This window comes from Tamandua tetradactyla, chromosome 7 (assembly GCF_023851605.1).
Source record: "Tamandua tetradactyla isolate mTamTet1 chromosome 7, mTamTet1.pri, whole genome shotgun sequence".
NCBI classification, from domain to species: Eukaryota; Metazoa; Chordata; class Mammalia; order Pilosa; family Myrmecophagidae; genus Tamandua; species Tamandua tetradactyla.
The window spans coordinates 122,447,081-122,591,259 of record NC_135333.1 but is presented as its reverse complement, the minus strand read 5'-3'; the positions used below and the strand labels follow the sequence as shown (position 1 = coordinate 122,591,259).

The window sequence follows — 144,179 nt, the reverse complement described above, 5'->3', positions numbered from 1 at the left end:
CACTGACATGGCCCCAGCAGTTGTTCTGTACTGTTCTTGGCTATTTACTAGCTGCTCTGGAGGATGAACTAAATCCCACACCTCACTAAGCCACCATCTTTGATTGGACTCTCTCCATTATATCTTTTTTTAAATGTTTTTTTAATTGTGAAATATAACATATATACAAAAAAGCAATAAATTTCTAAGTACATTTTAACAAGCAGTTAAAATTTAGAACAGATTTTAAAGTTTGGTATGGGTTACAGTTTTTTCTTCTAGTGGCTCCAAGACACTGAAGACCAACAGAAATATCAATATAATGTTTCAGCAGTCATACTAATTTATTAAGCCTATCTTCTCCGCTATACTCCTTCTCTCTCATTTTTTCTTTTTTTGGGTGAAATAACATGTATATACAAAAGCAATAAATTTCAGAGTACATCGCAACAATTAGTTGTAGAACAGATTTCAGAGTTTGGTATGGGTTACAATTCCACAATTTTAGACTTTACTTCCTTCTGCTCTAAAGTACTGGAGACTAAAAGAAATATTAGTATAGTGATTCAGTACTTATCCTCATTTGTTAAACTCGAACTTCCCTCTATAACTCCACCATCATCTTTGATTTTTCCCCTACTCTTTTTTAATTAATTAAAATTTTTTAAATAACAAAAAACACCAAACAAACACAAACATTCATAACTTTTGATCATTGTGTTCTACATATATAATCAGTAATTCACAATATCATCACATATTTGCATATTCATCATCATGATCATTTCTTGGAACATTTGCATCTATTCAGAAAAAGAAATAAAAAGAAAACAGAAAAAATTCATACAGACAATAATCCCCACCACTCCCCCTCACTGATCACCAGCATTTCACTCTAAATTTATTTTAGCATTTGTTCCCCCTATTGTTCATCTCTCTTCCATATGTTTTACTTGTCTGTTGGTAAGGTAGATAAAAGGAGCATCAGACACAAGGTTTTCACAATCACACAGTCACATTGTGAAAACTATGTCATTATACAATCATCTTCAAGAAACATGGCTACTGGAACACAGCTCCACATTTTCAGGCAGTTCCCTCCAGCCTCTCCACTACATCTTGACTAACAAGGTGATATCTATTTAATGCGTAAGAATAACTTCCAAGATAACTGCTCAACTCTGTTTCGAACCTCTCAGCCATTGACACTTTATTTTGTCTCATATCACTCTTCCCCTTTTTGATCCAGAAGGTTTTATCAATCCCTTGGCACTGAGTCCCAGTTCATTCTAGGATTTCTGTCCCACATTGCCAGGAAGGTCCACACCCTTGGGAGTCATGTCCAATGAAGAGAGGTGGAGGGCAATGAGTTTGCTTGTCATGTTGGCTGAGAGACAGAGGCCACATTTGAGCAACAGAAGAGGTTCTCTTGGGGGTGACTCATAGGCCTAATTTTAACTAGGCTTAGCATATCCTTTGTGAGGTCAAGTTTCATATGAACAAACCACAAGATTGGGTGCTCAGCCTATTGCTTTGGTTGTCCCTACTGCTTGTGAGAATACCAAGAATTCTCCACTTGGGGAAGTTGAATTTTCCCCCTTTCTCACCATTCCCCCAAGGGACTCTGCAAATACTTTTTTTAAAAATATATTTATTTTTTATTTATGATACATAACCACATATAAACACATTCTTATCATATGATCATTCCTTCTTGTTATATCATCAATAACTCACAATATCATCACATAGTTGTATATTCATCATCATGATCATTTCTTAGAACATCTACATCAATTCAGAAAAAGCAATAAAAAGAAAACAGAAAAAAATTCATACATACCATACCTCTTACTCCTCCCCTTCACCGGTCACCAGTATTTCAATCTACTAAATTTATTTTAACATTTGTTCCCCCATTATTTATTTATTTTTAATCCATATGTTTTACTTGTCCATCGATAAGGTAAACAAAAGGAGCATCAGACACAAGGCTGTCACAACCACACAGCCACACTGTGACAGCCATATTAGTATACAATTATCTTCAAGAAACGTGGACACCAGAGCACAGCTCCACATTTTCAGGTAGTTCCCTCCAGCCTCTCCATTACACCTTAACTAAATAACTGATAGCTATTCAATGCATAAGAATAACCTCCAGGATAACCGCTCAACTCTGTTTGGAATCTCTGAGCCATTGACACTTTATTTTGTCTCATTTCACCCTTCCCCCTTTTGGTTGAGAAGAGTTTCTCAATTCTTTGATGCTGAGTTCCAGCTCATTCTAGGATTGCTGTCCCACGTTGCCAGGAAGGTCCACACTCCTGGGAGTCATATCTCATGTAGAGAGGGGGAGGGCAATGAGTTTGCTTGCTGTGTTGTCCAAGAGAGAGAGAGAGGCCACATCTGAGCAACAGAAGAGGTTCTCTTGGGGGTGACTCTTAGGCCTAATTTTAAGTAGGCTTAGCCTATCCTTTGCAGGATTAAGTTTCATATGAACACACCCCAAGATTGGGGGCTTGGCCTATTGCTTTGGCTGCCCCCACTGCCTGCAAGAATATCAAGAATTTTCCACTTGGGGAAGTTGGATTTTCCCCCTTTCTCACCATCCCCCCCCAGGGGACTCTGCAAATGCTTCCCTATTCACTGTTCAAATCACTCTGGGATTCATCTGGGCATCACTCTGGACAAACTTACAAAATCTCATGCCCTATGCAAGGTTCCAAGTTCTATGGTGTTCGATTAAGGTGACCACATAAGTTATATTAGGAAATGCATTACTCAAAATATAAATTTTGTGCTTAATAGACACTTTTTTGCTTGTCTCACACATGCATTAAAGTTTTAAAATATTAATTACCATCTATTTTCAACACTCTGCATTATTGACATTCCTTTGTTCTTCCTCATGAAGAAACATTTTAAAATTTGCACATTTATTCACTATCATTATACACTCTAAGCATTCCTAGATTATACCATCTCAGTCTTTATTGCTTATCTTTCCTTCTGACTTCATTTGTGCCCCCAGGCTTCCTCTCTCTATCATTCTCACATTCAGCTTCATTCAGTGTTCTAACATTATTATATTACAATTGGGTAGTATTGTGCTATCTGTTTCTGAATTTTTACAATCAGTCCTGTTGCACAATCTGTATCCCTTCAGTTCCAATTACCCAATATTTACCTTATTTCTATCTCCTGATGGCCTCTGTTCTTAGCTGAAATTTTCCAAATTCACAGAACTCCAATTCTGAGCCTTAAGTGTCACACAGGTTCCAGGGAAATTACACATATAGCACAGCATCTCAGAATAAAGCTCAGGAATAAATGTGCTATAAGAGCTTACAATCTATGTCCCCATTTTCTTATGAGTATTTTCTAAAAGAGACCATACAATATTTGTCCTTTTGTTTCTGGCTTATTTTGCACAACATAGTGTTCTCAAGGTTATTCACCTCATTGCATGCTTCGTGACTTCCTTCCTTTCTGTTGCTGCACAATATTCCACCATATGTGTATACCAGATTTTGCCTTTCTGCTTCTCAGTGAATGTACCCTTTGGGACATCCATTCCATTGGGTATGTGGTAGTTAGATTCAGTTGTCAACTTGGCCAAGTGAAGGCACTATTTCTGTTGCTGTGGACATGAGCCAATGGTATGTGAACCTCATCTGCTTCTGATTATATCTGCAGTTGGTCGGCTAGGAGGCATGTCTGCTGCAATGAATGATGTTTGACTTAACTGGGTGGTGCTTAAATGAGAGAGCACAATGTAGCACAGCCCAAGCAACTTAGCATACCTCATTTCAGCACTCGCAGCTCAGCCCAGGCCTTTGGAGATGCAGAAAGGAATCACCCCAGGGAAAGTTGTTGGAACCCAAAGGCCTGGAGAGAAGGCCAGCAGAGATTACTCTGAGCCTTCCCATGTAAGAAAGAACCTCAGATGAAAGTTAGCTGCCTTTCTTCTGAAGAACTAACAAAATAAATCCCTTCTTATTAAAAGCCAATCCATCTCTGGTGTGTTGAATTCCAGCAGCTAGCAAACTAGAATAGGTATCATGGGTGATGTCCAAGTAAACAAGCCATATCTTATAGTACCCTCACTTAGTTGTACAATGATCGTCACTCTCAATTTTAGATAATGTTCATGGCCCCAAATAGAAAAATAACAGATAAACACACCCTCACCAAATAGAAAATCCCAAACTTCCCTTAACTCTTGTCCCTGACCCTCAATTGTTTATCCCTAGTATTGCGGTGATACTGTTGATGTCTTCCTGTTAAATATAGGCCATAGCATGTAATAGTTTTCCCCTTATACCCCTCTATTACAGATTCTGTACGAGATTCATACCTTTGAAGTAGTTCATGCAAGAATTTATTTATATTTGTAGTTTTAATTGGTGGGATTCATGGTGCTACACAATCTCTTTCAATCATATTCACCTTTAATAAGGCAATATTGCTTGGAAACCCACTAACGAACTACCATCACTTCTATCTACTCCCATACAATTACGTTAAACGTCATTAGCTAACCATTCACCCATTTCTAGCTTCTATGTATCTCTAGTTCCCTTATAGTCTACATTATAAGCCTCTGAGTTTATCTTTACCAGGGCCATACTTACAAACTCAAAAACAGTGTCTATTCTTTTGTGTTTGGCTTATTTCACTTAGCATAAAGTCCTCAAGATTCATACATGTCATATGCTTCGGGTCCTCATTTCATCTTACTATTGCATAATATCCCATTGCATATACATTCCACATTTTGTTTATCCTCTTGTCAGTTGATAGGTTCTTGAATTATTTCCATCTTTTGACATTTTTGGATAATGCCACTATGAACATCGTGTGTAAATGTCTACATCATTGCTTTCAATAGTGGTATTGCCAGGTCATAGGATAACTTGATAGTTAGTTTTCTGAGGAAGCTTCTAAAGCAGCTGTATCATTTTACATTCCCACTAGCAGTGAATAAGTGTTCCAATTTCTTCACATCCTCTCCAACATTTGTAGTTTCCTGTTTGTTTAATAGGAGCCATTATTATAGGTGTGAGATGATATCATATTGTAGTTTTGATTTGCATTTCCCTTATAGCTAATGAAGATGAACATCTCTTCACGTGCTTTTTTTTTTATGAATTACCATCTATTTTCAACACCCTGCATTATTGACATTCCTTTGTTCTTCCTCATGCAAAAACATTTTTTAATTTGTACATTTAGTTACTATCATTATACCCTCTAGGCATTCCTAGATTATGCCATCTCAGTCTTTGTAATCTATTTTTCCTTTTGATTTCATTTGTACCCCCCAGGACTCCTCCCTCTATCATTCTCACATTCAGCTTCATTCAGTGTTCTAACATTATTGTATTACAGCTAGGTAGTATTCTGCTATTCATTTCTGAAGTTTTACAATCATTCCTGTTGCACAATCTGTATCCTTTCAGCTCCAACTACCCAATATTACCCTATTTCTATCTCTTGATGTTCTTTGTTTCCAACTGAAATTCTCCAAGTTCATTCACTAATGTCAGTTCATATTAGTGAGACAATATAGTATTTTTCCTTTTGTTTCTGGCTAATCTCACTCAGCATAATGTCCTCAAGGTCCATCCATGTTGTTACATACTTCATAGCTTTATTCTGTCTTACTGCTGCATAATATTCCACAGTACGTATATACCACAGCTTGTTTAGCCACTCGTCTGTTAATGGACACTTGGGCTGTTTCCATCTCTTGGCAATCATAAATAATGTTGCTATAAACATTGGTGTGCAAATGTCCATTTGTGTCCTTGCCCACATGACTTCTGAGTGGATACCTAGCAATGGTATTGCCAGGTCATATGGCAATTCCATACTTAGCTTCCTGAGGAACCACCAAACTAACTTTCACATGTGGTTGTACCATTTGACATTCCCACCAATATTCCCTTATAGTTAATGAAGATGAACATCTCTTCATGTGCTTTTTAGCCTTTTTTTTTTTTTTGTATAGGATACAAGGTAAGTGTGCTGGTTTGAAAGTATTATGTACCCTATAAAAGCCATGTTTTAATCCTGATCCAATCTTGTGTGCACAGCCATTTCTTTTAATCCTGATTCAACATTGTAGGTTGGAAGCATGACTGGACTATCTCCACGGAGATGTGTGGCGCCCAATGGTGGGTATGATCTTTTGATTACATGGAGATGTGACTCCACCCATTAGTTTACTGGAATCCTTTAAAAGAGGAAACATTTTGGAGAAACTTCAGAGCTAAGAAACAACTGAAGCCTCAGAGCCAACAGAGAGAGCAGATGTAGATGCTTGGAGAACAGTTGCTTCAGAGAGAACGGTTGCTTCAGAGAGCAAAGACACGGATGTTTGGAGATTTTTGGAGCCCAGAAGACATCACCAGGAGATGGTAAGCAAACCAGAACCAGGAGAGAGCTAAGGGAAGCCAAGAGATGAAAGCCAGCCCCAGAGAAGCAAAGTGAGGAACCCCCACATGGACATATACTGAAAATAACAAAGCTCAGAAACAAGGGACCAGCAGACCCCAGCCACGTGACTACCCAGATGACAGAGGTGTTCCCGACACATCAGCCTTTCTTGAGTAAAGGTAACTCTTGTTGGTGCCTTAATTTGGACACTTTCACTTCCTTAGAACTGTATACTTATAACTTATTAAATTCTCCTTTATAAAAGCTGTTTCATTTCTGGTATATCACATTTTGGCAGCTTGAAAACTAACACAGTTGGGGTCCTCTTTCATTCTTTTGACTATTTTGTTTGTTTGTTTTGGTGCATGGTCCTGGAACCGACCCTCTTTTGGCTATTGATGCCCAATTTTCCCAGGCCCCTTTATCGAAAAGACTATTCTGTCCAGTTCAGTGGATTTGGGGGCCTTGTTAAAGATCAATTGACCGTATATTTGGGTGTCTATTTCCACACTCTCAGTTGTATTTCATCAATCAATATGTATGTCTTTGTGCCAGTACCATGCTGTTTTGACCAGTGGTTCATAAGTAATTTTTTTTTGTATGCTGTGTGAAGGGTGTCACATTTCATTCTTTTCCATGTGAGTATCCCATTATTGCAGCACCATTTGTTGGAAAAATTTTTTGGAGTGTGTTCTAGTTTGCTAGCTGCCAGAATGCAATATACCAAAAACAGAATGGCTTTTAAAAAGAGGAATTTAATAAGTTGCAAGCTTACAGTTCTAAGGCTGAGAAAATGACCTAATTAAGGCAAAGCTAAAGAAATGTCCAATCTAAGGCATCCAGGCAAAGAAATCTCGGTTCGAGAAGACTGATGGGGTTCAGTTTCTCTCTCAATTGGAGAGGCATGTGGTGAACATGGCAATGTCTTCTAGCTTCCTCTCCAGGCTTCTTGCTCCCTCAGGGGCATTCTCCTTCCTCTCCACAGGCCATTGGCTGGTGGACTCTTTGGTTCTCTCATTATTATGAAGTGGTTCTGTGGCTGTCTTCATTCTCAAAAGGAACTCTTTCCAAAATGTCTCCTCTTTTATAGGATTCCAGTAAAATAATCAAGACCCACTTAGAATAATGGAGACACATCTCTATCTAATCAAGTTTAATACCCACAACTGATTGAGTCTCATCTCCATGGACATAACCTAATCAATTTTCCAACCTATAGTGCTGAACAGGGAGTGAAGAAATTTTACTCCCACAAGATTGATTAAGATTAAAACATGGTTTTTCTAGTGTACATAAATCTTTTCAAACCAGCACAGAGAGCGTGGGTTAGGAATTGAACCTGGGTCTCCTGCATGGCAGGTGAGAATTCTACCCATGCATCCCCCTTATAAGTAACTTTTTAAAAAAAAACTTTTAAAATTGTATAATATAATATTTATACAAAGCAAAGAAAGAAAAAACCAATAATTTTCAAAGCATTCTTCAACAAGTAGTTACAGGACAAATCCCAGAGTTTGTCATGAGCTACCATATAATCCTCTCATATTTTTCCTTCTAGTTGCTCCAGAATATAGGAGACTAGAGGTCTTACATATTTTTTTTTATCATCATAGTTGACTTTTTTCCCTTCTTTTTTTTTGTGAAAAATAATATATATATATATAAAAGCTATACATTTCAAAGCACAGTGCCACAATAAGTTGTAGAACATATTTCAGAGTTTGACATGGGTTAAAATTTCACAATTTTAGGTTTTTACTTCTAACTGCTCTGAAATACTGGAGACTGAAAGAGATATCAATTTAATGATTCAGCAATCATATTCGCTTGTTAAATCCTATCTTCTCTGTATAACTCCACCATCACCTTTGATCTTTCTATCCCTCTCTTTAGGGTGTTTGGGCTATGGCCATTCTAAATTTTTCATATTGGAAGGGTCTGTCACTAATATGGGGTAGGGAGATGAAATTATCTGGTGTTCTGGAGAGGCTGGACTTGTCTGAAACAGGGACCCATCTGGAGATTGTAGGTTTCTGGCAAGTTATTCGAGTGCCTTGAACCCTTGTAGAGTCTTATATATTGCCCTAGGTGTTCTTTATGATTGGCTGGAATGGTCCTGGCTGGGGGTTGGCAGGTTATGATAGGTAGCAAGTCCTAACCAAAGTTTGTGTAAGGGCAACCTCCATAGATATTTTATAAGAATCAATCTATATAGATCCCATTATAAAGACCCCATTTCATTTGTGATGATTTTTTTGGGGGTGTATGGTCTGGGAATTGAACCAGGGTCTCCAGCATTGGAAGGTGAGCATTCTACCACTGAACCACCCATGCATCCTTCAAGGGGATGATAATAGTCTTCAGCTGTAAACTCATATTCACATTGCATTCTTTTTCATGCCCAAATTCTAATTCAGGTAGTGGTAACTTCAGTTTTTATATAAAAGCAAATATAAGAAACTTGGAAAATTCCAGCCATTTTGGCATTAACCCCAAACCATAAATTCTACCATGGATTAAAATATACCCTAGTTACTTTAAAAAATCAAAACTCACTAAAATAAGATCTGCTCTCAATAGAGAGGGAATGCTGTCAATATCAAGGGGAATTCATAAAAGTGTTTATCTCACTTAGGAAAATTAAAGCAATTTCTAACTAAAAAACATCAACTTTTTAATGCTATAATTCCATATTTATTAAAATATCTTACTTTTTAAGGACGTTTTAATATTGAATGGCGCACATGTTAAAATATTTCCAACTTCTAAAAATTTCCTTTTGTCAATGACAAAATGAAATTTCTTGCCTCTTTTCAGCTTAGAAACTATAGAAGTAAAAGTTTGAAGCCACATTGGTTTCAAAGGCTTGAAACTTTCTTCTAAATTAAAACTAAAAACAAGTACAATGGCTACTGGTTGCTGGTCTGTGGCCATTGAAATACCTTGACTCTTATGTGTGATTGCTCCAACCTGACTGGGCTATCGTAGGCTGCCCCTGCTACAAAGAATATTTTCTCTTTCTGTTTAGGAAGGAAAACAAACCTGGAACCAAGATGGTAAGTGATTTAAACACAACCTATCTTATGTTTACATGTTTAAAAAACATTTTTTATTTTTATAAACAGACAAAATAGAGAAGATAGCAGTGAAGTCCAATATACCTATTACTCAGATTCTGCAATCCCAAAAGTGCAATAGCTCTTTAATTGAATAATATTATTTCACTTAGAAACCATGGATGATCTTAGAAATACTAAAGCCCATAGATTGCTTTGCTTATCACATTTGTCCCAAGCCTCCAGTCCATACATTAATATTTTTTCTTAAGCTTTTTATTTTAAAATAATTCCAAATTAACAAGCAGTTAAAAATAATATAAAACACATCATTTTCTATTAAATGTCAGAGTACTCTGACATTTCCTTCTGCCACAGATATCCAGATTGACCAATTTAAAAATTTTGCCACATTTGCTCTATTGTTGCTTTCATCTTTTAAATAGAAGTTTCAAAAAAAATTTTTTTTGCACCTTTACAAATAAAGTGTGTTCCAAGCCTCTCTATGAGAGCTTGGGTTGGGGCAGCTGACATGTCAGGCATGACACGTTAGACATAAATTTTATTAGGACTTACCAACAGGAGAAGATCTTCGACGGAGGTGGCCAACAGTGGAGAATGAAGGCTAGTGGTCCGCAAAGTGGGTGGGGGAGTGCAAAGGCTTATAAGCGTTTACGACAAGGTGTGAGAACAGAGTTTCATCAGGGACTTGTGACACAGGGGTTTGGAGGTTTGTTATAAACAGCCATCAAGGTAGGGGAGTTTCAATGCCTTGGTTATACCATTTGTACATTCTTTCCCACCTGAGGAGGTGTGATGACCTTTAATATCTGTTCCTGTCATGTAGACAGCTATGTACAAAGATCTGCTCTAATATAGAGGGGATGCTCTCAATTTCAAGGGGAATCCCGGGCCCTGGATCCCCACAAAGTGTTTTAAAATTTTATACATAGAAGGAAATGTCCAAATAGAAACTAATTTTGGAGATCCTCATCCTTTGAACGCTGTAAACACACCTATTTGTAAATAGCACAGTTTCATGATTACAGAGCTTTTTTCCCTCTTTCTGCCTGCCTTCCTTTCCTCCTCCCTCCTATGCTTCCTCTTTCCATTTTTTTCTCCTTTCTCCCTCCCTTTCTTCCTTCCTACCCTCTTTCCTTTCCTTCTTGTCCTTCCTGCTTTCCTCTTTTCCCATGCTTTATTCTCCCCTTTTCTTTCTCCCTTCCCTTCCTCTTTCTCCCTTCCTTCTTTCCATCCCCCTCCCAAGAAAATGCTGTCTTGTCTAGGATAAAAGCAAAGACATTCCTATACATATTAAAACAAAGCTACAAGTTAGAGCAATTCCGAGCTCCACTATCACCCTCATACTCATAGAAAAACTTGGCACCTGCTCTTACAAAGGGAGGCAAAGAAAATTCCAGGTTTTCCCTACTTCAGGTATGATATGTAAAGAGCAGATGTATATATAATCCATTGTGGTTGTTTTCTTTAAGGATTTTACTTTGACATTTAATTTTTATTGAAAGCCCTTTTGGCACCTACCTGAGAATTGTATCTAAACAGATTTCCTTAAGCCATGAAGCTTTAATACTTTCCTTCAGTGTTTGACAGTGTCTTAAACAAAGTCACCACTAGAGGGAGGCGCTTACTAATGTTATTCTTGGGATCGTGATTCCTCTGCTTGAGAAATTTAAATCATTTCATGAGTTTCTTTCTGAACGCTTGGTGTATTCTGATACTGGGTGTATGACCGTGTATAAATAAAATATCCCACTAGAGGGAGCCACATACCTAATTGTCTCTGGAACATTGCTTTCATGCCTGAGAATTTGCTTTCTTCTGGGTATACACATGTTATAAGTGGTGACCTGTGTCCTCAAGTCCCATCCTCTGTTCTACAGTTCTGCACAAGAATTATTTTCATGACCACATAATAACTTTGGAATGGAAGTTTGGATGCATTTTCTGTGTTGGTACTTGAGATCACGGCACTGCGCACTGCTGGCACATACAGCATTTCTCTTCTTTAAATCTGACTCATATATGGTGCAGGTTTGGGAGTAAAGAAAAATATATATTCAGCCAATCCACATTCAAATTGGGAAGTGAATGGATCAGTGCATTCTCCTTCTGTCTGCCCATTTCCCACAGCTTCTGGGAAGTACAAATTGAGACTGGGAAGATCTGGGCACCTCTTTTTTAGACCACCACCTTCATTTGAGAATTTTATTGCTAGGGACAGAATCCCTGGAGAAGAGTCACCCAGGAATTCTCCTTATGAGAGTGTGGAAGCTACTCTGAGCTTCCTGGGAGTCTTGATAACCTGGTTTCACACAGATAATACATTAAAGTCGAGTTTCTTGATATAAGACTTTCAAATCCACTAGCACCAGCTTCTAACCTGAGTTTTCCCTCTGGCTTGATTGCTTGTGAAGAGGGCATCGAATGTCCCAGAAGAAAATTAAATAATTCTGCCTCAGTATCTCTCCTGTTTAGAGCCTATTTCCTTGGTAACTTCTTGTAGTCTGTGACTATAGATGAGAAGAGACCAGGTTCTCTTTCCTGACCTGATCAAACTAACCTCACCTTAGATGGGAAGATACTCTGTGACTTTCATTTCTTAATCTTGGATCTTTAACCAAGATAAAATCTGTGTTTACCCTATATAATTACTTTTTGTTGGTGTACCAGCTAATTTTTATTGAGCAATAAATGACTTCAATACTTAATGGATTAAAACAGCAACCATTCATTTTGCTCATGATTCTGAGGGTTGGCACTTTGGCCTGGGCCATTTAGGTGGTTCTTCTGCTGTCTTTGATGGGCTCACTTATGCATTTTCTTTGGGCTTCTGGTCATCTGGGGAGCTCTGCTTCTGAGGATGAGATTACTGTTAGCAAGGGTGATAAAGGTAAGTGGGCCATTTAGTAGACTAGCCCTGGCTTGTGCACATGACAGTCCAAGCATTGCAAGGGCAGTAAGTTTTTTGAGTTTCTGATTGCATCATGTTTTCCAATGTCCATGGTTCAAAGCAAGTCATATGGCCAAACCCATGCCCATGTGGGAGGGCATACCAAAGGGGTGGCTATAAGAAGGTGATAAATGTGTGACTGCTGCTTCTAATCTCCTACATTGGTCATAGTTGACACATGAACTTTGTGAGAGTTGTAAACATAGAGGATTGAGTGGATCTAAGAGGAATTTTGAAGAAAGAGACACTAGGAATAGATGACAGTCAAGGGAAGAGTTGGTAATGACTTCAAGGTTTCTATCCTGAAAGACTGGAAAACTGCTGGTGGTAGTGATGTAATTGGGAATGATTTGGAGCTATCTTGGGAACACCAATGTGGACATCGATCACACTCAAGTGACAAGCTTAACAGTTATCACTTGGAAACTAAAAAGGCTTGAGAGACATGTCTGGGAATTATGCACATAATGGTGAGGATGACTCCTTGGGAAGCCTTCTCATCTTCCAGTTTCAGTTAAGGTAGGAAGAGAAAAACAGAAGGCTGAAGGCATCCCTTTGGGAGACACTCATTTGTCAGGAGAAGACACAGGAACTAGCAAAGAAGACAAGAGAAGATATATTCACTGAGTTAAGAGAAGAACCAGAACACTATAGGAGAGGGCTTTAATTAAGTCAACAGTGTTGAATATTGCAGAGTGATGCATAAAGATGAGGCCTGGGAAAGGTCTGGATTTGTACAGAAAACATTTTTCCATAGAAGTGGGGAAAGTGGAAATTGGGGAGTCAGAAAGTTACTTCATGTGGTATCTCATTTAAATATTATAGCAAATCTGCAAGAAAGATACCTTAGTCTTTTCGTTTCAAACTAGCTTATGCCAAAAAAGGGGGAGTTTGCTGCAAGGATCAGAGAATATAATGGGCCGAAGGACAAGAAGTTTACGCCTTCAACCCATGCAAGGTCTTGGAACCAGAACCTGAGTTAGCAGGAAGCAACACAGCAATCCTTTGTCTTACTGTCTCTCTTTATTTCTCTCTGGTACCACATGGTCCTGTGATTAAGATATAAAATTGGTATTTTGTACCTAGATTGACTAAAGCCAATTTGGCTTTCTGGGGAAGATTTACTTCATATACTTGGAGAAATAAATCTCTTATTTTGCTCCTCTCTTGTCTTAATTTTGCTCCTATGACAAATACTACACAATGGTTTGTCTGAAATAGGAGGAATTTATTGTCTCAGGGTTTTGGAGACTGGAAAGCCTGTCGCTTCCCAGTTGGAAATGTTCTGTTGGGCTGGAAATCCATGGGTTTCCTCTGCTTTCTTATCACATAGTGAGGTCCTCTCCTTCCTCGTCCAGGTTCCAGCTGACTTCCAGATTTTGGGTCGTTCCTTTGGCTTTCTCTTTATAAGGCCTCAGGTTTAAGATCCAACCTGATTCAAGGAACTGCCCGAAAGGCAGTCTAAAGATGAAGTCAAGGGTGTGATCATACTACCTTAAGACCTCAGGGGTGTTTGAAAGCACTATTCAGAGCACACAAAGGGCTTTTTAAAGAGGTTAAGGGTATGCATCACATATCCTCTTAATCAAATAATAGGGATGCTAGGAAGCTTAAGGACGTGTCTTTCAGGCCTCTCAGCAGGAGTCTAAGAGAGAGAACTGCTTAGCTCCAAGAGATTGGAGGCTATGATTTTTGTCTAATGAAACAAACATCAAGAAGATACAAAAGAGACCCACAAAGTTCTCAAATGTATTATATCAACATAGACACTGTCAACTTGGACTGAAAGGTTAAGAGACAGCATACAAGGCAAAAAGGCAGATTACCAAAATTCTACCAGCAGGAAGAAGGCTAGTCGGCTGCAAACCTGTCCTACTTCACATGAAAAAGGAAAAATGACTGCGAGGGCAGAACCAAGAACCCCGAGGGTGGAGTAAGGAATTATGGAGGATTATTCCCAAGTCTTAAGAACTAATCAAGGAATTTCCAACATTTTCCTGGCTGGATTTCAGAATTTCTATGACCAGTGATTACATTGTACTTCCCATTTTTTAATGGATATGTCTATAGCAGATACCATATGCCTGTTCTTCCATAGCATGTTGGGGTATATTTTAGTTTTGCAGGTATAGAGATTGAGAGGAAATACACTAAAGGAGTTATGTTTTTGAGTTTTGCAATGGGTTTATAAAATAATATTCTTAGAAAGCCAACAAATTTTGATTTTTCATTTTGAAAAGTTATACTTCATGCTGTACAATAGAAGTAATGTCAGAGCTGCAGAGTAACAATTTTCTCTCAACTGAAGTTCTGCTTAGTGTAGCACAGTGCAGTCACTTCTGCATTGATAGAATAAAATTTTAAAGCCTCTTCTATGTTTGCTTCAAAAAGTGATGCCTAATAACAGAAGATGGCATTTTAAAAAACCATCTTTTTCCTATTTGTCACAGGCTACAATTTTCACTTTTTTCCACTTTAATAAGCTCTATCTACCTCTCTGAATTCAACATCATTCAATAGCGAAGTCCACACATAATCTCAGAATCTGTATGCATTTAGAGGTTCTTTGAAATAAACTCTATTCCTATTTAAGCTAATGCCAAATTTATAGCCTTATGAAATTGAAGCAGAACTTGAAATGCGAGTTGAGAGTGATCTGTTGAGGCTGTATGAGCTCATTTAGCTCTCCCAAAGAATGCTTCACAAAGCATATTTCTGAATAACTGATAAGCCACAGCTCAAGAAGAGGAAATTATTGGTGCCCTGTGAGGAAAATGCTTTCTGTGGGACAGAAGCAACACAGCCATGAACTCAGCAGGAACTGCTCACTTTCTTGAGGGGCTATTTTGATTTATTTATTTATTAAGCATAATAACATACAAACACAAACATTCTTATCATATGATCATTCCCTTCTTGATATATAAACAATAACTCACAATATCATCACATAGTTGTATATTCATCATCATGATCATTTCTGAGAACATTTGTATCAGTTCAGAAAAAGAAATAAAAAGAAAACAGAAAAAATTCATAATACCATACCCCTTACCCCTCCCTTTCATTGATCACTAGAAGTTCAATCTACTAAATTTATTTTAATTTATTTGTTCCCCCTGTTATTTATTTATTTTTTATCTGTGTATTTTACTCATCTGTTGATAAAGTAGATAAAAGGAGCATCAGACACAAGGTTTTCACAGTCACACAGTCACATTGCAAAAGCTATATCATTATACAGTCATTTTCAAGAAACATGGCTACTGGAACACAGCTCTACATTTTCAGGCACTTCCCTCCAGCCTCTCCATTACATCTTAACTAAAAAGGTGATATCTATTTAATGCATAGGAATAATCTCCAGGATAACCTCTCGACTCTGTTTGGAATCTCTCAGCCATTGACACTGTATTTTGTCTCATTTCACTCTTCCCCCTTTTGGTCAAGAAGGTTTTCTCAATCCCTTGATGCTGAGTCTCAGCTCATTCTAGGATTTCTGTTCCACGTTGCCAGGAAGGTCCATACCTCAAGGGGCTGTTTTTAAAGAATCCAAGGAGATTCATCAATAACTGGACCTGATTTAGATGATGAGATTGTGGATTTTGAGCCAAAGTGTAATGGGGTGAGACTTTTGCTTGAGAAAGGTGAATATATTTTACACGTGGGAATAAAATATATTTTACAAGAGTCATTGGGGGCCAGAGGGTGGACTGTAGTAGATTGCCTGTAAAATGACCCCAACGAGCTCTACCTCCTCGTATTCATATCCTAGTGTACTTTTTTCTTCTTATGTGCTAGACTTGGTGACTTGCTTCTAACAAATAGATTATGGCAAAAATGGTGTGATGTCACTTCTAAGATTAGGTTACACAGAAAATGTCACTTCCATCTTGGGCACTGTCTTTTGTTATTTCATTTGTTTGTTCTGAGGAACCAGCTGCCAGGTAGTGAGATACCCTATGGAGACACTTACATGTAAACAGCCACTTAGGAACTGGGACCACCAATGGCCACTTGAGTGAGCTTGGACGTGAACCCTCTCTTGATTGAATCTTCCAATGGGACCACAACCATGGATGACAGTGTTACGGCAACCTTATGAGAGCCTTTGAGCCACAGGCATCCAGTTAAGCCTTAGCCAGATTCCTGTTTGCTGCTTTAAGCCACTATGTTTTTAGGTAATTTGTACGGAACAATAATGATTAATAAAGCAATGTGTTCCACATCTGTAGGAGACTTGGTATCACATTTAGATCCAGAAATCCTGGGTTTGAACCCTGGTCTCTTGTATTATGTTTGGCAATTCACTTAAACTGAGTACTGATTTCTTCATGCAAAATGTGAATGATAAGAATTTCATCTACTTAACAGGATTATTATGATGATTAGATGAGGTTACTGTATGAGGAAGTGCTGTAAAGCACTCTACAATCACTACAGGCAATGGAAATCATGATAAGCACAATGGCCATGATGATGAACTTCAGCTGTTACTAGGGTCTAGGTGACGGCATCGAGGAACACAGGATAACACTTACTCTGTCTGACAGCACTGAAAGCAGGTGCAAGCTTAAGACTGAGGTTGGATAACAGGCAACTCATAGGGCCTAATTCTCATGGCCTATGAGGAAACCTGCACCTTGCTGGGAGTGGAATTGGGGCCTAAACCTTTGAGCCTTGCTTCTTGGCTCTGCATCATGAGAATTTACAGTGGGGTGGGGATCCATTTTACCCTCGAGGGTGCTTTGTAAGGCTCTTATTTATTTTGGAACCAAGCTATTTTTCTGACCAGATCTTTCACCACTTGCTTAACTTGTTGGTTCCTAAGAGTATAAATGAAGGGGTTCAAGAGGGGCGCAATGATTGTATTGATTAGGGACACCCCTTTGTTGAGATCAACTCCCTTGCCTGGAGAGGGCTTGACATACATGAAGAAGCAGGTACCATAACACATGGTGACTACGATGACATGGGAGGAACAAGTGGAGAAAGCCTTCTTCCTCTCTTGGACAGACGGGATCCTGACAATCGTACGGATGATCTGGACATAGGACAGGGTGATCAACATCAAGGTGCTGAGCAATGCCACTAAGGCTAGGGTAAAATCTGCCATCTCCAGAACCTTTGGCCCACTGCAGACCACCTCCATCAGAGGTGTATAGTCACAGAAGAAGTGGTTGATGTGGGTGTCACAGAACGGAAGCTGACTGGTCAGTATGAGAGGTACAATGATGAAGGAGAACCCTGCCAGCCAGCAGATGAGGATGAGCTGTGTGCAGACTCTGTTGTTCATGAGGATGGGGTAGTGGAGGGGCTTGCAGATGGCAATGTACCGGTCATAGGCCATGACTGTAAGGAGAAAGAATTCTGTGGCCCCCAGGAAGATATGGAAAAAGTCCTGGGTGATACAGCCAGCAAAGCTGATGGTCTTGGTCCCCATGGCAATATTAAACAGCATCTTGGGCACAATGACAGTCTGGAACCAAATTTCTAAGCAGGACAGATTCCGGAGGAAGAAATACATGGGGGTCTGCAGGCGGGTGTCCAGCAAGGTCAGACTGATGATGATCAAGTTTCCAGAGACAGTAATGAGGTAGGCAAGAAGCAGGAGCAGGAAAACTGCTACCTGCAGCTCTTCGATGTCTGTCAGGCCTTGGAGGATGAACTCAGTCACCACGGTGCGATTGGCCATGGTGGACCTTAGGCCCCTTCCAGAAACATTGAAGCCTGGGCAAATAGGACCGTTAGGAATGAGGATGAGGAAGGATAAAATTTCTCCCAAAGTTCACCATTCCTTTATGTCTCCTCTGCCTTTCCATAGATTCAGGGGAGTAGAGCAGAAATTTTAGAGGCTATTCCTGGCCAGAGGAGTCACACCTCTCAGAATCTTAAAGCAATTATTGAATGTCAATGACTTTTCTTTTACTGTTTCTCCCTTCCTTCATGCCCCCCCTCCCTTTGCTTTTTTTTCCACTGAAAAGTCCTTTAAAAAGTCTCACTGTTCTTTCCAGCCTTCTTTAGACCTAGCAAATACCTATTTATCCCTCCAACTCCAGCTCAAATGTGACCTTGTGCATGACACGTTCCCTAACTGCCCAGGGCGGAATTAACTGCTTCTTCGTGGTTCCCATAGTACATCATTTTTGCATCTGTTCTATTTCAGCAGGGTTAGTTTTATAGGATAGAGTCTGTCTTCCCTGCTAGACCACAAACACCTTGAGCTCAGGGACTATTTTTTGTTCATCTGTGAAAAGCAGGACCTAGCCTCCTTTTCTCCGCAGAGGTACTGGTCTTCTCAGATCTATAACCCAAACAAAACTTCTTACTTCCTAAAACATTGCTTATTTAGTAAATAATTTTGGAACAGGAAGCCATTTTCACTCACATTGCCATTTGTTTACACTGGAACCTTATTAAAAACTCTCTGACATTTACATATAGAATGCAAGTTATTTGAAGATAGGGAATTTCTTATTCGCTTTTGCATGTACCTTCTCTCACCATGGATCCCTGGGACATAGCACAATGATATTCATCTATAAACATTGATTGATAGGATGGTACTGACAAGAAATGAAGCACCCATTTTTTGACAAGGGACGTTAAAGCCCAGAGAAATTAACTTTTGGCCCAAATAGTGAGCAATAGTTTCTTTGCCATGATCAGGTTATCTGAGCAGCAGGCTCAGAAAGAGGATTTTTCCAGGAGAAACTTGTAAAATTCTTATGAATCATTTTCTCTTGCTCCTTTTTATTTGAGATCAACAGCCCAGGAATTTCATGGTCCTTGTCACTGGCCTCCAATGTGGGGGCACCCACAATGTGGGGTGTGCCAGATGATACATTGTGGTATGGGAAGGAAATAGGAAAGCCTTCTGTTTACACCTTATTTCATAAGATCTAAGGTGTAATTAAATGTGATATACCATTATTTTATGTACCAATGAGAAAGAAAGTATGCTGCTCTGCTAAGATACCATTGATTGTAAGATACCTCCATTTTCAGAGTTGTTGAAAAATTAGTCTTAAAATTGATGAAATATGGAATTTATTTTTGGCTCATTAAAATAATTTCTGGGTATGTTTTAAAATATAAACTATACATTTATATAGTAGTACATATAAATGGTATACACATTAATAAACATGCACATATATTGGGGGGCATGTGTTCAATTTTATGTATTTTTACTGGTGGGATTTATAATTTAAAAACTTTGGGGAATTTTTGTTTAGGGACCTGCTGCCCAACTTCCTCCTGTAGACAGCCAGTATTTGCAAAAAAGCCTCTTTCAGACTTATTTTTCTTTTGGGGAGGAGAGATTGTCCTTAAGTTTTAGTTATTATTATTATTTTTTAAAAGGTTCCTGAGCCAGATATTACCTCAAAATTAGCACAGAGAAGCCCCTGGGGAAAGTGGAAAATTTGCCTAGAGATTCAGATGATACCTTGGCCGTGGATCATTTCTGTGGCCTGGCAAGTGAAGTTGTGGTCTGCATCTCCCTGTCTCTCTGTACATACAGAACAGAAAGTTGTCTGGGAAGTCGCCTCAGGGATTCACCAGCCCAAGCACAGCATACATTCCTTAGGCCTCGGATATCTCCAAAGAGGGAGCGGCGAGTGTTAAGTCCACAATCGTCCACGTGATTTCATGTAAAGAGCTCAGGTGTACCGCCAAACATGAAGGCAACTCTGTAGAACTGATCATAGGATTACATGTCCATAGAAATTTGTCCTTGACTTGCTCTTCATTTCTCTCTGTCCTTCTCCAACACACTTGACCCCTTCAGCAGCCATGATCCCAAAGCATGGCTATCCAAATACAAAATTCTGTCTCTAAGTCAACATCAACATCATTCATCAGAAGCATTGAAGAGCATCAGAGTTGGGCTGGCAGCTTCTCACATGTACTGTGGCCCATGATTTTCCCTAGAAATCTAAAGTTATAAAATTCGGGGCCAGATAAGAGGCACTGAGCAGATTCCATCCAATGTAAAGGGACACTTGCTTTATAGATTCATATTATTACCCAGGGGATCAATTCAGGAAAAAAATCAAATGACGCTCTGGGGAAATCTGTGCTGAGAATTTACTAATAAACGTAGGCAACAAATTATAAGTAGGATGATTTGTGAAAAGATCCCTAGAGAAAATGACAAAATATTTACCTAAGAACTTGCTTTTAAATGAATATCTGTGTCATTATCAGTTGTTAATAATGTAGTTGGGAATATCTGTTGGGTAAATATTTTTGAGAAGCAATAAGTATGTGGAAAGGCACCAAAGATAACTTTGTCACTTTTATAGTTTTGGCTGGTCCAACCACAAGTGTATATAAATGTCCATTCTGTTCAGAAATTTTGATTTGGTCTAAATTCCATTGCTAAAATATGTTCAAGTGTGCCATTAAATATGGTGTACTTCTTCATAGTGTTTATGCAGTGTACTACTGTATCAGAAGACTTAGATTCTAGTTCTAATTCTACTACTAACTAATTCTGGGACCTTGAGCAATTTTTTTTGTTTGTTCTGAGTCCTGGTTTTCAGCTTCTAACAGAATTTTATAGCTGTCAAGGACATGATATAAATTAAGATGTGTTTTTATTTGTCCTAATTTCAACTTTTCAAGCTTCAAGAGGCTTCTCCTATGCTTCTCATATTCTAGAATACTGCAAAAAAGTTTCTGCTTATCTTTTTCATATCCTTCATGGTCTTACAAAAAGTGCCATCTGGAGTTCCAATCTCTTTTTTACCGTTCAATCTGAAGACTTCTAATAATTTCAAATTGTCTGTTTTTTAAACCATCCTATAATCGTTCTTCTCTGAGTATTTTATAACTTAATTGTTCTTGAGATACAGCAACTAGGAGATGGCATAACAATATTTTTATTGCAGATATATACCAATTTTATGTTAGATATGGTTTTACAAAATACTCATAAGAAGTATTTAAAAATGACTGAACCTGATGCAGCCCAAACAATGCCATCCTCAAACCAGAAGTAGTAAAGAATTACTGAAAAAAGTATATAAGCTTTAAATCAAAAGAGAAACAAAACTAGTGGAAATGGCATATTTGACTAATTAATTTATTCATTAACTCATGAAACAAATATTTGTGCAGGGCTCAGTATATGCCTGTTAAACTTCATGGAACTTACATTCTTTTAGTAAACCAATGATACAATTTCAGGTAGTGATAATATAAGGAGGAAAAATAACACAGGTTAAAAGAGTGATGGTGGGGCATGTAAGAGGGTGGGAATGTTATTTTTAGGTAAAGTGGTCAGGGAAGATTTCTCTGAGGAGGTAATATTTGAGCAAAGAACTGAGTGAGGTTAGCAGGTGAGACGTGCAAAAGTCCATGAGAAGAGCATTCTATGCAGAGGAGATATCAAGTACAGATGGGAATGAACTTGGTAAGGTAAAGGAACAGCAAGAAGGCAAGGATGGCTGGAGCAGAGTGAGCTATGAAGAAGTAGTAAGAGATGAGTTTAGTGATGTAGACAGGGCCCAGATAATGTAGATTTTCCAGGCCAGGCTGAAGAGCTTGGATTTAATTTTAAATTTGATTAAAAACATTCGAGAAGTTTTAAATAGGAATGGCATGACCTGATTTATGTTCAGTAGTGGCTACTGCTGTGCAGTTGTTGAGAGCATTGCTGCTGATGCTCATATTGCATCCCTCTTGAGAATTGTCCTTGACCAAAGGGAGCAACTTCATCCAATGACTGGTAGATGTAGGTGACAAAGGGTCAATCTCTCTTGCTTCAGTTGTGGTATCTTTGAACAGTTATCTTTTCAGAGCTTCTGGTGGGATCACCTGAAGATGATGTTGCAAATGCATGGCAGTTCTTTTACCTCACTATCCTGTTTCTCTCATTCCCATCAAGGTATTGTTTCCAACAGTACTCAATGGTAAATCTGCACATAAGTCTCCATTTCAGAGTCTGCTTTCAGGAAACTGACCCCAAGACAAGTTTAAAAAAACCACTCTCAGTAGTATTGAGAATAAATTGCTGGGTTTAATAACCAAAATATAGATGATGTTTAAGAGGATGTGCCAGTCTGAAACTATTATGTACCCCAGAAAAGCTATGTTTTAATCCTGATCCAATCTTATAGGGCAAGACCTATTGTTTAGGGTGAAAACCTTTGATTAGATTGTTTCCATGGAGATTGACCCACTCAATTGTGGGTGTGGCCTTTTGGTTAGATTACTTCCATGGAAATGTGACATAAACAATTGTTGGTGTGGTCTTTTGATTAGATAGAGATGTGACTCTACCTATTCAAGGTGGGTCTTGATTAGTTTACTAGTTTACCTTTAAAAGGGGAAATAAGTAAATAATAAATTTGGAGAAACCTTGGAGAGCAATTGCTTCAGAGCTGACAGAGACACCGACATTTGGAGATGCTTGGAGTGCTGACGGAGAGAGCAGATGCCTAGACATGGATGTTTGGAGATGTAGACCCCAGCAGATATCACCAGGTGCCTTCTTAGGAGATACTAAGCAAGCCAGAACCCCAAGTTGTGTCCAAGAGGAGCTAAGTGAAGGCCTCTTAGATTGGGAAACCACCAATCTCTTAGATAAACCAATGGTAACTGCTTCAAGTTAAAAGAACTACAACATAAGTAGGTGATTCAAAGAGTTTTATTGCATCTTCAGAAAAGAGGATCTGACCCTTGTTCAGAAGTCAGAACCCCTTAGCTTTCCTATCCTTGGCTTGTATAGTTTTGTGAAGCTTGGGGCTAGGTATTTTACATAAATTTAGCATTATTTGTATCCACAATTATCTGTTTTTTTCCCGGTCTTATTGAGATATATTCATACACTACACAATCCATGTAAAATATACAGTCACTGGCTCAAAGTATCATCACACAGTTGTGCATAATTTGTGCATGATTGATTTTAGAATATTTTCATTACTCCAGAACAGAAATAAGAATAAAAAATAAAACCCAAATCCTCTCATACACATTATCTCCTCCATTGGTGACCCATAATATTGCTGCAGTAAAATTGTTACTGTTAATGAAAGAATATTAAAATATTACTGTTAACTATAGTCCATAGTTTCCAATAGCTGTTTTTTCCCATATGTGCCACCATTATTTTTTCTTTACATTTGTACTGGTTCATGTCGGAGCTTACTTACATACATGACTTTAAACACTTTCAATCAAATTCACCTACATTGCTATTATTTTTAATGCCAATAATGAGCTAACATTGCTTCTATCCATTCCCAAACATTTAAGTTTAACTTCATTAACAATTCTGTACATATTAGGTAACTGCTACCCTTTCTCTAGGTTCTGTCTAACTCTAGGTACCCCATATTCTACATTTTAAGACTCCGAATTTACATGTTCTGTTACTTCATAGTAGTGAAATTATATAATAACTGTCCTCTTTCTGTCCCTTATTTCATTCAGCATTATGGCCTCAGAGTTCATTCATGTTTTCACATGCTTCAGGACCTCATTCCTCTTACTACTGCATAACATTCCATTGTACATTGGTACCACATTTAGTTTATCCACTCATCTCTTTCTTTTTTTTTTTTTCCACTCATCTCTTCATGAATCCTTGGACGGTTTCCATCTTTTGGAAATTGTGAATAATGCTGCTATGAACATCAATGTGCATATGTCTGTTCATGTCCATGCTTTTAGAACTTCTGGGTGTATATCAAATAGAAGAATTGACAGGTAATAGGGCAACTCAATATTCTTTCTGAGGAATCACCAAACTGTCTTCCATAGCAGCTGTACCATTTTACATTCCCACCAGCAGTGAATATATGTTCTTATTTCTGTACATACTGTCAACATTTATAGTTTCCTATTTGTTTAATAGTGGCCATACCAATAGGTATGAGATATTTCATTGTGGTTTTGATTTGCATTTCCCTATTAGCTAATGAAAATGAGCTTTTTTTAATCTGCTTTTCAATCTTTTGATTTCCTCTTTAGAAAAATGTCTATTAATATTTTTTGCCTATTTTATAATTGGGGTGTTTGTCTTTTTGTTGTTGAATTGTAGGATTTCTTTGTATATACTGGATAAAAAATCCTTATCAGATATATGGACTCCAAATATTCACTCCCATTGAGTTGGCTGCCTCTTCACCTCTTTGACAAACTCTTTTTGAAGCACAGACATGTTCAATCTTGGGAAGTTCCCATTTATCTATTATTTCTTTCATTGCTTGTGCTATTGGTGTAAGGTCTAAGAAGCTACCTCCTATCACTGTCTTGAAGATGTTTCCTTATATTTGATATTATTATTATTTAATGGTAGCAGCACTTATATATAGGTCTGATTCATTTGAGTAAATTTTTGTATAGGGTTTGAGGTAGGGGTCCTCTCTGATTCACTTGGATATGGATATCCAGTTCTCCCAGCAGCATTTATTGAAGAGATTATTCTGTTCTTGCTCAGTGACTTTGGGGGCCTTGTAAAAAATCAATTGGTCATTGATCTGAGGGTCTATTTCCAAACTCTCAATTTTATTCCATTGCTAATATGGCTAGCTTCTTGCCAGTACCATGTTTAATTATCTATTGACTGCTAATTAATGAGCATGTCTCTAGTGTTATATACTCCTATATTGACTACATACTATTTCAAACATTGCATGTTAAATAATGGTGGAAAATCACCTCTGTGTGTGTCTTTTTTAAAAAATTTTTTTCTTAATAAAAAAACAATTACAGATAAGAAACACAAACATTCTTAGTATAGGCTCATTCTGTTCTACATATATAATCATTAATTCATAATATCATCACATAGTTGCATATTCATCATCATGATCATTTCCCAGAACATTAGCATCAATTCAGGAAAAGAAATAAAAAGACAACAGAAAAATAAAACGAAAACAGAAAAAAAATTTTACATACTGTACCCCTTACCCCTCCCTTTCATTGAGCACTAGCTTTTCAAATAAATTTATTTTAACATTTGTTCCCCCTATTATTTATTTTTATTCCATATGTTCTACTCATCTGTTAACAAGGTAGATAAAAGGAGCATCAGACACAAGGTTTTCAAAATCACACAGTCACATTGTGAAAGCTATATTATTATACAATCATCATCAAGAAACATGGCTACTGGAACACATCTCTACATTTTCAGGCAGTTCCCTCAAGCATTTCCATTACATCTTGGATAACAAGATGTACTTAATGTGTAAGAACAACCTCCAGGATAACCTCTCAACTTTGTTTGAAATCTCTCAGCCAATGACACTTTGTCTCATTTCACTCTTCCCCCTTTTGGTCTAGAAGGTTTTCTCAGTCCCTTGATGCTGGGTCTCAGCTCATTCTAGAGTTTTTCTCAATCCCTTGATGCTGACTTTCAGCTCATTCTGGGATTTCTGACACAAGTTGCCAGGAAGGTCCACACCCCTGGGAGTCATGCCCCAAATAGACAGGGGATGGTGGTGAGTTTGCTTGTTGTGTTGGCTGGAGAGAGAGGCCACATATGAGCAACAAAAGAGGTTCTCTTGTTGGGGGTGACTCTTAGGTCTAACTTTAAGTAGGCTTGACCTATCCTTTGTGGGGTTAAATTTCATATGAACAAACTCCAAGACTGGGGGCTCAGCCTATAGCTTTGGTTGTCCACACTGCTTGTGAGAGTATCAAGAATTTAATTAAGGGAGGTTGAATTTTCCCCCATTCTCACCATTCCCTGAAGGGGACTTTGCAAATACTTTTCTACTCACTGATTGAATCACTCTGGGATTCACTGGGGCATCACCTGGACAAACCAACAAAATCTCATGTCCTATACAAGGTTCCATGTACTTAAGGTGTTCAACCCACTATCTACATAAGTTATATTAGGAGATACACTAGTCAAAGTATAAATTTGTACCAAATAAACATTTTTTGCTTTAGTCTCACACATTAGTTGAAATTTTAACATATTAATTACCATCTATTTTCAGCACCCTGCAGTAATGACATTCCTTTGTTCTTCCTCATGCAAAAACATTTTTTAAATTTGTACATTAAGTCACTATCATTATATACTCTAGGCATTCCTAGATTATACCATCTCAATTTTTATCACCTATCTTTCTTTGTGATTACATTCATGCCCTCAGCCCTTCTCCCTCTATCATTCTCATATGCAGCTTCATTCAGTGTTTTAACATAATTGTATTACAGTTAGGTAGTATTGTGCTGTCTATTTCTGAGTTTTTATATTCAAAGCTGTTGCACAATCTGTATCCCTTCAGCTCCAATTACCCAATATCTTACCCTATTTCTATCTCCTGATGGTCTCTGTTACCAATGAAATATTCCAGGTTTATTCACTAATATCAGTGAGACCATACAGTATTTGCCTTTTTGTTTTTGGCTAATCACATTCAGCATAATGTCCTTAAGGTCCATCCGTGTTGTTACATACTTCATAACTTTATTCTGTCTTACAGCTGCATAATATTCCATCATATGTATATGCCACAGTTTGTTTAGCCAACCCTCTGTTGATGGACATTTTGGCTGCTTCCATCTCTTGGTAATTGTAAATAATGCTGCTATAAACATTGGTGTGTAAATGTCCATTTGTGTCCTTGCCCTCGTGTCCCTCGAGTAGAGACAGCATATAGATGGGTCCTGTTTTTTAATCCATTCTGCCAGTCTATGTCTTTTTATTGGGGAGTTTAATCCATTAACATTCAGTGTTATTACTGCATGGGTAGTACTTTCTTCTACCATTTTGCCTTCTGGATTTTATATATCACATCTAATTTTCCTTCTTTTTACCTTTACTCACAGTATTCCTTTACACTCTTCTTCACACCTCTCTCTTCTGTCTTTTTGTATCTGTCTCAAGTGCTCCCTTTGGTATTTCTTGCAGAGCTGGTCTCTTGGTCACATTCTCTCAGTGATTTTTTGTCTAAAAATGTTTTAATTTCTCCCTCATTTTTGAAGGGCAATTTTGCTGGATATGGAATTCTTGGTTGGCAGTTTTTCTCTTTTAATAATTTAAATATATCACCCCACTGTCTTCTCACCTCCATGGTTTCTGCTGAGAGATCTACACATAGTCTTATTGGGCTTCCCTTGTACATGATGGATTGCTTTTCTCTTGCAGCTTTCAAGATTCTCTCTTTCTCTTTGACCTCTGACATTCTGATTAGTAAATGTATTAGAGTACATTTATTTGGATCTATTCTCTTTGGGGTATGCTGCACTTCTTGGATCTGTAATTTTAAGTCTTTCATAAGAGTTGGGAAATTTTCAGTGATAATTTCCTCCATTAGTTTTTCTCCTCCTTTCCCCTTCTCTTCTCCTTCTGGGATACCCATAACATGTATATTCATACACTTCATACTGTCTTTCAATTCCCTGAATCCTTGCTCATATTTTCCCATTTTTTCTTTATATTTTCTTTTTCTTGCCAGATTTCAGATGTTCCTCCAGTTCACTAATCCTATGTTCTGTCTCTTGAAATCTACCATTGTAGGTTTCCACTGTGTTTTTCATCTCTTCTACCATGCCTTTCATTCCCATAAGTTCTGTGATTTGTTTTTTCAGACTTTCAATTTCTTATTTTTTTCATTCCTTGCCTTCTTTATATCCTCCTTCAGTTCATTGATTTGGTTTTTGATGAGGTTTTCCATGTCTGTTCATATATTCTGAATTAATTGTTTCAGCTCCTGTATGTCATTTGAATTGTTGATTTGTTCCTTTGACTGGGCTATATCTTCAATTTTCCTAATGTGACTTGTTATTTTTTGCTGGCATCTAGGCATTTAACTACCTTAATCAGTTTATTTTGGAGATTGCTTGCACTTCTTTTACCTAGGGTTTTCTTGCAAGATGAATTTGTTGTCTATCTGTTCTTTGACATTCAGTTCAGTTTTATCTAGACCTCTAGCTTAAGTTTTGTTTAACAGAGGAGAATTTTTCAGTTCTTATTTTCTTGTTTCTTGCCCTACTTTTATGGTGCCTCCCCCCACCCCCACTTAGGAGAGTCTACTTAGGTATTATAGACTCCAGCAGGATTTTCCCAGACCAAACTGGCCTCCTATCAGGAGGAAGGAGTCACCTGCATCGGTTTTCCCTAAGGGTGAGATCCAGCAGGTTGAAAGACTTTCCTATGAAGTCTCTGGACTCTGTTTTTCTTATCCTGCCCACTATCTGGTGCTTGTCTGCCTGCAGATCCCACCAGCATAAGATGATGTGGTACCTTTAACTTTGGCAGACTCTCCCTGCTGGGGGTGTGGTGGAGATAGAGGAGAGGTTGTAGGCTGGTTTTAATGGTTTCAAATTACCAAGCCCTGGTGTCTGAATTCCTTGAGGGAAGGATTCCACCTGAGTTGGGCTTCACCCCTCCCCTGGGGAAGGCACAGGCTCCAGACAAGCCCTGAAACGAGCTTATTTCTGCCTATGCCTGGGGCAGTTGCAGCCTGAGAAGTCCTGCCACTGTATCCAAAGGGAGTCAAGCCTTTGTAGAAACACAGCCACAAAAACCTCTGTTTCCTTTATTTTTCTCATTTTCCATCAGCCCTGCCCCCTTGGTGCTGGGGCAAAAATGAGAAACCTCCACTTTGACTAGGTTCACCTAAGCTGGGGGCCTATTTTTAGTAGTCAGAATTTGTTAATTAATTCCACAATTGGCGTTTGGTTGGGCTCAGCCCCTCCTGCTGGTAAAGTCCCTTTCCTTTCCCCTCTGGGAAGCAGCCTGTCAGGGAGGGGCACCGGCCACTGTGGCTTGGGGAACTCACGATTCTGGGGGAGTTCACAGCCAGTCCAGCTGGTCCAGACTGGGGTATGCTGTATGTCTGGTCACTGGTGTGGCCCCAGGAGTTGTTTTGTACTGTTTCTGGTTATTTAGTAGTTGCTCTGGAAGACAAACAAAAATGTGCACATTGTTAAGCTGCCATCTTGGTCTGCTGGGTGTGTCTTTTATTAATAAGGCAGGGGTCACCTTAAGGACAATTTTGGGGCATGTGAACCTGTGCTTGCAACCAGTTGAATCCAGCTTCTCTGCTTGACCAGAGAAGTAGGATGCTGTTAACCACAAGTACAGGATGTAGGCCTGAGTATAGGTTCCAAATTTGTTTAATTTATGCATGTCATTAGTTTTGAATGGTGGGCTCTTTGTTCCCTTTGTTCCATAGTTCTTGTTGGCTACCAACGTTCTCTATGTAGCTGTAACAGTTTCTTTGTATCTCTGGTAACTCCACTGCTGTCATTCACAACCATTCCAACAGGCCCACAGACATTTAGAGAGGAGACCAGGGGAATTGGAAGCTGGAAGCAACAGAACCAGGAACAAGGACCAGCAGACACCAGCTATGCGCCTTTCCATGTGACAGACATAGGCCTTCCTTGAGTCAAGGTATCTTTCTAGGGATGCCTTAGTTTGGACATTTTTAAGGCCTTAGAACTGAAACTTGTAACATAATAAATTCCCTTTTTACAAGCCGTTCCCTCTCTGGTATATTGGTATATCATGACTTTTTTTTTCCTTTTTCTGTGAAAAAGAACATGTATACAAAAAAGCATTAAATTTCAAAACACATTGCAACAATTAGTTGTAGAACAGATTTCAGAGTTTTGTAATGGTTACAATTCCACAATTTTAGTTTTTTACTACTAGCTGCCCCAAGACACTGGAGAGTAAAGAAATTTTGATATAATGATTCTGCAATCATACTCATTTGTTAAACCTTACCTTCTCCTTATAACTTCACTATAACCTTTGATCTTTCTCTCTCTTAAGGTGTGTTTGGGCTATGCCTACTCTAACTTTTTTATGTTGGAAAGGGCTGTTGATAATATCAGATGGGAAATGGAACTAGTCGTTGTTCTGGAGAGGCTGGACCCTCTGCATTTCAGGACTTATCTGGTCTAAGGATCCATCTGGAGGTTGTAGGTTTCTGAAAAGTTACCCTAGTGTATGGAACCTTTGTAGGGTCCTATATAATGCCCTAGGTATTCTTTAGGATTGGCAGGAATGGGTTTGGTTGGGATTTGGCAAGCTATGATATGCACCAGTTTGAAGATATTATGTACTGCAGAAAAGCCATGTTCTTAAATCCTCATTCAATATTGCTGGGTGGAATCTTTTTTTGGCATGGTCAGGCTCCGGGAATCAAACCCGGGTCTCCAGCTCAGCAGGTGAGAATCCTTGCCACTGAGCCACTGTTGTATCACCCCTGGGTGGAATTTTTTTGATTCTTTCCATGGAGATATGACCTACGAAATTGTGGGTGGTAACTTGATTAGATGTTTTCCATGGAGATGTGTCTCCACCCATTCAATGTAGGGTTGCTTACTGGAACCCCTTAAGAGGGAACCATTTTGGAAAAAACTTTAGAGCTACCAGAACCAATAGAGTCCATACAGACAAAGACCTTTGGAGATGAAGAAGGAAAATGCCTCCAGGGGAGCTTCATGAAAAAATAAGCCGGGAGAGAAAGCTAACAGATGTTGCCATGTGCTTTTCTATCTGACAGAGGTGTTCTGGACCTGCTGGACTTCTTGAGTCAAGGCATCTTTCCCTGGATGCCTTAGTTTGGATACTTTTATAATCTTGCCTTATTTGGACATTTTCACGGCCTTAGAAGTGTAAACTTGCAACTTAATAAATTCCCCTTTTTAAAAGCCATTGCGGTTCTGGTATATCACATTCCAGCAGCTTGCAAACTAGAACAAATCTTGAAAAACCATATCCTTTAATCCTCATTCAGTATTGCTGGGTGGAATCTTTTTGATTATTTACATGGAGATATGACACACCCAATTGTGGGTGGTAACTTTTGATTAGATAGTTTCTATGGAGATGTCTCCACCCATTCAAGGTGGGGTTGCTTACTGGATACCTTCAAGAAGGATCCATTTTGGAGAAAGCTTTAGAGCCACCAGAACCAACAGAGCCCACAGAGCCAGAGACCTTTGGAGCAGAAGAAAAATGCCCCTGGGGAAGCATTAGGAAATGAGGAAAGAAAGTTAGCAGATGTTACCATGTGCCCTCCCAGCTGAGAGAGAAACACAGAACCTCATTGGCCCTTTCTTTGCAGTTAAGGTATCTTTCCCTGGATGCCTTAATTCAGACATTTTCATGGCCTTAGAGCTGTAAACTTGCAACTTAATAAATTCCCTTTTTTAAGAAGCCACTATGTTTCTGGTATATCACATTCTGGCAGCTTACAAACTAAAACATTAGTACACCACACTACACTACACTGCTACACTACATAGGTAGCAGTGTCTAACTGAAGCGTACATAAGACTGATCTGCAGAGAAGCCTCTCAACTCTATTTGAACTCTCTCAGCCACTGATACCTTATTTGTTACACTTCTTTTCCTCTTTCCAGCCAGGATGGCATTGTTAATCCCATGGTGCCGGGGCCAGGCTCATCCCTGGGAATCATCTCTCACGCTGTCAGGGAGATTTTCATCCCTGGATATCATGTCCCACATGTCAGGGAGGGCAATGATTTCACTTGCAGAATTGGGCTTAGAGAGAGTGAGGCCACATCTGAACAACAGAGGAGTTCTTCTGGAAGCAATTTTTAAGCATACCTATAGGTAGGCTAAGCTTCTCCACTACATACATAAACTTCACAAGACCAAGCCTCAAGATCAAGGGCTTGGCCTATTGATTTGGGTGACCCTAATGTTTGACACAGTATCAGGTTTCCTGGTGGTAAAGTTTAATTGTTTCATATTTTTTTCTCCCATCCCTCAAGGGACTTTGCCAATACTTTTTGATTATGTGTTTAATGTAATCTGGGATGTATCCAGGCATAACATTAGGATATATAGGATTAAATGCTTTCATTCTTATTCTTGGCTCCCTGTGCTTGGATCATCTAAATGATCTATCCAGAAAAGTTGAGTTAGATTATATGCCACAGAAAATTTAGGTTTGGATAAAGTAATCTTCCTTCCTTTGGTCTCAGAGAATAGATGAAACTCCAAAATACACACAATGTCTTCCTTACCTCTGTATTCTGAATTACCTTAATTTGTTCTTCTCTCTAAATACCAGGTCATACATATATAAAACAGCTTCTCAAAATCTAGAAATAATAATTACTGCTATTTCAGACTAAATGTAACTTCTATAAGAGCTTACAATCTAGGTCCCTGTTTTCTTATATGTATTTTCTAAATGAGACTATACACTATTTGCTCTTTTGTTTCTGGCTTATTTTGCCTCACCAAATGTCCCACAGGTTCATTTACAAGTTTCATGCCTCACAACTTCTTTCCTTTTTGTAGTAGCACAATATTCGATCATATATTCACCAATCTACTTCTCAGTCAGTGCATCCTTCAGCCACCTCCATTCACTGGGAATCATGTATAATGTACTACATAATTTTAAAACATGTTACAGTGCTACAGTGGTCAAAACAGCATGATACTGGCATAAAAATATATATACTGACCAATAGAATTGAATTGAGAGTTCAGAAATAGACTCTTATTTACAGACAATTGATTTTTTAAAAACTTTTTTTATTTTATGATATAACATATATACAAAGCAAAGAAAGAGAAAAGCAATAATTTTCAAAGCACTCTTCAACAAGTAGTTACAGGCCAGATCCCAGAGTTTGTCATGGGCTATGATTCCAAATTATGATCTGTCTCACCTTTGTTACGTTCTTCTGTAGCAATGGAATAACTTTCCTGACCAGTCAGTTATCCACCTTACCATTCATAGCTGCCCCATGAAGTCTACATCACTTTTCAACTTGACTACTGTATTAGTTAGGGTTCTCTAGAGAAACAGAACCAACAGGAAATACTAGTAAATATAAAATTTATAAAACTGTCTCACATAATTATGGGAACATAGAGTCCAAAATGTAGGGCAGGCTGTGAAATTGATGATTCCCATGGAGGGTCTGGATGAACTCCACAGGAGAGGCTTGCTGGCTGAAGCAGGAAGAAGTCTGTCTGTTCTGAATCCTCCTAAAAAGGCTTCCGGTGATTAGATTAAGCATCACTCATTAAAGAAGACACTCCCCTTGGCTGATTACAAATGGAATCAGCTGTGGATGTAATCAATGTGATCATGATTTAATTCTGTGAAATGTTCTCATAGCAAAAGACAAGCCAACACTTGCCCAACCAGACAAACAGGTACCACTACCTGGCCAAGTTGACACATGAACCTGACCATGACAACTACCAACAGTTAGCAAACACAGACCCTGTAGCCCACCTATAAATACACAGGAAAAGGATTCCAAATGGGAGCCTTAACTTTGGTGACCTTCACATTTCCAATCTTCAGTGTCTAGAGAGCTACCCTTTCTAGGTTAAGCCCAAGACATTCTCTTCAGGGTTCTGTACTAGAAGAGAACGATCATATATGTCAGATGCACAAATTTACACCATCTTGATTTTCCTCATCTCATACTTGTCTTCTCTTCATCATCCCTTTCCAGTATATCTCCTGTCTTGGTTTATACATATTAGCCCTTCAGTCATCTCCATGGGCTTGTTTTGTCTTTGTGACCAGAAATTTGAAGGATGTAAGATTGTTGACCAATTATATATAATTAAACTTAGAATCTGCAACTACAACATTCATTGCTTAGTTCTCTCTGCCTATGGCTAAAGAATAAAAGAAACTGTTCACCACAGAGAACTAAAGACAAACTTCATGAACTCATATATTTACCTGGGATTGTTGGAGTGGTTGTGAAGGATGGCACTGGAGTTATTAGAGTTACAAAGAAACCATTATTTTTACATAGGGAAAGTTGGTAGCCAACAGGAATTGTGGAACAAAGGAAACAAAGAGCCCACCATTCAAAACTAATAACACATAAATTATACAAATTTAGAACCTATACTCAGGCCAACACTTGTGGTTAAATGCATTCTGCCTCTCTGGTCAACCTGCACTTGTGGGTAAATGCATTCTGCTTCTCTGGTCAAGCAAAGAACCTTGAAACCTGAGACACTTGTAGAGTTGGATTCATTTTGGAGACCAATGGGAAAGTGGGGGTGGGGGAGAGTTCCCTATGTTCAGATTTTTTTTGTGTGAACTAAGTTGGAGTAAAGATATTCAGAGGTAGTGTGGATTAATGGTCTGTATCAAGTCAGGCAATGGAAAAAATCAGCGTTGTTTTTTAATCCCACAGGCCCTCTCCAAAACTCAGGAGAATGTCCTTGTTCCTCTTTCATCACTGCCCTCCAAAGTATGCAGATGACAGGGAACATCACCAACTGTTGGCTGTGTTTACCACTCCAAAATATATATACAGCAGTCCCTGCTCCTACCAATGCTTGGAACACTGGTGTCAGCTTGCAACTCTGTGGAACCTTTGGCACTTAAGTTGGAGTAGTTCAGAAATCACTTAACAACTTAAAGAGCCAAGGACTGCATTTCCTTTGGCAAGTCTGTAACAACCATTACCTGCTGGATACCCAACTCCATAACTAAGTGGCTTTTGCCCTTCACTGTGCCTTCACTTTTGCCCTTCACTCATCATCGTGCTCTGTGCTGCTGTCCCACCCCATTAACGTGTCTTTAAAAATTTATTCACTCGCAGTGTAACTGTAGTATAGAAAACTAAAGAAGGGTCATTCTGGTCCCTTAGAGACTAGTAATGGTTCCTTTTTTTAAAAAAATTATTATTTATTAATTAAAAATTTTTTAACAACAAACGAACAAAAACATTAACATATGATCATTCTGTTCTACGTATATAATCAGTAATTCACAATATCATCACATAGTTGCATATTCATCATGTCTTAGAACATTTGCATCAATTCAGAAAAAGAAATAAAAAGACAACAGAAATAGAAATAAAACAAAAACAGAAAAAAAGATTATACATACCATACCCCTTACCCCTTGTTTTCATTGATCACTAGCATTTCAAACTAAATTTATTTTAACATTTGTTCCCCCTATTATTTATTTTTATTCCATATGTTCTACTCATCTGTTGACAAGGTAAATAGTAATGATTCTTCCCAGAAGACAATCTTCTGCGGTAATGGATCCTTTCAGGTATTGTATTAGTCAGGATTCTCCAGAGGAACAGAACTAACAGGATGTGTGTGTGTGTGTGTGTGTGTGTGTGTGTGTGAGTGTATGAGAGAGGGGGGGAGATAGATTTATTTTAAGGAGTTGGCTCACATGATTGTGGGGATCAGTCAATCTGATCTCTGCATGGCAGGCCAGCAGGCTGAAAATTCAAGTAAGAGTTGATATTGAATGAAGCCTTGAGTCTGATATCCATAGGGACTCTGGTAAACTAATTAAGACCCACCTTAAGTGGGTGGGGCCACACTTCCATGGAAATAATCTAATCAAAAGGCCCCACCCAAACAATGGGCTTGCTCCCACAAGATTGGATTAGAATGAAAAGACCGTGGCTTTCTGGGGTACATAACAGCTTCAAAACAGCACAACCATCAACTCCTATAACTAGGCAAATCTGAGTGGGGATAGACCCAGAGTCACAGTTTAGGACAGAGTGGCTCTAGTGTTAATTAAAAAATTAATAATCTCATCTGTCCTGTAGAGTGTCACCTGGGGCTACTCTAAATTGATCACATGTGAAGTCAGCAGAGCCATATGTGGCCTTGGACATTCTCAGCCTTCTTTACTTGCCATGAGCAGGGCTTGAGGGGCTGTCCTGTCCACCCCGTTCAGGAGGCAGTGTATTCCTTGTGCCTGAAGCCCATGCACCTGGGGCAAGTTTGTGGGTCCTGAAGTCGAGGTTGTCTTGGGGTTTTTGGCACCGTCTTTGCCAGTAGCCCTCTGACTAACAGTTGAAGCAGAACCTTGAGGCTTAGAACCATGATTTGGGTGACCTTGAGAGGACCCTGGCAGTGTTAACAGTGACTACAATCAGCTGAGCCTGTTCTCTGGTCTTTTGTTGACCTCTCTTTGCCTCCTCATCCTTCTCAGCCTTGTTTCAATTGTTAGACAGAAAAGGCAGTTCCTAATAAGTCATTGGTGGGAATCTGTGGGCCCATGGATAACTTTTACTACTATCTCCAAATGTCAGGGGCAAACTGGCTGTTGAAATAGGTGTTCAGCAAAATTTGACGCTCCCAGAAATTCATGCTTTCATTGGTAACTTTTTAAGTCTTTCACTAACCTCCCCTGGAACAAGGACAGGTTTTCCTCTTTTTTCTTGAGTGATTTTCTTTAGCTTATTTTAATTTACTAGCTTGGTGTATAATTAACTACATTTTTTCATGGCTTTTAACAAACAAGTATCTTCTCTAATGGAAATTGAGACATGGGTATAACACAAGCAATAGGTCTTTTTTTAGGTCCTTGTCTTGGTAGAGAGTTATAAATATCCAGGCATAGGGAATTTCTGACTATCTTCTCTCTCTTTTTTTATAGACTGGAGGGTGGAATGTTAATTGAGAGTCCTATTGGAGGGCTATGTTTCCCATATTTTTGTTTATATTGACTATTGGCATTTCCCATTTTCTCTGGAAAAGTTTCCTGTTTACTAAGGGGGAAAAAGAGAGGATAATTTGGAAGAGAAGTTTTATATTTGACTGCAATGGGTTTCAATAGAGACTAAATGAGGATTGGGGAGAGGAACTATTTAAGGAAGGATTATTTAAAATATTCGTTTCCTTCCATGAAGAAGAGTTCTGAGGAAGAAGTTTCTGACAGTTTCTCTGTGCATAACATAATTTGTCCTGATATAAAGGACAAATGGGTCCTTTATATGGGTTTGTCCTGATATAAAGCCATAAAAGCTGTACATAAGAAATTTCTTACCACTTTCCTTCCTTTTTATGAAAGATATGTAATTATAAGATAGGACCATGGCTGACTGTCCTGTTTGTGGGCCAGTGTTGGCCATCCTCCAGCTGATATTGTGGCCAAGCAGAATGCTGTAGAAAATATTGGGGGCATCACCCATTCTTAAGAAAGAGAGATAAAAAGTAAGATTTCCATACCGGTGCCCAGAATCCCAGGTTGCTGACTTGCCATTTCTAGTGCTTATCCTTGGCCCCATGGGATTTGAATTCCTATCCCTGTGCATCTTTGGGGTCCTAGAAGACTTGGGAGACAGATGCCCCAGTACCATTTCAAAGTTGTTGAACTGACCCACTCATCTTCCTGACTGTCTGTGCTCTTAACTTACTGCCTAGAGTACTGTGTTAGAGAATAGAAAGGATCTGCCACAAAGAAAATTTAGGGAGGACATTTCTTGGGTGCCAGCCCTAGGTATTGCCATGATCAAGCTAGATAGAAAGAATATGTGGCAAGGACATTGGGCTCCTTTAAGAATGTGGCTTAGTATGTTTTTCAGGCAATCAGAAGGGTTTAGGTATGGACATATTGTAGGACAGGGCCAGAAATGAGGTTTCCTCCATGTCTTACAGCACAGATCTTAGAAAGTGAAAGTGAATGCACACCCAACAGCCTATTCTCTCTGGTCAATGGTTTCTTTCTGCATTGGGCTACACCTTCAAGAACGCTAATAGCAGAACATGAGAACACTCGAGATATAGTAGTGGACAAAGAAATGGGCCCAGACAGAAGGATAGCCAGGGCTTTAGTTTACCCTCCAAACCTCACTTCTTGCTTCCAGAGGGAGATGCTCCCATTGGGAAGTACCCAGTTCCTATGGGCACAAACCATAGGTTGATTCCCTAGAATATTAAACACCTTGTTTGTACAAGAATCCTTAGCCCAGAATCCTGTGTTACAAAACATGGAATGTTTCAGAAGGCATAGAAAACCAGAAATAGGAGAAAGGAGATTTTCATGGAGACACTGGAGAGGACTTCTGTGGAGGAGGTGAAAAGAGGGACAGACTCAACAGGAAGGGTCTGGGTCCTCAGAGGGGAGGAAGAAAGAGAGGGTGGGGAATTCTCAGAAAAGAGGGAGAAAGAGAGAGTGAGCAAGAGTGAGAACAAGAAGAGAATGAGAAACAGGGGGACTTGATTTGGCTTTCATTCCCCTGGATCAGAGCCTTAGATTCCTAGAGACCAGACAGTTGGAGAGAAGTGTCTCCTGGCTGGCTTGCCAAAATATGCTGCCAGATTTTGGCGTTCAGGTTCCTGGCCATGCAATAAGAAAGAATTCAAGGGCACAGCACAGCATAGAGTAAGCAGGCAAAAAATTTATTGAGAACACACGTAAGAGGACATGCAGGCACTCTCACAAAGACAGAGGTGAGGGAGGTGAGAGGCCACAAGTAGCATATTTTTACTTAAATATATTAAAAAATTGGGAGAATCACATTTTGACTTTTTTTTTTGAATCTTATCATCTGGCTAGAAAAATTTATCTACTAGAGATATTTGCATTTTTTTCCAGGGTGATTTTCTTTCATTGGCTAGTTTGGATATAACGTTGACACATTCTCATAATAAAATCATCTGAGATTTTTTTTTAAGAAGAGGGTGAGAGAACTCTCTATGAGTTTTTCATGAGGAACTTCATCAATATCATTGTACTTCATCAATATACATCAGGATTTCCTTTGACTTTATTAAAGACTTACAACCCTTTTGGCCACCTCCTTGAAGGCTTGTTTTACTTGCTTATTCCTCAGAGTGTAAATGAAGGGATTTAACAAAGGGGCGACTGAAGTATTGAGTACAGCTACTCCCTTATTGAAGGCAACTCCTTGTTTGGCTGAAGGCTTTATGTACATGAAGATGCAGCTGCCATAAGAGAGGGAGATGACAATCATGTGTGAGGAACAAGTGGAAAAGGCCTTTTTCCTCTGCTGGGCAGAGGGGATCTTTAGAATGGTCCTGATGATGTTTATGTAGGAGAGAATTACCAGCACAAGGGTCACTGCTAAGGTTATAACTGCTGAGAAAAAGTTAACTACCTCCAGGAGTCTTGTATCTGAGCAAGATATTTCTATGAAAGGTCCAGTGTCACAAAAATAATGATTCAGCACATTGGAGGCACAGAAATCTAGCTTAGTGGTTAGGATGATTGGGGATAAGATGATCAGGAACCCACCCAGCCAAGAGCAGAAAACCAGCTGGATACAGACCCTGTTGCTCATGATGGTTGTGTAATGTAGGGGTTTGCAGATTGCTACGTAGCGATCATAGGACATGGCAGTCAGAAGGTAAAACTCTGTGGCTCCTAAGAAGATGGAAAAGAAATACTGAGTTAAGCAGTCATTGTAACTTATGGTCTTTTCAGTTGAGATGCTGAATAGCAGCCTGGGAGTAAAAGTGGATGTAAAGAAGATTTCCAAGAAGGAGAAATTCCGGAGGAAGAAATACATGGGGGTCTGGAGGTGAGAATCCAGTAGTGTGAGAATGATGATTATCAGGTTCCCTAAGATGCTTAATATGTAGGCTAGGAAGAGAAATATGAAGAGTACAACTTGAAGCTCTGGGATGTCTGTTAGTCCCAGTAGGATGAATTCAGTCAAAGTTTGGTTCTTCATTGCTAACTCTTGCTGTCTATGAAGTAGAGAAGCTGAGAAATTAGTAATGAGAAGGGAGCAGAGTTTGGGAATATTAAGGGGAAGATGGGGCTTTCCCTTGGAAGTGTCCATGGGCATTCCTGTCCATCTGATCCCCAAACATAATGTCTGTTGGGCTCAATCAGGCCATACACAAAAACTACTTACTAAAGTTCCCAAGTAGAAGGCTTTATCTCTGAGGCCCTTTTCTGGGAACAAAATAATAGACAATTGGCACTTCTTAACTTTTCTGAATTTGTACCTTTTTATTCTCACTCTGCTTTGTATTCTTCTCATATCTATGAAATCCCTCTCCTATAGTCCTAGTGATAGTGTTTCACATTGTCCCAGACTTAATGTCTTGGTCATTGCTTCAGTACTGCCCTCTTGAACATATTAGATACCTGTCTCATTCTTTTGCTATGCCTGATAAAAAACCCCAACATTCCAAGGTAGGTGTGAACAGTTCTTTTCATATGTTTGGCTTTTGAGCCTGGGAGAATGGCTTGAGAAAATTTTTAAATATTGCATTATTTTCTATATGAATTCTCTTTTCCTATCTTTGGCTATGGGAGATAGAGGAAATAACCAAAAATTCCAAGAAGGCTTTCTTTAACTGCTTTAAGCATTCAGGATGATCCATTTATATGCATCTGGATCCTTTCTTATGCTCTTTAAGCATCCAGGACACAGATGTCACTCTGGAATAATAAATTAGGGATGGGTCAATCTGATCCCTTACAGACTAGTAATGGTTCATATCAGCAAAAAACTTGTTGCAGTAAAGGATCCTTTCAGGCATTCTATTAGGATTCTCCAGAGAAACAGAACCAATAGGATATGTGTGTGTGTGTACATATGTGTGTATGAATGTATGAGAGAGAGAGGAAGAGAGAGAGAGTGAGCATTTTATTTTAAGCAATTGGCTCTTGTGATTATAGGGTCTAGTAAATCTGAAATCTGTAGGACAGGCCATCTGGCTGGAAATTCCAATAAGAGTTGATGCTGAATGACATCTTGAGTCTGAAATCTATAGGGGAGTCAGTAGATTGGAAATTCAGAGAGGAATCGATGGTGTAATCTTGAGGTAGAGTTTTTTCTTCTTTGAGAACCACAAGTTTTTGGTCTTAAAGCCTTCTATTGATTGGATGGGGCCCACATACATCACAAGGGCTATCACCTTAACTTAAAGTCAAGTGATTGTAGATGCTATTCACATCTGCAAAATACCTTCATTGCAATATTTACATCAGTGTTTGACCAGAAACTGGATATGCAAAGCTAGGCAAGTTTGCACATAAAATAAAACATCATAGACATCTATATTGTATTTTGATTTTCCAAAATCTCTGACATGAAGGAACCCCTTTATCTCTATGAGATGGCTGCTCATAGAGATAAATTCACACATGAGGCCCATCTGTGCCCTGGAGCATCTAATTACTGGGCTGCAAGTTCAAGGCAATGTTACCCAGTGACTTGAGAGGATATCTGAGGGACTTTCTATTTACTAACATTTGGTCTTTGGAGAATTTCTGTATGGTATTATTCAAAAATTCACATTCATAGTTGACAGAAATACCAGCACAAATGTGCTAGATAATTGTTCAAAGATGTCATTTCAGCATTGTTTGAAATGATGAAATATTGTAAGCAATAAAAATTCTACCAATAATTGAATGGCTAAATAATGACTGTTTTGGTTTGCTACAGCTGCCAGAATGCAAATGATATACCAGAAATATAATGGCTTTTAAAAATGGAATTTATTCTACATGGGATACTACATCCAGGGTGAAAGTCTCCCTGATGACATTAGAGATGACTCCCAGGCATGAGTTTGGCCCTGGCACCATGGAATCAACAATGCCATCCTGACCAAAAAGGGGGAAAAGAGGTGTAACAAATAAGGTGTCAATGTCTGAGAGAGTTCAAATGGAGTTGAGAGGTTTCTCTGGAGGTCACTCTTACACAAGCTTCAGTTAGACATTGCTCCTACCATAACTTCCCGAAACCCAACCAAATCCATTCCTGCCAATCCTAAAGAATACTAGGGCAATATACAAGATTTTACAAAGGCTCCATGCATTAAGGTAACTTTTCAGAAACCTGCAATCTCCAGATGGATCCCTGGACCAGATAAGTCCTGAAATGCAATGGGGCTAGCCTCTCCAGAACATCAGTTAGTTCCATTCCCCATTGCATATTATCAACAGTGCCTTCCAACATAAAAAATTTAGAATGGACATAGCCCAAATACCCCTAAAGAGTGGGAGAAAGATCAAAGGTGATGGTGGAGTTAAACAGAGCAGGAAGGGTTTAACAAATTAATATGATTGCTGAATCATTATATTAATATTTCTTTTAGTCTCTAGTATCTTAGAGCAGCTAGTAGTAAAAACCTAAAATTGTGGAATTGTAACCCATACCAAACTCTGAAATCTGTTCTACTACTAATTGCTGCAATGTGCCTTGGAATTTTTTGCTTTTTTGCATATATGCTATTTTTTACAAGGAAATAAGTCAATTGTAATGTTAATATATATATATAGTCCTTCTAGCCTCCAATGTTCTAGAGCAGCTAGATGGAAAACTCTGAGATGATGGAATGGTAACCCATGACAAACTCTGGGATCTGGCCTGTAACTGCTCATTGAAGAGTGCTTTGAAAACTATTGCTCTTTTCTTGCTGCTTTGTATATATGTCATATTATCCTCACTGCTTTGTATATATGTCATATTATACAATAAAAAAAGTTAAAAAAGGGAATTTATTAAATTGCAAGTTCACAGTTCTAAGGCTATAAAAATGCCCAAACTAAGTCATCCAGGAAAAGATACCTTGAGTCAAGAAAGGGCGATGGGTCCGGCACACCTCTGTTAGCTGGACAGGTAAGTAGCTGGCATTTGCTGGGGTTTTTGGCTTCTCTTTTCAAACAGCTTTCCCAGGGGCATTTTCTTTCTTCATTTCCAAACATCTCTGCCTGTGTCAGCTCTGAAGCATTTTTTTTTTGGTGCATGGTCTGGGAATCGAACACAGGTCTCCCGCATGAAAGGTGAGCATTCTACCAGTGAACCACCCATGCACCTAAGTCTGCAGCTTTTTGAAAAATGATTCCCTCTTTAAGAACTCCAGTAGATGACCCCACTTTGAATGGGTAGAGATACATCTCCATGGAAACCACCTAATCAACAGGTCCCACCTACAACTGAGTGGGTCACATCTCCATGGAAACAACTTAATAAAAGAAATCTCACACAGCAATATTGAAACAGGGTTAAAGCACATGACTTTTCTGGGGTACACAACAGTTTCAAACTGGCACAATGACTGTTCCTACTGTGGAATAAGATAAGGAATTTATATGTATTTCTTTTTTTTTTTGAGTACAAAACTGGATGTTCATATGTATATTTCTAAGTGATAAAGCATTTCTCAAGCCATGCTCCCAGGTGGAAAAGCCATAACAATATGAAGATAAGATAGAGAAAATCTTCCAGAAAAAGTCTGAATGATCAGTAATAGTTATCTTTAGAGTGACTGTGAGCAAATAATGAAGACTTTAACTTTCTTCTTTACTTTATACCAATCTTGATTATTATTTAAAATAGTAATATTAATTTAAATAATAAAACAAGGCTGTATGAATTTGTAATGATTAAAAAAAAAACAGAGGAGAAGAAATTCACATTCAAATGGGCCTCATGATCCACCTTCATTAGAAAGATAACCTTGATGGCCCATGGACATACTTTTTTTTTCTTTCAGGTGCATAGTCTGGGAATCAAACCCAGGTCTCCCGCATGGAAGGTAGGCATTCTAACCACTGAACTACCCACATACTCACTTTTTTGACACTCAGGAGTTGTGCTGAGGGGTTTTACCCTGGATGCCAAGTGTTTGAATCAAAATGAAGAAGTCAGATGCGAATGGAAAGGTGGAATTAAATTTAATATATTTGCTTTCCTAATACTGACTCATATCCTGATTTCTCACAAAACATTAAGGCTTCTTGGGCAGTATTTAAAAAGAATAGATTCTAGCTGCCTTTCCTTTTAACCCTTTGTTAAAGGACCTTCTGTGATTGATCCAAATTAGAAATGGAGCCATAATCCTTGGAGAGACTGCCTTTGAAAAATGAATCAAAGAGTAGAGGAACACTCTAGTCTTCTAAGCATTTCTTTGTCTGAAGTTTGGAAATGGACTTCTCTGCATATTTTATACCAATTTGAGTGATACACATTTTATCTAGTTTACTCAATAGAGACATTGAGGGGATAAGTGACTTCCCTGGGGATGCCAGTCCAGAAATGTTAATTAGCTTTTTAAAAAAATAATGTTAATAAACTTTCAATAGGTGACTGGGGAAGATGTTCCTAAGAGACCCTTGAACACACTGCCACAAAAGCTTCAGTGACAAGATAAAAACAATTTTCCATGTGTTTCCCTATTTTATAATTTTTGAGGGAGCTGTTCTAAAATTGCCTTATCTGTAATGTTGGTGTGAATAGTATCTGAATCATAAAATGTGGTACATATTAGAAAATTAAAAAAGTGCTAGGCATATAGTAAATGCTAGACACATTAGGACTATTATCTTCCCATTTTGTAGAAGAGGGAACAAAACATATAGAAGTTATGTAACTGTCCAAAGTCACATAGCAGGTAATGTGAATTGTTGGCATTGGACAGCAGGTTTAACTGATTCTATAGCATGCTGTGACATGCCTCCTTGGGAGCATGAGGGATGCAGAAGTTTTGCTTGCTTTCTCTTGTTGTTGGCATTACTATATAACCATTGTGGAGGCTCAGTATTTATTTCAGAACAGCCCTTCTCTTTTCTGTTTTGGTACACTGTTCTTGATTTCTGGAAGGAGGGATGTTTCGTGTCCCTCCATCCTTTCCTCTTTAGGTCAGGATTCCCTTCCCTATGCATTGCTTCTTCCTTCATGATTTTGAGTTTCTAGGCTCCTCTGATTCATGTATTTTCAGTTTCTGAATCATTTATATAGAAATGTCAACTGTGGACTGATTTCCAAGGACCATGAATTGTTTGAAAGAGAGGTGTATGCATGGTGTTAGTTGAGCAAAAAGCTTGACCAAGAAACTAAATGTTACTTAAGTTTCCTCTTGTATTTGGTAATAAGAGAGTTTTTACTATCAAGATTCATCCCAGATAAATCTGTGAGTTCATGAAGTTTGTTTTTAGTTCTCTGTGGTGAACATTTTCTTTTTTTTACTGTTTAAGCCATAGGCAGAGAGACTTGAAGAAGGAATCTTGCAATTACAGATTTTGAGTTTGATTATATATAATTGGTCAATAATTTTACATCCTTCAGATTTCTGGTGAAAAAAAGGCAGAAGAAACCCATGGAGATGGCTGAAGAGTAAAATGTATAAATCAAGACAGGAGCTATATTGGAAAGGGATGATGAAGAGAAGAATTGTATGAGAAAATGAGGAAAATCAAGATGGTATAAATTTGTAGAAGAAGAGATGATGCTTCACAATAGAGAAAGGTGAAAGCAATCCATATATCCATCAACAGATGAATTGATAAAAACAAGGTGGTATAAGCACGTAATGGAATAATATTTAACCATAAAAAGAAATGAAGTTCTGATTACAATGTGTATGAACCGTGATGACATCATATTGAATGAAATAAGCCATACACAAAAAGACAAATGTTGTATTATCTTGCTTATATGAAATACCTTGAAGAGGCATATTTCATAGAGATGGAGCAAAAATTATAGATTCTCAGGGTCAGGGGGAGGGTATGAGGCAGGTATTGCTTAATGGGTACCAAATTTTTGTTTGAGGTGATGAAAGAATTTGGATTTGTGCTGGTTTGAAAGGATGTATGGACCCTAGGAAAGCCATATTTTAATAAAAATCCCATTTCATAAAGGTAAAATAATTCCTATTCAATACTGTATGTTTGAAACTGTAATAAAATAATCTCCCTGGATGATGTGATTTAGTCAAGAATGGTTGTTAAACTGGATTAGGTGATGACATGTCTCCACCCATTTGGGTGGGTCTTGATTGGTTTATTGGAGTCCTATGAAAGAGGAAATGTTTTGGAGAATGGGAGATTCAGAAAGAGCAAGACCACAAAGCAGAGAGTCCATGAGTCAGCGACCTCTGGAGATGAAGAAAGAAAACACCTCCTGGGGTGCTTGATGAAACAGGAAGCCAGGAGAGAAAGTAATAGATCATGCCTTGTTCACCTTGTGCCCTTCCAGCCAAGAGAGAAACTGTGACTGTGTTCACCATGTGCCTTTCCAGATGAGAGAGAAACCCTGAATATCATCGGCTTTCTTGAACTGAGGTATCTTTCCCTGGATGACTTTGATTGGACATTTCTGTAGACTTGTTTTAATTAGACATTTTCTTGGCCTTAGACTAGCAACTCATTAAATTCCCCTTTTTAAAAGCCATTCCATTTCTGGTATATTGCATTCTGGCAGCTAGCAAACTAGAACAGGGTTATAGATGTTGGTGATGGTAACACTCCATTGTAAGTATAATCAATACTACTGAATTGTACACTTGACAGTAGTTAAAGTGAAAAATTTTGAATTGTATATATGTTATTGCGATAAAAAGTTAAAAAAAATAGATGTGGTCTAGTTAGGATCCTATATAGCAAGAATATATTGCATTTGATATATGTGATCATTCTCTCCTAGTACACACTCCCCTGAAGAGAAACTATTTCCTGCTCAACCTATAAAGGGTAGTTCTTTAGCCATTGATTGTAAATGTGGTGTGCACCAAAGTCAAGGCCCCACAGTTGAATCCATTTCCTGGGTATTTATAGGTGGGCAGCAGGGCCTACATTTACTAACTGTGGGTAATCAAATCGAAAATGATGTAGACTTCATGGAAAGGCCAGGTGGCAGTGGAAGACTGATCAGAAAAAGTTGTCCTTTATCAGAGAATAATGAAACAAAGGTGGATGTTTTCATCTGCTAAAGCTGCTGGAATACAGTATACCAGAAATGGTTTGGCTTTTTAATGGGTATTCATTAGTTTACAAGTTCCAGGTCTAAGTCCATAAAATTGTCCTAATTCACGCATCAAGAAGAGGATGCCTCATTGAGGAATGGCTGCTGGCATCCAGGGTTCCTCTGTCACATGGGAAGGCACATGATGACTTCTGCTGGTCCTTCTCTCCTTGGTACTGGTTTCAATTGTTTTTTTTCTCAGCTCCTATGAGCCCTTGCTTGCTTCTTCAGGGGCGTTTCTCTCTAAGCTCTCCCCAGAGAGCTTTTATCCTCTTTGCAAAGGACTTCAGTAAAGGATTAAGACCTACCTTAAATGGGCTGGGTCGCATCTCAATTGAAATAGCCTAACCAAAAGGTCCTACCCACAATAGGTCTGCCTCTACAAGAATGGATTAAAAGAACATGATCTTTTCTGGGGTACATAACAGATTGAAATCAGCACAATGGGACAGACCATGATATGGGAGTAAAGAGAAGATTAGCAATTGATGGTCTAGAATTTTCGTTTTGGTGTATTTCTTTGAGATATCATCCCTACCATTTGCTACACTAGGTTGAGAGGGTTTCTTCTCTTTAAAACCAGATAAGGAGACTTCCAGGTCAAGATGGCAGCTTAACAACGTGCACATTTTAGTTCATCCTCCAGAACAACTACTAAATAACCAGAAACAGTACAGAACAGCTCCTGGGGCCGCGTCAGTGACCAGACACACAGCATATCCTAGTCTGGACCAGCTGGACTGGCTGTGAGCACCCCCCAGGACCGTGAGTTCCCAAAGCTGTAGCAGTCAGCACCCCTCCCCCACAGGCTGCTTACCAGAAGGGAAAGGAAAGGACTTTACCAGCAGCAGGGACTGGGCACAATCAAACGCCAATTGTGGAACTAATTAACAAATTCTGACTATTAAAAATAGACCCCCAGCTTAGGTGAACCTGATCAAAGCAGAGGTTGCTCATTTTTGCCCTGGTGCCAAGGGGGCAGGACTGACAGAAAAAGGGGGGGGGGAAGAAGGAAACAGAGGTTTTTGTGGCTGTGTATCTACAAAGGCTTGACTGCCTCTGGATACAGCGGCAGGACTTTTCAGGCTGCAACTGACCCAGGCATAGGCAGAAGTGAGCTCTTTTGGGGGCTTATCTGGAGCCTGTGCCTTCCCCAGGGAAGGGGTGAAGCCCCACCCAGGTGGAATCCCTCCATCAAGGAATTCAGACACCAGGGCTTGGTAATTTGAAACCAATAAAACCAGCCTACAACCTCTCCTCTGTCTCCACCACGCCCCCAGCAGGGAGAGTCTGGCAAAGTTAAAGGTACCACATCATCTTATGCTGGTGGGACCTGTAGTCAGACAAGAGCCACATACTGGGCAGGATAAGAAAAACAGAGTCCAGAGACTTCACAGGAAAGTCTTTCAACCTGCTGGGTCTCACCCTTAGGGAAAACCAATGCAGGTGACTCTTTCCTCATGATAGGAGGCAAGTTTGGTCTGGGAAAATCTGGCTGGGGTCTATAACATCTAAGTAGACCCTCCTAAGTGTGTGTGTGTGTGGGAAAGGCACCACACAAGCATGGCAAGAAACAAGAAAACAAGAACTGAAAAATTCTCCTCTGTTAAACAAAACGTAAGCTAAAGGTCCAGATAAAGCTGAATGGAATGTCAAAGAACAGATAGACAACAAATTCATCCAGCAAGAAAACCCTAGATAAAAGAAGTGAAAGCAATCCCCACAATAAACTAATTAAGGTAATTAAATGCCTAGACACCAGCAAAAATAAATCACACTGGGAAAATTGAAGATATGGCCCAGTCTAAGGAACAAACCAACAATTCAAGTGACATACAGGAGCTGAAACAATTAATTCAGAATATATGAACAGACATGGAAAGCCTCATCAAAAACCAAATCAATGAATTGAGGGAGGATATAAAGAAGGCAAGGAAAGAACAAAAAGAAGAAACTGAAAGTCTGAAAAAACAAATCACAGAACTTATGGGAATGAAAGACACAGTAGAAGAGATGAAAAAAACAATGGAGACCTACAATGGTAGATTTTGAGAGACAGAACATAGGATTTCTGAACTGTAGGATGGAACATCTGAATTCCGACAAGAAACAGAAACTATAGGAAAAAAAATGGAAAAATTAGAGCAGGAACTCATGGAATTGAAACACAATATGAAGCGCACAAATATACGTGTTGTGGGTGTCCCAGAAGGAGAAGAGAAGGGAAAAGGAGGAGAAAAACTAGTGGAGGAAATTATCACTGAAAATTTCCCAACTCTTATGAAAGACTTAAAATTACAGATCCAAGAAGTGCAGCGTACCCCAAAGAGAATAGATCCAAATAGACATACTCCAAGACATTTAATCATCAGAATGTCAGCATCAAAGAGAAAGAGAGGATCTTGAAAGCAGGAAGAGAAAAGCAATCCATCACATACAAGTGAAGCCCAATAAGACTATGCGCAGATCTCTCAGCAGAAACCATGGAAGCGAGAAGACAGTGAGCTAATATATTTGAATTATTAAAAGAGAAAAACTGCCAACCAAGATTCTATATCCAGCAAAATTGTCCTTCAAAAATGAGGGAGAAATTAAAACATTTTTGGACAAAAAATCACTGAGAGAATTTGTGATCAAGAGACCAGCTGTGCAAGAAATACTAAAGGGAACACTAGAGACAGATACAAAGACAGAAGAGAGAGGTGTGGAGAAGAGTGTAGAAAGGAAGACTATGAGTAAAGGTAAAAAAGAAGGAAAATTAGATATGGCATATAAAATCCAGAAGGCAAAATAGTAGAAGAAAGTACTACCCATGCAGTAATAACACTGAATGTTAATGGATTAAACCCTCCAATCAAAAGACATAGTCTGGCAGAATGGATTAAAAAATGGGACCCATCTATATGCTGTCTCTACTCAAAGGACACGAGGCCAAGGACACTAATGGACATTTACACACCAATGTTTATAGCAGCATGATTAACAATTACCAAGAGATGGAAACAGCCAAAATGTCCATCAATAGATGGTTGGCTAAACAAACTGTGACATCTACATAAGATGCAATTATGCAGCTGTAAGACAGAATAAAGTTATGAAGTATGTAACAACATTAATGGACCTTAAGGACATTATGCTGAGTGTGATTAGCCAGAAACAAAAGGACAAATACTGTATGGTCTCACTGATATGAACTGATATTAGTGAATAAACTTGGAATATTTCCTTGGTAACGGAGACCATCAGGAGATAGAAATAGGGTAAGATATTGGGTAATTGGAGCTGAAGGGATACAGATTGTGCAACAGGACTGAATATAAAAACTCAGAAATGGACAGCACAATATTACCTAACTGTAATACAATTATGTTAAAACACTGAATGAAGCTGCATGTGAGAATGATAGAGGGAGGAGTGCTGGGGCATAAATGAAATCACAAAGAAAGATAGACAATAAAGGCTGAGATGGTGTAATCTAGGAATGCCTAGAGTGTATAATGATAGAGATTAAATGTACAAATTAAAAAAATGTTTTTGCATGAGGAAGAACAAAAGAATGTCATTACTGCAGTGTGTTGAAAATAGATGGTACTTAATATTTTAAAATGTCACCTTCTGTGTGAGACTAAAGCAAAAGATGTTCATTTGGTACAAATCTATACTTCGACTAGTGCATCTCCTAATATAACTTATGTAGATAGTTGATTGAACACCTTAAGTACATGGAACTTTGTATAGGACATGAGATTTTGTTGTTTTGTCCAGGTGATGCCCTGATGAATCCCAGAGTGATTTGATCAGTGAGTGGAAAAGTATTTGCAAAGTCCTCTTAGGGGAATGGTGAGAATGGGGGAAAACTCAACTTCCCCAAGTTGAATTCTTGATATTCTCACAAGAAGTGTGGACACCAAAGCTATAGGCTGAAACCCCAGTCTTGGGGTTTGTTCATATGAAACTTAAGCCCACAGGGGATAGGTCAAGCCTACTTAAAATTGAGCCTAAGGGTCACCCCCAACAGAACCTCTTTTGTTACTCAGATGTGGCCTCTCTCTCCAGCCAACACAGCAAGCAGACTCACCACCCTCCCCCTGTCTATGTAGGACATGACTACAAGGGGTGTGGATCTTCCTGGCAGCGTGGGACAGAAATCCCAGAATTAGCTGAGATTCAGCATCAAGGGATTGAGAAAAACTCTAGAATGAGCTGAGACCCAGCATCAAGGGATTGAGAAAACCTTCTCGACCAAAAGGGGGAAGAGTGAAATGAGACAAAGTGTCAATGGCTGAGAGATTCCAGAGTCGAGAGGTTATCCTAGAGGTTATTCTTACGCATTAAGTAGATATCACTTTGTTATCCAAGATGTAATGGAGAGACTGGAGGGAACTGCCTGAAAATGTAGAGCTGTGTTCCAGTAGCCATGTTTCTTGATGATGATTGTATAATGATATAGCTTTCACAATGTGACTGTGTGATTTTGAAAACCTTGTGTCTGATGCTCCTTTTATCTACCTTGTCAACAGATAAAAGGAATATATGGAATAAATATAAATAATAGGGGGAACAATTGTTAAAATAGATTTAGTTTGAAATGCTAGTGATCAATGAAAGGGATCAGTAAGGGGTATGGCCTGTAAAATTTTCTTTTTTTCTGTTTGTTATATTTTTCTGTTGTCTCTTTATTTCTTTTCCTGAATTGATGCTAATGTTCTGGGAAATGATCATGATGATGAATATGCAACTATGTGATGACATTGTGAATTGCTGAGTGTATGTGTTGGGAATGTTTGTTTCTTGCAATTTTTTTAATTAATAAAAAATTTAAAAATAAATAAATAAATAAATGATCATGGTGATAAATATAAAAAAAATAGAGTTACCAAAAAAGTGTTATCATCAATTTTAACAAAACTTTCCACACCAGTGCAAGTGTTGGTGGTGGGGTGGTGTATGGGAATCCTGTATTTTATGCATGAGTGTTCTGTAAACCCAAAACTTTTCTAATAAAAAAATTTTTAATGAAAAAGAAGAGAGGAACTTGAAAAAAAATTTAAGTCATATTTTAAAGTTTGTTATTGTAGTGCAGGAACTATACATTTTCAGTGCTGCCAGCTGTTAGCTTTGTCTTGTTGTCACTATACTACACATTTGTGATAAAATAGATATTTCTTTTTGTGCTGGTTTGAAATTATGTATGAACCCTAGAAAAGCCATGTTTTAATCCTAATCCCGTTTTGTAAAGGCAACTGTTTCTTCTCATCCCTATTCAGTATTGTATGTTTGAAACTGTAATCAGATTATCTCCCTGTATATGTGATTTAATCAAGAGTGGTTACTAAACTGGATTAGGTCGAGGTGTGTCTCCACCCATTTGGGTGTGTCTTGGTCAGTTTCTGAAGTCATATAAAAGGGGAAACATTTTGGAGAATGAGAGATTCAGAGAGAGCAGAGAATGCTGCAGCACCACAAAGCAGAGAGTCCATAAGCCAGTGACCTTTGAAGATGAAAAAGGAAAAAGCATTCCTGGGAGCTTCACAAATCTGGAAGCCATGAGAAAAAGCTAGCATATGACACCATGTTTGCCACATGCCCTTCCAGCTGAGAGAAAATCCTTGACTGTGTTCACCATGTGCCTTCTCACTTGAGAGAGAAATCCTGAACTTCACTGGCCTTCTTGAACCAAGGTATCTTTCCCTGGATGCCTTAGATTGGACATTTCTATACACTTGTTTTAATTGGGACATTTTTTCAGCCTTAGAACTGTAAACTATCAATTTATGAAATTCCCCCTTTTAAAAGCCATTCTGTTTCTGGTATATTGCATTCTGGCAGCTAGTAAACTAGAACACTTTTCAAATGAGGTTGATCTGAAATAAGATTTTTCCCCTGGCCCATGTACTTCCTAAAAAACCAAACCAAAGCAAACAAACAAAAAAACAAACAAAAATAGAAACAGAAATTCAACAAAAAATGGTGCTGCAATAATGTGATACTCACATGGAAAAAGAATGAAATGTGACCCCTGCCATACAGCATACAAAAAAAAAAAAAAAGAAGAGTAGGATTTTTTCCCAAGACTCATTTTACAAAATTCTCCCCATATGTGACACTACTGATGGTGATGTTGCCCTGATATTATTAACCTTTTTTCCCCCTATGTAGCAGGGATTAATGCGGGTAAAGAACTACTTTCTTCTTCTGGGTGTCTTGGGCTTGAAGGTGTGGTTGGTAGATATTATGTGATTTCAATAAAGCAATTCTACAAACTGAAGCTTTGTGTTTCAGAGGCTTTGCCAACTTGAAATTTATTATATAGTGATTGGGGTGGGTCATTTGGTGGAGGACTTCCTGACAGGTCACAAGGCACAAAACTCATGACCCCCTCCTCCTCCCCTTGCTGCAACTGCTGAAACTTGTGTCCCTTCCCTCCTCTTCCTCCATAATGCAACTCGTGACTCCCCTTACCAAACGTTCCTCAAGGCAAAAAAAATAAGGAGCAAAGTGGTCAGAACAGAACAGCAAAGAAGGAAGCAGAAAGACACCCTCTTCTCCCGGCATCACGTACCCTTTAAAAGACAGCTCCCACAACAAAGAACTGGAGCCATGTTTCCTTCCTTTTGTTGGTAGGTTTTACTGGCTCTCACCTGCCTGCTCTCTCCCTGTTTTCTTCCCCTTCAATAAACCTGCTAAATTACAACTCACTACCCTGCATGGATTCCTTAATGACTCCATGCCTAACATAATGGTGCCAAAACTCAGGAACAGAGATTAGACTGAGGTTTAAGTTTCCAGCCCCTTGGAGCTGTGGGAACCTCCCAGTCACTCCCTTCCCTGAACCAGCATGGTCATTCAGGTTTCCATGCACTTAATGGTTTGAGTCTACAGGCTCAGACCTTCTCAAGGTGATGCCAGCTCATCTACAACTAATTCAGCCCCAGCTCAAGTTTCCCCCCTTCTTTTCACTTTGCATCACCATGTAGGAAAACATTTTCTTCAGCCTCTTGAAGTTCCTTACCCTTTCAGTTCCCTTAAGTTCCCTTACCCTTTCCACCTCTTCCCCTTGCAATACATCTCTTCTATACATCAGCTTGCTGTGTGGTTATGAGTGTTGGTCCAAAACGGGTTACATCCTTTCTCTTCCACTACAACATGAGCACCCCTCTTTTTACTTCACTGTTCCCTTCACCCAGTACTCACCCTCTTCTATATAAGTTAAGACTGAGGAGTTTCTGTGGGGTTTACTGGAATACTTTTGTGGGATGCTTTGACAGGTTCCACGGTTTCAGCTCAGGTGTTCACAGAGGAGGCTCTGCTTTGGGCACCAGGGGCCCCATACTTACATGCTCATAAATCTAAGCACATAGTCAAAACCTCCCACTACAGCTACTGCTCTCCTCTCAGTTCCGATTGGCTTTGGGGACACCCAAGGCCCTTGGTGACTTACTCTCTCTCTCTGTCATGCAGACATGTGGACGCCCACTTCTAATCCTCAAAGATCTGGCATGAGCCCCTGAGCTATGGCCTCTAAAAGTATTCCTGCTGAGTATTCTCATTCTTTCCTATTTCCTCTATTTCCTCACCTTTTTCTTCCCTATTATGGGTCATCACAGTCTATTCCTCCTAAAAACACACCCTTGGACTACCTATTGCACCCCTTCAAAAACCTAAACCTTTAAGGGCAACATCAAACCTAAAAAACTCTTGTTACCCTCTGGACAACCAAAATTGTTAGCTAGAAAATGGTACTTTTAATATTAAAATTTTTACTGACCTTAATAACTTCCTGTGGCAATTTGCAAAGTGGGACAAGCTGCCCTATGTCCAAGCCTTTTGGATGCTCTGTGCTAAGCCCTCACCCTGTTCTTCATTAACTACCTACCAAATTCTCCTCCTCAATGAAAAATCGAAACCTTCCACTCCTTCTCCTTCTTACAGAAAACCTAGCTCTCCCCTTCCTTCTCACTCTTCTCCCCCCCACTGACTCTTTCAACTCAGCTGACCATCCTCCTCCTTATGACCCCCTAACCATCTAACCCTCCCCCACTTCCTTCTCCTTCCCCCAAACTCTTTCCCTTTCCCATATCTGGTCACAGGGACCAGTTCCTTACCCCACTTTCTCAAACACTTTACTCCTCTCTCTCTCTCCTCCCTCAAACACTTTGCCCCTCCCCCCCTCATCCCTCTAATTCCAAAACCCCCACTACCTCATCCTCAACTGTCTCCTCCTCTGTCAGTATTTCTCCCCTTAGAGAAGTAGCAGGATGCAAAGGCATTGCCAGGGTTCATGTTCTTTTTTCCTTCTCTGGTCTTTCACAAATCAAACAACATTTAAGTTCCTTTTCTGTAGGCCCTACTCAGGACCATAGAAAATTTAAATATCTAACCCAAACCTATGATCTCACTTACCAAAATGTGGTTATAATTGTTACCTCTTCTACCATCCCAGAAAACAAAACAGACAAACAAACTGCATTTGGGTGGCAGCTACTACTCATGCAGACCAAATTTTTACTACTGACCCTCACATTTACAAGGCTCTTCTGTGGTCCCCCCATCACCCCCTAATTGAAATTACTAACCTGATTCTCCTAATTTACTCAGATTATGCCACTTCTTCACTTGTCTCTTAGAAGGAATGAAAAAAGCAGGATTTAAGGCAGTCAATTATGATAAACTTTTAGAGCTCTCCCAAGACTCAGGTGAAAACCCCATGGCTTTCATGAACCATTTAGTGGATTCAATTCTCAAATATACTAATCTAGATCCAACATCACCTGAAGAGTGCCTTTTCTTGCACACATGCTTCATTACACAATCAGCTCCAGACATATGTAAAAAACTCCAAAAGCTGGAACAAGAACCTCAAACCCCACAAGATGAACTCATACAGATTGCTTTCTGTGTCTTCAACAATAGTCAGGAGGAAAGGAAAGCCAAAATAATCAACTCAGGAAAAACATAGACTGGAGTGCAAGGATGCTTGCTATTTATGATTAGCCAATGCCCTAAGAGGATCCACCTGTGCCTGGCAAAATGAAATCAAACCAGGAACTAAGCAACCCCCAGGTCTCTGTTTCACTGTGACCAGGAGGGACATTGGTCAAGAGCTTGCCCTAGTCCCAAAATGCCTCCAGGGCCTCTTTGCCATAAGACAGGACACTGGGAATTTGACTGTCCTTCGGTCTCACCCTGTGGGAATAGGCAGCCATCCTTGGCAAGCAGCCACTCCTCGGGATTCAAAATCTCAGACCTCTTTGGCCTAGCCACTGAAGACTGACAGGACCTGGGCTCTTCAGCCCCAACTCTTCCCATCTCCATAGCTGAGCCCAGGGTAACCACCCTCGCGGCAGGTAAGCAAATCTTTTTTATGGTTAACACGGGAGCCACATTTTCAGTCTTACTTGAATTTTCAGGGCCTCTAACCCCTTTCCTCATATCTACCATTAAAATTAATGGAAAAAGTACCCACCCACTACAAACCTCACCCATGTGATGAGATGTTTGCTTAGAAACTTAGCTATAAAGGATATAAAGGATGGGATTCTATTAAAAGGAAAAAAAGGGATAGTTTTGTCTTAAGATAAAATAAATGGTTGTTACAGAATGAGGAAAAAGTAGACAAAACCTAAATAGATATAGTAAGTCATAAAATGTTTGTGGAAAGGAAAATTATGGTCAAAGTTGGGAAAATCTGATGGGTCTAACTAAAAAATGCTTTAAAGCTTTAGTGTCAAATAATATATTAATATAAAATTAAAATTTAGCTTTTTCTCTGTTAAGATAAAGTTTTCTTGGATTATGAGTCTATTTTAATCAAAAATTAAAAATTTGTCTACCTACTAACTAAACAGGAGTTTATATCCTGGTTTATCTGTCATCCCAAATTGCAATAGCCCCCATTAACCAATCCTTTCTGATTTCCCTGAATATAAACCAAAAACTGAAACATAATGCTTTTCTTCCACCTCTGCTAGCCACTCTAGGCATCTTAACAGGGGTAGGCACAAGAGCTGGCAGTCTAACTGCATCACAAATGCTTTCAAATTTGTTTAGCTGCAAAAGCATGGCACAAACCCCAGGTGTAAAATGTCATCGTGGTTCCCCTACCTACTTCCCCTTATGGGGTATCTTATCATTTTATTAATACTTAGCACCTCAGTTCTGCAAACTCATAAATCAACTTCTGCACTGCACAATTACCTCAGTTCATAACCATGTTCCTCTTAAGCTCTTTCAGGAACAACCCCCTAGGCTATCAAAAACTTGCAAGACAAGAACTGGATGACTCGGCCCCCAACCACTACTGCATTGGGAATCCTGCTCCCACCCTCAAATGCCCCTTACACCATCCCCATCCAACAGCAATTAGCCAAGAAGGACAAACAGTGCCCTGCCTCCTTCCCTTAAATCTAGCCTAACCATCCTATATATATATATTAATCAAAAGGCAGGAATGACAGATCACAAGGGATGAAACTCGTGACCCCCCTACTCCCCTTGCTGCAACAGCCAAAACTTGTGTCCCTTCCCTGCCTTCCGCCTTGCTGCAACTCACGACTGCCCTTGCCAAATGTTCCTCAAGACAAAAAATAAGAGGCAAGCAGGTCAGAACAGAACAGCAAAAAAGGAACATTAGAGACCCTGAAGATGAATCTTGCAATTTTTTTTCCTCTGTTAATATTTTATTTTAAAATACTGGCAAGGATAAGTTTTTATGACATTCAAGCACAATTTCAAAACAAAACCTGGAGATTTGTAGACAGACTGCATTTTGAAAGACAGCTCAAAAATCTTTCCTAGCAATTGCAGTCTGCATTCTTTTCTCCTGATGTCTGATTACCTATGGGATTTACTAAGAGTGAAGCTTTTGTGCTCCCATTTACCCTGAGAGGAGGCACTGGTGTGAACTAAACCATGAGAATCCCCCAGTTTGTAGAAAATTAAAGGTTTTCCAATTCAGATTAAAAAAATATTTATTTTTTATTTATGGTATATAACCTCATACAAACACAAACATTCTTATCATTTGATCATTCCGTTCTTGTTATATAATCAGTAACTCACACTGTCATCACATAATTGTAAATTAATCATCATGATCATTTCTTAGATCATTTGTATCAAGAATCTTCCAATTTTTTGCCTGGAGTGTAAAGGTTTGGCTGCTTCTGCTCTCAAAGTCAAGTTTTGGGGAAAGGCCTGGGGTGTTTCTGTCTTCAGTGTTAATATGTGTAAAGTCACTTAATCCCTTGATCTTCAATAATGTATCCAAGCCTTCATTTATATCTTGCATCTCTCAGGTGATCCTCTGTATAATTTCTCCACAGTGTAAGCCTTCGGACTTCAGCCTGGGAAAGCATGAGGGTGGGGAAATACCCAGTGAGGTACAGTGGGGAAATGTACCCAAAGATAACTTTCTTCTTAAAGTGTTGTCATCATAGGCCTTCTTATTTTAATATGAAGGTAATGACTGCTTACAGTACCTTTCATTATTGTGAGGTGTAAAAATTGGATTGGTCTTACTTTACTTCCTTGTCAGTTTGGAATTCTGCTAAATTATTAACTTGCCTTCCAGCTTCTATCATTTCATTTCCATTTTCCTTCATCTTTTCTTTATGTTTGAGTTACTCATTAAATTCCCCTTTGTTTCATTTTAGTGGGTGTTTTGGGAAGAAGTAAAATCAGATGTATGTGTTGCGTATTATAGTTAGTCCATATTAGTGAGATGTTATAATATTTGTCTTTTTGTTTCTGGCTTATTTCATTCAACATATTGTCCTCAAGGTTCATTCACTTAGTTGCATGCCTCACAACTTCATTACTTCTTGTAGCTAGCTGCTCAATAGTCCATTTATGTGTACACCAAAGTTCCCCCTTCCATTCCTTAGGTGATGTACCCTTAAGCTACCTCATCAATTGCACACCTCATATCCACCATAAACACCAGTGTGCAAATGTTCATTTATGTCCCCACTCTCAGTCCCTAGGTCCTACACCTAACTCTGGATTGTAGGACCATATCGCACCCCCACCAATAGCCTCCTGTGGAGCCACCACACTGTCCTGCAGAGGGGCTACACCTTTCTACTTCCCTACCAGTAGTGAATAGGTAATCTCTTTCTCAACATTTTCTCCAACACTTGTATCTGTTCATTTTTAAACAGTTTTATTTACACATCAGACAATTATAGTGGTTCCCAGTATAATCACACAGCCATGCCTTCACCACCACAACTTATATGAGGACATTTCCATTTCTTTCACAAAGAATCCCATACCCCTGCTCAATAGCCCATGCTTATTGACATTTAGCTTTGGCATATTGCCTTTGTTGCACCCAATGAAAGCATATTACAATGTTATGGTTAACCATAGACCCTAATTTGCATTGCTTTTGTACATTCCCATTAACAGTGAATAAGTGTGTCTCTTTTTCCACATCCTCTCTAGCACTTGTAGTTTTCTTTCTTTCTTTTTTTAAATGGCCATTCTAATAGGTGTGAGATGATATCTCATTCTGGTTTTGATTTACATTTCCTTAACAGCCAGTAAGGTTGAGCATCTTTTCATATGTTTTTGAGCCATTTGTATTTCATCTTCTGGAAAGTGTTTGTCCACATCTTTTGCCCATTTTTAAATTGAGTTTTTTTTTATTGTTGAGTTGTAGAATTTCTTTATATATTCTAGATATCAACCTTTATCAGATATGTGGTTCCCTAATATTGTCTCCCATTGTGTAGGTTGCTTTTTTTTGCTTTCCTGACAAAGTCCTTTGATGCACATAGGTGTTCAATTTTGGCGATCCCATTTATCTATTTCTTTTTTTTCAAGAAAAAATTTAAATTTACAATAGTAACCAAAATAATCAAATATTTAGGGATAAATTTAACCAAGGCCAAAAAGACCTATACACAATATCTATAAGATATTTCCCTACATTTTCTTCTAACATTTTTTGTCTTATCTGTAATGTTTATGTCTCTGATTTATTTTGATTAATTTTTGTAGAAGATATGAGATATAGGTTCTCTTTTATTCTTTTGAATATGAATATCCTGTTTTTAAAACACCGTTTGTTGAAAAGACTGCTCTGTCCCAGTTGTGTTGACTTGACCTCCTTATCAAAAACCAATTGTCCACAGATGAGAGGGCCAATTGATTCCATTGGTCAGTATATCTGTCTTCATTTCAGTGCCATGCTGTTTTGACCACTGTAGCTTCATAGGATGCTTTAAAGTGAAGTAGTGTGAGATCTCCACAATCAATTTGAGTAGAATTGACATTTTAACTGTATGTAGTCTTCCAATCCATGAACACAATATGTCCTTCCATTTAATTGTCATCTTTGATTTATATTAGCAATGTCTTGTAGTTTTCTTTTATGTCCTTGGTTAAATTTATTCCTAAATATTTGTTTTTTTTGGTTACTATTGTAAGTGGAATTTTTTTTTCTTGATTTCCTCCTCAGATTGCTCATCACTAGTATATAGAGACACTACTGATTTTTATGCATTGATATTGTATCTGGCCACTTTGCTGCATTCATTTATTAGCTCTAGTAGTGTTGCTGTAGATTTTTCAGGCATTTCAACATATAGTATTATGCCGTCTGCAAACAGTGAAAATTTTATCTTATTCAATTTGGATGCCTTTTATTTATTTTTCTTGTCTAATTGCTCTAGCTAGATCTACTAGCACAGTGTTGAATAACAATAATAACAGTGGACATCCTTGTCTTGTTCCTGATCTTAGAGGCAAAACTTTCAGTCTTTCCTCTTGTGTATGTTATTTGGTTGTGGGTTTTTCAAATATTCCCTTTCTCATGTTGAGGAAGTTCCCTTGTATTCTTATTCCTTTAAGTGTTTACATCAGGAATGGATCTTGAATTTTGTCCAATGCCTTTTCTGCATCAATCAAGATGATCATGTGGGTTTTCTCCTTTGATTTATTGATGTGGTATGTTACATTAATTGATTTTTCTTGTGCTGAACCAGCCTGCATACCTGGAATAAATCCCACTTGATCATGGTGTATAATTCATTTAATCTGCTGCTGCATTCAATTTGTGAGTATTTTGTTGAGGATTTTTGCATCTATATTCATTACAGATCTAATGAATCTGTAATTTTCTTTTCTTGTAGTATCTTTGGCTTTGGTATTAGGGTGATGTTGGCTTCATAGAATGAGTTTAGGTAGCTTTCCATCCTCTTCAATTTTTTGCATTTGGTTTAACTTATTCTAGACCTCTGACATAGCTTCTGTTTAGCTCATCAGATTTTTTTTTTCAGGTTTTATTTTCCTGATTCTTTCCTTGAATATATGGAATGATTTTTGAGATTGCCCTTTTATATGTAGTTGTTTTGCTCCCAGGAAAAACTTTGTTTTCTCTCTTTCTCCTCAGGGAATTTGGGAATGGTGATTTTCCCCCCTCTATTATGTTTTTCTACACTCTTTTCATGACCTCCAGCAACTTTACCTGGAGGGCTGATGCTGGGAGGAGGATTCCCCCACAGAGAGCATCTACCACAGTCAGTTTTTCCCAGAAATGACAGGTCCAGGACCCACAATGGTCATATAGTTCAGTATCTGGGTCCTTTGGGGGTGAGACCATCAGGGTGCTAGTCTTCCCTGTGAAACCTCTGATTCTGTGTGTTTCCTGTCTTACCCAGCAGTTGGTGCTTGTCAACCTGTTGCTCCTCACAGGCGTAATGTGGTACTGCTTTAAATTTTCAGCTGACCTCCCACCCTCACTGCTGGGGGCGTGCTTGAGACAGAGGCTGTGGGGAAAGTATTTGAAGCTGTTGTTGCTTTTCTAGTCCCTGGTGTCTGAATTCTGTAACTAACTGCTGCAGTCTGCTGGCTCTTACTCACCCTCCTTTTCTAGAGCAGGTGCTGCTCTTCAGCACCCTGTTACAATGACTCTCAAGTATAAATAAAACAAATAAAAATAAACACATTTCCTTTTCTTTTGGGGGGGGAAGGAAATATCCTTCCAAACTTTATTCTATGCAAATACAAAGACATGTATACCCACATTTAAAAATAAAATCAACAATAAAAATTCTATTAAAAATTATTACAAACAATATATATATGTATTTAATTTTAGAAGCAATTGATGCTCATATGAAACACTCAGAAAGATATAAAGGAGAAAGTAAATATTATTGAAAGTCCCATCACTCAGAGAGAAATCACCATTAATATTTTAGTGTACTTTAAATGTTATTTTTTCAGAGAAATATAGAGAAAAATATAGATATGGGTATGCACATTTAATTTACTAGTTCTATGGATTTTATACATTATAGTTTATTTAACCAGTCCTTTTCTGGTGGTCTTTGTATTAATCAGCACTCTTTCTATTGCACATGATCAAAACTCAACTCAAACTAGCTTATGAGAAACAAAAGAATATATTGGCTTAAGTCACTGGGAGATTGAGGCACAGCTGGAAATAGAAATCAAATGATGTAAGACATATCTCTTTAGTTCTTGGTAGGCTCTTTCCATATGCTGGGCACAATGGCTACCAACTGCTCTAGACTCACTTTCTTTATGCTTAGCAATTTGTGGCAGAGACTGCTATCAGTCTACTCAATATCCTAACAGAACTCCAGGTTTATTTTGGGAAGCAATGTACCCAGGTAAAAACTACACTTCTGAGACTCCCTTGTAGGTAGAACTCAATTCTGGCCCATAATATGTAAGTAAAAGTAATATGGCATGGTTATAGATAAGGCTCTTAAAAAGTGTTGACTTGGTGGTGTGTACTCTTTTACCCTGTCTCTCTTTCTCCTTTTTCCTGCTTGATCCATGGATGTGATGACTGGAGCTACAGGAGCCATCTTGTGACCAGGAGATACCCTTCAGGAGTGAAGCTACATGTTAAGAATCAGAGCAGAGGGACAGAAGCATTGTGGGTCACTGACAGTAATGTGGAATTGCTGTGTAATTCTGGACTGCTTATTTAGAACTTCTTTTAAATGAAAGAACAATAAACTCCTGTCTTGTTTATGCCACTACTAATTGAGTTACATGTAGCTGACCAACACAACAAGAGTATAAAAGAATAGATTGGGCCAAATAACTGGCCAAAAAAGCTCAAAAAATGACTCTAACTGCCTTCCCTGAGGCCAAGGTGATGATATATGAATTAGGATGCATATTGACCCTCCAAAACAGAAAAGCCCAAATTACAACACTAGCAGTATCTAAACATAAGAACCAGTACCATAAAACTCCTAGAAGAAAATGTAGGGAAACATCTTCAAGCCCTAGTAATAGGATGTAACTTTCTAAACTTTACACCCAGAGCACAAGCAACAAAAGAAAAAAATAGATAAATGGGAGTACCTCAAAATCAAATGCTTTTGTGCCTGAAAAGACTTTGCAAAATAAGGTAAAGAGGCAGCCAACTCAATGGGAGAAAATGCTTGGAAATCACATATTGGATAAAGGTTTGATATCCCTTACACATAAAGAAATCATGCAACTCAACAATAAAAGAACAAGCCACCCAATTATAAAGTGGGCCAAAGACATGAATAGACATTTTTCTGAAGAGAAAATACAGATGGCTAAAAAGCACATGAAGAGATAGATGTTCATTCTCATAAGCTATAAGGAAAATGCAGCTCAAGACTACAATAAGATACCACCTCACACCTATAAGAATGGCTGCTATTAAACAGGAAACTACAAATTTTGGAGAGGGTATGGAGAGATTAGGACATTTATGCACTGCTGGTGGGAATGAATAATGGTATAGCCACTATATAGGACAGTCTGGCAGTTCCTCAGAAAACGAGGCAATACCACTACTGGTATATACCCAGAAGAGCTGAAAGCAGTGACACAAACAGACATTTGTACATCGATGTTCATAGCAGCATTATTCACAATTGCCAAAAGATGGAAACAATCCAAGTGCTCATTAAAAGACAGGGGGGTCAACAAAATGTGGTATATACATATGTTGGAATATTGTGCAGTGGTAAGATGAAATGTTATCCTGAAGCACACGACAAAATGGATGAGCCTTGAGGACATAATGCTGAGTGAAATAAGCCAGCCACAAAAGGATAGAGGTTGTATGATTTCACTTTTATGACCATGGTAAAGGTAAAATCAGAGGCTTATACTACAGAATATAAGGAACCTAGAGATACACAGAAGCTTGAGATGGGTGAACAGTTAGCTAATGAGATTGAATGTTATTGTAAGTGACTAGGTAGAGGTGAAGTATGGTTCACCTGTGGGTCTATAATATTATCATATTGAAGGTGACCATAATTGAAAGGGGTTCAGTTGACTCATTTGTTCCACTGATTAATGCTACAAATATAAATAAATTTTGCATGAGCTACTGCAAAGGTATGAATCTTGTACAAAGAATGCATAATTTCAGGGTATGGGGGAAGTGTTATTGCATGCTATGGGCTATGTTTAACAGGAAAACATCAACAGTACTGCAGCAATACCGAGGGCGCATAATGGGGACAGGGAGAAGGGTTAGGGGAGGTTTGGATTTTCTATTTGATGAGGGTGTATTTATTGGCTTTCTCTTGGAGACAATGAAATTATCTAAAATTGAGAGTGTAAATGGACTGTTGGCTTTGGACATTATACATGAGTCCCAGTAGATAGAGGTGGCTGAAAGATGCACTGCCTGAGATATAGACTGGCAAACCATGATGTATACACATGATTGTACATAGTGCTGCTGCTGCAAAAAAAGCTTGAGCAGGATAGATGTTAGTTTTTTTTGGAATGTTTGATAAAATTCCTCTGTGAGGCCATGTGGCCCTGGGCTTTTCTTTGTAGGAAGATTTTTGATGATTGAATCTCTTTACTTGTGATTGGTTTGTTGAGACCTTTTATTTCTTCTTGAGTCAGTGTAGCTTGTTTGCGCCTTTCCAGGAATTTGTCCATTTCACCAAAGTTGTCTAGGTTGTTGGTGTGTAGTCATTCATAGTATTTTCTTATGATTTTTTTTTCATTTCTTTAGGGTCTGTGGAAATGACCCCCTCTCATTTCTAATTTTGTTTATTTACATCCTCTCTCTTTTTCTTTGTCAGCCTTGCTAGTGACTATTGATTTTCTCAAAGAACCAACTGCTTTAATCTTTGTTATTTCTCTTCTATTTGTTTTGTGTTAGTTTGCTGCTCGTTCTCAAGGTCGTCCAGGTGAGTTGTCAAGTCCTTGATTTTTGCTCTTTCTTCTTTTTGAATATAGTCATTTAGGGAAATAAATTTCCCTCTCAACACAGCCTTTGCTGTCCCATAAGTTATGATATGTGGTATTCATATTTTTATTCATCTCCAGATAGCTACCGATTTTTCCAGCAATTTCTTCTTTATCCACTCATTGTTTAAGAGTGTTCAAGAGATTATTTAATCTCCATTTATTTATGAAAGTTCTGTTCTTTGGTGGTTATTGATTTCCAGCATCATTCCTTTGTGATCAGAGAAAGTGCTTTGAATAATTTCAATGTTTTTAAATTTATAAAGACCTATTTTGTGCCCCAACATATGATCTATCTTGGATGCACTAGAGAAGAATGTATATCCTTGTGTTTTAGGGTGTAATGACCTATATATGTCTGTTAGATTTAATTCATTTATCAAGTTGTTTAACTTCTCTATTTCCTTGTTGATCCTCTTTCTGGTTGTTCTATCTATAGAGGAGAGTGGTGTATTGAAGTCTTCTACTATTATTGTTGAAATGCGTATCACTCCCTTCAGTTTTGCCAATATCTGTTTCATGTACTTTGTAGCTCCTTCATTGGGAGCACAGATGTTTATGATGGTTATTTTTCCTTGGTGAATTGTCTTTTTTACTAATATATGGTATCTCTCTTTGTATTTACACTTTAAGTCTATTTTGGCTGATATTACTATAGCTGTTCCTGCTTTCTTTTGGTTACAGCTTGTGTGGAACATCTTTTTCCATCCTTTCACTTTCAATCTATTTGTATCCTTGTGTCTAAGATGAGTCTCTTGTAAGCAGCATATAGCTGGATTATATTTCTTAATCTATTCTGCCAATCTGTATATTTTATTTGGTAAATTTAGTCCTTTCACATTCAAAGTTATTACGTAAAGGCATTTCTTGAATCCACCATTTTATTCTTTGGATTTTATTTGTCTATATATTCTTCTCCCTCTTTCTCTTTTTATCCTTTAACTCACCCTTAGAGGTGCTTTTAAAATCTGTGCCACCCTCCAGACCTCCCTCTCCTGTATTTCTTTTCAGTCAGCAGAACTCCTTTTAGTATTTCTTGTAGAGCCAGTCTCTTGTGGACATATTGTCTCAACCTTTGTTCGTCTGTGAAAATTTTAATCTCTCCCTCAGTTTTGAAGGACAGTTTCTCTGGATATGGAATTCTTTGCTGGAAGTTTTTCTCTTTTAGGATCTTAAATATATCATATCACTCCTTCTCACCTCCATAGTGCCAGTTGAGCAGTCTGAACTGAGTCTCATGTGGTTTCCCTTGTACGTAGTTTCTCTTGCTGCTTTCAGGATTTTCTGCTTCTCTTCAACATTTGACAGACTGATTATTATGTTTCTTGAGGTAGGCTTATTTTGATTTATTCTATTCAGAGTTCATTTGGCTTCTTTGATTTGCATATTTATATTTTTGGTAAAGGTTGGGAAGTTTTCCCGCACTATATCCTCTACTAATTTTCCTAGCCCTTTACTCTTCTCTTTCTGGGACACTAATGATTCTTATATTTGTGTGCTTTATTTTGTCCATCTTTCCCATGAGATTCAAGTTAAATTTTCCCAATTTTTTGTCATTTGCTCTTTTGTGTGTTCAAAATCAGTTGTCCTATCCCCTAGTTAATTTATTCTTTCTTCTGTCCCTTCAAATCTGTGCTGTATGTCTCTAGTATATTTTTGACTTGGTCAGCAGCAACTTTAATCTCTTTGATATCTGCTATTTTTCTATTTAGTCATTCAAATTACTCTTTATGCTCTTCTAGCGTCTTCTTGATCTTCTTTATGTAATTAGCCACCCTACTGATTCTATTTAGTAGAGTTATATGAATATCTTTGATTAGTTGTTACAATGTCTGTGTCTCATCCTGTGTTTTTAAATTAATTTTTAAATTTTTAAAAACATAACAAACAAAGTGAGGGGTAACTAAGTGATGATATTGTGAATTACTGATTATATATGTTGATTTCTTTTTGGTTTATTAATTTTTTAGTTAATAAATAAGTTTAAAAAACATAACAAACAAACACAAATATTCTTGCCACATTATCATTCCATTCTACATATATAATCAGTAATTCAAAATATCATCACATAGTTGTATATTCATCATCATGATCATTTCTTAGAACATTTGTATCAATTCAGAAAAAGAAATAAAAAGAAAACAGAAAAAATTTCATACATACCATACCACTTATCCCTCCCTTTCAGTGAGCACTAGCATTTCAATCTACTAAATTTATTTTGCATTTGTTCTCCCTATTATTTATTTTTAATCTGTATGTTTTACTCGTCTGTTGAAAAGGAGCATCATACACAAGGTTTTCGCAATCACAGAGTCACATTGCAAAAGCTATACCATTATACAATCATCTTCAAGAAACATGGCTACTGGCACACAACTCTACATTTTCAGGCAGTTCCCTCCAGCCTCTCCATTACATCTTGACTAACAAGGGATATCTATTTAATGTGTAAGAATAATGTCCAGGATAACCTCTCAGCTCTGTTTGGAATCTCTCAGCCACTGACACTTTATTTTGCCTCATTTTGTTCTTCCCCCTTTTGGTCGAGATGGTTTTCTCTAGTCCCTTGGTGCTGAGTCCCAGCTCATTCTAGGATTTCTGTCCCATGTTGCCAGGAAGGTCCACACCCCGGGAGTCATGTCCCACATAGAGAGGGGGAGGGTGGTGAATTTGCTTGTCATGTTAGCTGAGAGAGAGAGAGGCCACATCTGAGCAACAAAAGTCACTCTTGGGGGTGACTTTTAGGCCTAATTTTAAGTAGACTTAGCCTATACTTTGTGGGGTTAACTTTCAAATGAACAAACCTCGTGATTGGGGGCTCAGCCTTTTGTTTTGGTTGTCCCCACTGCTTGTGAGGATTTCAAGAATTCTCCACTTGGAGAAGTTGAATTTCCCCCCTTTCTCACCATTCCCCCAAGTGGACTTTGAAAATGCTTTTTAAAACACTGTTCAAATCACTCTGGGATTTCTCAGGGCATCACTCTGGACAAACCTACAAAATCTCATGCCTACCCAAGGTTCCAGGTACTTACGATGTTCAGTTAAGCTGTCCACATAAGTTATATTAGGAAATGCACTAGTCAAAATATAAATTTTGTACCAAATAGATATTTTTCGCTTTAGTCTCACACATAAGTTAAAATTTTAAAATATGAGTTACCATCTATTTTCAACATCCTGCAATATTAACATTCCTTTATTCTTCCTCATGCAAAAACATTTTTTAATTTGCACATTTAATCACTATCATTACACACTCTAGGCATTCCTAGATTATACCATCTCAGTCTTTATTGTATAGCTTTCCTTCTGATTTCCTTTGTGCCCCCAGGCCTCCTCCCTCTATCATTCTCACATTCAGCTTCATTCAGTGTTCGAACATTATTGTATTACAGCTAGGTAATATTGTGGCATCCATTTCTGAATTTTTATAATCAGTCCCATTGCACAATCTGCATTCCTTAAGTTCCAATTACCCAATATCTACCATATTTCTATCTTCTCTTTGTCTCTGTTCGTAACTGAAATTCTCCAAGTTCATTCATTAATATTAATTCATATCAGTGAGACCATACAGCATTTGTCCTTTTGTTTCTGGCTAATCTCACTCAGCATAATGTCCTTAAGGTCTATCCATGTTGTTACATACTTCATAACTTTATTCTGTCTTACAACTGCATATATTCCATTGTATGTATGTACCACAGCTTGTTTAGCCACTCATCTGTTGATGGACATTTGAGCTGTTTCCATCTCTTTGCACTTGTAAATAATGCTGCTATAAACATTGGTGTGCAAATGTCTGTTTGTGTTCTTGCCTTCATGTCCTCTGGGTAGATATCCAGGAATGATATTACCGGGCCATATAGCAATTCTATACTTAGCTTCCTGAGGAACCACCAAACTGCCTTCCACAGCGGTTGTACCATTTGACATTCCCACCAACAGTGGCTAAGTGTGCCTCTTTCTCCACATCCTCTCCAGCAATTGTTTTCTGTTTTATTGATAATGGCCATTCTGGTAGGTGTGAGATGATATCTCATTGTGGTTTTGACTTGCATTTCTCTAATAGCCAGGGAAGTTGAGCATGTTTTCATGTGCCTTGTGGCCATTTGTATTTCCTCTTCTGAGAAGTGTCTGTCCAAGTCTTTTGCCCATCTTGTAATTGGATTGCCTGTCTTTTTGTTGTTGAGTTGAACAATCTCTTCATATATTCTAGATACTAGACATTTATCTGATATATTGTTTCCAAATATTGTCTCCCATTGTGTAGGCTGTCTTTTCAGTTTCTTGACAAAGTTCTTTGATGCACAAAAGTGTTTAATTTTGAGGAGTTCCCATTTATGTATTTCTTTCTTCAATGCTCATGCTTTGGGTGTAAGTTCTAGGAAACCATCTCCTATTATAGGATTTATAAGATATTTTCCTACAGTTTCTTCTAACAGTTTTATGGTCTTAGATCTAATTTTTAGGTCTTTAATTGATTTTGAGTTAATTTTTGTGTTGGGTGTGAGATATGGATTCTCTTTCATTCTTTTGCATGTGGATGTCCAGTTCTCTAGGCACCATTTATTGAAGAGACTGTTCTGTTCTAGGTAAGCTGGCTTGACTGCTTTTCAAAGATCAATTGTCCATAGATGAGAGGGTCTACACCTGAACACTGTATTTGATTCCATTGGTGAACATATCTATCTTTATGTCAGTACCATGCTGTTTTAACCACTGCAGCTTCATAATATGCCTTAAAGTCACGTAACGTGAGACCTCCAACTTCAATTTTCTTTCTCAGGATACTTTCAGCTATTTGGGGCCCTCTGCCCTTCCAGATAAATTTGGTTATTGATTTTTGGGATTTTAATTGGTATTGCATTGAATCTATAAATCAATTTAGGTAGAACTGACATTTTAACTATGTTTAGTCTTCCAATCCATGAACATGGTTTGCCCTTCCATCTATTTAGGTCTTCTGTGATTTCTTTTAACAATTTCTTGTAGTTTTCTTTGTATAGGTCTTTTGTGTCTTTAGTTAGATTTATTCCTAAATATTTTATTCTTTTGGTTGCAATTGTAAATGGAATTTTTTCCTTGATTTCCCCCTCAGATTGTTCATTACTAGTATAGAGAATCACTACAAATTTTTGAGTGTTGATCTTGTAACCTGCCACTTTGCTGTACTCATTTATTAGCTAGCAGTTCTGCTGTGGATTTTTCAGGGTTTTCAACGTATAGTATCATATCATCTGCAAACCATGAGAGTTTTACTTCTTCCTTTCCAATTTTGATGCCTTGTATTTCTTTTTCTTGTCTAATCACTCTGGCTAGAACGTCCAGCACAATATGGAGCAACAATGGTGCTAGAGGACATCCTTGTCTTGTTCATGATCTTAGGGGAAAATTTTTCAGTTTTTCCCCATTGAGGATGATGTTAGCTGTGGGTTTTTCTTATATTCTCTTTATTATGTTGAAGAAGTTCTCTTCTATTCCTATTCTTTGAAATGTTTTCAACAAAAAAGGATGTTGAAATTTGTCAAATGTCTTTTCTGTATCAATTGAGATTATTATGTGATTTTTCTGCTTTGATTTGTTGATATGTTGTATTACATTAATTGATTTTCTCATGTTGAACCATTCTTGCATACCTGGAATGAATCCTACTTTGTCATGGTGTATAATTCTTTTAATGTCCTGCTGGATTTAATTCGCAATAATTTTGTTGAGGATTTTTGCATCTATATTCATTAGAGAGATTGGTCTGTAGTTTTCCTTTTTTATGATATCTTTGTCTGGCTTTGGTATGAGGGTAATGTTGGCTTTGTAGAATGAGTTATATAGCTTTCCCTCCTTTTCAATTTTTTTGAAGCATTTGAGCAGAATTGGTACTAATTCTTTCTTTTTTTTTTTTTTTTTTTTTTAAAGGAAAGACAGAGAGAAGGAAGGAAGGATAGAAGGAAGGAAGGAAGGAAGAAAGGGAAACATTTTTAAACATTTTCTTGTTTTTATTGTATTCTGTTTCTCCGTTTTTGTTACATGGGCTGGGGCCGGGAATCGAACCGAGGTCCTCCGGCATAGCAGGCAAGCACTTTGCCCGCTGAGCCACCGCGGCCCGCCCTACTAATTCTTTCTTGAATGTTTCGTAGAATTCACACGTGAAGCCATCTGGTCCTGGACTTTTCTTTTTCGGGAGCTTCTTAATGACTGATTCAATTTCTTTACTTGTGATTGGTTTGTTGAGGTTGTCTATTTCTTCTCAAGTCAATGTTGGTTGTTCACAACTTTCTAGGAAGTTGTCCATTTTGTCACATTGCCAAGTTTATTAGCATAAAGTTGTTAATAGTATCCTCTTATTACTTCCTTTATTTCAGTGGGGTCAGTGGTTATGTCTCCTCTTCCATTTCTGATTTTATTTATTTTCATCCTCTCTCTTCTTCTTTTTTCAGCCTTGATAAGGGTCCATCAATGTTTTTGATTTTCCAAAGAACCAACTTCTGGTTTTGTTGATTTTCTCGATTGTTTTCATGTTCTCAATTTCATTTATTTCTGCTCTAATCTTCATTATTTCTTTCCTTTTGCTTGCTTTGGAGTTAATTTGCTGTTCTTTCTCTAGTTCTTCCAAGTGGACAGTTAATTCCTTGATTTTTGCTCTTTCTTCTTTTTTTGACACAGGCATTCAGGGCAATAAATTTCCCTCTTAGCACTGCTTTTGTTGCATCCAATAAATTAGATATGCTGTGTTTTCATTTTCATTTGCCTTGAAATATTTAGTGATTTCTCTTGTAATTTCTTCTTTGACCAACTGGTTGTTTAAGAATGTGTTGGTGAGCCTCCACATATTTGTGAATTTTCTGGCCCTCTGTCTATTATTGATTTCCAGCTTCATTCCTTTATGATGTGAGAAAGTGTTTTGTATGATTTCAATCTTTTTAAATTTATTGAGACTTGCTTTGTGATCCAGCATATGTTCTGTCCTTGAGAATGATCCATGAGCACTTGAGGAAAAGGTATATCTTGCTGTTGTGGGGTGTAATGTTCTATAAATGTCTGTTAAGTCTAGCTCATTGATTGTATTATTCAAATTCTCTGTTTATTTATTGATCCTCTGTCTAGATGTTCTGTCCATTGATGAGAATGGGGAATTGAAGTCTCCAACTATTATGGTAGATGTGTCTGTTTCTCTTCAGTGTTTGCCTCATGCATTTTGAAGCATTCTGGCTTGGTTCATAAATATTTATGAGTGTTATGTCTTCTTGTTTTATTGTTCCTTTTATTAATACATAGTGTCCTTCTTTGTCTCTTTTAACTGTTTTATATTTGAAGTCTAATTTGTTGGATATTAGTCTAGCTACTCCTGCTGTTTTATGATTGTTGTTTGCATGAAATAACTTTTCCCAACCTTTCACTTTCAACCTATGTTTGTCCTTGTGTCTAAAATGTGTTTCCTGTACACAGTATATAGATGGGTTCTGTTTTTAATCTATGCTGCCAATCTATGTCTTTTGATTGGGAAGTTTAATCCATTAACATTTAATGTTATCACTCTGAAGGCAGTACATTCTTCTACCATTTTGGCTTTTGAATTTTCCATGTCATATCTAATTTTCCTTCTTTTTACCTTTACTGATAGTCTTCATTTCTACACTCTTCACCTCTCTCTCCTACCTTCTTCATATTTGTCTGTAGTGCTCCCTTTAGTATTCCTTGTAGAGCCATTCTCTTGGTCACAAATTATCTCAGTGATTTTTTGCCTGAAAATATTTTAATTTCTCCCTCATTTTTGAAAGACAATTTTGCTGGATATAGAATTCTAGGTTGGCAGTTTTTCTCTTTTAGTAATTTAAATGTATCATCCCACTGTCTTCTTGCCTCTATGGTTTCTTTTGAGAAATCTATGCATAGTCTTATTGGGCTTCCTTATATGTGATGGATTGCTTTTCTCTTGCTGCTTTCAAGGTTCTCTCTTACTCTTTGACATCTGACATTCTGATTAGTATGTGTCTTGGCATACGTCTATTTGGATCTATTCTCTTTGGGGTATGCTGCACTCCTTGGATCTGTAATTTTAAGTCTTTCATAAGAGTTGGGAGATTTTCAGTGACATTTCCTCCATTAGTTTTTCTCCTTTTCCCTTCTCTTTTCATTCTGGGACACCCACAACATGTATATTCATACACTTCATGTTGTCATTGAATTCCCTGAGTCCCAGCTCATATTTTTCCATTCTTTTTGCTCTATTTTATTTTGCTTGTCAGATTTAAGATGTTCCATCCTCCAGTTCACTAATCCTATCTTCTGCCTCTTGTAATCTGACATTAAGATTTCCATTGTGTTTTTCATCTCTTCCACTGTGCCTTTCATTCCCATAAGTTCTGTGATTTGCTTTTTCAGACTTTTGATTTCTTCTTTTGCTCATTCCTTGCCTTCTTTATATCCTCCCTCAATTCATTGATTGATTTTTGATGAAGTTTTCCATGTCTGTTCAGACATTCTGAATTTATTCTTTCAAATCCTGTATCTCATTTGAATTGTTGGTTTGTTCCTTTGACTGGGCCACATCTTCAATTTTCCCAGTATGATTCGTTATTTGTTGTTGGTGTCTGGGCATTTAATTACCTAAGTTTATTGTGGAGATTGTTTTCACTTTTTTTCACCTAGGATTTTCTTGCTGGGTAACTTTGTTGTTTATCTGTTCTCTAACATTCAGTTCAGCTTATTTTGGACCTCTAGCTTAGGTTTTCTTTAACAGATCAGAATTTTTCAGTTCCTGTTTTCCTGTTTCTTGCCCTGCCTGTATGGTGCCTTTTTTGTTTTCCTTTTAGGAGGGTCTATTTAGATATTATAGACCCCAGGCTGATTTCCCAGAGCAAACTGGTCTCCTGTCAGGAGGAAAGAGTCAGCTTTTTCAATTTTCCCTGAGGGTGAGACCCAGCAGGTTGACAGACTTTCCTATAACGCCTATGGACTCTGCATTTTTCCTATCCTGCTCATTATGTGGGGCTTTTCTGCCTGTGACCCCACCAGCATAAGGTGATGTGTTACCTTTAACTTCAGCAGACTCTTCCAACGGGGGCATGGTTAAGACAGAGGAGAGGTTGTAGGTTGGCTTTAATTGCTTCAGTTTTGCAGACTCTGACATCTAAATTCCTTGAGGGAGGGATTCCATCTGAGCTGGGCCCCACTCCTCTCCTGGGAAAGGCATAGGCTCCAGATAAACACTCAAACAAGCTTAATTTTACCTATACCTGGGGCAGTTGGAGCCTGAGAAAACTTGCAGCTGTATCCAAAGAGCACTCAAGATGTAGAAACACAGCCAGAAAAAGAAAGAGAAAAATACTTTTCAGAGCACGACCCCCAATCCTCAGGTTTGCCAATGGAGAGCTTAAGTTGGTACATTGCTCTGTGTATCTCTAGGTCCTTCCTCTGTGCCCCCTCCTTTCCTTCAGGGAGCAATTCATTTCAAGTATTATATACTATCTGATCCAAAAAACCATTGTTTCTTTTTTCTTTTTCCGTCAGCCCTGCCCCCTCTGCGCCAGGGCAAAACCCAGCAACCTCTGATTTTATTTGAGGTTCAGCTGAGCTGGGGGCCTATTTAGCAGTCAAAATTTGTTAATTAATTCCACAATTGGAGAATGTTTGCACTCAGCCCTGCTGTTGGCAAAGTTCCTTTTCTTTCCTCTGTGGTGGAGGGGTGCTGGCTGCTGCAGCTTGGGGAACTCACGGTTCTGGGGGGACTCGCAGCTGGTCTAGCTGGTCCAGACTGGGGTATGCTGTGTGTTAGGTCACTGACGTGGCCCCAGCAGTTGTTCTGTACTGTTCCTGGCATTTAATAGCTGCTCTGGAAGACAAACTAAATCCCACAGCTTGCTAAGCCAACATCTTGGTCCCTTTCTCTCTTCCTGTGTTTTAATGTGATCATTAGACTGGGCTGTATTTGTCTGCATCTTCATATAGTTAGTGATCTTCTGTTGTCTTTGTGGCATGTAACTATCTTGGTAAGATTACTTTCTAATTTGACTTTCTTCAGTAGGCTAAAGCTTTGTTATTGCAGGACAGGTGTGGAGTGGGATTTGCAGTGTGGGGTGGGTGCGGTGATGAGTTGTGGTGCAGGTATATGCACAGGTTGGGGGTGCCATGCTGGTACCTGTGTGCATGGGGTGTGGGTCGCAGGGTTGTGGAAGTGCAGTGCCGGGGCTGGGGCCAGTGTACAGCTCAGGTAGGCCTTAGTGTGCAGGTGCAGGTTGCTGGATGTGGGACACAGAAGTAGGATAAAGGTGGAGGTGGTTGAGGGGCTGAGCAGACATGCTGGGGCTGGTAGGTGTGGGCAGGATGCAGGTAGGCACATGGGATGGGTGGGTCATAGGTGTCAGGATGTGGGGTGCAGGACACAGAAGTCAGAGTACAGAGAGGGCAGGATGCGGGTTTGTTGTTGCACAGGGGGAGGCTCCCAGGGGGACCTAGATTGGGATTTGCATGTGCAGAGCTCAGGGGTGGTGGGACGGGATTGCTTTTGCCTGGGCTGGGGCAGGTGTGGCCAGGATCCGCTGGTCACTGCTTGCCCAGAGCTGAGTGTGCATGGCGTGAGTGGGAACATGTCTGTACATGTCTGGGGGCCTGATGGTGATGTGTACATGCACATCAGGGGGGGCCAGGAGGGTTTGAGCAACTGTAGGGGCTGGGTACAGATGTGGCCCGGGTATGAAGGTGAGGGCCTGTAGTCCAAATGCACAGGTGACTGCTTCCAGTGGGTCTCAGTTGGGGCAGTGTGAAAGTGTGTGCTTGGGTGGGTTTCGCTGGGATTGGCTTGTGCACCTGCATGGAGAAGGGGTGTGGGGATGTGCACGGAGGGGGTTTGGCATGGATGTGTTTGGAGGCAGTGTGAGGCTGGGTGATGGGTTTCAGGTGTGTGGTGTGTGTGGGGGGTCGTGGGTCGCAGGGTGGGAGTGGTGCTTATGAGTGTGGAGCTTTCAAGGAACATGGCTTGAATTACTTCCTAGTCCCTGTCTCTCCATCTGTGGTGTCCTAGGGGTTCTAGGCCTCTGTTTGGAAAGGGGTGCATTAGGCTGTTTGCACCAGCTGCATGGTCTCTGGTTCTCTGCATCTCAATTCTCCTGCTTTTCCAACCAGGGCCTCCCTATGTGGTGTAGAAGACCCTCCAAGTCACTTACACTGTGAAATTTCTCTCAGTGATTTTTCTATCATTTCTCTAGCAGTGCCTTGGAGCAGGGGTGAACTTGACCTATCCTGCTCTGCCATCTTCCTGGAATCTCCACATTTTCCTTTTTAAAGTACTTTTATGAAGCAAAAACAGAGGCTTGGAAATTTTGTTTCTCCCTTGTTGCCAATTTCTATGGTGGCTTTGGTGGGTGGTGGAAATCATGTCCTCTATGGGTAGCGGTGCCTGTGGTTGTGGGCTGATGGGCTTCTCTATTCAGAGATGACCGTGTTTAGATTCTGAGACAAAAAGTAGAGAGTGAATAGGTCATGGTGGTCTTTTTTTTTTTTTTTAAGTTTAACTTTTCCTTTTTTGCTGTCTTGTCATTCTTATTAGTCCTCTGCTTTTTGTTGTCACGTTGTTATTCCATCATCTTCAGCTGCCCATTTGTCCATCGCTGTCTCATCTTATCTTCATCTCCACCTTCTTCCTTGCCATCACCTTCTTCCTCCTCCTCTGCCTCCCCACCTTCCTTCTCTTCGTTGTCTACCTCATTGTCAACCTCCTGTTCCCTGTCTTCCTCATTGACATACCTGTCAGCAGGCATGTCTTTATCACTTTCCACCTCCCCCATAACTTCCTTCATCTTCTTTGAGACCTTGGTGTTGAGTTTGGAGCTGGTATTCAATGCCGGTACAGCAGATTAAAAGTGGTCTTTATTTCTTTATGCTGCTGCGAACCACTGTCTAGTGTCCTTTCATTTCAGTCTGAAAAATTTTCTATATCATTGCTTGTAGGTCAGGTCTTGTGGTAGTCAATTCCCTCAGCTTTTGTTTATCTGAGAATGTGTTTACCTTTCCCTTATTTTGGAAAAGAGTCTTGCTGGATATAATATATTTGATTTGCAATTGTTTTATTGTAGCACTTTAAATATTTCATACCACTACCTACTTGCCTCCATGATTTCTGAAGAGAAATCTGGACTTATTGGGATTCCTTAGTTCATAACTCATTGCTTTTCTCTTGCAGCTTTCAGAACTCTCTCCTTGTCCTTGACATTGGTCAGTTTGATCACTATGTATCTGGGCATGTGTTTATCCTGTTTGAGGTTTGCTGGGCTTCTTGAATGTACATATTAATTCATTATGTTTTGGAAGATTTCTGCCAATATTTCTTTGAATATTCCTTCTGCCCCACTTTCTCTTTCTTTTCCTTCTGCGACTCCATATAATGTGGGTATTGATATGTTTAATGGTGTCCCATAGGTGTCTTAGGTTCCATTCATTCTCTTTTGATCTTTCTGCTTTCTGTTCCTCATATCTTTTAGTTTTTCCTCTGTGGTTTTCTTTGCTTTCTTGAGTATATTGAGGATCATTTTTCAAAGTCTTTGTCCAGTATATCCAATGTCTGTTCCATTTCGTTACTGGATTTTCTTGATTTTGTACTTGCCTGGTTACTATAGTCCTTTAACGGTTTTCCATAATTTTCAGGAAGGTTACTGTATTTAATATTCTTCTATTGCATTTGTCTGATGGGGTTTGGAAAAAAGGCCACCCTCAAAGCCATCCTCAAATGATGTAAAGTAGCTGATCAAAGGCAGTTATAAGAAATCAGATGGTCCCCATTCAGTGTTTGGAGTCCTAGGTCTCTATATCCCATCCTAGCACCAGAAAGCTTAGCCAGAAGCCTGGGCTGCAGTCACCACTGCTGCCTGTCATGAGTTGTGGGGCTGGGGGATGATAGACCCTGCAGGGAGGGTAAAATTCACTGCTTATATATGGCAATTTACCAGTCTCTTTTTGTACTTCTCCCTTGGATACTGCACAGTGTTTCACTAGAGTATGGACTTTCAGATTTAGACACTCCCTGCCTCTTGAATGGTTGTTTTGGTGGAGGGACTGATTCTTGGAACTTTATACCCCACTATCTTCTCAGAACCCTCCATTCTCACACTGTACATGGTAATATTTACAAGTATTTACTTGGATTTAGCCTCTGAACCATCTATTCCTTAAGTTTGTATGCAGATAGTGATTCGAAAGAGATTTCCTTGAGTACCAGGAGCTAACAAGAACAAAGAAATATAAGCAAACAAAGAAAGAAACAAACAAAAACCACCGCATCTCTCATAGTCTTGGCTAATTTGCTCTGTGTTGACTGGTGTGCTTTTCGAAGGTTATCCCATGTGTCAAGATCAGCCTGAGGTGAGCTTCAGCTATGTCCTGGACCTATGTCTGCTTGTTGCTTCTTTATGTTCTCTCTTCTCTCTATGAAATAGAGTTTCCTCCTCTCCCAGGTGCTCTATTTTATGTTTTGAAGGTGATAACACTTTGTCCCCGGGTGCTTTGGTTTTCCTGTTTCTTTCACAGCCATAGCTGTCCTCAAGATGATTCTGCCTTCAGGGCAAGTTCTGTGTGGGTGAGCCAGAGATGAGTGTCCAAGTTCAGTCTTCATGGCACCTCAGAATACATGCACATACATGTAGCCCAGTATACACATAGGGGTTTCTCTGCTTCCTGTGGAAATATCAGGAACTGACAGTGGAATCACAGGCAGGCTCCGCACTTCACTGAGACAATGTGTGTGGCAGAGGCCAGGTAGGGTGGAGCAAGCTTCTCTTTCTGTTATTTTAAGTTTTGTTTTCTTGTCTTGACATTTACGCAGTTACTGCAACCCTGAACTGATTTCTGAAGTTCTGAGGAAGATTGTTAGTTTTTGCTACTTGTTTAGATTCACAACTGGGGAAGTGGAGAAGATTAGAATCCTGCAGTGTCTTATGCCATGATCTTAGTCAACTGGAAGTTCAGGAATATTTTTATAGTTCCAGAAAGTTCTACACATGATCAGGTGATTTGAACATTAGTACATCTACACTATGAATGATTCAAGAAGTAACTGAATAATGTGTTTCCAAGCATCTCAGTGGATAAAAGAGGCCATGGATATAATCAGAACAGTGGAAACAGAGCCTGTAAGTGTTCATATTGATGTTTCTAATCAGTTATATAAACTTTTTCAGTATTATCTAAAGCCATTTTGACGTTGGATTTTAAATGGTGAGTTCGACCTATTATAATCAATGTGATTTTGATATATTTGGATTTATGTCTACTATTTTATCATTTGTTTACTATTCTTCCCCACTGATTTTACTTTCTGTTTCTTTTTTCCTGCCTACTTTTGAGTTATTTGACTTTTTTTTTAGCATTCTGTTTCAATTCCCTTAAATTTGGTTACTTACTGGGATTTTGACTGTTTCTCTTTGTTTAGTTTTTAGTCATTTGTGTAGGGATTACAGAACACATGCTTAATTTTTCACACCCTATGTAGAATCAATACTTTACCACTTTAAATGAGATGTAGAAATCTTATAATTACAGGATATACCTTGGATATGGTGTGGCTTTGGTTCCAGACCATCGCAATGAGGAAATATTGCAATAATGTGAGTCACATGAAATTTTTAGGTTTCCCAGTGCATATAAAAATGTGCAATTACACTATACTGTGAAATTGTGTCTATAAAGACAATGTGCTTATCTTAATTAAAATGTGGCATAGAAGCAAAAAGTGAGTACACGCTGTTGGAAAAATGTTCCCAAAGACTTGCTTGACACAAGGGTTGCCATAGGCCTTCAATTTTTAAGATACACAATATCTGAGAAGGGCAATGAAGTGAAGTAAAATAAAAGGAGGGATGCCTGCATATAGGTTTCTTCACATTCCTCCTCTTACTGTCCTTGAAAAACCAACCTTTGCGGCGGGCCGCGGTGGCTCAGCGGGCAAGAGTGCTTGCCTGCCATGCCGGAGGACCTCGGTTCGATTCCCGGCCCCAGCCCATGTAAAAAACAAATAAACAAAAACAAAATATAATAAAACAAGAAAATGTTTCCCTTTCTTCCTTCCATCCTTCCTTCCTTCTCTCTCTGTCTTTCCTTCCCTTCCTTCCTCTCTCTTAAAAAAACAACAACAACAACAAAAAAAAAACAAAAAAAAAAAACCAACCTTTGTAAATTTTGTATGCTGTTCCATAAGTCGTTTGTACATAGCCCCTTTTACTCCCAGACACCTCAGGTTCATCTACAAAATATGTCCCACTAAAATACTTGCAGAACCCTACTTATTTTGGGAATTAGCAACATGGCATGACCCAAGATTCCAACTGCCCTGGAGCTTCCCTTAAAAGGAGATTGGCTATTTACCCTGCTAGGGACTCCCTGGTTATAGATTTTATTCCTATTTCATGACTGCAAGGTGTGATAGAGTCACAATTATCAACCATATAAATTTATATAGTAGAGATACCTTTTGTAGTAAGAGGAGATGGTTTTAGAGTTGTCAGAGTCAGAAGGATGAGAAAGAAAATTGTCTCCAATCTGAGAAAAGTTGGTCTGGAGTAGAGCTTTATTACAGATGTAATACAGTCTCTTCTTGGAGGTAACTTTTATTTATGATAAAATGTTTAGACAATCTTTCTTAAAGATTTTGATAAAGTTAAGAGCCCCATTTGTAGAGCTATACTTTACTCATGCACACAGGACCCTTGAACCTGTGACATTCCTAAATTTAAACTTAATCATGAATTTATTTCTTCTGTGTACTCATATGAACAATGTTATCTATCTGCATATTTTCCTTTGAGAATCTATCAGGGGTTATATCATTGATTTTTACCATGTTCGAAATTAGAACTGGGAGCTTAAAAGCCTATACATTACAGGGTGCATGGTTGTTTCAGTGGTAGAATGCTTGCTTGCTATGTGGGAGACCCAGGTTCAATTCCTGGACCATGCCTCCCTCCCCCCCAAAGAAGATCTGTACATAACATTGCTTAAAGCAGCCATAATAAACACATTTCATGGTGGCATAAATAACATATTTTAATTTAAAATATGTATCTTTAAAAAATTTGAGAGTGGCATTTTTATGTTTTTTTAGAATCTTTTTATTTTCTGGCTAAATTATCTCTTAGAAAGAAGTATTTGAATTTTTTTTCTAGGAAAATTTCCCCCTCTTTGATAAGTTTGAACTATAACTTGGCACATTCTCATGATAAAATTTTAGGAGACTTGATATTTTTTTAACAAGGAGAGAGTGAGAGAAGTTCTCCCTGAGCTTTCAAGGGGAGGACCTTCATCAAATATTGTTGGATTCATCAGCATTACTTAGAATGTCTTATGAGTATATTAAAGACCTGTACACTTTTTGGCCACCTTTTGAAGGCTTGTTTTACCTGCTTATTTCTCAGAGTGTAAATGAAGGGGTTCAACAAAGGGGCAACCAAGGTATTAGCACAGCTACTCCCTTATTGAAGGCGACTCCTACCTTGGCTGAAGGTTTTATGAACATGAAGATGCAGCTGCCATAAGAGAGGGAGATGACAATCATGTGAGGAACAAGTGGAAAAAGCCTTTTTCCTTTGCTGGGTATAGGGGATCTTCAGAATGGTCCTGATGATGTTTATGTAGGAGAAAATTACCAGCACAAGTGTCACTTCTAAGGACGTAACTGCTAATAAAAAGTCAACCTGCTCCAGGAGTCTTGTCTCTGAGCGAGATATTTCTAAGAGAGGTCCAGTGTCACAAAGATAATGATTCAGCACATTGGAGGCCCAGAAATCCAACTTATTTGTCTGGATGATGGGGAATAGGATGACCAGGAACCCACCCAGCCAAGAGCAGAAAACCAGCTGGGTACAGACCCTGTTGCTCATGATGGTTGCATAATGTAGGGGTTTGCAGATTGCTACGTAGTAGTCATAGGACATGACAGTCAAAAGGTAAAACTCTGTGGCTCCTAAGATGATGGAAAAGAAATACTGAGTTAAGCAGTCATTGTAACTTATGGTCTTTTCAGTTGAGATGCTGAATAGCAGCCTGGGAGTAAAAGTGGATGTAAAGAAGATTTCCAAGAAGGAGAAATTCCAGAGGAAGAAATACATGGGGGTCTGGAGATGAGAATCCAGTAGTGTGAGGGTGATGATTATCAGGTTCCCTAAGATGCTGGATATGTAGGACAGGAAGAGAAATATGAAGAATATAATATGAAGCTCTGGGATGTCTGTTAGTCCCAGTAGGATGAATTCAGTCAAAGTTTGGTTCTTCATTGCTAACTCTTGCTGTCTGTGAAATAGAGAAGGTGAGAAATTAGTAATGAGAAGGGAGCAGAGTTTGGGAATATTAAGGGGGAGATGGGGCTTTATCTGGAATGTGTTCATGGGTATTTCTGTCCATCTGATCCAAACATAATGTCTGTTGGGCTCAATCAGGCCCCTCACAAAAATGACTTACTAAAGTTTCCAAGCAGAAGGCTTTATCTCTGAGGTCCTTTTCTGAGAGCAAAACAATGGCTAATTGGCACTTCTTAACCTATCTTCTCCATTTTCATTTTTACCCCTTTTTTCTCAGTCTGTTTTGTTTTCTTCTCACATCTTTGAAATCCGTTTCCTGTGGCCCTAGTGGTAATGTTTCCTCTTTACCTAGTCTTAATGTCTTGGTCATTGCTTCAGTGGTACTCTCTTTTTTTTTTTGATATTTAAAAATTTTTTATTTTATAGTATAGCATATACACAAAGCAAAGAAATGAAAAAGCAATAGTTTCCAAAGCACTCTTCAACAAGAAGTTACAGGACAGATCCCAGAGACTGTCATGGACTACCATACCATCCTCTCAGATTTTTACTTCTTGCTGCTCCAGAAGATTGGAATATTTTTTTATCACCACAATAAACTTTTTTCTTTTTTTTGAAAAGTAACATATATACAAAAAAGCAATAAATTTGAAAGCACAGCACAACAATTATTGGAGAACAGATTTCAGAGTTTAGTATGGATTACAATTTCACAATGTTAGGTATTTATTTCTAGCTGCTCTAAGATATCAGAGACTAAAAGACATGAATATAATAATTCAACAATCATACTCATTTGTTAACCCTACCTTCTCTGTACAACTCCACCATAACCTTTGATCTTTCTATCCCACTCTTTAGTGGTATTTGGGGTATGGCCATTCTAACTTTTTCAAGTTGGAAGGGGGTCTCATTAATATGAGGTAAGGAGATGGAACAAGCTGATGCTCTTAAGAGGCTGGCTTCTCCAGGTTTCAGGACTTATCTGGTCCAGGGACCCATCTGGAGGTTGTAGGTTTCTGGAAAATTACTCTAGTGCGTGGAACCCTTGTAGAATCTTATATATTGCCCTAGGTGTTCTTTTTTTTTATTATTAATTAAAAAAAAGAATTAACAAAACAATTAGAAATCATTCCAATCTACATGTACAATCAGTAATTCTTAATAACATCACATAGTTGCATATTCATCATTTCTTAGTACATTTGCATCGATTTAGAAAAAGAAATAAAAAGACAACAGAATAAGAATTAAAACAATAATAGAAAGAAAAAAAAAACAAAAACAAAAACAAAAAACCTATACCTCACATGCAGCTTCATTCAGTGTTTTAACATAATTGCATTACAATTGGGTACTATTGTGCTGTCCATTTCTGAGTTTTTATATCCAGTCCCTTTGTACAGTCTGTAACCCTTCAGCTCCAATTATCCCTTCTCTTTTTTTTTTAATTAACGGAAAAAAAGAAATTAACCCAACATTTAGAGATCATACCATTCTACATATGCAATCATTAATTCTTAACATCATCACATAGATGCATGATCATCATTTCTTAGTACATATGCATTGGTTTAGAAGAACTAGCAACATAACCGAAAAAGATATAGAATGTTAATATAGAGAAAAAAATAAAAGTAATAATAGTAAGAACAAAACAAAACAAAACAAAACAAAAACCTATAGCTCAGATGCAGCTTCATTCAGTGTTTTAACATGATTACTTTACAATTAGGTATTATTATGCTGTCCATTTTTGAGTTTTTGTACCTAGTCCTGTTACACCATCTGTATCCCTTCAACTCCAATTGGCCATTATCTTACCCTGTTTCTACCTCCTGCTGGACTCTGTTATCAAGGACATATTCCAAATTTATTCTCGAATGTCTGTTCACATCAGTGGGACCATACAGTATTTGTCCTTTAGTTTTTGGCTAGACTCACTCAGCATAATGTTCTCTAGGTCCATCCATGTTATTACATGCTTCATAAGTTTATCCTGTCTTAAAGCTGCATAGTATTCCATCGTATGTATATACCACAGTTTGTTTAGCCACTCTTCTGTTGATGGAGATTTCGGCTGTTTCCATCTCTTTGCAATTGTAAATAACGCTGCTATAAACATTGGTGTGCAAATGTCCGTTTGTGTCTTTGCCCTTAAGTCCTTTGAGTATATTCCCAGCAATGGTATTGCTGGGTCGTATGGCAATTCTATGTTCAGCTTTTTGAGGAACCGCCAAACTGCCTTCCACAGTGGTTGCACCCTTTGACATTCCCACCAACAGTGGATAAGTGTGCCTCTTTCTCCGCATCCTCTCCAGCACTTGTCATTTTCTGTTTTGTTGATAATGGCCATTCTGGTGGGTGTGAGATGATATCTCATTGTGGTTTTGATTTGCATTTCTCTAATGGCCAGGGACATTGAGCATCTCTTCATGTGCCTTTTGGCCATTTGTATTTCCTCTTCTGATAGGTGTCTGTTCAAGTCTTTTTCCCATTTTGTAATTGGGTTGGCTGTCTTTTTGTTGTTGAGATGAACAATCTCTTTATAAATTCTGGATACTAGACCTTTATCTGATATATCATTTCCAAATATTGTCTCCCATTGTGTAGGCTGTCTTTTTACTTTCTTGATGAAGTTCTTTGATGCACAAAAGTGTTTAATTTTGAGGAGTTCCCATTTATTTATTTCCTTCTTCAGTGCTCTTGCTTTAGGTTTGAGGTCCATAAAACCGCCTCCAGTTGTAAGATCCATAAGATATCTCCCAACATTTTCCTCTAACTGTTTTATGGTCTTAGACCTAATGTTTAGATCTTTGATCCATTTTGAGTTAACTTTTGTATAGGGTGTGAGAGATGGGTCTTCTTTCATTCTTTTGCATATGGATATCCAGTTCTCTAGGCACCATTTATTGAAGAGACTGCTCTGTCCCAGGTGAGTTGGCTTGACTGCCTTATCAAAGATCAAATGTCCATAGATGAGAGGGTCTATATCTGAGCACTCTATTCGATTCCATTGGTCGATATATCTATCTTTATGCCAATACCATGCTGTTTTGACCACTGTGGCTTCATAATATGCCTTAAAGTCAGGCAGCACGAGACCTCCAGCTTCGTTTTTTTTCCTCAAGATGTTTTTAGCAATTCGGGGCATGCTGCCCTTCCAGATAAATTTGCTTATTGGTTTTTCTATTTCTGAAAAATAAGTTGTTGGGATTTTGATTGGTATTGCATTGAATCTGTAAATCAATTTAGGTAGGATTGACATCTTAACTATATTTAGTCTTCCAATCCATGAACACGGTATGCCCTTCCATCTGTTTAGGTCTTCTGTGATTTCTTTTAGCAGTTTTTTGTAGTTTTCTTTATATAGGTTTTTTGTCTCTTTAGTTAAATTTATTCCTAGGTATTTTATTCTTTTAGTTGCAATTGTAAATGGGATTCGTTTCTTGATTTCCCCCTCAGCTTGTTCATTACTAGTGTATAGAAATGCTACAGATTTTTGAATGTTGATCTTGTAACCTGCTACTTTGCTGTACTCATTTATTAGCTCTAGTAGTTTTGTTGTGGATTTTTCCGGGTTTTCGACGTATAGTATCATATCGTCTGCAAACAGTGATAGTTTTACTTCTTCCTTTCCAATTTTGATGCCTTGTATTTCTTTTTCTTGTCTAATTGCTCTGGCTAGAACCTCCAACACAATGTTGAATAATAGTGGTGATAGTGGACATCCTTGTCTTGTTCCTGATCTTAGGGGGAAAGTTTTCAATTTTTCCCCATTGAGGATGATATTAGCTGTGGGTTTTTCATATATTCCCTCTATCATTTTAAGGAAGTTCCCTTGTATTCCTATCCTTTGAAGTGTTTTCAACAGGAAAGGATGTTGAATCTTGTCAAATGCCTTCTCTGCATCAATTGAGATGATCATGTGATTTTTCTACTTTGATTTGTTGATATGGTGTATTACATTAATTGATTTTCTTATGTTGAACCATCCTTGTATACCTGGGATGAATCCTACTTGGTCATGATGTATAATTCTTTTAATGTGTTGTTGGATACGATTTGCTAGAATTTTATTGAGGATTTTTGCATCTGTATTCATTAGAGAGATTGGTCTGTAGTTTTCTTTTTTTGTAATATCTTTGCCTGGTTTTGGTATGAGGGTGATGTTGGCTTCATAGAATGAATTAGGCAGTTTTTCCTCCACTTCGATTTTTTTGAAGAGTTTGAGGAGAATTGGTACTAATTCTTTCTGGAATGTTTGGTAGAATTCACATGTGAAGCCATCTGGTCCTGGACTTTTCTTTTTAGGAAGCTTTTGAATGACTAATTCAATTTCTTTACTTGTGATTGGTTTGTTGAGGTCATCTATTTCTTCTTGAGTCAAAGTTGGTTGTTCATGTCTTTCCAGGAACCCGTCCATTTCATCTAAATTGTTGTATTTATTAGTGTAAAGTTATTCATAGTATCCTGTTATTACCTCCTTTATTTCTGTGAGGTCAGCAGTTGTGTCTCCTCTTCCATTTCTGATCTTATTTATTTGCATCCTCTCTCTTCTTCTTTTTGTCAATCTTGATAGGGGCCCATCAATCTTATTGATTTTCTCATAGAACCAACTTCTGGTCTTATTGATTTTCTCTACTGTTTTCATATTTTCAATTTCATTTATTTCTGCTCTGATCTTTGTTATTTCTTTCCTTTTGCTTGCTTTGGGATTAGTTTGCTGTTCTTTCTCCAGTTCTTCCAATTGAACAGTTAATTCCTGCATTTTTGCCTTTTCTTCTTTTCTGATATAGGCATTTAGGGCAATAAATTTCCCTCTTAGCACTGCCTTTGCTGCATCCCATAAGTTTTGATATGTTGTGTTTTCATTTTCATTTGCCTCGAGGTATTTACTAATTTCTCTTGCAATTTCTTCTTTGACCCACTAGTTTTTTAAGAGTGTGTTGTTGCGCCTCCAGGTATTTGTGAATTTTCTGGCATTCTGCCTATTATTGATTTCCAACTTCATTCCTTTATGATCTGAGAAAGTGTTGTGTATGATTTCAATCTTTTTAAATTTGTTAAGACTTGCTTTGTGACCCAGCATATGGTCTATCTTTGAGAATGATCCATGAGCACTTGAGAAAAAGGTGTATCCTGCTGTTGTGGGATGTAATGTCCTATAAATGTCTGTTAAGTCTAGCTCCTTTATAGTAATATTCAGATTTTCTATTTCTTTATTGATCCTCTGTCTAGATGTTCTGTCCATTGATGAGAGTGGGGAAGTCTCCAACTATTATGGTATTTGTGTCTATTTCCCTTTTCAGTGTTTGCAGTGTATTCCTCACGTATTTTGGGGCATTCTGGTTCGGTGCATAAATATTTATGATTGTTATGTCTTCTTGTTTAATTGTTCCTTTTATTAGTATATAGTGTCCTTCTTTGTCTCTTTTAACTGTTTTACATTTGAAGTCTAACTTGTTGGATATTAGTATAGCCACTCCTGCTATTTTCTGGTTGTTATTTGCATGAAATATCTTTTCCCAACCTTTCACTTTCAACCTATGTTTATCTTTGGGTCTAAGATGTGTTTCCTGTAGACAGCATATAGAAGGATCCTGTTTTTTAATCCATTCTGCCAATCTATGTCTTTTGATTGGGGAATTCAGTCCATTAACATTTAGTGTTATTACTGTTTGGATAATGTTTTCCTCTGCCATTTTGCCTTTTGTATTATATATATCATATCTGACTTTCCTTCTTTCTACACTCTTCTCCATACCTCTCTCTTCTGTCTTTTCAGTTCTGACTCTAGTGCTCCCTTTAGTATTTCTTGCAGAGCTGGTCTCTTGGTCACAAATTCTCTCAATGACTTTTTGTCTGAGAATGTTTTAATTTCTCCCTCATTTTTGAAGGACAATTTTGCTGGATATAGAAGTCTTGGTTGGCAGTTTTTCTCTTTTAGTAATTTAAATATATCATCCCACTGTCTTCTAGCCTCCATGTTTTCTGCTGAGAAATCTACACATAGTCTTATTGGGTTTCCCTTGTATGTGATGGATTGTTTTTCTCTTGCTGCTTTCAAGATCCTCTCTTTCTCTTTGACCTCTGACATTCTAACTAGTAAGTGTCTTGGAGAATGCCTATTTGGGTCTAATGTCTTTGGGGTATGCTGCACTTCTTGGATCTGTAATTTTAGGTCTTTCATAAGAGTTGGGAAATTTTCAGTGAAAATTTCTTCCATTAGTTTTTCTCCTCCTTTTCCCTTCTCTTCTCCTTCTGGGATACCCACAACACGTATATTTGTGCGGTTCATATTGTCCTTGAGTTCCCTGATACCCTGTTCAAATTTTTCCATTCTTTTCCCGATAGTTTCTGTTTGTTTTTGGAATTCACATGTTCCATCCTCCAAATCACTAATTCTATCTTCTGTCTCTTTGAATCTATCATTGTAGGTATCCATTGTTTTTTCTATCTTTTCCACTTTGTCCTTCACTTCCATAAGTTCTGTGATTTGTTTTTTCAGTTTTTCTATGTCTTCTTTATGTTCAGTCCATGTCTTCTTCATGTCCTCCCTCAATTTATCGATTTCGTTTTTGAAGAGGTTTTCCATTTCTGTTCGTATATTTAGCATTAGTTGTCTCAGCTCCTGTATCTCATTTGAACTATTGGTTTGTTCCTTTGACTGGGCCATATTTTCAATTATTTGAGCGTGATCCGTTATCTTCTGTTGGTGTCTGCGCATTTAGACAGATTTCCCTGGGTATTGGATCCAAAAGTTTGGAAGATTTTCCTGTGAAATCTCTGGGTTCTGGTTTTCTTATCCTGCCCAGTAGGTGGCGCTCGTGGCACACGTTTGTCTGCGGGTCCCACCAGTAAAAGGTGCTGTGGGACCTTAAACTTTGGAAAACTCTCGCCGTCCGGGGGGTTCGCTAGCCGAAGCGGCTTGAGCCGGCCCGGGGTCCGAACGCAGGGAGGGTTGCTGGTTGCCGCAGCCTGGGAAAGAGCCCGTCCGAATTTCCTAATTGGCCCTGGGCGACAAGTGTGGTGGGAGGGCGCCAGCGGCAGCAGCCCGCCCGAGAGAGTGCACGTTCCCCGGGAGTCACGGGTTTGGAAGGGGCCTCCCCCACCCATCACCGTTCTCCGCGGCCTGGGGATTTCCGATCCAATTCTCTCAGTTGGTCTGGGGGGGCTGCACGTGGTGTGGGCACCAGCTGCCTTGGTTTCAGGGGACCGCCTCTCCAATTCTCCCAGCCGGCCCGGGAAGGGGGAAGGGAGTAACTCCGGCCGCTTGGCTGCTTCTCTCAGCCAGCCAGCCATTCCAGGATGGGGTACGCTGTCTTTTTTTATCTCTGTTGTGGCTTTGGGCGCTTTCTGTATCGTTTCTACTCCCCTAGTAGCTGTCCTGGAGAAGAAACTAAGATCCGCGCGTCTTACTAAGTCGCCATCTTACAGGAAGTCCCCAGTGGTACTCTCTTTAACACGTTGGACACTTGCCCCATTCTCTTGCTATGCCTGATAAAATACCCCAAACTTCCAAGGTAGGAGTGAACAGCTCTCTTTGTATGTTTGACTTTTGTGCCTGGGATCAGGACTTGAAAATGTTTTAAAGTATTGCATTGCTTTCTGTATGAATTCCCCTTTCCTAACTTTGGCTGGTGGGAAATAGAGCAGATAAGCAGTAATTCCAGGGAAGCTTCCTTTAATGGATTTAAACATTCAGTAACATTTGTTTATATGCACCTAAATACCTTATTATGCTCTTTCAGCATTCAGGAAACAGATGTAAGTCTGATGTAGAAAACTAGGGAAGGGTCAGTCTGGTCCCTTACAGACTAGTAATTGTTCTTCCCAGTAAAGAAGCTCCTGTGGTAAAGGATTCTTTCAGGCATTCTATTAGTCAGGGCTCTCCAAATGAACAGAACCTACAGGATATGTGTGTGTGTATGTGTGTGTGTGTGTGTATGAGTGTACAGAAGAGAATGAGTGACAGAGAGATAGAGTTATTTTAAGGAATTAGCTCATGTGAATGTAGGGGCCCATAAGTCTGAAATCTGTAGGGTAGACCTTCTGGCAAGAAATTCCAATAAGAATTGATGTTGAATGAATTCTTGAGTCTGATATCCATAGGGAAGTCCAGTAGGTTTGAAACTTAAAAAGTGATAGATGGTGTAATGTTCACATAGAATTTCTTTTTCTGAGAACCAGAATTTTTTGCTCTTAGGGCCTTCCATGGATTGGATGAAGCTACACACATCATAAAGGCTATCACCTTACCTTAAAGTCAACTGTTTATAGATGCTATCACATTCACAAAATGCCTTTACAACCACCATCTCGGCCAGTATTTGACCAAATAACTCCACACCAAAAGCTAGCCAAGCTGACATATAAAATTAACCATCATGGACATCTATACTATATTTTGATTTTCCCAAATTTCTGCCACAAATGTGCCCCATTTCCTCTTGAGATGGCTGGTTATCTGGAATAAATTCACCTTGTGGTCCAGCTGTGCCCTGGAATATCACAATCACTGGGCTGTATGTCTAAGGCAACATCATCCAATGACTTCACTGAGAAGATCAGGTTTCTGAGGGACTTTCTCTTCACTAGCATTTGGTCTCTGGAGAATTACTGTGTATTATTATTCAAAGTTTCTTATTCATGTTTCACAGAAATACCAGTACAATTGTGCACAGATCATTGTTGAAAGATGTAATAATATTATAAACAATAAAAATTCCATCAATAGTTGAATGGCTAAATAAGTAATGAATCTTCCTAATGTAGAGTAAAATGGGACATTTATAAGTATTACTCTTTTTTTGTATGCTGTATAGTGGGGGTCACATTTCATTCTTTTCCCTTGTGAATATCCCATTATTGCAGCACCATTTGTTGAATTTTTGTTTGTTTGTTTTGTGAAACACATGGACTGGGCATTGAACCCAGGTACCCCACATGGCAAGTGAGAATTCTACCATTAAACTACACTTGCACCCTGTATAAGTAATGATCTTTATCTGTGTATGAGATTGGAAGTTTCAGTGTATATTTCTAAGTGCATATAAAATCTTCTAGAAAAATTCGAATGGATAGTGATAATTATTTCCAGAGGGACAGTGAACAAAGAATGAAGACTTTGAATTTCCCTTGAATTTATACTCATCTTGATAATTTAATTTAAAGAAAAAAAACAAGCCTATATGGGCTTGTAATGATGAAAGAACAAGGAGTAGTAGAAATTCACATTCAGATGGATTTGTGGTTCACCTTCATAGAAAGATAACTATCTATGGACATACTTTTTTGAGGCTCAGGAAAGGTGTTGAGGGATTTTACCCCTGGATACCACGTGGTTGCGTCAAAACCAAGAAGTCAGATGTGCATGGAAAGGTGGAATTCAATTTAACATATTTGCCTTCCTACTGCTGATTCATATCCTGATTTCTCACAAAGCATTAAGGCTTCTTGAGCACTATTTAAAAAGAATATATTCTAGCTCCCCTTGCTTTTAACCCATTTTTAAAGGCCCTTTCTCTGATGGATCCAAATTGGAAATGGACACATAATCCTTGGAGAGGCTGCCCTTTAGAAATGAATCACAGAACATGAGACCACTCTAGTCTTCTAAATGTTTGTCTGTCTGAAGTTTGGAAATGGACTTCTCTGCACATTTTATACCAATTTGAGTTATACACATTTTGTCTGGTTTACTCAACAGGGAAATTGGGAGATTGAAAGATTTCTCTAGGGAAGCCAGTCCAGAAATGCTAATTAGCTTTTTTTTTTTTTTTAATAATGTTGTGAAGAAACTTTCAACAGGTGACTGGAGAAGATGTCCCTAAGATTCCCTTGAGGAAGCTGACACAATGCATCAGTGACAAGATAAAAGCCTTGTGGGAACTGCAGCAGTAGTAGTGATAACAATAGCAAACAATGCGATAGCATCATTTTATTGTGCTGTTACCTGAGCTGGGCAGCATTTTAACAATTTCTCTGTCTTTCATTATATTATAATTTTTGAGGAAGCTGTTCTGAAGTTGTCTTTTCTGTAAAATGTTGGTACAAATAGTACCTGAATCATAAAATGTGGCATGTATTGGAAAATTAGAAAAGTGCTAGGCATATAGTCAATGCTAGATATTAATACTATTAATTTCCCATTTTGTAGATGAGGGGATGAAACATACTGAAGTTATGTAATTGCCCATAGTCAAATAGCAGGTAATGTGAATTGAAGGCATTTGACAGCAGGTTTAACTGCTTCTGTAACATGCTGTGGCATGCCTCCTTGGGAGCATGAGGGATGCAGAAGTATTGCTTGCTTTCCCTTGCTGTTGGCATTACTCTGTCACCATTGGGGAGTTCAGGATTCATTTCAGAACAGCTCCTCTTCTTTATGTTTGGTGCAACATGATCTGATTCCAACTTTATGCTGGAAGGCAGGATGCTCTTGTCCCTCCACCTTTTCTTCTATAGGCCTGGTCTCCCTTTCCTATGTCGACCTCCCCCCCCCCACCATTTCCTTTTTGATTTTGCACCTCTAGCCTCCTCTGATTTACACATTTTCAATCCCTGTATCATTTATGTAGAAATGTCAAAAGTGGACTGATTTCCAAGGACCTTGAATTGTTGAATGGGAGGTGCATGGTGTTGTGTTGAGCAGAGCTTTTGCCAAGAGACTAAATGTTACTTAAGTTTCCTCTTGTATTTGGTATTTAGATTTTTTTATTTTCAGGATTCATCCCAGGTAAATCTGTGAGCTCATAAAATTTGTCTTTAGTTCTCTCTGGGAACATTTGTTTTTAATTTAAGTTTTAATTTATTTTTATTGTTTAGCTGTAGGCAGAGAGACCTGAGGGATGAATGTTGCAATCACAGATTTTGAGTTTGAGTACATGTAGTTAGTCAACAATCTTACATCCTTCAGATTTTCTGGTCAGAAAAACAAAACAAGTCCATGGAAATGGCTGAAGGGTAAGATGTATAAATCAAGACAGGAGATATATTGGGAAGGGATGATGAAGAGAAGACAAGTTTGAGAAAATGAAGAAAATCAAGATGGCATAAATTTGTGGAAGAAGAGTTAATGCTTCACAAGAGACAAAGGTGGAAGCAACTCATAAGTCCATCAACAGATGAATGCATAAACAAAAGTTGATATAAACACGCAAGAGAATATATTCAGCCATAAAAAGGAATGAAGTTCTGATTACAACATGTATGAATCTTGATGACATCATGCTGAATGAAATAAACCAGACATAAAAGGACTAATATTATAGGATCTCACTTCTGTAAAATATCCTGAAGAAGCAAATTTTATAGAGAAAGAGCATAGATCATAGATTATCATGAGTCAGGGGTAGTGAGGGGACTAGACAGGTATTGCTTACTGGGTACAGAGTTTTTGTTTGAGGTGATAAAATAATTGGAATAATAAATGCTGGTGATGGTTGCACTCCATTGTTAATGTAATAAATACTATTGAATTATACACCTGACAGTAGTTAATTTGAGAAATTTTAAGTTGTATATATGTTACTACAACAAAAAGTTAAAAACATGGAAAAACTTGGTCCAGTTAAGACCCTGTACAGAGATTTTGTACTCCATATTTGTGATCATTCTCTCCTAGCACACACTCCCCTGAGAAGAATCTGTCTTAGGCTCACCTTATAAAGGGTAGTTCTTTAGCCATTGATGATTGGAAGTGTGCTGGATACCAAAGTTATGGACCCACAGTTATCATCCCTTTCCTGGGTATTTATAATTCAACTTATAGGCCTTGCACTTGCTAACTATGGGTAGTCAAGGTGAAAAGTAGGGTAGATTTCATGGGGCAGCCATGAGAGACCAAGTGACAGTATATGTCTGATCAGGAAAGCTGATCCATTGTTAGAAAAGAATGAAACAAATGTGGGACAGATCATGATACGGGGGGTGGGCGAAGTATTGATGTGTTATACTTTACAAGTCTTGTCAAGTGATGACATTCTAGGACTTATCTTTAGCTTTAATTTTCTTGAATTTGGGCTCATTCTTAGGCAGTCCCTTTTCCTCCTAGACTCTTCAGGGTCACCTACAAAATAAGTCCCCTATAGCTCAGGCATATTTGTTGATCCCTACCGGTTTTGTGAATTGCCAACATGGCCTGGGCCAAGATTCCATCTCCCCTGGATCTTCCCTTAAAAGGAGATTGTCTGTTCACCCTGTTAGGGATCCCCTGGTAATAGTTTTTCTTCCTATTTCATAACTGCAAGGTGAGATAGAGTCAGAAATAGCAATCTTAGAAATTTATTTTGTAGAGATACTTTTTGTTGTAAGAAAAGATGGTTGTATGGTTGTTATAGAGAGAAGGATGAAAAAGAATATTGTCTCCAATCTGAGAAAAATTGGCCTGGAGTAGAGTTTTATTATAAGATGTAATTATGGTCTCTTCTTGGAGGTGACTGCTATTTATGATAAAATGTTTGGACAACATTCTTAAAGACTTTGATAAAATTAAGAAGCCCGTATGTGATGGCCAGTAAGCTGAGGATCACTGATCCTGTAACAATCCTAAATTTAAATTTTATCCTAAATTTATTTCTTTCTTGTAGTCAGACTAACAATGTTATCTATCTGCATATTTTTCCTATAAAAATCTATATGTTACAGGATTATATCTATTGTTACCATTATAGAAATTAGAACTAAGAGCTTAAAGGTCTATATATTAAATCATTTAAAATAACCACAATGAGCACATTACTCAGTGGCATAAGTAACATATTTTTATTTAAAATAGATAGATTTGAAAAATTTAGGAGAGTAGGCATTTTCATATTTTTAGAATCTTTTAAACACCTGGCCAAAAAAGAAAAAAATCTAACTACTAGAAAGAAACATTTAAATTTTTACCCGTGAGATTTTCCTCATGTTGGCAATTTTGAAATTTATCCTTGACACATTCGAATGATAAAATCACCTGAGATTTCTTTTTAAACAGAGAGAGGGTGAGAGAAGCTCTCCCTGAGCTTTTATTTCAATATATTAATCAATATATTTCAAGATTTCCTTTGATTTTATTAAAGACTCACAACCTTTCTGGTCACATCCTTGAAGGCTTGTTTTACTTGCTTATTCCTAAGAGTGTAAATGAAGGGGTTCAATAAAGGGGCAACTGAAGTATTGAGTACAGCTACTCCCTTATTGAAGGCGACTCCTTGTTTGGCTGAAGGTTTTATGTACATGAAGATGCAGCTGCCATAAGAGAGGGAGATGACAATCATGTGTGAGGAACAAGTGGAAAAAGCCTTTTTCCTTTGCTGGGTGGCAGGGATATTCAGAATGGTCCTGATGATGTTTGTGTAGGAGAGAATCACCAGTACTAGGGTGACCACCAATGTCACAAATGCTAAGATAAAGTCTACCAGTTCCAGCAAACTTGTGTCTGAGCAGGATATCTCCAAGAGGGGTCCATAATCACAATAATAGTGATTCAGCACATTGGAGGCACAGAAATCCAGTTTACTTGTCAGGATGATTGGGCATAAGATGATCAGGAATCCACCCAGCCAAGAGCAGAGAACCAGCTGGACACAAACCCTGTTGCTCATGATGGTTGTATAATGTAGGGGTTTGCAGATTGCTACAAAGCGGTCATAGGACATGGCAGCAAGAAGGTAAAATTCTGTGGCTCCAAGGAATATTGTAAAGAAATACTGAGTGAAGCAGCCTGTAAAGCTGATGCTCTTGTTTCCAGTCAAGATGCTGTATAGCAGCCTAGGAGTAAAAGTGGTTGTAAAGGAAATTTCCAAGAAGGAGAAATTCCGGAGGAAGAAATACATGGGAGTACGGAGTTGGGAATCCAGTAGCGTCAGGGTGATGATGATCAGGTTTCCAATGATGCTGAATATGTAGGTGAGGAAAAGAAGTACAAAAAGTGCAACTTGAAGCTCTGGAATGTCTGTTAGTCCCAGCAAAATGAATTCAGTCAGAAGTGTTTGGTTTTTCATTGCTAACCTTTGCTGCCTATGAAGGTACAAAGGAAAGATATAAAGTGAGAGGGATTCAAGAATATTGAAGATTGAGGTGGGATATAGGTCTTGCCATTGAATTGGTTCAAGCACCTTTTTCCTGCCTATCTGACTTAAACAAGATTTTCTATTTTGGGGGTATGACTCTTCAGAACTATTTTTTAAAAATTGCTAGGATGATTTTCTTTATGGCTCCCTTTCAGGCTTCTCATATATTTTCCAAGCCTTCTAAATCATTGCTCAAGTAATTATTTCCTCTAGTTTTTGTTTCTATTTTCACTTTGAACATTGCCCCTACTAATGGGGTCTTTTTATGTTTGCTACTTTAGCAGAAATGTTTCATTTCCCTCCTTCTCTTGGTCTCAGGGGGTGAAGAAAAGAGGTTACTTGTTGATTCCCTTTAGGAGGGAATCAGCCACCACCACAATAAACAGAGATACCTCCAACTTCCCTTCAAATTTTGAGTCATCATAACTAATATCATCAGACATTAAATCTTTGATGCCATTATCTGCTTTTCCTGAAGTCCCAGTTCTTCTATCTATAATGGTTTCAGCAGAGGAACAGTATCTCTCCAACCAGATTCCTACTGCCATATTATTAAATATTCTATTTAAAAATTATTTAGCCTTGCTCTGACTAGAAAAATATAAGTGACACATACTTGAAAGCCTTATTTATGAGTTTCTAATGAAGGACCTGAAGAATTGGGAACAATTTACAAACATTTTTTGAAAATGTGAATAATTGTATTTTGTTATATAGACAGCTTTCTGAATATTTAGATATTCTTATAATGAGATGTAAGTTAAATTTACACTTTTTCTGTAACTTGGTATTATAAAATTGAGTTTCTAAGTCTGATAGGTAGGAAGGTCAGTTTTCTTATACTATTGAAAGATCTTTTATCACAGGTATAAGGACCATTGATTTGTAACCTTGAGACTAACGCTCTATTATTGAAAGCTACATTTGTTAAAACGTTGTAGAAAGTTGTTTATCCATTTAAAATTGTAACCTGTATTGATTTTGTTTTGTTGATAACTCACTATGACCTTGCTGACCAACCTAATCAACTCATAACTCATCAACCTCATTAAGAAAACTACAGATTCTTTTAAGTTTAAGCATACAGTTCAAGCATTGCTCCTTATAAAATCTATTTTCCAATAAAATTATAGAACCAGGAAAGGCACTACCAGATAATTGGTTATAATATTCTTTTTCTGAAAGAAAAAGAAAACAGCTTCGAATGTCAAGGATCATTTAGACCTTTTAAGCTCTAATTTCCTCGATCTCTGAAATAAAGAAAACTTAAACCTCCTTCTGCCCACCTGTAGTCTGTGTTTTCATGTGGAACACCGGAGATCATTCTTACAGTTGACTCAAGAATGTCCTCATCACTGAGATGCATGGAACCAGGCATGTCATGTGGTGACCTGAATGTCCAGGCTTCTGCCTTTCCTGGTCATTAACTTTCAGTCTTTGGATAACAGTTTTATGTTATTCAAAACTTCACATTCATAATCTACATAAATGCTATAATTTTAGAATTTAGATTTTATAAAGCTATTCATTTTAGCAGTGTTTGCAAATTAAAAAAATTGGAAATGATTTAAATTTCCAGTAATAGAAAAATGACTAAATAGTTTTGGAGCATCCAAATTAAAAAATGCTATGCAGCCAGCAAAAATGAAAGGGAAAGATTTGTATGAAATAACTTGGAAAGATGTATTTGATATACTGCTACATGAGTAAAGCAAGCTACTGAACAATGTATCATATGATCCCATTAGGGTTAAAACATATGTAAAACTGTATTTTTCTGTGCATAGTCAAAGGTCTGGAAAATTAAACTGTTAACAATAGTTAATTCTATGGAGCTAAACAGGATGTGGGAGACACAAAGGGAAATTTCTCTCTTTACTTTATATCTGTCTATACTGTTTGAATGTTTCAGAATAAGTATAAATTACATTTCAATTCAAAAGGTCAAAAAATTATATTTATATGCTTTCATGTCCTGCAATCCCCCAAAGTTAGCATTGATAGAGCTAAAACTGAGAAGATACTTACACTCCACTTTCAGGGCAAGTGCTGTGGGACTTTACCTATAGATGTTCATGAGATGAGCCGCAATTTAAAAGCCAGCTAGCTGTGGATGAAAAGTGGTGTGAAATTTAGCTTGTTTCCCTGTCACTAATTATTGACCTAATTATTCATAAAAGTTCATAAGCTAATGAGAATTTAGTAGGAATTTTCCTACTCATCTTACTATATTATCAGCTTAGCTGTCGTTTGCCACTTCTTATTTCCACAGTACATTAAAATGCACTGTGACTTAGTAAGTAATCCCTTGAGATGCTTCCTTGTTTGCGTTAAGCATATTTACAGTACTGATCATAAAACCCTGGGAAGTACTCTCCCTTCAAGGTCTTATTTCCTCTGTTTTGACTCATTTGCGCCTGGATATGTGCTGCTTTGCTGATTTTATACCAGACTGAAAGTAACATATTTTAAGTGTTCTATTCAGAGGAGACCTCACATAATCAACTAAGGAAAGAAATAAAAGATCCCAGGTGACCCACACTCAGAGCATGCTAATGGAAACTGTCTCGAGAACTCTGGAACTGAACTTTTAATAGGGGATTAGGAAAGATTGTCTACAGAGACATCTCATGCTAACATGAAAGCATAGTACAAAAGAATTATAGGAACTACAATAATAATAAGGATTAAAAATAATACAAAATAAAGCAGTAATACTTTCTTTTGAGCAGTTTACTAAGTGCTGGGCACAATGCTAAATAACACACCTTAACTTAACTATTTGCTTAATATTGATAATGTCATATGACTCCTCATTTGTCTTCTTTTGCTGTGGCCATCCCACATGGGTCAAGTAGCATGAGAGATGGAGGAGGATTTAACATTTTTCTAAGTATTCTCTTTACTTTCAGTCATCTGTACCCTAAGAAATATTTTCTGATGGAAGGTCCTGTGTCTCTTTATTTCCTGCATCAGGCCTGAAAAATGTTCATTTATTCAAGGCTTTTCAAAGCCACATACTTTCAATTTCTAAATCTTTACATGGAAATTGTAATTGTCATGTGACTTCTAAGAACTATGCTATCTGATTCCCTCTGACAAATGGGTTTTCAGATTGGATGAAGCAGAGGAACATGTCTTGAACTTTGTCTAAGAGTTTGTGTACTGTGTTTAATTCTCAGTTTCTGTTTGGTGAGATGAATGCTCCTATTTGAAGGTTAATGCTAAAATCAGTCCTTGGTTAAGATCTATCTTTAACTACCTGTGAAGAATCCCCCCTTCCCTCCAATTTTGCTTTAGACTGAAAAACTATTGATAAGAATTGCAAATATGAATTTTCAAAAATGCTTGTGCTACGCAGTAACAATCATAGTAAGCATTGAGCCAAGCAAAAATCATCAGCGGATGATAAAATTTTTAGATGAAAGTTTAATGAAGGCTAGCATATTTTCACAGTTTCAAAAAATACCCCCCAGTACTTATTAATAGTAAATGCAACATATATACATACATATGTATATAAACTTTTACAATGGAAAAATCCAGAAGACAAATCTTTTTTTTAACTTATTTTTATTGTATAATATAACATATATACAAAGCAAAGAAGGAAAAAAGTAATAGTTTTCAAAACAATTTTTAACAAGTAGTCACAGGACAAATCCCAGAGTTTGTCATGGACTACCATACCATCATCTCAGATTTTTCCTTCTAACTGCTCCAGAATGTAGAAGGCTAGAAGAAATGAATATTTATTTATCATCATAATAGACTTTTTTCCTTCTTTTTTTGTGAAAAATAACATATATACAAAAAAGCAATATATTTCAAAGCACAGCATACAATTAGTTGTAGAACCTGTTTCAGGGTTTGGTATAGGTTACAATTCCATAACTTTAGGTTTCTAATTCTAGCTACTCTAAGATACTGGAGACTAAAAGAAATATCAGTTTAATGATTCAGCAATCATACTTATTTGTCAAACTCTACCTTCTCTGTAAAACTTCACCATCTCCTTTGATCTTTCTGTCCCACTCTTTAGGGGTGTTTGGGCTATACTCATTCTAACTTTTTCATGTTGGGAGGGGCTGTCAGTAATATGGGATAGGGAGATGGAACTTGCTGATGTTCTGGAAAGGCAGGGCCCTGTAGGTTTCAGGATTTATCTGGTCCAGGGACCCATCTGGAGGTTGTAGGTTTCTGGAAAGTTACTCCAGTGCATGGAACCTTTGAGGAATCTTATATGTTGTCCCAGGTGTTCTTTATGATTGGCTGAAATGGTTTTGTTGGGGTTTGGCAAGTTATGATAGGTACAATGTCTAAGTGAAGCTTGCATAAGAGCCACCTCCAGAGTAGCCTCTGGACTCTATTTGAACTCTGTCTGCCACTGATACTTTATTAGTTACTCTACTTTAACCCCTTTTGGTCAGGATGGAATTGTTGATCCCATGGTGCCAGGGCTGGACTCATCCCTGGGAGTCATCTCCCATGTCACCCAGGAGACTGTCACTCTTGGATGTCATGTCTCACATAGGGGGTGGGCAATGATTTCAGTTGCAGGGTTGGGTTTAGAGAGAGTGAGGCTACTTATGAGCCAAAAAAGAGGTCTTCCAGTGGTAATTCTTAGGCATACCTATAGGTAGGCTAAGCTTCTCTGCTACCTAGATAAGCTTCACAAGTGTAAGCCTTGAGGGCTTGGTCTATTGATTTGGGTGTCCCTAAGATTTGACACAGTTTCAGGGGATTCCCTGATAGTAAAGTTTAGTAGTTCCATATTTTTTTCTCCTGTCCCTCAAGGGACTTTTCCAATACTTTTTGATTGTCTGCTTAATATATTCTAGGATATATTCAGGCATTACATTCAGCTATGAAGACTACCGGCCCTCATTCTTATTCTGGGCTCCCTGTGTTTCATTTGTTCAAATGAGCTATCCAGACAGATTGAGTTAGAGTATGTGCTACAGAAAAGTTAGGTTCTGAACAAAATAAACCTTTCTTCCTTTGGTCTCAAAGAGTAGGTACGGTTCTAATATATGCACCATGTTCCTTACCCCTGTGTTCTGAATTACTTTAATCCCAACCTGATCAGCTTCCTTCTTATCTCTAAATACCAGGTTATATGTACATAAAACATCCTTTCAAAATCCAGAAACAATAATTACCACTCTGTACTAAATGTGTCTGCTATAAGACCTTACAACCTAGGCCCCTATTTTCTCATAAGCATTTTGTAAAGGAGACTAGACAATAATTGTTCTTTTGTTTTTGGCTTTTTCTACCTCACCAAATGACCCACAGGTTCATTCACATCGTTGCATGCCTCATGACTTCATTCCTTTTTGTAGCAGCACAATATTTGATCATATGTATACACCATTGTTCACCAATCTATTTCTCAGTTGGTGTATCCTTCAGCCACCTGCATTCATAAGGCATCATGTATAATGCCCAAAGTCCACAGTCCATTGACACTCTCAATTTTAAATAATTGTTCCCAAGAGAAAGAAAACCAATAAGAGAAAGATAACCAATAAACACATCCTCACCAAATAGGAAATCTAAACCTTCCCTTAACTTTTGTCCCTCCCAACATTATTTACCCCTGCTGTTACTGTGTTACTGCTGATGTTTTCCTGTGAAACATAGCCCATAGCATGCAATAGCATGCAATAGCAGTTTCCCCCCCCATACTCTGGACTTCAACACTCTTTGTACATGAATCATATCTTTGAAATAGTTCTTGCAAGAACTTATTCATATTTCTAGTGTTATTCAGTGGGACACATAGGTCTATATAACCCCTTTCAATAATGTTCACCTTCAATATGGTAATATTACTTACAGACCCATTAGGGAACCACTTTCACTTCTATCTATTCCCTTAAATTGGAGTTCAACCTCCGTAGCTAATCATTCACCCATCTCTAGCTTCTATGAATCTCTAAGTCCCCTATATTCTGTATTATAAGCCTCTGATTATACCTTTATGCTGGTAATAAAAGTGGAATCATGCAGTATCTATCCTTTTGTGTCTGGCTAATTTCACTCAGCGTCATGTCCTCAAGGCTCTTGTCGTGTGCTTCAGGACATCATTCCATCTTACTGCTGCATAGTATTACATCATATATATATGAGATATATCTATATATATATATGCCACATCTATCTCTCTCTCTCTATATATATATATGTGCCACATTTTGTTGATCCACTTGTCTGTTGATGAGCATTTGGATTGTTTCCATCTTTTGGCAATTGTGAATAATGCTGCTGTGAACATCTGTATGCAAATGTCACTGCTTTCAGCTCTTCTGGGTATATACCAAGTAGTGCTATTGCTGAATCATAGGGCAACTTGATATTCAGTTTCCTAAGGAACCACTAAACTATCTTCCATAGCGGCTGTAACATTATCCATTCCCACCAGCAGTGTATATATATCCCAATTCCTCCACATCCTCTGCAACATTTAGTTTTTTATTTGTTTAATAGCATCCTTTCTTTATAAAATTTATTTATTTTTTATTTTTTTATTTGTTTTATTTATTAAACATATCAGCATACAAACACAAATATTCTTACCATATGATTGTTTCATTCTACATATATAATCAGTAATCCACAATATCATCACATAGTTGTATATTCATCATCATGATTATTTCTTAGAACATTTGCATCTATTCAGAAAAAGAAATAAAAAGAAAATGGAAAAAAATTCATACATACCATACCCCTTACTCCTCCCTTTCATTGATCACTAGCATTTCAATCTACTAAATTTATTTTAACATTTATAACAGCCATTCTTATAGGTGTGAGGTGATATCTCATTGTAGTCTTGATCTGCACTTCCCTTATAGCTAATGTAAAGGATCATCTCTTCATGTTCTTTTGCGCCATCTGTATTTGTCCTTCAGAAAAATGCCTATTCATATCTTTAGCCCATTTTATAATTGGGCTGTTTGTTCTTTTGCTGTTAAGTTGCATGATTTCTTTATGTATACAGTATATTCAACCTTTCTCCAATGTGTGATTTCCAAATATTTTCTCCAATTGAGTTGGCTGCCTCTTCACCTTTTAACAAAATCATTTGATTTTGAGGAGTTCCCACTTATCTATTTTTACTTTTGTTGTTTGTGTTTTGGGTGTAAAGTTTAGGAAGCTACCTCCTATTACTAGGTCTTGAAGATGTTTCCCTACATTTTCTTCTAGAAGCTTAATGGTGCTAGCTCTTATAGTTAATTTTGTTCCACTTTGAGTTAATTTTTGTATAGGGTGTAAGGTAAGGGTCTTCTTTCATTCTTTTGGCTACTGATATCTAGTTCCACCATGCCCATTTATTGAAAAGACTATTTTGTCCTAGTTCAGTGGATTTGGGGGTTTTGTCAAATATCAGTTGACCATAGATTTGGTGGTCTATTTCTGCACTCTTGATTTGATTCCACTGGTCAGTACTTCTATTTTTCTGCCAGTGCCATGCTGTTTTGACCACTGTGGCTTTATAGTAAGTTTGAAAGTCAGGAAGTCTTAATCCTTTTACTTTGTTCTTCTTTTTTTTAGATACTTTTAGCTGTTCAGGGTCTCTTTCCCTTCCAGATGAATATTTGGTAACTAGCTTTTCCAAGTCTTCAAAATAGGATATCATTATTTTATTGGTATTTTGATTGGTACTGAATCTATAGATCAATTTGGGTAGAACTGACACCTTAACTATTCCTATCCGAGATCAGGGAATCCTTTTCCACCTATTTAGATCTTCTTTGATTTCTTTTAGCAATCAAAGGAACTTTCTGTGTACAGGTCCTTTACTTCCTTAATTAAGTTCATTCCTAGGTATTTGATTCTTTTAGTTACTATTTTGAATGGAATTTTTTCCTTATTTAACTCCTCAGATCATTGCTTGTGCATAGAAATATTACTGATTTTTGCACATTAATTTTGTATCCTGCCAGCTTGGTGAGTTGTTTATGAGCTCAAGTTACCTTGTTGTAGATTGCTCAGGATTTTCAAGTATAGAATCATGTCATCTGTAAATAATGAAAGTTTTATTTTTTTCTTTCCAATTTGGATGCTTTCATTTCTTTTTTCTTCCTGATTGCTGTAGCTAGAACTTATAGTACAATGTTGAATAATAGTTGAATATAGTACAATGTTGAAGACAGAGGGCATCCTTGTCTTGTTCCTGATTTTAGGGGGAAAGCTTTCAGTCTCTCTCCTTTGAGTACGATGCTGGCTATCAGTTTTTCATATATGTCCTTTATCATATTGAGGAAGCTACCTTTGACTCTTACCTTTTGAAGTATTTTTATCAGAAAAGGATGTTGAATTTTATCAAATGCTTTTTCAGCATCAATTGAGATGATGATATGATTTTTCACTTTTGATTTTTTAATGTGCAGTGTTACATTAATTGATTTTTTGGGTTGACCCACCCTTGCATTCCTAGTACAAACCTCACATGGTCGTGGTGTATAATTCTTTTAATGTGTTGCTGTATTTGATTTGCTAGTAATTTGTTGAGAACTTTTGCTTCTATTTTCGTTAGGAAGATTAGCCTGTAGTTTTCCTTTCTTATAACATCTTTACCTGGTTTTGGTATTAAAATGATATTAGCTTCATCAAGTGAGTTAGGCAGTGTTCCTTTTCCTTCAGTTTTTGGGAAAAGTTTGAGCAGGGGTGGTGTTAGTTCTTTTTGGAATGTTTAATAAAATTCCCCTGTGAAGCCATCTGGCCCTGGGATTTTCTTTGTAGGAAGATTTTTGATGACTGATTGAATCTCTTTACTTGTGAGCTTCTATTTCTTCCTGAGTCAGTGTAGCTTATTTGCATGTTTCTAGGAATTTGTCTATTTCATCTAAACTGTCTAGTTTGTTAGCATATAGTTGTTCATAGTATCCTCTTATGATTTATTTTTATTTCTTCAGGGTCTGTGGTAATACATCCCTTCTCACTCCTGATTTTGTTCATTTGCATCCTCTCTCTCTTTTTTTTGTCAGTCTTGCTAGTGGCCCATCAATTAATTGTTTCTTAAAGAACCACTTTTGGTTTTATTGATTATTTCTATTGTTCTTTTGTTCCCCCATTCATTTAACTCTGCTTTAATCTTTGTTATTTCTTTTCTTCTATTTGCTTTGGGGGTAGTTTGCTATTCTTTCTCCACTTTCTCCAGGTGAGCAGCTAGGTCCTCAATTTTTGCTTTTTCTTGTTTTCTTTTTTTAAAAATTTTTCTTTTTCTTTTTTTTTTAAATGGGCAGGCACCAGGAATCAAACCTGGGTCTCTGGCATGGTAGGCAAGAACTCTACCTGCTGAGCCACTGTGGCCTGCCCATTGTTTTTTTTTTAAATATAGGCATTTAGGGCAAAAATTTCCCTCTCAGCACAACATTTGCTGCATCCCATAAGTTCTGATATGGTGTATTTTCATTTTCATTCATCTTCAGATGGCTACTGATTTCTCTAGCAATTTCTTCTTTGGCCCACTGGTTATTTTAGAGTATGTTATTTAATCTCATATATTTGTGAAAGTTCTTGTTCTTTGGTGGTTATTGAGTACCAGCTTCATCCCATTGTGATCAGAGAAAGTGCTTTGAATTATTTCAGTGTTTTTAAATTTATGAAGACCTGTTTTGTGCCCCAGCAAATCATCTATTCTGGAGAATGTTCTATGAGCACTAAAGAAGAATGTATGTCCTGGATTTTGGGGTGTAAAGACCTACATATGTCTGTTAGGTCTAATTCATTTATCAAGTTTTTTAACTTTTCTATTTCCTTGTTGATTTTCTGTCTGGTTGTTCTATATATTGAGGAGAATGCAGAGGATCAACCTTATCCAGTAATGGACGGATTTACATTGTGAGCTTCCTGATGTGTTGTACTGAGAGAAGCACAACATGCCTTCTGTGCTATGCCTGACAAAAGAAAATGAGGAATGCATGTGGAAATATTGGACAAGTCACAATTGAGTTCATACTGTGAAGTAATTGACTTTTTCACAAAAGCCACGATAATTAAAGAAAAGCAAACTAAGAAACTAAGAAAAAAAGCAAACTAAGATGGAATGAGACTAAAAGATATGACATATAGATGCATGGCATGATTCTGAATTTGATCCTGGTCCTATATAGAACATTATGGGCAGGGGTCAGAAAAATTTGAATGGTGTCCAATAGCCTTCAAATCACCTTGTTTTGGTATTTCTCATCATATGCATCCTGCTACTCAAGGCAGATGCCTGAAACATCACTTTCATTACTCCTGTGGAGCAGAGGTGAGCTTATGATCCAGGCTCTCTGGTTAAGACATTTTCATGGTACTTTGTTTTTGAAATGAGCCATGTGAAGAAAAAGATATTGCTTAAAATCTGTTTTTTTAATTGAATATATTCTCATGCAAATGGATATTTTGCTGAATATTTTTCAGTGTATGATATGTCAAATACTGCTTTATTAAATTTCACTGCTGTATTGTATTCCAATGTATATCACAATGTATTTATCCATTTATCCATCTATAGAGATTTATGTCATTTCTCAGTTTTTTCTATTATAGTGCTGTTATAAATAATAATTTACGTGTCTTCTTTCGAACAGATGTCAGATTTCTTGTTTCACAATTTCCTAGGCAGGAAAAAGAAGCAAAAATTAAATCTAAAGTAAGTAGAAGGAAGGAAATGTGGAAATTAATAAAGAGAGAGTATTAAAATAGTAGAGAAAATCAACAAAATCAAAAGTTAGTTGCTTTTGAAGGTCAAAAAATTGAAAACCTTTAGCTCAATTTACAGAGAAATAAAGAAGATGCAAGTTACCAAAATCAGACATAAAAGTGGGGGCATTCCAATCTGTCTTACAGAAATAAAAAGGATTACAAAAGAATACTATGAATAATTGTATGCCAACAAATTAGATAACCTGCATGAAATGGACAAATTCATAAACACACCAACTACCAAAACTGAGTTGAGATTACATATAATATCTGAATAGACCAAAAACAAGTAAAGAAATTGAGTCAGTAATAAAACTTCAAAGAAAACAAAGAAAAGCCATATATCTTCATTGGTGAACTCTATCCAGTGATTAAAAAATATTTAAAACAAATCCTTCTCCAACTCTCCCCAAAATTAGAAGAAGGAATACTTCCTAACTTATCCTATGCGCCCAATATTACTCTAATACCAAAGTGAGGCAAAGACATCGCATGAAAAGTACGAATGAATATCCTTTATGAAGATCAGTACCAAAATCCTGAACTGAATTCAGCAGCATAGTGGAAGATATACACCATGACCAAGTAGGATTTATCCAAAGAATACAAGGGTGGTTCAACATAAGAAAATTGGTTAATGTAATATACCATATTAATAGAATGAAAGGGAAAAAACCCTATGATTATTTCCATTGATGTGAAAAAGCATTTGACAAAATTCAACACCTTTTCATAATAAAAATATGCAACAAACTGGGAACAGAAGGGAGCCTCTTCAACTGGATAAAGGACATCTATGAAAAACACACAGTTAATATCATACTTAATGGTGAAAGATCAAAACCCTAAAGTACAATGGGATATATGTAGCCAAAACAATCTTCAGTCCTTGTACCCTTAGGTCACCTCCATCCATTGTGGGTCATGAACTCTGCTGCCAGACACACCAGTGCGCAAATGTCCATATGTGCCCCCACATTCAGTTCCTCCAGGTATAGACTGAGCTGCAGGCTTCAGGATTTATGGCAACCCCAGTCCTAGCCTCCTGTGGAACCACCACACTGCCCTCAAAGGAGCTGCACCTCTCAGTTTCCCTACCAAGAGTGAATAGGTACATTTCTTTCTCAGCATTTTCTCTAGCACTTGTTCCTCTCTGTTCATTTTTAAACAGTTTTATTCACACATCACACAATCCAACTTAAGTGTATAGGCATACCTTAGTGACCATAATCTATATGAAGTCATTTCCTTTCCTTTCACTAAGGAATCCATACCTGTGCCCCATGCCCTCCACCTGTTGACATTTAGTTTTGGCATAATGCCTTTGTTACATTCAGCAGAAGCATATTACAATGTTATATGTTGTTGTTGACTATAGACTCTAGTTTGCATTGATTGTACTTTTCCTCCTATACCATCTATTTTCAGGACCGTGCAATGTTGACATTCATTTGTTCTCCCTCATGCAAAAATATTTATTTTTATTTATATATTTAATCATTGTCTACTCTAGGCATTCCTAAATTAAACCATCTCAGTCTTTATCCTCTATCTTTCCTTTTGGTTTCCTATATGACCCCAACTGTTCTCGCTCAATCATACTCACATTCAGCTTCATTCAGTGTACTTAATTATTCTGCTACAATCATGTAGTATTGTGCTATCCATTTCTGAATTTTTCCAATCAGTCCTGTTGCACAATCTGTATTCCTTCAGCACCAATTGCCCAATCTCAACCCTATTTCTATCTCCTGATGACCTCTGTTCTTAACTTCAATTCTCAAAGTTCACTTATTAATATTAGTTCACTAAATTAGTAAGACCATATGGTATTTGTCCTTTTGTTTCTGGCTAATTTCACTCAGCATAATGGTCTCAAGTTTCATCCACATTGTTATATGCTTCATGACTTTATTCTGTCTTACAGCTGCATAATATTCCATTGTATGTATATACTATAGCTTATTTAGCCACTCATTCATTGATGGACATTTGGGCTGTTTACATCTCTTGGCAATCATAAATAATACTGCTATAAACACTGTGGAGTAAACGTCCATTTGTGTCCTTGACCTCAGGTCCTCTGGATATATACCTGGTAATGGGATTGCTGGATCATATGGCAATTCTATACTTAGCTTCCTGAGGAACTCCTAAACTGTCTTCCATAGTGGTTGTACCATTTTGCATTCCGAACAACAGTGGATAGTGTGCTCCTTTCTCCACATCCTTTCCAGCACTTGTTCTGTTTTTTTTTTTGTTGTTGTTAATGGCATTCTAGTGGGTGTCAGATGATATCTCATTGTGATTTTGATTTGCATTTCCCTAATAGCCATTGAAGTTGAGCATCTTTTCATGAGCCTTTTAGCCATATGTATTTTGTTTTCTGAGAAGTGTCTGTTTAGTTATTTTGCTGATTTAAAAATTGGATTGTTTGTGTTTTTGTTGTTGAGTTTAAGAACCTCTTTATATTACTCTGGATACTAAACCTTATCTGATATATGGTTTCTAAATATTGTCTCTCATTGTGTAGACTGCCTTTTTACTTTCTTGACAAAGATCTTTGATGCACAAAAGTTTAATTTTAAGGAGATCCCATTTATCTTTTTCGATGTTTGTGCTTTGTGAGTTCTAGGAAACTGCCTCCTATTACAAGATTGATAAGATATTTTCCTATTTTTCTTCTACAAGTTTTATGGTCTTAGTTCTAACGTCTAGGTCTGATCCATTTTGAGTTAATTTTTGTATAGGGTGTGTTCTAGCTGCTGGAATGCAATATACCAGAAACAGAATCGGCTTTTAAAAAGGGGAATTTAATAAGTTACTAGTTTCTAGTTCTAAGGCTTAGAAAATGTCCCAATTAAACCAAGTCTATAGAAATGTCCAATGTAAGGCATCCAGGAAAGATACATCAGTTCATGAAGGCCAATGAAGTTCAGGGTTTCTCTTTCAAGTGGAAGGGCACATGGTGAACACAGTCACAGTTTCTCATCTGGAAAGACACATGGTGAACATGGTCAGGTTCCTCTCACATCCGGAAGGGCATATGGTGAACACAGCATCATCTGCTAGCTGCTTCTCCTGGCTTCTTGTTTCATGAAGCTCCCCGGGAGGCATTTTTCTTCTTCATCTCCAAAGGTCACTGGTTGGTGGACACTGCTTCTCATCGCTATGTCATTCTGCTCTGTGCTCTCTGAATCGTATTCATTCTCCAAAATGTTTCCTTTTAGAGGACTCCAGAAACTTATCAAGACCCACCCAAATGGGTGGAGACATGTCGTCACCTAATCCAGTTTAACAACCACTCTTGATTAAATCACATTTCCACGGAGATGATCTAGTTACAGATTCAAACATACAGTATTGAATAGGGATTATTCTGCCATTTTATGAAATAGGATTTTGATTAAAACATGGCTTTTCTAGGGGACAGACATCCTTTCAAACCATTACAAGTTGTGAACTATGGATCCCCTTTCATTCTTTTGCATATAGATGTCCAGTTCTCAAAGCACTATTTATTGGAGAGGCTGCTTTGTCCCAGTTGAATAGACGACTGCCTTATCAAAGATCAATTGACCATAGATGAGAGGGTCCACTTCTGCACACTCTGATTCCTCTCTGGTCAGTATATCTGTCTTGATTCCAATTCCTTGTTGTTTTGACCACTATATCTTTGTAACATGCTTCAAAGTCAGGTAGTATGAGACCTCCAACTTCATTTTTCTTTCTCAAGATATTTTTAGCTATTCAGGGCACCCTGCCCTTCCAAATGAATTTGATTAATCATTTTTCTATTTCTGCAAAGTAAGTTGTTAGTATTTTAATTGGTATTGCATTGAATCTATACATTTATTAGGGTAGAATTGACATTCTAACTATATTTAATTTTCCAATTCCATGAACACAGTATGTACTTCCATTTATTTAGGTCTGCTTTGATTACTTTTAGCAATGTTTTGCAGTCTTCTGTGTATGGATCTATTAAGTCCTTGGTTAAATGTATTCCTAAATATTTGATTCTTTTGGTTGTTATTGTAAATAGAATTTTTTTTTTGATTTTCTCCTCGGATTCCTCATTACTAGTGTATATAAACACTACTGAATTTTGCATGTTGATCTTGTATCCTGCCACTATGCTGTATGTTCTAGTTTGCTGGCTGCCATAATGCAATATACCATGTGCAATGACTTTTAGAAATGGGAATTCAATAAGTTGCTAGTTTACAGTTCTTAGGCTGAGAAAATGTCCCAATTAAAACAGGTCTATAGAAATTTCTAATCTAAGGCATGCAGGGAAAGATACCTTGGTTTAAGAAGGCCAATGAAGTTCAGGGTTTCTCACTCAAGTGAGAAGGCACATGGCAAACACAGTCAGGGCTTCTCTCTCAGCTGGAAGGGCACATGGTGAACATGGCATCATCTGCTAGCTTTCTCTCCTGGGTTCTGGTTTCATGAAGCTCCCTGGGAGGCATTTTCCTTCTTCATCTCCAAAAGTCGCTGGTTTGTGGACTCTCTGCTTCATGGTGCTGCAGTATTCTCTGCTCTCTCTGAATCTCCTTCTTTCTCCAAAATGTTTCCTCTTTTATAGGACTCCAGAAACTAATCAAGACCCACCCAAATCGGTGGAGACATGCCTCCAGCTAATCCAATTAAACAACCACTCTTGGTTAAATCACATCTTCAGGGAGATGATCTAATTACAGTTTCAAACATTCAATATTGAATAGGGATTAGAAGAAATGGCTGCCTTTACAAAATAGGATTAGGACTAAGACACGGCTTTTCTAGGGGACATACATCATCTCAAACCAGCACACTGCACTTGTTTATCAGCTCTAGTAACTTCATTGTAGATTATTTTTGGAATTTTCTAGTATATTATCATATCACAAATAGTGAAAGTTTTAGTTTTTCTTTTCCAATTTGGATCCCTTTTATTTCTTTGTCTTGCCTAATTGCTCTAGCTAGAACTTCCAGCACAATGTTGAATTAAAATGTTGACAGTGGGCATCATTGTCTTGTTCTTGATCTTAGAAGGAAAGCTTTCAGTCTCTCTCCATTAAGTATGAAGTTAGCTGAGGGTTTTTCATATACTGCATTGATCATATTGAGGATTTCCTCATCTCTCCCACCAGCCCATTGTCAAAATTGTTCTGCCCTCAGTCTCCCCCAAACCAGACACCCACAGTGACCTGCCTCAGGGATGTGGGGGAGGCACTGGGCTCCACAGCAAGGTCTCTGTTCATAGGTAAAGCCAGTTTGCTGGGTCCCAGTGGTGCTCTGTTTTTCACAGTCCCAAAAGACCTAGGTTTGTTTAGGGCACTGCTTTCATAGTCTTGTTGTCTGTATTTCTCTTCCAACACAAGTGTGTGCTTCTTGGAGGGTGTCTGGACCAGCTCCAAGGTGTCTGAGATATTTTTCTGAAGATTATATGAAAACCCCCTTCAATTCTCTTGCACGTTCTGGTCTTCCCAGAAGTTGGTGATATTTGATAATGTAATTGTCCTCAGAAGCATTTGCCTGTGAGCCTGGGTTACATCTGGCCAAATGGGGCTGAAACTATAGGTTTCTTTTGCCCTGCATTTATGGGCCAAAATCTGGCTAAATGTGTGTCTGTGTCTCTCACTTTTTAATTTGTGGTATAGGACTTCCCCCACTGATCCAGTCTTCAGTTGTCCCCCAGGTAGGTATCAGTTGACCCTGTGCTGTTTCCCTCAGAGATGGCAGAAGGGCTTTTGGACCCAGAGTTGGAATTAACAGACTCTGACCATGTTTTCTTGATTTTTTATTCCTCACTATCCTGGGCCTTGAAATGCCCTCCTCTGTCCCCTGGGTCTACAGATGGTGGGGGTCTGTCTCAGTACTATGAGGGAACTTAGTGTGTGAGACCAGATGAGGGATTTGGGAGAGAACTGGTTGCTCTGTATGGAGTCACCTACCTGATATTGTTGTCTCTCTTCAATTCAGCATTTATAGGCTTCTTCTCCTGTGTATATCTTTCTTTAGTATTCTGAAAAATTCAGAATTTTCCAGAAAAGATTTTCAATAGCTGTTTATGTCACTATGTTAACGACATCATTTCCTACAGTATTTTTAGGGATATGGGGATTATTTTGAAACCCTTGTGGCAGCACTGAATCAGTAAGGTGGGAATTTTATCCTTAAATTTTCACTATTTAAAAGCATCGGTCATAGAGCAATTCAAGATTTAGTTTTCTGAGGAATTGCCAATCTCTTCTCCACAGTGGTTGGACCATTATATATTCCCACCAATAGTGAATAAGTGTTCCAATTTCTCCATATCTTCTGTAACATATGTAGTTTTGTTTGTTTAATAGCAGCCATTCTAATAGGTGTGAGGTGATATTTCATTGTCATCTTGATTTCATTTCTCCTATAGCTAAAGAAAATGAGTATCTCTTCATATGCTTTTTAGCCATTTGTATTTGCTCTTTGGTAAATTGTCTATTCATAATCTTTGCCATTTAATAATTAGGTTGTTTATTCTTCTGTTGTTGAGCTGTGTAATTTCTTTAGCTACATAAGATATCAAGCCTTCATATGAGAGGTGTTTTCCAAATATTTTATTCCATGAGTTGGCTGCATCTTCACCATTTTGACAAAGTTCTTTGAGGCAGAGAGGTTCTTGATCTTTAAGATTTGCCATTTATCTATTTTTTATTTTGCTGCTTATGTTCGATGTAAAGTTTAAGAAGTTACCTCCTATTACTAAATCTTGAAGATGTCTCCCTGTATTTTCTTCTAGAAGTTTTATGGTATTGGTTCTTTCATTTAGGTCTTTAATCTGATTTGAATTAATTTTCATATAGGGTGTAATGTAGGGTTCCTCTTTCATTCTTTGGCTATTGATATCCAATTCTCCTATGCCCATTTATTGAAAAGGCTATTCTGTACCAGTTCAGCAGATTTGGGAGCCTTTTAGAAGATCAATTTTCCATAAATTTGGTGGTCTATCTCCATGTTCTTGATTCAATTTTGTTGATTGATACTTCTATCTTTGTGCCAGTACCATGGTTTTTTAACCACTGTGGTTTTCTAATAAACTTTAAAGTAAGGAAGTGTTAGTCCTTACACTTTGTTTTTCTTTTTTTAGGATATCTTTTAGTTATTTGGGGTCTCTTTTCCTTCTAAATAAATTTGATAACCAGCTCTTCTGAGTCTTCATGTAAGTTGTTGGGATTTTGATTGGTATTGCATTGAATCTGTAGATAAATTTGGGTAGAATTGACATCTTGATGACATTCAACCTTCCTATCCATGAGCATGGAATGTCTTTCCATCCATTTAGGTCATTTTTAATTTCACTGTAGAATATAGCAAACATAGAGGTACACATATGCTAGAGATGGGAAAGGACCACCCAAGAGGCTGAATTTAAATGCAAAGGAATGGAAAGCGATGGTGACTAATTAGTGGGGTTACAATTCATATTGCCATATTGAAGGTGAATATGATTGAAAGGAGATGTATAGTGCCATGTATCCCACTGATTAAATCTACAATTATAAACAAGTTCTTATATTACCTAATTCAAAAGTTTGATATTGGTCAAAGAGTCAATAGTAAAGGGCATGGGGGAAACTAAAAATGCATGGTATTGGCCAACAGTTAACAGGAAGATATCAACTGTACTGTAGAACTACCAGGGGCAACTAAATAGGGGAGGAGGGACAAGTGATATTTGGTGTGGCTGTGTTTGTCGGTTCTTTGTTACTATGGACCAATGAAAATTTCCTAATATTGAGAGTGCTGTTGATTGTACAACCAAGTGAAGATACTGTAAGACAGTTTGTTTATTTTAATAAATATTATCCATGATGCCCAATAGATTGAGCTGAAGGGTGCAATGACTGAGAAGCAGAATAGTGAATTGTGCTACATTTATATGAAGGAATATGGTGAGGCTACGTAAAGGAGGTGAGAGGCACACAATGGACTGAACAAACCTTGGGGAAAGTGTGTTGTGCAAAATAAGCCAGTATCAAAAGAGCAAATGAGCTAAGGTCTCTCTGAGAAATACTTATAAGACAATTGGAGTTTAGTTTGCAAGCCCTTATAGTAGCCATGCTTAGTCTGAAGTTGCAAATTGTATTTCTAGATTCTGAGACACTGAGGTAAATGTGTATCAGTTGTTTTTTTGCTGGAACTTTGAGTAACTGTGAGAAGTAAGTCCCAGTCTGCATTGAGAAAATGATTCTTGGCATCCAGTCCTTTCTGAGGAGTCAGCCATTCAACTTCCACCTGAAGAGATTAATGCTTCAGTGCCTGGGAGACATGCAACCACATCCTCTGGGAAAACATTCCTTGCTCCTCTGCTGGAGAGATTAATCCTTTTTTAACAGATGTAATTGAAAAGGAATTCTCTGAGGTAATTGGCTTGAAAGACACTTGTATTTCTTTCCATGACCCACCCCCACCACCCCTCTTTTCTTCCAGACCTATAACTAGACTAAAGTCCCATCAAGCCCCAAAAGGTAAGGTACAAAGTATAGTATAGTACACTATACTCCACGAATTTTCCAACTTATATAGATAGACATTAGGGGAATATGTGTTTGAATGGATATTCAGGGTGTGGGATAATGGTGGAAGGAATATAAAGCTGGATCAGGTGGAAAGAATTGATATGGGTCCACTAAGCAGAGATTCCAGATTTAATGTTGTAGTTCAAGGGGTAAGAAAGGGCATTAACATTTTGTTTGGGTGGTTGGCCAAAACGTGGATCAAGAGGTGGCCTACAGGCTGAGCCCACCACCACTATCTCTGAGCAGAAGATGACTGTGTCCCTACATATGTTGATCTTGGGAAATCTGCCAGGGATGTTTTGACAAGGGCTATGGAATTTTGCTTAGTAAAATCGATTTGAAAACAAAATCTGAGAATGGATTGGAATTTAAAAGCTCAGGTTCAGCAATATTGACTGAGACCCCCATAGTGACGGGCAGTTCGGAAACCAATACAGGTGGACTGAATATGTTCTGACATTTACAGAGAAATTACAGAGAAATGCTGACAACACCCTAGGCACTGCAATTACTGTGGAAGATCAGCTCACGTGTGGTCTGAAGCTGACCTTTGAGTCATCCTTCTTACCTAACACTGGGAAAAGAATGCTAAAATCATGACAGGGAACAAACAGGAGCACATCAACCTGGGCTGGGATGTGGATTTTGACATTGCTGGGCCTTCAATCCAGAGTGCTCTGGTGCTGGCTTACAAGGGCTGGTTGACTGGTTACCAGATGAGTTTTGAGACTGTGAAGTCCTGAGGGATACAGAGCAATTTTGCATTTAGCTTCACGACTGATGAATTCCAGCTTCACACTAATGTGAATGACAGGACAGGTGGCTCCATTTACCAGAAGGTGAATGTTTTAGTTTGCCAAAGCTGCCAAATTGCAACACACCAGAGATGGAGTGACTTTTAATAGAGGGGGGATTCATTTGGTTAAAAACTTATAGTACTCCAGAGGAATGGCAGTTAACTTTCATCTGAGGTTCTCTCTTACATGAGAAGGCACAGGGTGAGCTCTGCTGGCCTTTTGTCCTGGCTTCTGGATTCCTAGAGCTTTTCTTGGGTGATTCCTTTCTACATCTCCAAAGGTCTGGCCTGAGCTGCATGTGCTGAGATGAATTATACTGGGCTGCTTCGACTGTGCTGCACTTAGCTCTCTCATTAAGAATCCAGTCAATTAAATTAAACATCATTCACTGCAGGAGGCATGCCCCTTAGTCAACAGCAGATGCAATCAGTGATAGATGAGGCTCACATGCCAATAGCTCATGTCCACAGTAACAGAACTAGGCACCTTCACCTGGTCAAGCTGACACTCAAACCTAACTACCACAGTGAACAAAAAGTTGGAGACTGCTGTCAATCTTGTCTGGATGGCAGGAAACATCCTAACATTCATTTTGGAATAGCAGCCAAATATGAGATCCCCTAATGCATGCTTCTTGGTTAAAGTGAAGAACTCTAGCCGAAGAGATTTTGGATACACTCAGACTCTAAAGCCAGATACCAAATTGATTCTGTCAGCTCTGCTGGTTGGTAAGAATGTCAGTGCTGGAGGCAACAAGCTTGGTCTAGGACTAGAATTTTAAACATAAGTGAATACTGTACAGTCATTTAATTTTTTAACTATTTTGCTGCATAGCTACCTTCAGAAGTTAGTGTAACTTTTAATGCTGTATGTCTGGGATGCGAGCATTGCTAGATATCATGTTAGACCTCCAGGTTTAAAGGTGGTTCAGCTTTAAAGTGTTACCCTTTCAGAGTTATGGAAGAAACCCAATTCCAAAAAAGGTCCTTTAAGCTGTAGACTTTAGGTGGGGGGGAACTTAGTGGTCCCTCTAGAGATGGAAGGTTTCTTTTTTATCAAGAAATGGCTTCAAGTTGAAGCTATAATGTATAGACACTTTGTAAATTTCTATTGAGTAAATGAATGAATTTGTGATTTCCTGAGAATTGAACCTAGGCTTCCTAACCCCAGTTGTGGAGAAGCTCATTGCTTAATAGTGTGTACAAACTCATCTCTAAGGGCTTTTTTAGACAGATCTCCATGACCTTTTTCTACCTCAGTCTATCACCTCTTTTACACCAAAAGTAGTCAGCAGGGCATGGTAGCTGTTTCTTTTGTGCCTTTTTGGGGTGGAGAGGGTGGATGTGATAAAGCCAATAATTCTCTCTCATGTTGTGATTTTGTGCTCTGGCACCACTGCTAAGTAGCTTCCAGGAGCTCCAGCTGCAAGCTGGGAAGTGCCTCTGTGTCTGTAATCATATGGTGACAACACTTGGAATCTAAACTAGACTTCCGTTGTATTCTTACCACTCTATTTTTTAGCAGTTTAATAAATACATTTTTGTCTTCCATTTTGTATGGAATTATATCATCCCTTTCAAATGCTGTAATTGACATAATTTAAAGTAAAGCTTGAATAAATTATTGAAACCTCAACAACAGCAAAAAAAAAAAAATGTGGCCAATATTACCTGAGGTTAAATGCCCTGGTATAATGTAGATGAGTGGATTCAAAAGATTAGAGAAATTGAAATATTAGAGTGGATTTATCATGGAATGCCTGCTCACACACCTACTAATGTACAGAGACATACCTCTTACCAGAACTGTGAGAAATAAATTTGTGAGAATAGTTCTCTTGTCCCTGAAGAACTTTGCTGTTGCCTTTCTCTGTAAGTGAGATGTTACTATGGGAACTACTGTCAATGAGCTGGAATCCTTAAACACAATGGGGATGATTGGATCCCAAGTTGGCAAAAGCCAGGTGGTGGCACTTAATCACCAAAGACAAGGTGGGCATGCTATCATAATGGACAGCAGATTCAAAGCAGGAATCAAAATACTCTGACTCACAGAGATATATAGCATTAGTTAGTAGATCATGGTGCACCTAGAAGTACAATAGATAGGCAGTCTACTACATTCTTGTTTGAGCTGTTTAAGCAGAAGAGTTCTAGGTCCAATGAACAAAAGCCTAACACGTGTTACAAAACAGAGTCATTGCTCCTTAATCAATTCCCAGACTTAAGATAGTTTATAGACCAGAGCCTGTTGAATGAGGTGGAAGGCCAGGTTCCTTTGGGGAAGGACCGTGTTTCACTGCCCTAAATTTATACTGTTAATCTTCCTTCCCCAAAGAGACCTATAGCTTTTATCAGGGTAACTGTGCATTGGGGAGAAGGAGAGGATCACATATTTTTGGGATTGTTAGACATTGGTTCAGAAGTGATATTAATTCCAGGGGACCCTAACTTCACTCTGGACCATCATTCAGAATAGGGGCTTATGGAGATCAGGGGATTGATGGAATTTTAGCTCAGGTCTGTCTCACAGTGGGTCCTATGTCCTACGTGAATGGACACCAGAGGGTGGCTTCAGCAGAGGAAGGTTTTAATAATCAAGTTGGATAAGGTGACCAGTTCTGCAGATACCAGTCAGCTTCTTTCTCGAGCAACTTCTGTCATTGCCCAATTGGCTCATGAACAAAGTGGTCATGGTGGCAGGGATGGAGGTTATGCACGGGCTCAGCAACATGGACTTTCACTCACCAAGGCAGACCTGGATACAGCCCCTGCTGTGTGCCCAATTTGCCAGTAGCAGACCCACAGTCAGCCCCTGATATGGCACCATTCCATGAGGTGATCAGCCTGCTACATAGTGGCAGGTTGATTGCATTAGTCCACTTCCATCATGGAAGAAGTGATTTGTTTAATTGGAATAGACACATACTCTGGATATGTGTTTGCCTTGCCTGCATGCAATGCCTCTGCCAATACTACCATCTGTGCGCTTCCAGAAGGTCTTATCCACCATCATGGTATCCCACACAACATTGCTTCTGATCAAGGAACCTATTTCAGAGCAAAAGAAGTGCAGGAATGGGCGCATGCTCATGGAATTCTCTGGTTTTACTATGTTTCCCATCATTCTGAAACAGGTGGACTAATGACCCAGTTACAGTACTATCTTTTGAAGACCCAGTTACAATGTCAACTAGGTGGCACTATCTTGCAGGGCTGGGGCATTGTTCTCCAGGAAGCTGTGTACGCTCTGAATCAGTGTCCCATATATGGTGCTGATCTTTCATAGCTAGGATTCATGGGTCCAGGAATCAAGGGGTGGAAATGGGAGTGGTGCCACTCATTAATACCCCTAGTTATCCACTTGGTATATTTTTGCTTGCTGCTTCCACAAGGAGACGCAACAATGATTCCTTTGAACTGGAAGCTAAAACTGCCACCTTGTCACTTTGGGCTACTAATGCTCCTGGACCAACAGGCAAAAATGGGGATTATTTTACTGGTTGGGAATTTTCACTGACTATCAAGGGAAAATAAGACTGGAATTATACAATGGAGATAAAGAAGGATTTTCCTAGGATTACAGGAGATCCCCTAGGGCATCTCTTAATACTACCCTGCCCTAAAATAAAATCAAAGGAAAACTGCCACAACCCAACCCAGGAAGGACTACTAATGGCTCAGAAACACCATTCAAAGAACCACAGCCAACTGAAGTCTTTTCCTGAGGGTAAAGGGAACATGGAATGGAAAGGGGAAGAAGCTAGTGATAAATATGAACTATGAACACATGATTAGTCATAGAAATGAGGACTGTAATGATATGAATATGTCTACCTTGCTTTGTAATGAATGTCTTTGCATTTGTACATAAAGCAAATATCTTTCTTTTCTTCTCTATTTTATTCCCTTTATCATATGACATAAGTTGTATTATTCATGTTATAGCATTTAAGTTATAGGATATCAAGTTTAAGAGTGAATATTACCCAAGGACTTGAATCTACCCTATTCTGGAGAGATTAATGCATTTCCAGTGGACCATTGTGTATTGTTAGGTGAGAAAAAAAATTTTGTCCATTGTTGTTTTCTATTTAGAGATTAAATATGGTTTAAGTTGATGTGTATAGCTGCCAAGTTGACAAGGAGTGGATAGTCATGGTCAGGTTCATGTGTCAACTTGGCAAGGTATGGTTCCCAGTCCTCTGGTCAAGCAAGCAGTGGTCTATCTGTTGCTGTGAAGACATTTCATGGACTTAAATCATGAGCATGTTGGCTGCATCCACGGCTGATTACATCTGCAGTCAACTAAGGGGAGTGTCTCCTGGAATGAATAATGCTTAATTTAATCACCTGAAGGCTTTTAAGGAAAATTTAGAAGAGAGAATTTCTCTTTCTGCTTCAGCCAGCCAGCCTGTCCTGGGGAGTTCATTGAGGATGTTCACTGGAGCTGCCAACTCACTTGGACTCTTGCATGAGACAGTTTTATAAAGCTCATCTTTACAGATACCTCCTGTTAGTTCAGTTTCTTCAGATTACCCTGACTAATACACCAACTCTGCAAGGAAAATCATTACTCTTCCTTTTACATGGGACATGACAATCAGGGATGAAATTCTCCCTGACAACGTGGGGCTTGGCTCCTTGGTATGAATCTGGCCTGGCATCATCAGATCGACAATATCATCCTGACCAAAAGGGGAAAGAAGTGTAATCAAATAAGGCATCAGTAGCTATGAGAGATCAAGCAGTGTCAAGAGGCTATTTTGGAAACTAATTTAAGCAAGTTTCAGTTAGATAGTGCTAATTTCCATGGTTTGCTAAACCCCAACCAATATCATTTCTGTTGATACTTAAGAACAACTAGGTTATTTTATAGACTCTATAAAAGTTTCATGCACTGTTTGTCTTCCTGGAACTTATAATTTTCAGAGGGTTCCTAGGTCAGATAAATCCTAAAACCCAGAGGGATCAGCCTCTCCAAGATTATTAACTAATTACATCAGCCTATCCTTTACTGTTGACACCCCTTTTCCTTTTTGTATATATGTTATATTTTACAAAAAGTTGTTTTAAAAAAGCAAATAGGTATTGAGAGTTAGGGTAAAGAGGGATATAAAAGACTGTGGTTTGAGATCTAGGGTTGGAAATTTGTATGCAGACAGGGCCACTCAGGGGGCAAACTCTGGGATGTTTTATTCCATAGAGACAATTGTATTTGCTTAAGAATTTCTTTTATGATGTTAAGAGGCCTCAGATTTAGCAGGGGTCTCATGGCAAACAAGGGCAAGCACTAGCTGGGATTACTAGTCTTAAAGTGACTCACAGGGAGTGAAGATCCCTACCTAGAGGGAGGTGGGGTATACAGGGACAATGAAAAATTGATGGGACACTAGAATGTCCTTGTTCTAGTTTGCTAGCTGCCCGAATGCAATATACCAGAAATAAAAGTCTCTTAAAAAGAGGACCTTTATAAGTTGCTGTTTTACAGTTCTAAGGCCAAGAAAATGTCTGAGTTCAGGGTTTCTCTCTCCAGTGAGAAGGCACTTGGTGAACACAGTAAGAGTTGCTCTCTTATCTGGAAAGTCACATGGTGACCAAGGTCAGGGTTCCTCTCTCATCTGGATGGGTACATGACAAACACTAAAATGTTCTCTCTTTTATAGGGCTCCAGAAACTTATTAAGACCCATCCAAATGGGTGGAGGCATGCCTCCATCTAATCCAGTTTAACAACCACTCTTGATTAAATCTCATCTCCAGGGAGATGATCTGATTACAGTTTCAAACATACAGTATTGAATAGGGACTATTCTGCCTTTACAAAATGGGATTTAGATTAAAACATGGCTTTTCTAGGGGACATACATCCTTTCAAACCATCACATTCCATCCTCTGGACCGTAAAAAAGACATATTTTCCCCATACACTAAATATATTAATTGCATAACAACATCACAAATCCTTAAACCACTTCAGTAGTAATACACATGAAATTCAAAGTTAGAAGCATACATATTCCTCTCAAAGTTAGTTACAGACATAGTCTGTTCTAAGGCAAAATTATCCTCTGGCTTTAGACCTTTGAAAAATCAAAACAAGTTATTTGCTGCCAAAATATAAACGAAGAACATTCATAGGATACATATAGCCATTTCCATAGAGAGGAAGGAACACAGGGGTCACAGGACCCAAGCAGTTTTGACAACTCACAGGGCAAAATCAATCAGATTTCAAGGTCTGAGAGTCATTTATCCTCAAGGCTTTAGAAAGCAGCAGTCCCACCCTTTCCAAAGGCCTACACAGACACCTGCCTCTCTCTGCATGCAACCTTGGGCGACACTGGGGAGACCACCTTTTTCTCGGCTCTACTCTCACCAAGAATTGGGGCTGCACCTGGGCTCTCTGCCACATCTGGAGCACACGCTCAACCCTTCCATGTGGTGGCATCCCAAACCCCAAGGAATGTGCTTCACACTCTCTCAATGCCTGAGGCAGCATGACTCTTCCACTTCTACAAGGTGGAAGGCCCATCCTCTGCCTTTGGGGCAAACACCCTCTTCACAGGCTTGGGTAGGTACGTTCTCCTGGCCTGAGGCTTCTAGACTTCAGACCTCAGTCTCCATGGTTTTTCCTCTGGAGTTATTTTTCCTCCAGTTTATCCCTACTCTGAACCCCCCAGTCCAGACTGGTAGCAGCTCTGTTTATACAGGTCCGACAGCACTCTCATTGGCTTTCTATGCAGTAGCCTTGGATGGTGCCCATCAGACATAGGAGTTTCCACAAATCCTTCCTGGATAACTCCATGTCTGATCCTGGCTTTCTCTCAAATGGCTGACTGGTTCCACTTCTGGCCAAATCCTCACATGGAGCACTATTCTCTGGGGTCTCCCTTCCTGGAAGCTCAGAATTTTCCAGGATGTCAATTTCTGGTTTCTTTGTACCCAAGAGTTCAGTTTTCAGGTTATCTCTCTCCTGTCACATTTCACTATAAGCTGTGAGGAGAAACCAGGCTGCACTTTTGACTTTGAATTTGGAGATCTCTTCTGCTAAATATCCAAGTTCATGACTTTTAAAATCTGCCTTCCAGCCAAAGCCACTAGTCAATTTTGCCAGATTATATGCCATTTTAAAACAAGGATCACCTTCCTTCCAGTTTGGAATAACACTTGCCTCATTTCTATCTAAGGCCTCATCAGAGGTATCTTCAGAGTCTACATTTCTACCAACAGTTTCTTCAAAACATTTTTTTTATTAATTAAAGAAAAAAAAAGAAATTAACACAACATTTAGAAATCATTCCATTCTACATATGCAATCAGTAATTCTTAAAATCATCACATAGATGCATGATCATCATTTCTTAGTACATTTGCATCGATTTAGGAAAAGAACTAGCAAAACAACAGAAAAAGATATAGAATGTTAATATAGAGAAAAAAAATAATAGTAAAAAAAAAGAAATAGAAAAGGAAAAAGAAGAAAAAAAAAGACAAAAAAACAAACAGACAGACCAAAAAAAAAAAAAAACCTATAGCTGCATCTGAGCTATAGGTTTTTTTTTTTTTTTTTTTTTTGTCTTCAAAACATTTTAGGCCTTATCTATCAAGCTTCTCACAACTCTTCCAGACTCTTCCCTTTATCCATTTAAAAAGCCGTTCCAGGATGATTGGTATTTGCAAACCACAGCAGCAGCACCCCACTCTCGGTACCAAATCTGTTCTAGTTTGCTAGCTGCTAGAATGCAAAAGATGAGAAATGGAAAAACTCTTATAAAGAGGAATTTAATAAGATGCTAGTTTACAGTTCTAAGGCCAGTGAAAATGTCCAAAGAAGTTCAGGGTTTCTCTCTCAAGTGAGAAGGTACATGGTGAACACAGTCAGAGTTTCTCTCTCATCTGGAAGGGCACATGGCAAACACCAAAATGTCCTCTCTTTTTAGGGCCCCAGAAACGTATCAAGGCCCACCCAAATGGGTGGTGACATGCCTTCAGCTAATCCAGTTTACCAACCACTCTTGATTAAATCTCATCTCCAGGGAGATAATCTGATTACAGTTTCAAACATACAGTATTGAATAGGGATTATTCTGCCTTTGTAAAGGCAAAATGGGATCTAGATTAAAACATGGCTTTTATGGGGACATATATCTTTTCAAACCAGCATGGTCCTTAGACCTACAAAGGAGAGGTGTTGTGAAGGTTTTAGTTTTGGCTTTACTGTCAACTCCATAACATAGGTAAGTCCAAGTAGAGGTAGGCAGTTCAGGGCAGAGTGGATCTAGCATTAATTAAGAAATTAATAATTTTACCTGTCATATTGAGTGTCCACAGGGGTCCTCTAAATTGATCAGATGCGAAGTCAGCAGAACCAAATGCAGCCTCAGCCTTCTTCACTTGTTGTGAGCAGGGCTTGAGGGACTGTCCTGCCCTCTTCCCTCATTGGAAGACAGTACAGTCCCTGGGTCCCAAATCCCATGGTGGTGGCACTTAGGGCAAGGTCCTGGTGGGCCCAAATGTCAAAGATTGTTCAGCAGTTTCTGGCACTGTTTTTGCCAGTGGCTTTTTGACTAACTGCTGAAACAAGGCCCTAGAGGTTTGGAGCCACAGTTTGGGTGACCTTGAGAGGACTGAGCACTATTAACAGTGATTGATATGTGCTGAGCCTTTTCTCTAGTCTTTTGCTTACCTTTCTTTGCCTTATTCTCCTCCACCTTGTTTCAATTGTTAAAGATAGAAAAGTCAGTTTCTAATATGTCATGAATAGGAGTTTGCGGGCCCATGGAGAGCTTTTGCAGCTTTTTCCAAATGTTAGAGGAAGATTGGCTGATGAAATGGGTGCCCAGAAAAATTTGACCTTCCCAGGAATTTGGGTTTACATTATTAACCTTTTGGACTTCCATTAGCCTCCCCTGGAACAGAGCTGGAGATTTCCTTTTTCTGCTGAGTGATCTCCCTTAGCTTGTTACAATGAACTGGCTTGGTGGTATATTTTCTCATGCCATTTAGCAAACAGATTTAAAAGGGGATTATTAAAAATATTTTCTTATTTAAACATTTGGTAATTGGGAATTTTTGACTAGTTTCCCTGTCTTTTACAGATTGTGATTGAGAGCTCCCTTTGAGGGCTATGCTTCCCTATTTTTTATGCGTATATCGACTGTTGGCTTTTATATTTCCCTACAATTTTTTTTATATGGGCAGGCACCAGGAATTGAATGCAATGGGTTTTAATAGAGACTATTTGAAGATTCTGGAAAGGGGGCCTATTTACAAGGGGGTTATTTAAAATATTTGCTTCTTTCCACAAAGAAGAGTTATAAGGAAGAAGGTTTTGATAGTCCTCTTGGTCATAACATAATTTTCAAGAGCCCTTCATGGGTTTTTTGTGATATAAGGCCATAGAAGTTGTGTATAAGGAATTTCTTGCTATTTTCCTTCCCTTTATGGAAGAGATTTGATTGTAAGATAGGGCTATAATTGACTGTTCCATTTATGGGCTAATGCTGGCTGTACTCCAGGCGATACTGTGGCCATCAGTATTGTGATAGCCTTTTAGCTCTGTGGTGGGAAAATTATCTTAATTTCATAGCAGACAGCTCAGTGAACTGTCAGCCAGAATACTGGAAGCACCGCCCATTTATAAGGAAGAGAGAGAGAAAGAAGTCAGATTCCAGTACCGGTGTCTGTTGTCCTAGGTCATTGGCCTGCCATTCTGAACATTGATCCCTTGGTGCCATGAGCTTACAGTGCTATCCTCAGATGTCTCTGGGGCCTTGAAGATGCAGGAAATAATGGACCAGTACCATCCTGATCCTGCTGAGTCTACCCACTCATCTTCCTAGAAGTGTTTGTGTTATTAACTTGCTGCCTAAGAGAATGGAAAAGATTTGCCACAAACAAACTCGAGGGAGAAAATGTCTCCTTGTGTTGCCAGGATCAGGCTAGAGAGAAGGAACATGCAGCAAGGAAATTGGGCTTCTTTAAGAACGTGGCTTAGTATGCTTTTCAGGAAATAAGGTGTGGACATATTGTAGCCTAAACCAGAGGTGACTCCCTAGAACGTTAAAGGCAACACCTTGTTTGGTATAATAATTCTTAGCCCAGAATCCTCTGTTACAAAAGATGGAATGTTTCAGAAGGCATTTAAAGCCAGACAGATTAGAAAGACTGAGATTTTCATGGAGGCAGGGGAGAGGACCTCTATGGAGGTGAAAAGAGGAACAGATTTATCAGAAGGAAGGGCCTGGGTCCTCAGAGGGGTGGAAAAAAGTGTGTGGTACTCAGACAGCTGAAGAGAGAGGGAAGGGGAGTGAGAGGGAAGGAGGAGGGGGGAGATTGGGACTTGATTTGGCTCTCATTGGACTCCCATAGGAGAGGATAGCAATTAGCTAAGTGAGAAGCAAAATGACAGCCACATGACCAAACCTCTCAGTATTTACCAGTCCAGATGGTGAGAGAGAAGTGTCTCCTGGCTGGCTCACCAAAACATGTTGCTGGATTTTGGCTTCCAAGTTTGTTGGCCAAACTATGAGAAAGAATTAAAGGGCACAGAATGGCATAAAGCAAGCAGGAAGGAAATTTATTAAGAATACATGTATGAGACATGGGGACACTCTCACAAAGAAAGAAATGAGGAAGGTCAGTGGCCCCTATATTACCTTTATTTTTGTGTGTGCTTGGGCTAGTAACCCCACATTACCTTTATATTTTTCATGTGTATTATCAAGAAATGTGAATTTTTCTTGTTCAATTGTATTCTGCCTCATAGAAATTAAAGAGTAGAGTTTTATATTGAAAATACAGTATTTTAGGGTTTTGCATTTTAGTTACCTTTACTGAAGATCATCATTTTTTCACATTATCCCAAGCATTCTCTCCTCTCTTTTCCTTTTAACCTGCAGACCTCCCTTTAATTCTGTAGGGCAGGTCTCTTTTTTATGAATTCTTCAATTTCTTCTTGTCTGTGAATATTATAAACTACCCTTCATTTTTGAAGGAGAGTTTTGTCTGCCAATTCTTTCTTCCTGTACCTTAAAATTATCATACCATTGTCTTTTTCTTCCATGGCTTCTGATGAGAGATCAACACTTAGTCTTGTTGAGTGCCCCTTCTATGTGATGGATTGCTTTTCTCATGCCACTTTCAGAATCCTCTCTTTTTCTCTAGCTTTGGCATCTGATTCCTATGTCTCTTGGGATGGGTCTATTAGGGTTTGTTGTGTTTGGAGTATGCTGTGATTCTTGGACATTATATTTTTGTGTTTCCTAAGAGTTGGCAATTTTTTTACCATTATGTCCTCAAATATTCTTTCTTTCCCTTTCCTCTTTCTTCTCCATCTGGGAAACCCCTGGTGTGTATATTTGTATTCTTCATGCTGTCATGGAAATCCCTGAGACAGTACTTAATTTTTTTCTATTTTTTCTCTCTGTTCTCCTGACCAAATGATTTAAATTGTTGTACTTTCCATTTCACTGATTCTTTCTTCTGTCTTTTCAAATCTGCTGTTGTATTGCTTCATGTATTTATACAATTATTATCATTTTAAATTATAGTTTTCAATAGATAATACATGCACATGATTTTTAAAAATCAAATAATATAAGTTTATCTTCTAGAAATGTCTTATACTAGGATTTGTGTCTATTTGTGCCCTTTAAAACCCAAATCTTGCCTACTCTAGTTGTTTTATTCCCTTCTTTTGATTTTTAGGAGATTTTGATTAGAGAAGTTGTGAGTTTATAGAACACTCTTGTACAAAATATGGAACTCCCATACAACTTGAACTGATTTAGGAGGTTTGTTTGAACTTCTTTGATTAGTTGTTCTAAATTCTGTGTGTCCTCTGAAGTTTTAATTTGTTTCCTTGAGTGAGCCATATTTTCCTTTTTCTTAGTTTAATTCTTTTAATGTGCTGCTGGATTTGATTCGCAAGAAAATTATTGAGGATCTTTGCATCTATATTCATTAGAGAGATTGGTCTGTTGTTTTCCTTTTTTGTAATATATTTGTCTGGCTTTGGTATGAGGGTAATGTTGGCTTTGTAGAATGAGTTAGGTAGCTTTCCCTCCTCTTCAGTTTTTTTGAAGCGTTTGAGCAGGACTGGCACTAATTCTTTCTTGAATGTTTCATAGAATTCACATGTGAAGCCATCCGGTCCTGGTCTTTTCTTTTTGAGGAGCTTCTTAATGACTGATTCAATTTCTTTACTTGTGATTGGTTTGTTGAGGTTGTCTATTTTTTCTTGAGTCAATGTTGATTGTTCACAACTTTCTAGGAAGTTGTCCATTTTGTCTACATTGTCAAGTTTATTAGCATAAAGTAGTTCATAATATCTTCTCATTGCTTTCTTTATTTCGGTGGGGTCATTTGTTATGTCTCCTCTTCCATTTCTGATTTTATTCGTTTGCATCCTCTCTCTTCTTCTTTTTGTTAATCTTGCTAAGTGTCCAACAATGTCTTTGATTTTCTCAAAGAACCAACTTCCAGTTTTGTTGATTTTCTTGATAGTTTTCATGTTCTCATTATCATTCATTTCTGCTCTAATCTTCACTATTTCTTTCCTTTTGCTTGCTTTGGGGTTAGTTTGCTGTTCTTTTCTAGTTCTTCCAAGTGGACAGTTAATTCCTTGACTTTTGCTCTTTTTTCTTTTTTGATATAGGCATTTAGGGCAATACATTTCCCTCTTAGCATTGCCTTTGTTGCATCCAATAAATTAGATATGTTGTGTATTCATTCTCATTTGCCTCGAGATATTTACTGATTTCTCTTGTAATTTCTTCTTTGACCAACTAGTTGTTTAAGAATATGTTGTTGAGCCTCCACATATTTGTGAATTTTCTGGCCCTCTGTCTATTATTGATTTCCAGCTTCATTCCTTTATTATCTGAGAAAGTGTTTTGTATGATTTCAATCATTTTAAATTTATTCAGACTTGCTTTGTGAACCAGCATATGTTCTGTCCTTGAGAACGAACCATGAGCACTTGAGAAAAAGGTGCATCATGCTGTTGTGGGGTGTAATGGTCTATAAATGTCTGTTAAGTCTAACTCATTTATAGTATTATTCAAATTCTCTGTTTCTTTATTGATCCTCTGTGTAGATGTTCTGTCCATTGATGAGAGTGGGGAATTGAAGTCCACAACTATTATGGTAGATGTGTCTATTTTTCTTTTCACTCTTTGCCTCATGTATTTTCAAACATTCTGGCTTGGTGCATAAATATTTATGATTGTTATGTCTTCTTGTTTTATTCTTCCTTTTATTAATACATAGTGTCCTTCTTTGTCTCTCTCTATTTTTTTTTAAAAGGCTTAAAATGTAGTTTAATAAGTTGATACTGCATTACTGATCCATTTCTCAGAAAAACTCCAAATTCATGGTATCAGAGACAAATCAAGCATGGTACACCAATAAAAAATGCACAGCATAACTACCTAAGATAGGCATGGCTAAGAGCTACTGTCAGACCTTCAGCATACAGCAATCCTGTTCCCAAGATTGTACTAAGCATATCAAGAAAAGCTGTGAATAGCAACATCATAGACACAAAAGGGGCCATTCCCGGGCAGTCCTCACCCAAGAAAAAGATGGATGCAAGTTAACACAAGATATTTTAAAGATATACTAAAATGAAAATCTATGAGAAAACTTCTTTAGGACATGAAGGGATAATATATGGGCTATAACAGAACCGTATGTACGCTGTCTGTGATCTCTGTGGACATTTGCCTGAATTCTGACCTGGGAGTGAATGGAACAATGGGGCTAAGGTCGCAGGGTAACGTTTGGTTTTTTTGATATATGTGGCAGTGTCTCAGGTTGGGGGACAGGGAGTATAAGGATAAAAAAAGCAAACAGAACAGGATGGACAAAGAATGGAATGATCAAGATTAATAGGGCTCTAACTGGATCCATTTTTGCCATGGTTCCCCCAGGCCCTCGACATCAATAACATTTGAGACTTCAGGAATGCACCACACAGAATTGATTTGTTAAATAATATACCACACTGAACTGAATTGTTAAATACCACTCTCCCTCCCTTGCCCTAGGTCTCCCTAGAGTAGTACAGAAAGGGAAAACCTAACTATTGGGAGGAATCCCTAAACTCTTCCAGGGAAGAATTCTGGCTAGTCCAAAAAGGGTCCTTCTTTTAAGGGTTTGGGAAACTAGACACTGCAACTTTATTAGTATCGGCGATGTTTGTTTGGAGCAAATTCAGCTCCAGGAGCTGCACAGTTGAATGCAGGTGGGGTTCCACCAATGGCCCCAATTCCTTCCATTGTAGCAGCTTGGCCAAAGCGTTCAGTTGTTGGTGGGGTCAATCCCAAGGTTCCATCTGGCATCATAGTGACTGGTCCTGGAGGAGCTGGAGTACCAGCTGGCGCAGGAGCAGGTGGCATGGCACCTCTGTTGTTTATGCCCATAGCACCTCCCATAGCCATCTGGCCCATCTGTATCTCCTGCTCTCTCGCATCAGGGAAGGTTCCCTTGAATCCCTCCTGCTGTCACAGCATCATTTCTTCCTGCTGCTGTCTCATCTCTTCCTCACAACGTCTGCGTTCCTCCTCCTGTCTGAGCTCCAGTTGCTTTCATTTTTGCACCTCTTGGTTGTGCAGCTCCTCCATCCTCTGAAGTTCTTCTTGGCGCCTCATTAAATCCTGCCTCATTAGCATGACCTGGTGCTCTGGCGAGCAGCCTCCATCTCCCTTTCCAGCTTCTCACGCGCTTCCTTGATGTTGCAGTCCACTTGGTCTTGCTGCTGCTTCTCCATCTCAATGAGCGCCTTCCAATGCATGGCATACTCATACTCAAAAGAACCAGGCTGTGCAAATCTGGGTGGCTGTTCTCGCTCCTTGTGAGATTGCTGGTTCTTTATAACCAGCTTCTCTGGAAGTCCCTCTTCATCATCTAACTGGTCCATGGGCTCCACAGTCACAGGTCGAGGAAATGTGGTTAGTAGGAACAAGCCTTCACTGCATCTGTCCAGAGCTTTCCGAGCAGCTGGCTTCCCTGAGAACTCAACAATGCCTTTTCCTGAGGGCCTTCCTCGATCATCTACAATTACTACAGCCCTCTCCACCTGACCAAACACAGAAAAGGCCTCCTCCAGCAGTTCGTTGGACACATACTGAGGAAGGTTTCTGACTGTAAGGGATGCACTATGGCAGGCAAAGCGCACACGTAGCTGCTTTCCACAGAGTGGCATGTTGTCCAGCTCTACTTTGGCAATCTCTGCTAGGGTCCGTGTTTCCAGGCGGATAAAGCCAAAGCCTTTATCCTTATGAATGAAGACCTCGCCTGCTTTCCCGTATTTTTTGAATAGTTTCCTCATTTCCTCCTCAGCGATGTCAGGAGGAAGATTGCCCACAAAGAGACGGCTACGTTGGGTAAAGGTCTTCTCTCCTGGTTTCCTAAAATTCTTCAGGTCAATAGTCAAGCCTTCATTTTGATTGCTGGCCTGTTGCCCATTTGCAGGTATTGGTGGTGGTGGTGGTTGCTGCTGTTGTTGCTGTGGGTGGTGCTGCGGGTGGTGATGTTGATGATGCTTTCTTGGAGTATGGTTTTGCTTCTCCAGGTTAAAGGTTTTATTGCTCTGCATTTCTGCACCCTCTACCGACTGTTTTCTCCTCAGAGTAACGGCGACACTACATGGCCTCTACCGTCCCGAGAAAAGCCTTCTTTGTCTCTTTTAACTGTTGTACATTTGAAGTCTAATTTGTTGGATATTAGTCTAGCTACTGCTGCTCTTTTATGATTGTTGTTTGCATGAAATATCTTTTCCCAACCTTTCACTTTCAACCTATGTTTATCCTTGGGTCTTAGATGTGTTTCCTGTACACAGCATATAGATGGGTCTTGTTTTTAATCCATTCTGTCATCCTATGTCTTTTGATTGGGGAGTTTCATCCATCAACATTTAATGTTATTACTCTACAGGCGGTACTTTCTTCTACCATTTTAGCTTTCGGATTTTATATGTCATATCTAATTTTTCTTATTTTTACCTATACTGATAGTCTTCATTTCAACACTCTCTCCACACCTCTCTCTCCTAGCTTTTCCTATCTGTCTGCAGGGCTCCCTTTAGTATTTCTTGCAGAGCCATTCTGTTGGTCACAAATTCTGTCAGTGATTTTTTTGTCTGAAAATACTTTAATTTATCCCTCATTTTTGCAGGACAATTTTGCTGGATATAGAATTCTCTATGGTTTCTGCTGAGAAATCTGTGCATAGTCTTATTGGGCTTCCTTTTATGTGACAGATTGCTTTTCTCTTGCTGCTTTCAAGGTTCTCTCTTTCTCTTTGAGATCTGGCATTCTGATTAATATGTGTCTTGGAGTACATCTATTTGGATCTATTCTCTTTGGGGTATGCTGCACTTCTTGGATTTGTACTTTTAAGTCTTTATAAGAGTTGGGAAATTTTCAGGGACATTTCTTCCATTAGTTTTTCTCCTTTTCCCTTTCCTTCTCATTCTGGGACACTCACAATATGTATATTCATACACTCCATGTTTTCATTGAATTCCCTGAGTCCCTGCTCATATTTTTCCATTCTTTTCCCTATATTTTATTTTGCTTGTCAGAATTCAGATGTTCCATCTTCCAGTTCACTAATCCTACCTTCTGCTTCTTGAAATCTGACACTGTAGGTTTCCATTGTGTTTTTGATCTCTTCTACTGTGCCTTTCATTCCCATAAATTCTGTGATTTGCTTTTTCAGACTTTTCATTTATTCTTTTTTTTCATTCCTTGCCTTCTTTATGTCCTCCCTCAATTCATTGACTTCATTTTTGATGAGGTTTTCCATGTCTGTTCAGACATTCTGAATTTATTCTTTCAACTCCTGCATCTCATTTGAATCGTTGGTTTGTTCCTTTGACTGGGCCACATCTCCGATTTTCCTAGTATGATTCATTATTTTTTGCTGGTGTCTGGGCATTTAATTACCTTAGTTTATTGTGGAGATTGTTTTCACTTTTTTTCACCTAGAATTTTCTTGCTGGGTAACTTTGTTGTTTATCTGTTCTCTAACATTCAATTCAGCTTATTCTGGACCTCTAGCTTAGGTTTTGTTTAACAGATCAGAATTTTTCAGTTCTTGTTTTCTTGTTTCTTGCCCTGCCTGTATGGTGTCTTTTTTTGTTTTCCTTTAGGAGGGTCTACTTAGGGTTATAGAACCCAGCCTGATTTTCCCAGACCAAACTGGTCTTCTGTCAGGAGGAAAAAGTCAGCTTTGTCAGTTTTCCCTGAGGGTGAAACACAGCAGGTTGACAGACTTTCATATAAAGCCTCTGGACTCTGCATTTTCCCTATCCTGCCCATTATGTGGGGCTTTTCTGCCTGTGGGCCCCACCAGCATAAGGTGATATGGTACCTTTAACTTCAGAAGACTCTCCTACTGGGGGCATGGTTATGACAGAGGAGAGGTTGTAGACTGGCTTTAATTGCTTCAGTTTTCCAGACTCTGTGGTCTAAATTCCTTGAGGGAGGGATTCCACCTGAGCTGGGCCCCACCACTCTCCTGGGGAAGACATAGGCTCCAGACAAACACTCAAACAAGCTTAATTTTACCTATACCTGGGGCAGTTGGAGCCTGAGAAAACTTGCAGCTGTATTCAAAGAGCACTCAAGATGTAGAAACACATCCAGAAAAATAAGGAGAAAAATACTTTTCAGAGCACGACCCCCAATCTTCGGGTTTACCAATGAAGAGCTTAAGTTGGTACATTGCTCTGTGTATCTCCAGGTCCTATGTTCCCCCTCCTTTCCTTCAGGGCCCAGATCCTTTCAAGTATTATATACCATCTGATCCAAAAAACCTCTGTTTCATTTTCTTTTTCCATCAGCCCTGCCCCCTCTTTGCCAGGGCAAAACCCAGCGACCTCTCCATTTACTTGAGGTTCGGCTGAGCTGGGGGCCTATTTTAGCAGTCAGAATTTGTTAATTAATTCCACTATTGGAGAATGTTTGTGCTCAGCCCTATTGCTGGTAAAATTCCTTTCCTTTCCTCTGTGGTGGAGGGGTGCTGGCTGCCGCAGCTTGGGGAACTCACGGTTCTGGTTGGGCTCACAGCTGGTCTAGCTGGTCCAGACTGGGGTACGCTGTGTGTTCAGTCACTGACGTGGCCCCAGCAGTTGTTCTATACTGTTCTTGGCTATTTATTGGCTGTTCTGGAGGATGAACTAAATCCCACACCTTGCTAAGCCACCATCTTGGTCCCTTTCTCTCTTCCTGTGTTTTAATTTGATCATTAGACTGGGCTATACCTTTCCGTATCTTCATATAGTTAGTGATCTTCTGTTGTCTTTGTGGCATGTAACTATATTGATAAGGTTAGTTTCTAATTTGACTCTCTTCAGTCTTCTAAAGCTTTGTTATTGCAGGCCAGGTGTGGAGTGTGATTTGCAGTGTGGGATAGATGCGGTGATGAGTTGTGCTGCAGGTATATGCACAGCTTGGGGGTACCATGCTGGTGCCTGTGTGCATGGGGTGTGGGTCGCAGGGTTGTGGAAGTGCAGTGCCGGGGCTATGGGGCCAATGTATAGCTCAGGTAGGCCTTGGTGTGCAGGCACAGGTTGCCAGGTGTGGGACACAGAGGTAGGGTAAAGCTGGAGGGGGCTGAGGGGCTGAGTGGATGTGCTGGGGCTGGTATGTGGGCAGGATACAGGTGGGCACATGGGATGGGTGGGTCGTGGGTGTCAGGATGTGGGGAACAGAGCACAGACATCAGCATACAGAGAGGGCAGGGTGCAGATGTGTTGTTGCACAGGGTAGGCTCCCTGGGGACCGAGATGTGGATGTACATGTGCAGAGCTCAGGGGTGGTGGGACGGGATTGCTTCTGCCTGGACTGGGGGCAGGTGTGGCCATGATCCGTTGGTCACTGCTTGCCCAGAGCTGAGGGGGCATGGAGTGAGTGGGCACATGTGCTTGTACATGTCTGTGGGCCGGATGGTGATGTGTACATGCACGGAGCTCAGAGGGTCCAGGTGGGTTTAAGCATGTGTAGGGGCTGCATGCAGGTGTGGCCCGGGTATGAAGGTGAGTGCTTGTAGTCTGAATGCACAGGTGACTGCTTCCAGTGGGTCTCAGTTGGGGCAGTGTGAAAGTGTGTGCTTGGGTGGGTTTCGCTGGGATTGGCTTGTGCACCTGCATGGAGAAGGGGTGTGGGGCAGGGCTGTGCATGGAGGGGGTTTGGTGTGGGAGTGTTTGGAGCACAGTGTGAGGCTGGGTGATGGGTTTCAGGTGCGTGGGGTGTGGGGGGATCGTGGGTCGCAGGGTGGGTGTGGTGCTTGTGAGTGTGGAGCTTTCAAGGAAGGTGGCTTGAATTACTTCCTAGTCCCCATCTCTCCATCTGTGGTCTCCTGGGGGTTCGAGGCCTCCATTTGGAAAGGGGCACATTAGGTTGTTTGCACCAGCTGCATGGTCTCCAGTTCTTGGCAGATCAATTCTGCTTTTTCAACCAGGGCCTCCCTATGTGGTGTAGAAGAGCCTCCACGTCACTTACACCGTGAAATTGCTCTTAGTGATTTTTCTATCACTTCTCTAGCAGTTCCTTAGAGCAGGGGTGAACTTGACCTATCCTATTCTGCCATCTTCCTGGAACCTCCACATTTTCCTTTTTAAAGTACTTTTATGAAGCAAAAACAGGGCCTTGGAAATTTTGTTTCTCTCTTGTTGCCAATTTCCATGGCGGTTTTGGTGGGTGGTGGAAAGCATGTCGTCTATGGGTAGCGATGCCTGTGGTCATGGGTTGATGGGCCTCTCTATTCAGAGATGACTGTGTTTAGATCCTGAGACAAAAAGTAGAGAGTGAATAGGTCATGGTGGTCTTTTTATTTTTTTTTAAGTTTAACTTTTCCTTTTTTGCTGTCTTGTCATTCTTATTAGCCTTCCGCTTTTTGTTGTCACATTGTCATTCCATCATCTTCAGCTGCCCATTTGCCCATCGCTCTCTCAGTCTCTTTATCTTCATCTCCACCCTCTTCCTTGCCATCTCCTTCTTCCTTCTCCTCTGCCTCCCCACCTTCCTCCTCTTCATTGTCTACCTCATTGTCAGCCTCCTGTTCCCTGTCTTCCTCATTGGCATACCTGTCAACAGGCATGTCTTTTCCATTTTCCACCTCCTCCATAACTTCCTTCATCTTCTTTGAGATCTTGGTGTTGAGTTTGGAGCTGGTATTCAATGCCAGTGCAGCAGATTAAAAGTGGTCTTTTTTTCTTTATGCAGCTGTGAACCACTGTCTAGTGTCCTTTCATTTCAGTCTGAAAAATTTCCTTTAGCATTGCTTGTGGGGCAGGTCTTGTGGTAGTTAATTCCCTCAGCTTTTGATTATCTGGGAATGTCTTTACCTTTTCCTCATTTTGGAAAAGAGTCTTGCTGGATATAATATTTTTGGTTTGCAATTTGTTTATTGCAACACTTTAAATATTTCATGTCACTACCTACTTGCCTCCATGATTTCTGAAGAGAAATCTGGACTTATTGGGACTACCTAGTTCATAACTCATTGCTTTTCTCTGGCAGGTTTCAGAACTCTCTCCTTGCCCTTGACATTGGTCAGTCTGATCACTATGTACCTTGGCATGTATTTATCCTGTTTGAGGTTTGCTGGGCTTCTTGAATGTGTATATTAATTCATTTTGTTTTGGAAGATTTCTGCCAATATTTCTTTGAATATTCCTTCTGCCCCACTTTCTCTTTCTTTTCCTTCTGTGACTCCATATAATGTGGGTATTGATATGTTTAATGGTGTCCCATAGTTGTATTAGGTTCCATTCATTCTCTTTTGATCTTTCTGCTTTCTGTTCCTCATATCTTTTAGTTTTTCCTCCATGGTTTTTTTTTGCTTTCTTGAGTATATTGAGGATCATTTTTCAAAGTCTTTGTCCAGTATATCCATTGTCTGTTCCATTTCCTTACTGGATTTTCTTGACTTTATACTTGCCTGGTTACTGTAGTCCTTTAACGGTTTTCCATAATTTTCAGGAAGGTTACTGTATTTAATATTCTTCTATTGCATTTGTCTGATGGGGTTTGGAAAAAAGGCCACCCTCAAAGCCATCCTCAAATGATGTAAAGTAGCTGATCAAAGGCAGTTATAAGAAATCAGATGGTCCCCATTCAGTGTTTGGAGTCCTAGGTCTCTATATCCCATCCTAGCACCAGAAAGCTGAGCCAGAAGCCTGGGCTGCAGTCACCACTGCTGCCTGTCATGAGTTGTGGGGCTGGGGGATGATAGACCCTGCAGGGAGGGTAAAATTCACTGCTTATATATGGCAATTTACCAGTCTCTTTTTGTACTTCTCCCTTGGATACTGCACAGTGTTTCACTAGAGTATGGACTTTCAGATTTAGATGCTCCTTGCCTCTTGAATGGTTGTTTTGGTAGAGGGACTGATTCTTCGAACTTTCTACCCCACTATCTTCTCAGAACCTTCCACTCTCACACTGCACATGTAAATATTTATAAGTATTTACTTGGATTTTGACCCTGGACCACCTGTTCCTTAAGTTTGTATGCAGATAGTGATTTGAAAGATATTTCCTTGAGTGCCAGGAGCTAATAAGAACAAAGAAATTAAAGTGAACAAAGAAGGAAACAAACAAAAACCACTGCATCTCTCACAGTCTTCACTAATTTGCTCTGTGTTGACTGGTGTGCTTTTCAAAGGTTGTCCCATGTATCAAGATCAGCCTGAGGTGAGCTTCAGCTATGTCCTGGACCTATGTCTGCTTGTTGCTTCTTTATGTCCCCTCTACTCTCTGTGAAATAGAGTTTCCTTCCCTCCTAGGTGCTCTATTTTATATTTTAAAGGTGTAACACTTTGCGCCCAGGTGCTTTGATTTTCCTGTTTCTTTCACAGCCATAGCTGTCCCCAATCTGATTCTGCCTTCAGGGCAAGTTTTGTGTGAGTGAGCCAGAGATGAGTGTCCATGTTCAGTCTTCATGTCACCTCAAAATACATGCACATACATGTAGCCTAGTATGCACATAGGGGTTTCTCTGCTTCCCATGGAAATATCAGGAACTAACAATGGAATCACAGGCTGGCTCCAGACTTCACTGGGACAATGTGTGTGGCAGAGGCCAGCAAGGGTAGAGCAAGCTTCTCCTTCTGTTATTTTAAGTTTTGTTTTCTTGACTTGACATTTACCCAGTTACTGCAACCCTGAGCTGATTTCTGAAGTTCTGAGGAAGATTGTTAGTTTTTGCTACTTGTTCAGATTCAACAACTGGGGAAGCAGAGGGATTGAATCCTGCAGTGTCTTATGCCACAATCTTAGTCAACTGGAAGTCCAGGAATATTTTTATAAATTCCTGTAAAGTTCTACACATGATCAGCTGATTTGAACATTAGTACAACTACACTATGAATGATTCAAGAAGTAACTGAATAATGTGTTTCTAAGCATCTCAGTGGATAAAGGAGACCATGGATATAAGCAGAACAGTATGAGCAGAGCTCATAAGTGTTCATATTGATCTTTCTAATCAGTTATATAAACTTTCTCAGTATTATCTAAAGCCATTTTGACACTCTGGATTTTAAATGGCATGTTTGAACCTATTGTAGTCAATGTGATTTTGATATATTTGGATTTATGTCTAACTATTTTATCATTTGTTTACTATATTCTTCCCCACTGATTTTAGTTTCTGTTTCTTTTTTCCTGCCTACTTTTGAGTTATTTGATTTTTTTAAGCATGCTATTTCAATTCCCTTAAATTTGGTTACTTTCTGTGATTTTGACTGTTTCTGTTTGTTTTGTTTTTAGTCATTTGTGTAGGGATTACAGAACACACGGTTAATTTTTTCACAGCCTACTTAGAATTGATTCTTTACCAGTTTAAAAGGGATTTGAAATCTTATCATTACAGGATATACCTTGGATATGCTGTGGTTTTGGTTTCAGACCATCCCACAATGAGGGAATATTGCAATAATGTGAGTCACATGAAATTTTTAGGTTTCCCAGTGCATATAAAAATTATATTTACACTATACTGTGAAATTGTGTCTATAAAGACAATGTACTTATCTTAATTAAAATGTGGCATAGAAGCAAAAAGTGAGTACATGCTGTTGGAAAAATGTTCCCAAAGACTTGCTTGACACAAGGGTTGCCATAGGCCTTCAATTTTTAAGATACACAATATCTGAGAAGGGCAATGAAGTGAAGTACAATAAAAGGAGGGATGCCTGCATATAGGTTTCTTTACATTCCTCCTCTTACTGTCCTTGAAAAACCAACCTTTGTAAATTTTGTATGCTGTTCCATAAGTCATTCGTACACAGCCCCTTTTACTCCCAGACACCTCAGGTTCATCTACAAAATATGTTCCGCTAAAATACTGGCAGAACCCTACTGATTTTGGGAATTAGCAACATGGCATGGCCCAAGATTCCAACTGCCCTGAAGCTTCCCTTAAAAGGAGATTGGCTATTTACCCTGCTAGGGACTCCCTGGTTATAGATTTTATTCCTATTTCATGACTGCAAGGTGTGATAGAGTCACAACTATCAACCGTATAAATTTATATAGTAGAGATATCTTTTGTAGTAAGAGGAGATGGTTTTAGAGTTGTCAGAGTCAGAAGGATGAGAAAGAAAATTGTCTCCAATCTGAGAAAAGTTGGTCTGGAGTAGAGCTTTATTACAAGATGTAATACAGTCTCTTCTTGGAGGTAACATATTTATGATAAAATGTTTAGGCAATCTTTCTTAAAGATTTTGATAAAGTTAAGAGCCCCTTTGTAAAGCTATACTTTACTCATGCGCACAGGACCCTTGAACCTGTGACATTCCTAAATTTAAACTTAATCATGAATTTATTTCTTCTGTGCACTCATATGAACAATGTTATCTATCTGCATATTTTCCTTTGAGAATCTCTCAGGGGTTATATCATTGATTTTTACCATGTTTGAAATTATGATTTGAATCATAAAATGTGGCATGTATTGGAAAATTAGAAAAGTGCTAGGCATATAGTCAATGCTAGATATTAGTACTATTAATTTCCCATTTTGTAGATGAAAGGACGAAACATAGAAATTATGTAATTGCCCAAAGTCACATGGCAGGTAATGTGAACTGAAGGCATTTGACAGCAGGTTTAACTGTTTCTGTAACATGCTGTGGCATGCCTCCTTGGGAGCATGAGGGATGCAGAAGTATTGCTTGCTTTCCCTTGCTGTTGGCATTACTCTGTCACCATTGGGGAGTTCAGGATTCATTTCAGAACAGCTCCTCTTCTTTATGTTTGGTGCAACATGATCAGATTCCAGCTTTATGCTGGAAGGCAGGATGCTCTTGTCCCTTCACCTTTTCTTCTGTAGGCCTGGTCTCCCTTTCCTGTGGCCAACTTCCTCACCCCACACCATTTCCTTTTTGATTTTGCATTCTAACCTCCTCTGATTCACATATTTTCAATCCCTATATCACTTATGTAGAAATGTCAAATGTGGGCTGATTTCCAAGGACCACGAATTGTTGAAAGACAGGTGCATGGCATATTGAGCAGAGCTTTTGCCAAGAGACTAAATGTTACTTAAGTTTCCTCTTGTATTTGGTATTTAGATTTTTTTTTTTATTATCAGGATTCATCCCAGGTAAATCTGTGAGCTCATAAAGTTTGTCTTTAGTTCTCTCTGGGAACTTTTTTTTTTAATTTAAGTTTTAATTTATTTTTATTGTTTAGCTGTAGGCAGAGATCTGAGGGATGAATGTTGCAATCACAGATTTTGAGTTTGAGTACATGTAATTGGTCAACAATCTTACATCCTTCAGATTTTCTGGTTGAAAAAACAAAACAAGCCCATGGAAATGGCTGAAGGGTAAGATGTATAAATCAAGACAGGAGATATACAGGAAAGGGATGATGAAGAGAAGACAAGTATGAGAAAATGAAGAAAATCAAGATGGCATAAATTTGTGGAAGAGGAGATAATGCTTCACAAGAGACGAAAGTGGAAGCAACGCATAAGTCCATCAACAGATGAATGGATAAAAAAAGTTTATATAAATGCACAAGAGAATATATTCAGCCATAAGAGGGAATGAAGTTCTGATTACAACATGTATGATTCTTGATGACATCATGCTGAATGAAATAAACCAGAATCAAAAGGACAAATATTATAGGATCTCACTTCTATGAAATATCTTGAAGAAGCAAATTTTATTGAGAAGGAACATAGATCATAGGTTACCATGAGTCAGGGGTGGTGAGGGGATTAGACAGGTATTGCTTTCTGGGTACTGAGTTTTTGTTTGAGGTGATAAAATAATTGGGATAGTAAATGCTGGTGATGGTTGCACTCCATTGTGAATGTAATAACTACTATGGAATTATACACCGGACAGTGGTTAATATGAGAAATTTTAAGTTGTATACATTACTACAAGAAAAAGTTAAAAACATGGTAAAAGCTTGGTCTAGTTAGGACCCTGTACAGAGATTTTGCACTCAATATGTGTGATCATTCTCTCCTAATACACACTCCCCTGAGAAGAATCTGTTTTAGGCTCACCTTATAAAGGGTAGCTCTTTAGCCACTGATGAATGGAAATGTGGTGGGTACCAAAGTTATGGCCCCGCAGTTATTACCCCTTTCCTTGGTATTTATAATTCAACTTATAGGCCTTGCACTTGCTAACTATGGGTAGTCAAGGTGAAAAGTAGTGTAGACTTCATGGGGCAGCCATGAGAGACCAAGTGACAGTATATGTCTGATCAGGAAAACCAATCCATTGTTAGAAAAGAATGAAACAAATGTGGGACAGATCATGATACAGGGGGTGGGCGAAGTATTGATGTGTCATACTTGACAAGTCTTGTCAAGTGATGACATTCTAGGACTTATCTTTAGCTCTAATTTTCTTGAATTTGGGCTCATTCTTAGGCAGTCCCTTTTACTCCTAGACTCCTCAGGGTCACCTACAAAATAAGTTCCCTATAGCTCAGGCATATTTGTTGATCCCTACAGGTTTTGTGAATTGCCAACATGGCCTGGGCCAAGATTCCATTTCCGCTGGATCTTCCCTTAAAGGAGATTGTCTGTTCACCCTGTTAGGGATCCCCTGGTAATAGTTTTTATTCCTATTTCATAACTGCAAGGTGAGATAGAATCAGAAATAGCAATCTTAGAAATTTATTTTGTAGAGATACTTTTTGATGTAAGAAGAGATGGTTTTATAGTTGTTATGGAGAGAAGGATGAAAAAAAAATTGTCTCCCAACTGAGAAAAGTTGGCCTGGAGTAGAGTTTTATTATAAGATGTAACTATGGTCTCTTCTGGGAGGTGACTCTTATTTATGTTAAAATGTTTGGATAACATTCTTAAAGACTTTGATAAAATTAAGAAGCCCATATGTGAAGGCCAGTAAGCCAAGGACCACTGATCCTGTAACAATCCTAAATTTAAATTTTATCCTAAATTTCTTTCTTTCTTGTAGTCAGACTAACAATGTTATCTGTCTGCATATTTTTCCTATAAAAATCTATTTGTTACAGGATTATATCTATTGTTACCATGTTAGAAATTAGAACTAGGAGTTTAAAAGTCTGTATATTTAATTGTTTAGAATAACCATAATGAACACATTACTCAATGCCGTAAGTAACATATTTTTATTTAAAATAGATATATTTGAAAAATTTAGGAGAGTAGGCATTTTTATATTTTTAGAATCTTTTTAACACCTGGCCAAAAAAAAAAAAAATCTAACTACTAGAAAGAAATATTTAAATGTTTTCCCAGTGAGATTTTCCTCATGTTGGCAATTTTGAAATACATCTTTGACACATTCGAATGATCAAATCACCTGAGATTTCTTTTTAAACAAGGAGAGGGTGAGCGAAGCTCTTCCTGAGCTTTTATGGGGAGGAACTTCATCAATATATTTCAGGATTTCCTTTGACTTTATTAAAAACTCAAAACCTTTCTGGTCACATCTTTGAAGGCTTGTTTTACTTGCTTATTCCTAAGAGTGTAAATGAAGGGGTTCAATAAAGGGGCAACTGAAGTATTGAGCACAGCTACTCCCTTATTGAAGGCGACTCCTTTGGCTGAAGGTTTTATGTACATGAAGATGCAGCTGCCATAAGAGAGGGAGATAACAATCATGTGTGAGGAACAAGTGGAAAAAGCCTTTTTCCTTTGCTGGGTGGCAGGGATATTCAGAATGGTCCTGATGATGTTTGTGTAGGAGAGAATCACCAATACTAGGGTGACCACCAATGTCACAAATGCTAAGATAAAGTCTACCAGTTCCAGCAGACTTGTGTCTGAGCAGGATATCTCCAAGAGGGGTCCATAATCACAATAATAGTGATTCAGCACATTGGAGGCACAGAAATCCAGTTTGCTTGTCAGGATGATTGGGCATAAGATGATCAGGAATCCACCCAGCCAAGAGCAGAGAACCAGCTGGACACAAACCCTGTTGCTCATGATGATTGTATAATGTAGGGGTTTGCAGATTGCTACAAAGCGGTCATAGGACATGGCAGCAAGAAGGTAAAATTCTGTGGCTCCAAGGAATATTGTAAAGAAATACTGAGCGAAGCAGCCTGTAAAGCTGATGCTCTTGTTTCCAGTCAAGATGCTGTATAGCA

The 144,179-nt window shown here is 38.6% G+C and overlaps 5 protein-coding genes and 2 pseudogenes across 5 annotated transcripts in view; 1 reads left to right on the top strand and 6 right to left on the bottom strand.

Moving 5' to 3' along the window:
- Nucleotides 1-17,209: 17,209 nt before the first annotated feature.
- Nucleotides 17,210-18,145, bottom strand: LOC143690644 (olfactory receptor 2AP1-like). The gene has a single exon (XM_077168273.1). It carries the CDS (start codon nt 18,143-18,145, stop codon nt 17,210-17,212), a length of 936 nt encoding a protein of 311 aa, XP_077024388.1.
- A 20,804-nt stretch (nt 18,146-38,949) lies between these two features.
- Nucleotides 38,950-39,873, bottom strand: LOC143642494 (olfactory receptor 6C4-like). Its single transcript, XM_077110954.1, has one exon. It carries the CDS (start codon nt 39,871-39,873, stop codon nt 38,950-38,952), a length of 924 nt encoding a protein of 307 aa, XP_076967069.1.
- Nucleotides 39,874-75,635: 35,762 nt separating this feature from the next.
- On the bottom strand, nt 75,636-90,757 carry LOC143690643 (olfactory receptor 6C4-like). Its single transcript, XM_077168272.1, is given in 6 exon segments — nt 75,636-75,826; nt 76,790-76,983; nt 81,520-81,598; nt 81,601-81,698; nt 81,700-82,428; nt 90,699-90,757. Coding segments are annotated over 6 exon segments (1,350 nt in total).
- A 4,740-nt stretch (nt 90,758-95,497) lies between these two features.
- LOC143642493 (olfactory receptor 6C4-like) lies at nt 95,498-96,471 on the bottom strand. The gene has a single exon (XM_077110953.1). It carries the CDS (start codon nt 96,425-96,427, stop codon nt 95,498-95,500), a length of 930 nt encoding a protein of 309 aa, XP_076967068.1. The 5' UTR covers nt 96,428-96,471.
- Nucleotides 96,472-115,073: 18,602 nt separating this feature from the next.
- LOC143690642 (non-selective voltage-gated ion channel VDAC1 pseudogene) lies at nt 115,074-117,610 on the top strand (annotated as a pseudogene).
- Nucleotides 117,611-130,662: 13,052 nt separating this feature from the next.
- LOC143690117 (non-POU domain-containing octamer-binding protein pseudogene) lies at nt 130,663-132,220 on the bottom strand (annotated as a pseudogene).
- An 11,267-nt stretch (nt 132,221-143,487) lies between these two features.
- The window catches only part of LOC143690116 (olfactory receptor 6C4-like), a 971-nt gene continuing 279 nt past the window's right edge, over nt 143,488-144,179 (bottom strand). Inside the window, exon 1 of the mRNA XM_077168104.1 lies at nt 143,488-144,179. This exon is cut by the window's right edge and continues 279 nt beyond it. Within this exon, the coding sequence (XP_077024219.1) occupies nt 143,488-144,179 (692 nt within the window).

Excerpts from the sequence above, each read along its gene's own strand:
- LOC143690644 (XM_077168273.1), bottom strand. The coding sequence starts at position 18,145 with ATGGCCAATCGCACCGTGGTGACTGAGTTCATCCTCCAAGGCCTGACA.
- LOC143642494 (XM_077110954.1), bottom strand. The coding sequence starts at position 39,873 with ATGAAGAACCAAACTTTGACTGAATTCATCCTACTGGGACTAACAGAC.
- LOC143642493 (XM_077110953.1), bottom strand. The coding sequence starts at position 96,427 with ATGAAAAACCAAACACTTCTGACTGAATTCATTTTGCTGGGACTAACA.